The sequence below is a fragment of the Mobula birostris genome, chromosome 1 (genome assembly GCF_030028105.1).
Source record: "Mobula birostris isolate sMobBir1 chromosome 1, sMobBir1.hap1, whole genome shotgun sequence".
NCBI classification, from domain to species: Eukaryota; Metazoa; Chordata; class Chondrichthyes; order Myliobatiformes; family Myliobatidae; genus Mobula; species Mobula birostris.
This window is the reverse complement of record NC_092370.1, coordinates 250433160-250560338: the sequence shown is the minus strand read 5'-3', so window position 1 is coordinate 250560338 and position 127179 is coordinate 250433160. Positions and strand designations below refer to the sequence as shown.

At 43.6% G+C, this 127179-nt stretch overlaps 1 protein-coding gene across 1 annotated transcript; it reads left to right on the top strand.

Annotated features, from left to right (window-relative positions):
* Positions 1-9188: 9188 nt before the first annotated feature.
* ccdc197 (coiled-coil domain containing 197) lies at positions 9189-115139 on the top strand. Its single transcript, XM_072274608.1, has 9 exons — positions 9189-9486; positions 36193-36235; positions 39656-39832; positions 42950-43107; positions 87997-88079; positions 90250-90422; positions 99533-99643; positions 109036-109152; positions 112500-115139. Exons 1-9 carry the CDS (start codon positions 9377-9379, stop codon positions 112686-112688), a joined length of 1161 nt encoding a protein of 386 aa, XP_072130709.1. The 5' UTR covers positions 9189-9376; the 3' UTR covers positions 112689-115139.
* The last annotated feature ends 12040 nt before the right edge of the window (positions 115140-127179 follow it).

Sequence of the window (127179 nt, the reverse complement as noted above, 5' to 3'; positions counted from 1 at the left end):
TTTCCCCTTTACACTTGTGAACTGGTCATGACATTAAACAGTCCTGAATTTTGAATCATGAGTCCTCACTAGGACTAGCTTGTCTATGTCTAGCCCCGCCACTGACTGAGTGGGATTTCTCTGCTCTGCTTTAGCTATCTAATCTCAGACTAGATTCTCATTGCGATGGATTTGGTCATGCTTCTTGCACTCATTTTGAATAAGGGTGTAAAATTTGCAATTCTCCTGCCCTATGGAGAGGACCCGACTATGCCTGTATCCTGATTTCTTTAAGTTACGTTGGACATGAGGACCTGAGTTATAGGGAGGGATGACAAAGCGTGGTGAATCTGTGGAATTCCTTGCCACAGGCAGCTGTGGAGGCCAAGCTTTTATGTATATTTAAAGTAGATGTTGAGAGATTCTTGATTGGTCAGGACGTGAAAGGATACGGGGTGAAGGCAGGAGATCGGGGCTGAGAGGAAAATTGCTTCAGCCATGATGAAATGGCAGAGCAGGCTCGATGGGCCAAATGGCCTAATTCTGCCCCTATACCTTATGGTCTTTTAGTCTTATGGATAATTAATGAAAGTCTTCCATATTATTTTTAGAAGGTTCTTATGTTCCGCATCAACTCCCTGCTATCTTAGACAAAGTCCTCTCTGGTGTATCACTATGCCTGAAGGCTCAAGGTCAGAATCAGAATTAGAATAATCCAAATTAGCTTCAATATCACTGATATATGTTGTGAAATTTGTTGTTTTGTGCCAGCAGTACATTATAATGCATATTAATAAAATAAAACTATGAGAAATATACTGTATTTAGAAAAAAATTAAGAAATAGTGCAAAAAGAGAGCAAAATATAGTGTGGTAGTGTCCATGGGCTCATTGTCTGTTCAGAAATCTGAAGGTGTTGGGGAAGAAGCTGTTCCTGAAACATTGAGTGTGTGGTTTTGGGCTCCTTGCTGGTAGCATTGAGAAGAGGTTTTTTCCTGGGTGAGGGGGGTCCTTATTGATGGATGCTGTCATTGTGATTTTTCCTGAGTAGGCCACTCAGGGATTTGCCAATGCTGATGGTATGACAAATTGCCCCAGTGACACCAGGCTGGAATGGAAAAGATAGAAGCATTCCAAGTTCGAATTCCCATTGTCTGATATTTAACCAGATGGAATTTTCCGGTAAGATGATGTGTTTGGTCGCAGCAGCCTCTCTGGGTCCAACAAAGAGTGCAAGTATGTGCTTTAAACATTTTTCTTGTGATTGGACATTGGAAATACAAAATACTGCAAGCCTGTGAGACTGACAGTGGGGAAGCTGTGCGGTCTTGGTTGTTGCGAGGACTAGGCCTCATGTTGCAGCGTCGCCTCTTACAGCTACCAGGGGAGGAAGTGCCGGAGGGGGTGTGGGAGAGAACAGAAGATGTCAGGTGTGCTGGGATCCATAGCAACACACACAAACTGCTGGAGGTACTCAGCAGGTCAGGCTGTGTTCATGGAAATGAATTAATAGTCAACACTGCAGGCCAATACCCTTCATAAGAGAAGTGCATGGATGGTAGGGGTATGGAGGGCTACGGTCCCAGTGAAGGAGTAGGCAGTTTAAATGGTTCAGCATGGACTAAATGGGCCAAAGGACCTGTTTCTGTCCTGTACTTTTCTATGACTCTATCAGGGCCTAATTGGAATCTGTACTAGTTTGGGGCCTGGCCCCTGCAGGCTGTCTCTCCCGTCAGTGCTGTGTTCATTCCCTGGAAGAGAAGCAGATTTGCTTTCTCCTGTGACTGACCAAACATGAGGCAAACTAATTTGCCTTCATCTGCTAAACCAATGCAAGATGAGGAACTGCTGAGTGCTTGTTCTTGCAGAAACATGGCTCCAGGACAACATCTCATGCTTCGTCAGTCTACAAGCTATGACACTCAGGGACCTGTGTTAATATGATTTTGTGTGACTGTAGGTTCTAATGTAACTGTATATTCTGTGTGTGACTTTATGTACTGTGTGTGACTGTATGTACCCATGTGTGACTGTATGTATTTTGTCTGACTGTATGTACTGTGTTTTGCACGTGGGCCTGGGAAGAACATTGTTTTGTTTAGCTGTAAACATGTGTATGGTTAAACGGCAATTAAACTTGATCTTGAACTTGTCTAAGGTTTCTATTGACTTTGCTAACAAAACAATTTATTAGCCTCATCTACATACACACTGGGTTTTGATCTCCAGTTGGAGCCAATCCTGGATGTTTAACTACCTGCATCATATGACCATCCACCTTCCAGTAATCCTTCCTTCCTAGTCAAGAGACCTTTCCATCCCTCAATATGCAATATCTAAAATGTCTAATAAAATTAAAGTGTTTCAGAATATGTTAATTGTCTTTTCTTCTGGAAGGAGATTGGTGTCAGGCCTTTTCCTGGTGACACCTCTCACCGGGCACATGCAGGCATCTCCCAGCCTCCACCCAGCTAATAGGATTCACTTGCCACTCGTTCCAGACTCATCACCTGCAACCTATTTAAACCCGGTTCTCATTCACAGTTCTTGCTGACATTGAAGCAGTCGGCCTCAGCCATTTGCTCCTAGCTTTCCCTCTCCCTGTTGTGTTTAGTTTCTGTTCTCTCTTGTTTTGTGGCCCCTCATGGCTTGTTATTTTCCCATCTATTACTAAAGTTATCACTTGCCGCTGAATTTTCTCCACTGCTCTGCTTTTGGGTCAAGCCTCCTCTGCATTTCCTGACAATTGTTTATAAAATATAATGGACCTGGTACATTCCTGGGAAGTTTGTGCTATGTATGTGAAGAAACACTGCTTGTAACTCAGCTGCACATCTCCATGGAGATGACCATTTGTCACCACCATCCTACATCATAGCACTTGGCCAGCATCATTGCGGTATTCTGCCTTGCCAAGGCAATCAGATGGCAACCAGACACCTCATTAGTTGGTTCATTCAACAGTCATGTTATTTTTCTCCTGGAGAGCTTGCCATACTGATAAGGAAATTCTTGGCATAGGCAATCAAAGGCAGATATGGATACCTGCTGAGGAGGGGTAGGGACTGATCGCCCAACTTCCAGTCCTTTGCCACCATCTAGGCCATGCCATCTTCCTGCAGGTATAATCAGACAGGAAGCCTGAAGGTCCACAGCCCCAGGTTCAGGAACAGTTACTTCCCCTCAACCATTCAGTCCATATGAACATAAGACATAGGAGAAGACAAGCCATTCAGCCCATCAAGTCTGCTCCACCATTCCATCATGGCTGATCCCGGATACAGCTCAACACCATACATCTGCCTTCTCGCCATATCCTTTGAACATAAGAACATAAGAAATAGGAGCAGGAGTAGGCCACTTGGCCTGTCGAGCCTGCTCTGCCATTCAATAAAATCATGGCTGATCTGACTATGGACTCATCTCCACCTACCTGCCTTTTCCCTATAACCCTGAATTCTTGAGGCTATATCCCCCAGTTCTAGTCTCACCTACCAGTGGAAACAACTTTCCTGCCTCTATCTTATCTATCCCTTTCATAATTATATATATTTCTGTAAGATCTCCTCTCATTCTTCTGAATTTCAGTGAGTACAGTCCCAGGCAATTCAATTTCTCCTTATAGTCTAATCCCTTCATCTCTGGAATCAACCTGGTGAACCTCCTCTGCACTGCCTCCAAAGCCAGTATATCCTTCCTCAAGTATGGAGACCAGAACTGCACACAGTACTCCAGGTGCGACCTCACCAATATCCTGTATAGTTGCAGCATGACCTCCCTGCTCTTGAATTCAATCCCTCTAGCAATGAAGGCTAATATTCTATTTGCCTCCTTGATAGCCTGCTGTACCTGCAAACCAACCTTGTGTGATTCATGCACAAGCATTCCCAAGTCCCTCTGCACAGCAGCATGCTGCAATTTTTTACTGTTTAAATAATAATTCGCTATTTCATTTTTCCTTCCAAAGTGGATGACCTCACATTTACTAACATTGTATTCCATCTGCCAGACCCTTGCCCACTCACTTAACCTATCTATATCTCTCTGCAGACTCTCCATAACTTCTGCACAATTTGCTTTTCCTCTCAATTTAGTATCATCAGCAAACTTAGATACACTACACTCAGTCCCCTCTTCCAGATCATTAATGTATATCGTGAACAGTTGCACCCTGCGGCACACCGCTCACCACCGTCTGCCAACCAGAGAAACACTCATGTATCCCAACTCTCGGCTTTCTACAAGTCAACCAATCCTCTATCCATGCTAACACATCACCCCCAACTCTATGCATCCTTATCTTATTGATGTCTTATATGTTGCACATTATCAAGTGACTTCTGGAAATCCAAGTAAGTAATGTCCATCTGTTCCCCTCTATCCACTTCACTCATTATATCCTCAAAGAACTCCAGTACATTTGTGTCAAACAGGACCTGCCTTTGCTGAATCCATGCTGCATCTGCCTGATTGATCCATTTCTTTCCAGATGCCCCATTACTTCTTTAATGATAGCTTCAAGCATTTTCCCAACTACAGATGTTAAACTAACTGGCCTATTGTTAGCTTCTGTGTGCCTACATCCTTTTTTGAACAGTGGCGTGACATTCGCTGTCTTCCAATCCACAGGGACCTGCCCATGTTCCAGAGAATTTTGTAAATCGTCACCAAAGCCTCTACAATAACTTCTGCTATTACTTTCAGTACCCTGGGATGCATTCTTTGATGCCCTGACCGATCAGGAGACTATCAACTTCCACTTTAAATATACTCACGGACTTGGCTTCCACCACATTCTGTGGCAGAGCATTCCACATGATCCACCACTCAATGGCTAAAAAAAATCCTCCTTACTTCTGTTCCAGAAGGTCGCCCCTCAATTTTGAGGCTATGCCCTCCAGTTCTGGATACCCCCAACACAGGAAACACCCTCTCCACATCCACCCTATCTAGTCTTTTCAACATTCAGTAGGTTTCAATGAGATCCCCACCACCACCACCACCACATTCTTCTAATTTCCACTGAGTACAGTCCCAAAGTTGCTAAACACTCCTTATATATTAGCTGCTTAATTCCTGGCATTATCCTCGAGAACTTCCTCGACTCTCTCCAATGACAACACATCCTTTCTGAGTAAGGGGCCCAAAACTGTTGACAATACTCCAAGTGCATCCTGACTAGTGTCTGCATGACTGAGAAGCTGGGACAGGAGACAGGGCTTCAGTTTCTTGGATCACTGGGATCTCTTCCAAGGGAGGTACGACCTGTACAAAAGGGATGGGTTGCACCTGAACCCGAGGGGGACACAATATTCACGCGGGCAGGTTTATGAGAGCTGTTGAGAAGGGTTTAAACTAATTTGGCAGGGGTGGGAGCCAGAATGAAGGGACTACGGATAAGGCAGATGGTAAAATCAAAGATAGTGTGCAGTCAGACTGTCAGAAAGTGCAGGCAGATGATAGGACAAAATAGCAGCACTAAAGTGCATTAGCGATGCAGAACCAAAAAGGGTAGCACATATAGTACTCAAAGTGTTATATCTCAATGCATGGAGTATAAGAAATAAGGTGGATGATCTTGTTGCACTATTACAGATTGTCAGGTATGATGTTGTAGCAAACACTGAAGGATGGTTGTAGTTGGGAACTGAATGTCCAAGGTTTCATGTCATATCGGAGGGATAGGAAGGTAGGCAGTGGCTCTGCTGCTAAAGAATCATATCAAATCAGTAAAAAGATGTGACATAGGATCGGAAGATGTTGAATCCTTGTCAGTTGAGTTAAGAAACTGCAAGGGTAAAAGAACCCTGATGGAAGTTATATACAGCCCTTCCAGCAATATCTGAGATGTGGACAACAGATTACAGACGGAAATAGAAAAGACGAGTCAAAAGGGCAATGTTATGGTAGTCAAGGGAGATTTTAACATGCAAGTCGATTGGGAAAATCAGGTTGGTAATGGATCTCAAGAGAGTGAGTTTGGTGAATGCCAAAGAGATAGCTTTTTAGAGCAGTTTGTCATTGAGCCTACTAGGGGATCAGCTATACTGGATTGGGTATTATGTAATGAACCAGAGGCCATTAGGGAGCTTAAGGTAAAAGCACCATTAGGAACCAGTGATCACAAAATGATTGCGTTCAACTTGAAATTTAATAGGGAGAAAATTAAGTCTGATATAGCAGTATTTCAGTGGAGTAAAGGAAATTACAGGGGTATGAGAGAGAAGTTGGCCAAAGTAAATTGGAAGGAGCTGCTGGCAGGGATGACGGCAGAGCAGCAATGGAGTGAGGTGCAGGATAGATGTATTCCAAAAACAAAGAAATACTCAAAATAGTACAAGTATGGCTAGCAAGGGAAGTCAAAGCTAATATAAAAACAGTAGAGAGCGCATACAACAAAGCAAAAATGAGTGGGAAGATACAGGTTTGGGAAGCTTTTATAAACCAACAGAGAGCAACTAAAAGAATCATTAGAAGCAAAAATATGAAAGCAAGCTAGCAAACAATATCAAAGTGGATGGTAAAAGCTTTATCAAGTATGTAAAAAATAAAAGAGATTTGAGAGTGGATATAGGACCGCTAGAAAATGAGGTTGGAGAAGTAGTAACAGGGGACAAGGAGATGGCAGATGGACTAAATTAATATTTTGCATCAACCTTTGTCCCCCATTACTACCTCATTAGCATCATTTTCCAGTGGTCTAATATCAACTCTCACTTCCCTTTTACTCTTTATATTTCTGAAAACAATTTCGGTATCTTGCTGTATATCATTGGCAAATTTGCCCTCATATTTCAACTCTCCTTTCTTATAGATTTTTAGTTGCCTTTTGTTGGATTTTAAAAGCTTCCCAATCATTCAACTTCCCACTCACTTATGCTACCTTATATGCCCTTTCTTTGGCTTTTATGCAGTCCTTAACTTCCCTTGCCAACCATGGTTGCCTACCCCTGCCATTTGAGAACTTCTTCTGTAGGATATAAGGTATCTCTCCTGCGCCTTGTGAACTATTCCCAGAAACTTCAGCCACCTCTGCTCTGCTGTCATCTCCACCAGTATCCTCCTCCAAACCACCTGGGCAAGCTCTTCTCTCAAGCCTCTGTAATTCCCTTTATTCCATTGTCATACTGATACATGTGATTTATGCTTCTCCCCTTCAAACTGCAGTAAGAATTCAATCATATTATGATCACTGCCTCCTCAGGGTTCCTTTACATTAAGCTCCCCAATAAGATCTGGGTTACTAACAACATGCAGTCTAAGATAGTCTTTCCCTGAGTAGGCTCAAGCAAAAGCTGCTCTAAAAAGCCATCTCACAGGCATTCAACAAATTCCCTCTCTTGTGATCGGACACCAACCTGATTTTCTCAATCCCCTTGCATATTGAAGTCCCCCATTACAATTGTGACTTTACCCTTATTACCTTTTCCAGCTCCCTTTGCAATCACAATGCCACATCTTGGCTACCATTTGGAGACCTATATATGATTCCCATAATGGTTTTTTCACCCTTGCAGTTTCTTAACTCCACCCACAAAGATTCAATATTCTCCGCCCCTATGTCACCTCTTACTAAAGATGTAATTCTATATCTTACCAACAGTGCCACACCACCGCCTGTGCTTTCCTGCCTGCCCTTTTGATACAAAGTCTATCCTTAGATGTTAAGCTCCCAACTATGGCCTTCTTTCAGCCACAACTCAGTGATTCCCAGAACATCATACTGACCAATCTCTAATTGCGCCTCGAGTTCGTCCACCCTTATTCCAAATGCTGCGTACATTTAAATACTGACCTTCAGTCCTGCATTCTTTGCCCTTTTGTATTGAAGCAACCCATACAGGCCTAATCACTACGTCAGCACAGCAGCAGTGTGAACATTTGGATCACTTTGCAATACAATGGATTCTTTTGTGAGTCTGATTGTATTTTTCTTACGAAAATTGTGTATAATTTATGTTGAATTCACGTTTTTCCAGTGATTGCTGCCCATGTGATACGTTGTGGCTGTGATGCTGCTGCGAGTAAGTTTTTCACCGCACCTGTGTGATAACAATAAATCTGTGCATCATCGTTATCATGAGGTGATCATGGTCTCATGACCATTTTTGTTCTTGGCAAATTTCTCTGCGGAAGTGGTTTGCCATTGCCTTCTTCTGGGCAGTAACTTTAGCAGACAGGTGATTCCAGCCATTATCAATACTCGTCAGACATTATCTGCCTACCATCAGTGGCTGCGTAACCAGGGCTTGTGACATGTACCAGCTACTCATACCCACCTGCTCCCACAGCTTCACATGACCCTGACTGGGGTGGGGGTGGCTAAGCAGGTGCTACACCTTGCCCTGCAGAGGGAAGGAGCACCTTCCACCTCCTTTGGTGAAGACGTATCTCCACCCCGTCCCCTGTGCAGTTGACAAAAGCAGTGCAGACAACAATAAACTTGACTTTGACTTTGCCTGCCCTGTGTGGGAATGAAGAATGAGAGTTCAGGGGCCAAATTATTTCACTGCAAATTTATATTTGCTTCATATGGCATAGGGAAGGGGTATCGAATCAGGGTATGAGGAGCATCTGATGGCTCTCGGCCTGAGGTTTAGAAGAATAAGGCAGATCTCATTGAAACATATTGAGTATTAAAAGGCCAAGATAGAGTGGATGTGGAGAGGACGTGGAGAGTGGGGGAGCCTAGGACCAGTGCACACAGCCTCAGAATGCAGGGACGCCCACTTAGAATGGAGACGAGGAGGCATTACTTTAGCCAGAGGATGGTGAATCTGTGGAATTCATGGTCACAGATGGCTGTGGAGGCCAAGTCATTGGGTATATTGAAAGTCGAGGTTAATAGGTTCTTGATTAGTCAGGGCATCAAAGGTTATGGGGCTCGGCAGGGTAATTGAGGTTGAGAGGGATAATAAATCAGTCGTGATCGAATGGCGGCACAGACTAGACGGGCCGAATAGCCTCATTTTCCTCCCATGTCTTATGGCCATGCCCGGAATGCTATGCCAGCTTCAGGTCGGTTTGTTTGCGGGTGTCGGGGGTTCTGGAGGGCAGGAGAGGATTTAACTATCCAGAGAGAAAGGATTGGACCCGTCGTGTGAGCATATCGAGTTCAGAGATAATTTTGCGCTGCTCTCCACTCTTTCGGAGTTCCCATGGTGATCGTGAAATGTTTATCCTCGCACCGTCACATGATGCAGGTCCGATTGCAGTACCCGGACAGTTCCTCTGTCTCCAAAACAAAATGCACGGCCCGCCGTGGATTGCTTAATACCCCAGCTCAGTTTATTAAATCAAAGATAGCACTGGAAAAGTAGAACCACAACTCGGAGATCTTTCTTCTTTTCCCAGCAACGTTGTGTTGAAAGTGCGCTATTGTTCATCGATGTGAGGGATGGACGCCGATGCCGCCGCTTTCGCCTGTCTGGCAGAAATCCGCCGCCAACCGCTTCACATCAAAAATACCGTGAAAAATATCTTTGTCACTCAGCTGGGAGAACGAAGGTAAAAATCCCTTGTTCCTGCCACCCGAGATTCGGAACTTGGGCGCTGCCTTATTTGCAGACGGCTGTAGAGATTTGTTTAAAGTTGCTCTCGGTGAGAAGTTTGTCGCCAGGAGTGGTTAATAATCCTATCAATCAACACCCGTTACGACACTGTCCCAAGATAGTGCAAGTAACTTGGAAACGATTACCCGAGACTCGCTATATTTTTCTGGAAAAGAATGCACTGTCTTTATTGATGTAAACAACTGCATCTGGCAGTAAATGTTTCTTGAACACAGGAGACTGTGCAGATCAACACACACACAAAATGCTGGAGGAACTCAGCAGGCCAGGCAGCCTCAGTGGAAATTAATAAACAGTCAACATTTCCAGCCAAGATCCTTCATCAAGACTGGAAGTGAATGTTAGGCCATAGGGCCATAGAACATGGAAACAGAATGAGGCCGTTCAGCCCATCGAGTCTGCTGCTCTATTCCATCATGGCTCTCAACCCCAATCCCCTCCCTTCTCCCCGTAACCTCTGACAGGGCCTAATCAAAAACCTATCAACCTCTGCCTTAAATACACCCAATGACTTGGCCTCCACAGCCAATCATGGCAATGAATTCACAGATTCTCCATCCTCTCATCTCTGTTCTAAATGGCCATCCTTCTATTCTGAGGCTGTATCCTCTGCCCCCCCCCTCTTTCTTTACAGTCCTGATGAAGGGTCTGCCCAAAATTTATTCATTTCCATAGATGCTGCCTGACTGGCTGAGTTCCTCCAGCACTTAGTGTGTTGGCCATAGTGGTTTCCGTGTTAATTGATTGTGAGGTGTATATAATTCAGTTTGAATCTTTACTGTGGCTGATCTGATCTAGTTTGACCTGTATGGCAGCAATATATCCAACAGCAGTTCAGCAAAGAGCCTCTCTGATCTGCTGCTTGTGTTACTGTAAAGTTAACCTGAGAAATTGAGTTTTTGCTCCAGGGACAGCAGAAGATTACTCCAGATCTCAGTTTGAAAGAATTATAGAACACGACAGGGTTATATCACAGAAGGAGTTCATTATTTGTGGGAGCTGTGACAATGTACACTACCTCATTATTTTTTCTTTTTTTGCTCTCTGTTGCAACTACTTAATTATACATACAGTACTGTGCAAAAGTTTTTAGGTGTATGTGTGTATATATATACACACACACTGCTAGGGTGCCTATGACTTTTGGCTGGTACTGTACATAATTTTATGTATTGTATTGTACTGCTGACACAATAAAACAAATTTCATGACATATGTGAGTGATGATAAACCTGATTCAGATATGAGTCTCTATTGGAGACTAGAGAGTGGAAAGGGAGCAGGGAATCGTGGTTGGGAAAAGGAGAAGGGAGAGGGAAGGGTGGGAAGCACCAGAGAGACATTCTGTAATGAGCAATAAACCAATTGTTTGGAATTAAATGACCTTGCCTGGTGTCATAGGGCTGGGTGTGTCTGCACCTGCACCACCCCTCCCTCCCTCCCTCTCTCTCTCCCTCCCTCCCTCCCTCCCTCCCTTCCTTCCCCCCTCCCTCCCTTCCCCCAACCATGACTTTTGACCAGTACTGTATTTACAGTGCCTATAAAAAGTATTCAGCGCCCTTGGAAGTTTTCATGTTTTATTGTTTTGCAACATTGAGTCACAGTGGATTTAATTTGGCTTTTTTTGACACTGATCAACAGAAAAAGACTCTCATGTTAAAGTGAAAACAGATCTCTACAAAGTGATCTAAATGAATTACAAATAAAAAAACACAAGATAAATGATTGCATAAGTATTCATGCCCCCACTTAATATGACACACTAAATCATTACTGGTGCAGCCAATTGGTTTTAGAAGTCAAATAATTAGTTAAGTGGAGATCACCATGCAGTCAAGGTGTCTCAATTGATTGTTGTAAAGATACACCTGTATCTGGAAGGTCCAACTGCTGGTGAGTCAGTATCCTGGCAAAAACTGAAAAATAAAGGGAATGAGGAGGTAGTGAGGGGTCGGATGAATAAAAACCAAGACAAAGGGAATAAAAGAATAAGAAATGCTAGTGGAGAAAGCTCTGAAAGTGAGGAAGATGAACAAGCTCAGAGAGGAGGTGATGTCATAATTAGGTTTAATGAGAAGGCTCAGGGACATATGAAGAAAATTAACCCGTTTGTGCTAACAACAACTCTGACAAATAAGATAGGGGAAATAGTATTTGCAAAAGTCCTTAATGATGGCAACTTATTGGTAAGATGTGCGAATGAGGAACAACTTGAGAAAGCACTCAAGCTAAAAGAGATAGGAAAATGCAAGGTGGAATACACTGGGAGGGTGGGAGTACAAAACAGTGGTTGTAAAGGAGTGATCACGGGGATACCAATGAGTATAAATATGGAGGAGATAAAGAGGAATATCAAAGGAGGGAAAGTAATGAATGTTCAAAGACTGAAAACAACAAAGGAGGGAGTGAAAAAGGAAAGTGAATCAGTATTGATCGAATTTGAAGAAGAAAGAGTGCCAAGGAAGGTGTTCCTGGGTTTCATGAGTTACCCAGTAAGGGTGTATGTGCCAAAGCCACTGAGGTGCTATAATTGTCAAAGGTTTGGATACGTGGCTAAAAACTGTAAAAGGCAGAGGAGATATGCTAGATGTGGGGGTGATCATGAATATGGAAAGTGTGGAACAGGAGTTCAACCAAAATGCTGCAATTGTGGAGGAGCTCATAATGTTGCATATAGTGGGTGTGAGATGGGAGACTAAAATTCAAGAAATGAGTGAAAAGAAAAATCACTTATGCAGAAGCTGTAAGAATGTCAAGAGAACAGAATAATGTTCCTAATGAACAGGGAGCAATAGGGATATGAGAGATGCAACAAAGAACAAATGACAGGATTTATGTAGACAAAAAGGCTCTAGTAACATTCATTGCAGGAGTGATTAATAGTACGGCTGAGGTAAAGTCAAAAAGTGACAAAATTCAGCTAGTGGTAAAAGCAGCAGTAAACCATTTGGGGTTAGTAGGACTGACATGGGAGGAAGTGAGGGAGAACCTCAGTAATTAGTCAAGCCAGGAAGTGTCATGTGTTGGTTAATACTAATTATGGTGATTCTTTTACAATGGAATGCAAGGAGCTTACTGGCCAATAGCCAGGAATTCAAGCACTTTATTAAAGAAATGGTTGTAAAACCGGATGTAGTGTGTATTCAGGAAACTTGGTTGAAACCAACTTTGGACTTTGTGGTGTATGGGTGTACAATGATAAGGAAAGATAGAAATCTAGGGGGAGGAGGGGGTTGTGCTATGTTAATCAAGCAGGGTATACCATATAGGGTACTGGAAAAAGGAGATGATCAGGAATACATAGTGGTGGAAGTGTGGGAGAGAGGGGAGGGAGTGGTTATAATTAACTACTACAATCCATGTAAAAGGTTGGATTTGGACAGCCTATTAAAGATACAAGGACAAAACAGACATAAAGTAGTGTGGTGTGCAGATGCTCATAGATCAATGCTCATAGCACAATATGGGGGGATCAGATTACAGATCCAAATGGGAAGGTAATTGAAGATTTGATGGAAGAAAGGGATTTGGTGTGTATGAATGATGGTAGTGGCACAAGGATAGGTATAACAACAGGAACTGAGTCAGTGTTAGATATTACGTTAGTGTCTAATACCTTGGCTGGCATTAGTAACTGGGGAGTTAGGACTGCTTCAACAGTAGGCAGTGATCACTACCCAGTTTTGTGTTCAGTGGGTGAAAGAGTTGAAGTAAGACCAGGTGGTGGAACCCCAAAGTGGGTGTTTGAAAAAGCTGATTGGGGTAAGTTCCAGAAGTTGAGTGAAGAAGGGTTGACAAAGATTGATATTTCTGGAAATGTAGATGAATTAAACAGTCAGGTGACTTCAGCAATTATCATGGCAGCAGAAGGATCTATACCTAGGAGTAAAGGTAGGATGAATAGAAAACTGGTACCATGGTGGACAGAGGAATGTTGTCAGGCTGTAAAAAAACAGAAATAGAGCATTCAGGCTAGTTAAAAGAACCCATAATATGCAGCATTTGGTTCAATATAAGAAAGCACAGGCAGTGGTGAGAAGAACTATATGTCAAGCTAAAAGGGCAAGTTGGAGGAGTTTTTGCGACAAGGTAGGAAGAACAACACCTGTGGGAGAGATATGGGGAATGATTAAGAGGATGGGAGGAGATGGAAGGGAATGGGAATATCCAGTAATGATATCTGAGGAGGAAACTGCAGTCTCCAGTAGGGATAAGGCTGAGGTCATGGCCAAGTCATTTGTACTGATACACAGTTTAGAAAATTTGTCTGAAGAAGGGAGAAGAAGAAAGGAAAGAATAATGAGCCAACACCCAGGTGTGTTAAGCAGGAGGGAAGGAACAGATGATATAATTGATGATCCATTTACATTAGCAGAAATGGTGAGAGCAATAAAGAGATCGAGACCAACCTCCCCAGGGAAAGATCTGATATGCTCTGTGATGCTAAAAAATCTAGGAGAAGGAGTGCTCTTGAAGTCGCTGCATTTTTATAACAGAGTGTGGGAGGAGGGAAGGTTACCAAGTGCATGGAAAGAAGCAGTAGTAATTCCTATAAGGAAGCCTGGCAAGGATCTGTCAAAACCCACTAGCTGCAGACCAATTGCATTAACATCAAGTATATGTAAGATAATGGAAAGGATGATAACAGAAAGGTTATCATATGAGCTTGAGAAAAGGGGAATGCTGGCAAGTTATCAGAGTGGTTTTAGAAAGGGAAGGAATTCCATGGACTCAGTGATTATGTTAGAGACTGAAATAAGGAAGGCCCAGGCAAATAAAGAGTCAGTAGTGGCAGTGTTCTTTGACATTTAAAAAGCCTATGATATGATGTGGAAGGAAGGATTATTAATTAAACTGCACAAGATGGGGGTTGGTGGGAGAGTTTTTAATTGGATTAAAGATTTTTTTGTTTGGTAGAAAAATTCAAGTTTGGATTGGATCAGAATTATCAAAACAGTACATAGTGGAAAACGGCACACCTCAAGGTAGTGTGATTAGCCCGTTACTTTTCATGATTATGATCAATGATGTCTTCACAAAGGTACCAGTGGATATAGGTAGGTCACTGTTTGCGGATGATGCGGCCTTGTGGAAAAGAGGCAGGAACATGGAGCATATGATCAGGAAACTACAAGAAGCAATTGATGAAGTGGTGGAATGGGGTTATGATTGGGGATGTAGATTTTCAGTAGACAAAACTCAATCTGTATTTTTTACCAGGAAAAGGGTTGAGATAGGGAAGAAGTTAAGGATGTATGGGGTTGAATTAGAAAGGGTTGCATCATTTAAATTTCTGGGAGTTATATTTGATTCACGATTAACATGGGCAGACCATATCAGGAAAGTTGAGGAGAAATGTAAAAAAGTAATAAATGTGATGAGATGTTTGACTGGTAGAGAATGGGGAGCAAGTTGTTCAGCTTTGAAGAGAATGTATGTGGCTTTAGTAAGATCTGTATTGGATTATGGAAATATAGTATATGGATCAGCAGCTAGGTCTCTTATAAGGAAACTGGATGTGATTCAGGCTCAGGCCTTGAGAGTGTGCAGTGGGGCTGTTAAAACGTCACCAGTGTCAGCCCTACAGGTAGAAATGGGAATAATACCTTTGGAACTAAGAAGGATGCAACTGATGGCAAACTACTGGGCTAACTTGCAGGGGCACAATGATTCTCACCCAACTAAAGGAGTGTTGCAGGAGTGCTGGGAAAATGGGAGGTTTCAGAGGGATACCTTTAGTCGGGTAGGGAATGATATTGCGAAAGAATGTGGAGTATTTGATCTGAGGATAAGTCCTTCAGTAGTTTATCCGGTTGTAGCTCCATGGAAGCTTGTATGGCCTGACATAGACTGGCATTTGTTAGAGGTAAAAAGGAAAGAAAGATATAAAACAGATTTGGTAAATGCATTTAACTGTCATGTGATGGAAAAGTATAGTGATTATACCCACATTTATACGGATGGTGTGAAGGAACCTGAAACAGGAGTGACAGGGTTTGGGGTGGTCATACCAGCAAAAGAAATTGGAATCAGCAGAAGAACATCTAATAAGTTAGGGGTGTTTACAGTGGAGATGCTGGCGGTGTTGGTTGCGTTGCAATGGGTGCAGAAAGCCAGACAAGTCAAAGCATTGATATGTTCAGATTCATCCTCAGTTCTAGCAAGTTTAAGGTCTTTTCACACAAATAGTCGGCAAGATGTACTTTATGAAGTCCTTCAGTTAGTTGCAAGGATTGCAAATCAGGGAGGTCAGGTAAAATTTCTATGGGTTCCAGCACATGTAGGAGTGAAGGGGAATGAGAGGGTGGATGAGTTGGCAAAGAGGGCGTTAAAGAAAGAAAATGTGGAAATGCACATTAGTATCAGTAAAGCAGAGGTTAAGTGTGTAATCTGGGAAAAAGTCAACCGAATGTGGCAAGAAAGATGGGACAGGGAGGGGAAAGGGAGGCATTTATATCAAATACAAAAGAGTGTTGCAGTTACTAGGGTAGGTAATGGAAACAGAAGAGAGGAAATTGTGTGGACTAGGTTAAGGCTGGGGCATTGTGCATTAAACAAAACATTGAAAATGATAGGGAAACACCAGACAGGATTGTGTGAGGAATGTCAGGAAGAGGAGTCAGTAGAACATGTAGTTTTGTGTTGCAGGAAGTATGGGATACAGAGAGAGATGATGAGAAATAAATTGAGGGAGTTGGGGATGCAGGAATTCACATTAAAAGGGTTGCTGGGCATGGGTGAGAGAGCACAAGTCCGGGTATTTTTAGTGTTTTTAAGGGGTACAGGGTTTTTTTTATATAGAATATGACGAATAAACAGGAATAGGATACTAGGATGGTCAAAGATGGGAGGGTGAAGTGTGTGTGTGTGAGATTGGGTGAAGGGATTTAGAATGTATGTCTAGTGCACATTCTGGAGCAGAGGGTGGCGGTAATGCACCATTAAGCTGGATGCCAACCACCGTAAAACAAGATACAGACAGACAGACAGACAAAAGAACGCTCCGAGCAACTCTGCAAAAAGGTTACTGAAAAGCACAAGTCAGGAGATGGATACAAGAAAATTTCTAAGTCACTGAAAATCGCTGGGAGTATAGTTAATTTAATCATCAAGAACTGGAAAGAATATGGCACAGCTGTAAATCTGACTGGAGCAGTCTGTCCTCAAAAACTGAGTGACTGTGCAAGGAGAGGACTAGTGAGGGAGGTCACCAAGAGACCCATGACAACTCTGGAGGAGTTACAAGCTTCAATGGCTGAGATGGGAGACACTGTGCATACAACAACTGATGCCCGGGTGCTTCACCAGTCACAGCTTTGTAGTAGAGTGGTAAAGAGAAAGGCACTAGTTGGAAAAAAACTCACATGAGATCTCAGCTAGAGTTTGCCAGAAGGCACGTGGGAGACTCTGAAGTCAGAGGAAGAAGGTTGTATGGTCTGATGAAACCAAAATTGAGCTTTTTGACCATCAGACTAAATGAAATGTTTGGTGTAAACCAAACCCGGTGTATCATTCAAACACACTATCCCTACTGTGAAGCTTGGTGGTGGCTGTTCATGCTGAGGGGATGCTTCACTGCAGCAGGCCCCAGAAGGCTTGTGAAGGTAGAGGGTGAAATGAATGAGGCAAAATACAGGGAAATTCTGGAGGAAAACCTGATGCAGTTTGCAAAAGATCTGCAACTTGGGAGATTTGTTTTCCAGCAAGACAATGACCCCAAGCATAAAGCCAAAGCTACACAGAAATGGCTTAAAAACAAGGAAGTTAATGTCCTGGGGTGGCCAAGTCAGAGTCCAGACCTCAACCCAATTTGGAATTTGTGGCTGGTCTTGAAAAGCTGACGATTCCCATGCAATCTGACAGGGCTTGAGCAGTTTTGTAAAGAAGAATGGGGGGGGGGGGTGAAATTGCAATGTCCTGATGTGCAATGTGTCTGCTAAATACTGACTTGAAGGGGGTGAGTAATTATGCAATTATTTTGTGTTTAGTAATTGTAATACATTTAGACCAATCTGTAGAGATCTGTTTTCACTTTGACATGAAAGAGTCTTTTCTGTTAATCAGTGTCAAAAAAGCCACATTAAATCACAAACAAGAGTCCTGCCGAAGGGTTTTGGCCCGAAACATCGACCCTACTCTTTTCGTAGATGCTGCCTGGCCTGCTGAGTTCCTCCAGCATATTGTGTGTGTTAGCCAAATTAAATCCACTGTGATTCGATTCAGTGTTGTACAGCAACATGAAAACTTTCAAAGGGAGAGGTGAATACTTTTTATAGGCATTATATATTTTTATAATTTATAGTTTTTTATCATGTATTGCATTGTACTGCTGCCACCAAACAACACATTTTACAGCCTATGTCAGTGATATTAATTCTGATTCTGACCATAAAACTGATCCAAAACAAAATCTATTGCACTGTTGTATTGTACTCTATAGCTCTGTTTTCCTCATCTCCAAATATTTGTCCTCTGTATTTTAAAAGATGTTTTCTCCTTGTGCATTTCCCTGGGATGAAGCACTTTGTGCTTCTGATATAATCCCTACAGTCTGTTTCTTGTATTATGGGATGGGGTCATTGTTGGGAAGGTCAGCATTTACAGCCTATCAGAAAGGCACTTGAGAAAGTTTAATCTAAATATTTTAGAGCCATAGAACACTTCGCATAGAAACAGGCCCTTCAGCCCATCTAGTCCCTGCTGAACTGTTAACCTACCTACTCCCATTGATGTGCACCTGGACCATAGACCTCCATACCCTTCCCATCCATGTACCCATCCAAATTTCTCTTAAATGTTGAAATTGAACCTGTATCCACCACTTGTGCTGGCAGCTCGTTCCACACTCTCACCACCCTTTGAGTGAAGAAGTTTCCCTTTGTGTTTCCCATAACCATTTTACCTTTCACCCTTAATCCATGACCTCTAATTCTAGTCTCACCCAATCTCAGTAGAAAAGGCCTGTTTGCATTTACCCTATCTATACGCCTCATCTTTCTTTGAAGATACTCACAAAGTGTGGAGGAAAAGCAACTCCAGGATTTTGGCTGAGTGCTGATGAAAGAAAGGTGATATATTTCAAAGTCACTAATGGTCTTTCTGTGCTCTCACTGATCTGCCCTTCAATGGGACTGGGAGAGGTGAAGTTTGTGAGGGTCTGCCTTAGTAGAATGGAGAGTAGAGCAAATGCTTCCATTGAGTGGTGCATAGTATAGGCATTGCTGGACAAAATTAACGTTAGACCATAAGACCATTCAGCCCATTGTGCTTGATCCACCATTTGGTCATGGCTAATTTATTATGCTTCTCAACCCATTCTCCTGCCTTCTGCCTGTAACCTTTGATGCCCTGACTAATCAAGAACCTATCCCCATCTGTGAAAAATATACACAATGATTTGGCCTCCACAGCTGTCTGATGCTACAGATTCACCACCCTCTGGCTAAAGAAATTCCTTCTCATCTCTGTTCTACAGCAACATCTCTCTATTCTGAGATTGTGCCATCTGGCCCTGGACTCCATCAGTCTTTCACTGTTCAATAGCTTTCAATGAGATTCCCGCTCATTCTTCTAAACTCCCACGAGTGCAGGCCCAGCACCACCAAATGATCCTCATAACTTCCTCCTTTAATTACTGGGATCATCTTTATGAACCTTGTCTGGACCCTCTCCAACGCCAGCAAATCTTTTCTTAGATTCGGGGCCTCTGCTGAGGAAGGCACATGTAATGTTAGCATTTATTTGAAGAGGACAAGAATATAAAAGCAAGAATGTAATGTTGAAACTTTATAAAACACCGGTGAGGCCTCGTGGAGTATTGTGAGAAAGTTTGGGCCTCTTAGAAATGATGTGGTGAAACTGGAGAGGGTTCAAAGGAGGTTCATGAAAATGATTCCTGATTGAATGGCTTGTCATATAAAGAGCATCTGATAGCTCTGGGCCTGTATTCACTGGGATTCAGAAGAATGAGGAGTGGCCTATTGAAACCTATCGAATAGTGAAAGGCCTTGATAGAGTGTATGTGGAGAGGATGTTTCTTATGGTGGAAGAGCCTAAGACCATAAGATATAGGAGCAGAAATAGGCCATTCGGTCCATCGAGTCTGCTCTGCTATTCAATCATGGGCTGATCCAATTCTTCCACTCCCCTGCCTTCTCCCCATATCCTTCGATACTCTGGCTAATCAAGAACCTATCTACCTCTGCCTGAAATACACCCAATAACTTGGCCTCCACAGCTGTTCATGGCAACAAATTTCACAGATTTTCCACCCTCTGACTAAAGTAATTTCTCCGTATCTCAGTTCTAAATGGATGTCTTTCAATCCTGAAGTTGTGCCCTCTTGTCCTAAACTTCCCTACCATGGGAAATAACTTTGCCATATCTCATCTGTTCAAGTCTTTTAACATTGGGATGTTTCTGTGAGATCCCCCCTCATTCTCCTGAACTCCAGGGAATATAGCCCAAGAGCTGCCAGACGTTCCTCATACGATAACCCTTTCATTCCTGAAATCATTCTTGTGAATCTTCTCTGAACCCTCTCCAATGTCAGTTTATCCTTTCTAAAATACGGAGCCCAAAAGTTCACACAATACTCCATCTGTGGTCTCACGAGTGCCTTATAGAGCCTCAACATCACATCCCGGCTCTTATATTCTACACCTCTAGAAATGAAAGTCATATGAGGAATGTCGGTGCATTCACCTTCTTCACCACTGACTCAAGCTGGCGGTTAACCTTCAGGGTATCCTGCACAAGAATCCCAAGTCCCTTCACATCTCTGCATTTTGAATTCTCTCCCCACCTAAATAATAGACTGCCCATTTGTTTCTTCCACCAAAGTGCATGACCTTACACTTTCCAACATTGTATTTCATCTGCCACTTCTTTGCCCATTCCCCTAAACTATCTAAGTCTCTCTGCAGGCTCTCTGTTTCCACAACACTACCTGCTTCTCCACCTATCGGCAAATTTAGCCACAAATCCATTAATCCCATAGTCCAAATCATTAGCATACATTGTAAAAAACAGCGGACTCAACACTGACCTCAGTGGAACTCCACTGGTAACCGGCAGCCAGCCAGAATAGGATCTCTTTATTCCCACTCTTTGTTTTCTGCTGACTAGCCAATGCTCCACCCACACTAGTAACTCCCCTGTAATGACGTGGGTAGGAAGAAGGAGGAGGTCCTGCAAAGAGAATTTGGGGAGTTAGGTGCAAAGTTGAAGAACAGGACCTCCAGGTTTGCAATCTCAGGATTACTACCCGTGCCACATGCTAGTGAGGCTAGAAGTAGGAAGATAATGCAGCTAAATACGAGGCTAAGGAGTTGGTGCAGGAGGGAAGGCTTCATGTTTCTGGACAATTGGGCCTTGTTCCAGGGAAGGTGGGACCTATTCCGTACAGGATTGGTTGCACCTGAACTGGAGGGGGACTAACATCCTTGTGGGAAGGTTTGCTAGTGCTGCTCCGGGGGGGTTTAAACTAGATTTGCAGGGGGAGGGGAACCAGCGTGTTAGAGCAGATAGTGAGGTGGAGGAGGATCAAGATCATGCGAGAACTGCAAGTATAGTGCATGGAGTAAAGCCAGATCTAACATATAGAGAGGCTTTGAGGAAAGAGAAGCAGAATAAAGGGTGTAAACGTAGTGAGGTAGAAGGGCTGAAGTGTGTGTACCTCAATGCAAGAAGCATCAGGAACAGAGGTGATGAACTGAGAGCTTGGATACATACATGGAATTATGATGTAGTGGCCATTACAGAGACTTGGCTGGCACCAGGGCAGGAATAGATTCTCAGTGCTTTAAAAGGGATAGCGAGGGGGGGGGAAGGGGAAGAAGGGTGGCATTACTGGTCAGGGTTACTATTACAGCTACAGAAAGGGTGGGTAATGTAGCAGGATCCTCTTTTGAGTCAGTATGGGTGGAAGTCAGGAATAGGAAGGGAGCAGTTACTCTATTGGGAGTATTCTATAGGCCTCCTGGTAGCAGTAGAGATACCCAGGAGCAGATTGGGAGGCAGATTTTGGAAAGATGCAAAAATAACAGGGTTGTTATCATGGGTGACTTTAACTTCCCTAATATTGATTGGTACCTGATTAGTTCAAATGGTTTAGATGGGGCAGAGCAGGTTAAGTGTGTCCAGGATGGATTCCTGTCACAGTATGTTGACAGGCTGACTAGGGGGAATGCCATACTAGATCTAGTATTAGGTAACGAACCGGGTCAGGTCACAGATCTCTCAGTGGGTGAGCATCTGGGGGACAGTGACCACCGCTCCCTGGCCTTCAACCTTTGTTGAAAAAAGGTAGTAGGGATAGTCTGGGTAATTATAGACCAGTGAGCCTTACGTCTGTGGTGGGAAAGCTGTTGGAAAAGATTCTTAGAGATAGGATCTGTGGGAATTTAGAGAATCATGGTCTGATCAGGGACAGTCAGCATGGCTTTGTGAAGGGCAGAACATGTCTAACAAGCCTGGTAGAGTTCTTTGAGGAGGTGACCAGGCATATAGATGAGGGCAGTGTAGTGGATGTGATCTACATGGATTTTAGTAAGGCATTTGACAAGGTTCCACACAGTAGGCTTATTCAGAAAGTTAGAAGGCATGGGATCCAGGGAAGTTTGGCCAGGTGGATTCAGAATTGGCTTGCCTGCAGAAGGCAGAGGGAGTACATTTAGATTGAAGGATTGTGACTAGTGGTGTCCCACAAGGATCAGTTCCGGGACCTCTACTTTTCGTGATTTTTATTAACGACCTGGATGTGGGGGTAGAAGGGTGGGTTGGCAAGTTTGCAGATGACACAAAGGTTGGTGGTATTGTGGATAGTGTAGAGGATTGTCGAAGATTGCAGAGAGACATTGATAGGATGCAGAAGTGGGCTGAGAAGTGGCAGATGGAGTTCAACCCGGAGAAGTGTGTGGCGGTGCACTTTGGAAGGACAAGCTCCAAGGCAGAGTACAAAGTAAATGGCAGGATACTTGGTAGGGTGGAGGAGCAGAGGGATCTCGTGGTACATGTCCACAGATCCCTGAAAGTTGCCTCACAGGTAAATAGGGTAGTTAAGAAAGCTTATGGGGTGTTAGCTTTCATAAGTCGAGGGATAGAGTTTAAGAGTTGCGACGTAATGATGCAGCTCCCTAAAACTCCAGTTAGGCCACACTTGGAGTACAGTGTCCAGTTCTGATTGCCTCACTATAAGAAGGATGTAGAAGCATTGGAAAGGGTACAGATCCTGACCGGTTTAGCGAGCAGAGCGGTGGACACCCCTGCTGAGATCTGGAGGAAAACACACAGAGGATGCAGAGGGGCATCAAAAAGGTGAGGAAAGAGGACTGGGTGGAGACAACAGAGATTTATGGAGAAGAGGAGTTCGGTGGGTAATAAAATGGACGAGTTCACGGTGCTAGCCAGGCGTCAGAGAACATTTCGGGAGTGCAGTGTTATGTGTTTCACTGGAACGGGGCTGCACGAGGACATACCCAATCAAAACTTCTCCATGGACGGCTTCCAGACCGTTCGGGCTGACCGGAAGTGCACTAAGAGAGGTAAGCGTAAAGGAGTTGGGTGCTTACTGTTCTGGTAAACAACGGATGGTGCAATCCGGGTCATATTACGATCGGGGAATGTGTTTGTTTGTAGCCCGGATATTGAACTTTTTCCTGATGGACCCCGGTCATATTCCACCGAGATACAACACTGGGCATCACGGGAGGTTGTTCCTGCCTGTGGCCATCGAACTTTGCCGCTCCTCCCGTGGAGGGTCAGACACCCTGAGCCAATAGGCGGGTCCTGGACTTATTTCCATCTGGCATAGTTTGCATTTTGTTGTTTGTTTGTTTGTGGTTTTTGTATTGCTATATTTATGCTCTATTCTTGGTTGGTGCGGCTGTAATGAAACCCAATTTCCCTCTGGATCAATAAAGTACATCTATCTATCTACCTACCAGAATGCTGCCTGGTTTAGAGAGTATGCATTATGATCAGAGATTAAGGGAGCTAGGGCTTTACAGTCTGGAGAGAAGGAAGATGAGAGGAGACATGATAGAGGTATACAGGATAATAAGAGGAATAGATAGAGTGGATAGCCAGCCCCTTTTCCCCAGGGCACTACTGCTCAATACAAGAGGACATGACTTTAAGGTAAGGGGTGGAAAGTTGAAGGGGGATATTAGAGGAAGGTTTTTTTACTCAGAGAGTGGTTGGTGCGTGGAATGCAGTGCCTGAGTCAGTGGTGGAGACAGATACATTAGTGAAATTTAAAAGACTACTAGACAGGTATATGGAGGAATTTAAGGTGGGGGGTTATATGGGAGACAGGGTTTAAGGGTCAGCAGAACATTGTGGGTCGAAGGGCCTGTACTGTGGTGTATTGTTCTATGTTCTATTCCATGGGCTCTTACCTTGCTGAGCAGCCTCATGTACGGCACCTTGTCAAAGGCCTTCTGAAAATCCAAGTACACCACATCGATTGCAACTCCTTTGACTACCCTGCATGTAATTTCCTCAAAAAATTGCAGTAGGTTAGTTAAGCAGGATTTTGTTTCAGGAAATCATGCTATCTTTGGCCTATCTTGTCAGATGCCTCCAGGTACTCTGTAATCTCATCCCTAACAATCGATTCCAACAACTTCCCAACCGCTGATGTCAGGCTAATAGGTCTATAGTTTCCTTTCTGCTGCCTCCCACCCTTCTTAAATAGCAGAGTAACATTGGCAATAATGCAGTCATCTGTTACAATGCCAGAATCTATCGATTCTTGAAAGATCATTGTTAATGCCTCTGCAATCTCTCCAGCTACTTCCTTCAGAACCCGAGGATGCATTCCATCAGGTCCTGGAGATGTTATCCACCCTCAGACCATTAAGATTCCTGAGCACCTTCTCAGTCATAATTTTCACTGCACAAACCTCACTTCCCTGACACTCTTGAATGTCCAGTATTCTGCAGATGTCTTCCACAGTGAAGATTGATGTAAAATACGTATTCAATTCCTCTGTCATCTCTGCGTCTCTCATTACAATATCTCCAGCATCATTTTATATTGGTCCTATATCTACGCTCAACTCTCTTTTACCTTTTATATACTTAAAAAAGCTTTTAGTATCTTCTTTGATATTAGTCGCCAGCTTGGCTCCATCCCTCCCCCTCCGGTCTTCTGCTATCATTTCGGATCTCCCCCTCCCCCTTTCAAATCTCTTACTAGCTCTTCTTTCAGTTAGTCCTGACGAAGGGTCTCGGCCCGAAACATCGACTGTACCTCTTCCTAGAGATGCTGCCTGGCCTGCTGCGTTCACCAGCAACTTTTATGTGTGTTGCTTGAAATTCCAGCATCTGCAGATTTCCTTGTGTTTGCATCCTTTCATAATTCATCTTTTCTTTCTTAATGACCTTCTTAGTTTCCTTCTGTAAGTTTTTAAAAGCTTCCTAATCCTCTACCTTTCCACTAGCTCTGGCTTCCTTGTATGCCTTCTCTTTTGCTTTTACTTTGGCTCTGATTTTACTTGTCAGCCACAGTAGTATCCTTCTTCCATTCGAAAATTTCTTATTTTGAGTACAGGTTTCCCCTGCTATCTGAAGGTAGACCGTTCCTATGAAACGGTTCGTAAGCCGGACTGTCATAAAGTGAATAAGCAATTACCGTTTACTAGTATGGGAAAAATTTTTGAGCGTTCCCAGACCCAAAAAATAACCTACAAAATCATGCCAAATAACTCAAAATCTAAAATAACACTAACATATAGTAAAAGCAGTAATGATATGATAAATACACAACCTATATAAAGTAGAAATACTTTTCTGCAGCACTGTCTAGCGCAGCGGTCCCCAACCACCAGGCCGTGGACCGGTACCGGGCTGCAACGCATGTGCTACCGGGCCGCGAGGGAACGATATGAGTCAGCTGCACCTTTCCTCATTGCCTGTCACGCACTGTTGAACTTGAACATAGGGTTGCCAACTGTCCTGTATTTGCCAGGACATCCCGTATATTGAGCTAAATTGGTTTGTCCCATACCGGACTGCCCTTTTCCCGTATTTCCCCCACTAATGTAGAGCGTTCCTATGAAACCTTTCATGCTGAAATGGTGTAAAGCAAAGAAGCAACTACCATTAATTTATATGGGAAAAATTTTTGAGCGTTCCCAGACCCAAAAAATAACCTACCAAATCATACCAACTAACACATAAAACCTAAAATAACAGTAACATATAGTAAAATCAGGAATGATATGATAAATACACAGCCTATATAAAGTAGAAATAACGTATGTACAGTGTAGTTGGGAAGATTAAGCCAAAACCAATTTGTGGAGAAAAAAGTCGGCATGCACGCGCATGTGCACACAGGTGCCCGTGCAAGGCTTCATGGTCATGGTAGTCTTTCTTGGGGTAAACACTGTCCCATATTTGACTGCTAGTTTTGTCCCTTATTTGGGAGTGAGAAAGTTGGCAACCCTAACTGTAAAAGACATGTTGAGGTGAGTTTAACCCTACTTGAACACCCCCCCCCCCCCCACAGGTCAGCCGGTCCGCAAGAATATTGTCAATATTATACCGGTCCGCAGTGCAAGAAAGGTTGGGGACCCCTGGTCTAGCGCAGCGAAAATCTCGCGGAAGCGCTCTCGGCAGAAACACTATCTCCAGTAACCTTTAAGCTATGAAGCTGCCAAATCATACCAAATAACAAATAAAAATATACAGCCTATATAAAGTAGAAATAATGTATGTACAGTGTAGTATCACTTACCGGAATTGGGAAGACTCCAATAAATTGCAGTTTCGTCACAGTTAAACACTTGCTTATACGAATAAGCACCTGACACAATCGGCAATCGCCTCTGATCTGGGCCGACATTTACGTGCCGGGCAACACCTAATTAATGAGCTTGTTTATTTTGGCTTTTTTTCTTAAAGATATGCTGGGTGCGTTCCGACTACCGCTGCATTCTTCACGGCAATGTGTCAGTCCGCGGCCCGGAGGTTGGGGACTGCTGCTTAAACTATGAAGCTGCCCTCGCCTCAGAAACCGATCAAACCACCCATGACTACCTTTAAATTCCACTTTCGCAACACTTCATCACCATCATCCAGTGCTTTCTGTTTCAGCTTATTAAAAAGACTGACTGATTTCTCCTTAAGTATAAGATAACTTAACGGAACACCACGCTTTGTACACCCATCAATCCATTCCAGCAATAGACTTTCCATTTTATCCATTATTGAATGCCGACTAAGAGAGACCACTTTGCTACGAGCAGAGCCAACAGTAACATTGGCAGCTTTCAAAATTCTTTCTCTCTGCGTATAAGTAGTGCGAATGGTAGTCTCAGGCAAGTTCAACGTGCGGACAATGTCCTTACTTCGTTCACCACGATCGAAACGCTTAATTATGTCTAGTTTTACACTAAGTGTAACACCCTTACGAGCTCTTTTAGGCTTTTCCGATACCTTAGAACTCATCTTTTTTTAGATTATGAGAACACTCAGTCCTCTTTTATTGTCATTTAGAAATGCATACATGCATTCAGAAATGGTACAATGTTTCTCCAGAGTGATATCACAGAAAACAGGACAGGCCAAAGTCTAACACTGACAGAACCACATAATTATAACATACAGTTACAGAAGTGCAAAGCAATACCATAATTTGATGAAGAGCAGTCCATAGGCACAGTAAAAAAAAAGTCTCAAAGTCCCCGATAGCAGGTGGCAAAAGGGAGAAACTCCCTGCCGTAAGCCTCTAGGCACCGTCAACTTGCCGATACCTTGGAAACAGCTGACCACAGCTGACCATGAGTCCATCCGTCTGAAAACTCCGAGCTTCCGAGCAGTCTCTCCGATGCAGCTTCCCGAGCGCCATCCTCTGCCGAGCGCCTTCGACCTCTCCCCGGCCATTGAAACGCGCAAAGCTGAAGATTTTGAGGCCTTCCGCTCCAGAGATTCCGGTTACCACACAGTAGCAGCGGTAGCAAAGCAGACATTTCAGAAGTTTTCCAGATGTTCCGCTATGCACTCACGTCTGTCTCCATCAAATCAGGATTGTGCACGGTCCCCTACTTGACAAATAACAGATATTCATCACCAAAGTGGCCGCGTGCGCTGTCGTTGCTCCGCCATCTTCTCCCCCTCCCCCCTCCCCCCTCTTGCTAACGGATGCACAAAATAAATCGAGATAAAGCACGTGTTTAAGCAATGCTGGCTAGAATGCAGTTCCGGGGGAGGAACTTGGCTGTTCGGGTGCACACTGCCTTTTTTCGTAACAGTGAAAACATCTTCTGTTAGCGAAGACAGGTAACTAATGTAGGTCTTTCGTAACAGCGAGGTATCGTAAAGCGAACGTTCGGAAAGTGGGGGGGCAACCTGTATATCTGTCTTGAACTTCCCTCATTTTCGCAGAAACTCCAGCCATTGCTGCTCTGCTGTCCTACCTGTTAGTGTCCCTTTCCAGTCAACTTTGGCCAGTTCCCTTCTCATGCCACTGTAATTTCATTTATTTCACTGAAATACTAATACATTGGAATTTAGTTTCTCCTTCTCAAATTTCAAAGTGAACTCGATCATATTATGATCATTGTTCCCCAAGGGTACCTTAACCTTGAGCTCTCTTATCACCTCCAGATCATTGCACAACACCCAATCCAGCACAGCCAATCCCCTGTGGGCTCAACAACAAGCTGTTCTAAAAAGCCATCCCTTAGACATTCTACAAATTCTCTCTCTTGAGGTTCAGTACTGGCCTAGTTTTCCCAATCCACTTTCATGTTAAAATCCCCAACGATTATCATGACACTGCCCTTCTGACACGCCTTTTTATCTCCTGTTGTAATTTGTAATCCACATCCCGGCTGCTGTTTGGAGGCCTGTATACAACTGTCATTTGGGTCCTTTTACCCTTGTAATTTCTGAACTCAATCCATAGAGACTCTACACGTTCCGTTCCTATGTCATTCCTTTCTAAGGATTTAATATTATTTCTTATACACAGGACCACACCACCCCCTCTGCTTACTAACCTATCTTTCTGATACACCGTATATTCTTGGACGTTCAGCTCCCAATGGCAGCCATCCTTTAGCCAAGTTTTAGAGATGGCCAGAACGTCATACTTGCCAATCTGAAACTGAATTTCAAGATTGTCCATTTTATTTCTTATGCTGCGTGCATTCAAATATAACACTTCTGGTCCAGTATTTGTTGCTTTCTGTTTTAACTGCACCACGCCTCTATTGCCCTGTAACTCATCCCACTGGCTGTGATTATGCCTCATCTCCTGCCTGTCCTTTCTATCATCTCTGTTGCACACTATCTTTGATTTATTTCTGTTTTCCCCTTCCTCAGCCCTATCACTCTGGTTCCCATTCCCCTGCCAAATTAGTTTAAACCCTCTCTAACAGCTCTATTAAACCTACCCGCTAGGATATTGGACCCCTTTGAGTTCAGGAGTAATCTATCCTTTTTGTACAGGTCGTACCTCCCCCAGAAGATGCCATAATTAACCAGGAACCCAAAGTCCTGCCCCCTACACCAGTCTCTCAGCCAAGCAGTAATATGCCTGATTATGTTATTCTTGCACTCATTAGCACGTGGCACAGGCAGCAATCCCGAGATTACTATCCTGGAGGTCCTTCTTTTCTCTCTTCAGGACCTCCTCCCTTTTTCTACCTATGTCATTGGTACCAGCATGCACCAAGACTTCTGGCTGTTCACCCCTCTCCCTTCAGAATACTTTGCATCCGATCCGAGACATCCTGTACCCTGGCACCTGGGAGGCAACACACCATGCGGGCATCTCTATCAGGCTGACAGAACCTCCTGTCTGTTCCCCTCACTATGGAATTCCCTGTGACTACCGCATTCCTCACCTTCTCTCCCTTCTGCACCATGGAACCAGGCTCAGTGCCAGAGACCCGATCACTGTGGTCATCCCCTGTCAGGTCACCCCCCTCAACACAGCATCCAAATCGAGGTAACGATTACTGAGGGGGATGGCCACATGGGTCCTCTCTACTATCTAAGCTCTTCCCATCCCTTCCCTGACCATCGTCCACTTATCTAACTCCTGCAGCCTCGGGGTGACTAACTCCTTGTAGCTCCTATCACTTTCCCTGATAAACTGTAGGTCATCAAGCCGCAGCTCCAGATCCCTAACACTGTCTCTCAGGAGCTGCATCTTGGTGCACCTGGCGCAGATGTGGCCATCTGGGAGACTGGAAGATTCCTGGGATTCCCACATTTGACACCCAGAGCAAAGTACTAACCCTACAGACATGCTCTTTATTCCTCTTTCTAAAAAAAAATGCAAAGAAAAAAAAAATGAAGTCCACCTACCCACTTACCTCGCTGAAGCCCAAATGAGCCAAAGTCTAACTAATCTGCCTCAGATCACTCCGTCGATGACCGCTGTGCTAGACAGTGTCTCCCTTTTATGCCTGAACTTTCCCTGCTATCTAATTCACGATTAGTGTTCCGGTTATAGCCAATGGACTATGGGCAAACGCTCTCAAAGCTCCCTTTTTAAATAACCTCCACTGATCTGCAAGATATCCCACTTGGTAAAGCTCTGTTGACGTGTGGAAAACAGAGGGCAAGACCAGAGGACACAGCCTCAGAATAGATGGGTGCCCTTTTACAATGGAGATGAGGAATTTCTTTAGCCAAAGAGTTGTGAAGCTGTGAAATTCTTTGCCACAGGCAGCTGTGGAAGCAAAGTCTTTATGTATATTTAAAGCAGAGGTTGATAGATTTTTGATTGGTCAGGACATGAAAGGACTCAGGGTGAAGGCAGGAGATTGGGGCTGAGAGAAAAATTGGATTGGCCATGATGAAATGGCACAGCAGATCAATGGGCCAAATAGCCTAATTCTGCTCCTATATCTTATGGTCTTGTGCTCTAAAACTGTTCACAATACTTAATATGTGGCCTGATTAATGCCTTATAAAATCTGATTACATCCTTGCTTTTATATTCCAGTCCTCTTGAAATGTATGATGACATTAAATTTGCCTTACTACTGGCTCAATCCATAAGAATCCTGCAGTGGGCCTCCCAAGTCTCTTTGCAACTCTGATTTCTGATTTTGCTTCCCATTTAGAAAATATTCTGTGCTGTTATTCCTGTGCATAACCAAACAGTTTTCTGCACTGTATTCCATCTGCCACTCCTTTGCCCATTCCTCCAATCTGCCCCAGTCCTTACAGACTCCATGCTTTCTCAACACTATCTTCCCCTCCACCAATCTTTGTATCATCCACAAGCTCAAATGAAGGTTCACGGTGGTTCCTGCCGATCGTGTGGCTGTTTTGTTATAGATTGGGTGTCAAAGTTTCTGGACAGTGTGACTGGGGTGCATTCATGTGTGGATTTAAGAATATTCTAGGACACTGCTGGCATGTGCCTTGTAGATGTTTAACAATGAGATGGTGTTAACTCGATAAGTGACTCTCCAAGAGGGCTTAACTTATATTTAAGATAATTTCTAATCCTTAAATCATTTTAAAATTCCCTATTGTGGGTGCCATGGTAGCGTAGTGGTTAGCACGACACTACTAAAGTTCAGGATGTTGGAAGTTTGGAGTTCAATTTCAGTGTCCAATGTAAGGAATCTCTGTACATCCTCCCTGTGGAATGCTTTCTCTGGTGCTCTGGTTTCCTCCCACAGTCCAAAAACACATCTGGTAGGTTAATTGGTCATTGTAAGTTGGCCCATAATTAGGTTAGGGTTAAATCCAAGTTGTCGGGACAGTGTGGTTCGAAGCATCTACTCCACACTGTGTCTCTAAATAAATAAATAAATAATTCACCTCTCTGCAGAATAATAGAATAGGCATGAGTAGCCTATCCATTGTGTTAAACCTTGCTGAATAATGTGATGCATAAAACCATAGGGATTGAAACATCAAGTCCTAGTAGCTCTACTACTATACTGTACTGCGCAGTTGGCCTTTAAGCTCCATCCACGTGTGCCCAAAAACATCTGTTCCCAGTTAACTCTCCTGAGTTCCTGTCTGATACTTTTGTAGTCAGTCCTGCTCTCATTTACTACTCTCCAGCAAGGTTTGTGCTTGTCCTTGTCTATAGCTATCTTGAGACTTAAGGAGTTATAGAACACAGAACAGTAAAATTTACAGCACGTTACAGGCCTTTTGGCCCACAATGTTGTGCAGAGCATGTAATCTACTCTAGAGACTGCCTAGAATTTCCTTGACGCATAGCCCTCTGTTTTTCTAGATTTGTAGTTCCCCAAATTCAAAGTTCAAAGTGAACTTATTAGCAAAGTACGTATATGTCACCATCTACAGCCTGAGATTCATTTCCCTGTGGGCATACTCAGCAAATCTATAGAATAGTAACTGTAACAGGATCGATGAAAGATCAACCAGAGTGCAGAAGACAACAAACTGTGCAAGTTCAATTATAAATAAATAGTAATAAATAACAAGAACATGAAATAACAAGATAAAGAGCCCTTAAGGTGAGATCACTGGTTGTGGGAACATCTCAGTGGATGCGCAAGTGAGTGTAGTTATCCCCTTTGTTCAGGAGCCTGATGGTCGAGGGATAGCAAGTGTTCTCGAATCTGGTGGCATGAGTCCTGAGGCTTTTGTACCCTCTTCCTGATGGCAGCAGCATTCCTGATGAAGGATGCTGCTTTCCTACGACAGCATTTCATGTAGATGTGCTCAATGTTTGGGAGGGCTTTACCTGTGATGTACTGGGCCGAATCCACTACCTTTTGTAGGATTTTCCATTTAAGACAGGCGCTGGTGTTTCCATACCAGACTGTGGTGCAGCCAGTCACTACACAGCTATAGAAGTTTGTTGAAATTTTTAGATGTCATATCGAATACCTGCAGATTCCTAAGGAAGTTGAGGTACTGCCGTGCATTCTTTACACTGAATATTCTCTCACTGAAAGTTCAGTCATCTGGCCAGGCTCATCTCCCAACACAAGTCTGTTCCTCTCATTGTATTATCTACATGCTAGTTTATAAAACCCTTCAGAATACACCTAACAAACCTTCCCCCATCTGAATCTCTTGTCTTGCACAAAGGAGGTTTCAGTGTTTGTTAGGGAAATGTGGTGTAGTCACGGGTGGCAGGGTGGAGATACATCTCTACCAATGGATGTGTAAGGCGTCTTTTATCTCCGCTAACCTGCAGGTTACTCTTGGGCAAGGTGTGGCACATGCTTAGCTCCCTCCCCACGCTCCTCACCCCCCAATCAGGGTCACATGAGGCCATGGGAGCAGATAGTGGATGATCGTATGAGCGGCTGGTGCATATCACAAGTCCTGGTTATGTGGCCATGGATGCCAGGCAGACAAATCTCTGAAGAGTATTGATAATGGCTGGGGTCACCCATCTTGTGAAGACACTGCCCAGAAGAAGGAAATAGCAAACCACTTCAGTAGAAAAAATTTGCAAAGCGCACTCATGGTCATGGAAAGACCCTGACTGCCTACGTCATACAACACAGCACATACCAATGAAGAGTGTGGTTAGTATTGTATACAGACAAATTGCTACCACCTATGCACATCAAGCTTCTACTGATATCAGTAAACAATAACCTACTTCACTGAAGCCATTTAAATATTGGCCAAGACATGAAGAAGAACTCCTCTGCGTCTTGGATAATGATTTAGGAATTCTGCAATTTGGCAGAAGGAATCTTTTTTGCAGCCCTAAAGAAATCTTACAGCCTGAGCTGCAATGGCATCAAGCTGCTCGGCTACCTTGGGGCGCCACGGTAGTGCAGTGGTTGGCACGATGTCGCGAGTGCTGGAGTTCAAAGTTCAATGCCAGCATCCTGTGTAAGGAGTCTGTATGTCCCCCCTGTGGAATGCGTGAATGTCGTCTGGGTGTTCCAGTTTCCTCCACAGTCATAGAGTCAGAAAGAAGAACAGCACAGAAACAGGTCCTTCGGCCCATCTAGTCCATTCCAAAGCCATTTAAACTGCCTACCCCCAATGACCTGCACCAGGACCATACCATATCTATGTACCTATCCAAACTTTTCTTAAACGTTGAAATCGAGCTCGCATGCACCATTTGTGCTGGCGGCACATTCTACATTCCCACGACCCTCTGACTGACTAAGTTTCCCCTCGTGTTCCCCTTAAGCTTCTTACCTCTCACCCTTAACCCATGACCTCTGAGGTCCCACGCAACCTCAGGGGGAAAAAGCCTACTTGCATTTACCCCGTATATACCCTCATAATTTTGTATACCTCTATCAAATCTCCTCTCAGTCTTGTATGTTCTAAGGAATACAGTTCTAACCTATTCAATCTTTCCTTAATAACTCATGCCCTCCAGACCCGGCACCATCCTTTGGATTTTAATTATAAATTAAACCCACCGGTTAGTAGACTAATTGGTGATGGTGAAATGTCCTGTCATTGGGCTAGGGTTAATTGGGGGTTGCTGGCAGTGCAACTCGAAGGGCCAGAAGGGTATGTTCCATGCTGTATCTCTAAATAGGGGAGGGAACGTTGACTCAGACTATGAGAGGCCTGCATTGGACATTTTCATGCCTTACAAGGCGCAGATTGGAAGTCTGTGTGGGGCGCCACTCCTCGCACAGACTAGAGCAATGTGTGATTAAGTGCCTTGCTCAAGGGCACAAACACACTGCCACAACTGAGGCTCGAACTAGCGACCTTGAGGTAACTAGACGAACACCTTAACCACTTGGCCAACACAATCTCTAAATAGAAAATAAATAAATTATTTGATAGATAATATCCTAACTGATGATTGACAGATTTACATACCAGCAAAACTGAATCTTTCAGGACCAGCTTTTCATAATCTGATAGAAACATCAAGTGCCAGTACAAAAGTTCAGGACAAATCTCAGTGGGTATTTCTTAATGTAGAACCAGAAGTGTTCTTCTCTTCTGGGTTATACTTGGTAGCATAGAAGTTGGCATGACACTATTACAGCTTAGGAGTTCAGAGGTCAATCCTGGCATTCTTCATAAGGAATTTGTAATCCTTCCTGTGGAGGGTGTGGGTTTTCTCCTGGTCTCCGTTTTCCTCCCACAATCCAAAGAGATAATGGGCAGGATAGTTGGTCATTGCAAATTGCCCTGTGATGAGGGCAGGGTTAAATCCGGGTTGTTGGAGGTTGCTAGGCAGCACGGCTGGAAGGGCACAAATGGCTTATTCTGTGCTATATCGCTAAACAAATAATTATTCAAATTAAAAGTGATTATTTATTCAGATTGAACTAATTAAGAATGATCATGGCTAATCACGTTTCATGTAGGTATGCTCGATGGCGGGGAGGGGTTCTCTCATAATGGACTGGGCCGTGTCCACGGCTTTTTGCAGGATTTTCTGTTCAAGGGCATTGGTGTTTCCATGCTAGGCTGTGATGCAGCCAGTCAGAATACTCTCCACTGCACGTCAATAGAAGTTTGTCAGAGTTTTAGATGACATGCTGAATCTCTGCGAACTCCTAAGGAAGTGGGGGTGTTGCCGTGCTGTCTTCATAATTACACTTGCATGCTGGGTCCAGGCAGGCCTCTGAAATGATAACTCCAAGGAACTTAAAGTTGTTGACCCTCTCCACCTCTGATCCTTCGATATGGACTGGCTCATGGACCTCTGGTTTCCTTCTCCTGGTTTATAATCAGCTCCTGGATCTTGCCGACATTGTGTGAGAGGTGGTCGTTATGATGCCACTCAGCTAGATTTTCAATCTCCCTCTATGTGCTGATTTGTCACCACCTTTGATTCAGTCTACGACAATGGTGTCATCAGCAAACTTGAATATGGTGGTGGAGCTGTGCTTAGCCTCACAGTGATAAGTGTAGAGCAGGGGGCTAAGCTCTCAGCTTTGTGGTGCATCCATACTGATAGAGATTGTGGAGATGTTGTTGCCAATCTGAACTGACTGGGGTCTGCAAGTGAGGAAATCCAGGATCCAATTGCACAAGGAGGTATTGAGGCCAAAGTCTTGAAGCTTATTGATTGGTTTTGTGGGGATGATAGTATTGAATACCGAGCTGTAATCGATAAAGAACATCCTGATGTATGCATTTTTGCTGTCCAAATGTTCCAGTGTTGAGTAAAGAGCCAATAAGATGGCATCTGCTATGGACCTATTGCTCTGGAAAGCAATTGGAGCCTACATCGCTTCTCAGGCAGGACGATGTGTTTCATCACCAACATGGTATAACCTGATGGTCCCAGCTGATATACAAATCAAATCCTTCTTAATCATCTCGATAGTGTAGCAGCTAGCACATCACTATTACGGCTTGAGGCATTCCGGAGATTGGAGTTCAATTCTGGTGCAGTCTGGAAGGAGTTTATACGTTCTCATCATGACTTTGTGGGTTTCCTTGGGGTGCTCTGGTTTCCACCCACAGTCCAAAGATGTACCAGTTAGTAGGTTAATTGGTCAATGTAAATTTGTCCTGTGATTAGGCCAGAATTCAATTGTTGGGTTGCTGGGCAGTGTGGCTTGTTGAGCTCGACGGGCCTATTCTGCACTGTATCTCTAAATTAATTAATTAATAAAAAGGAAACTGGTAAATTGTATGACAGGCAACTAACTCTAAGCTTTCCACAGGTAATGTGTTAATACCGTCACCTATTCTTTAATGTCTTTACTCAACTTCTTTCTTTCAGAGATGAAAATGAAAATGTTAATTATATTCCAATAATCAAAGAGGTAAGTTTTTTAAAAATTTCCCTTCATGTTATTCTTTTTTCTTTTTTAATCTTTTTATTAGTTTTCAAGTTCATAAACATAATAACAGTGATATAAAGAGATTGGAATTACATTATTGATAATAGACATATACAAGAGGAACTACAAGTAGTACAAGTGTAATGAACTTCCAAACTCTGGATATAATTAATCACGAAGAGAAAGAAATAAAAAGAAAACATATCACAAAGAAAAACCCCCCAAAAAAACAAAAAAAACCAAACAGAACAAAACAAGGCTGAACCAATATATTAGATCGAATACGTTCATTAATGTCGTCAACTCCACTCCTCTATTCATATATTCTAAGTTAATAAAAAGGATTCAGAAAAGGTCAAACTGCATCATATGAAAATGTTGAATAAGTGGCTTCCAAGTCTGTTCAAATTTAACCAAAGGATCAAAAATGACACTTCTGATTTTTTTCTAAATTTAAACATGATATAGTTTGAAAAAACCACTGAAATGTGGTAGGAGGATTGGTCTCTTTCCAATTCAATAAAATGGACCTTCTGGTCATTAATGTAGCAAATGCAATCATACGACAGGCTGAAGAGGATAAAGAGCTATGTTCGATCATTGGCAAACTAAAAATTGCCGTAATAGGATGGGGTTGTAAATCGAAACGCAAAACTGTTGAAATGATATCAAAGGTATCTTTCCAAAATTTTTCCAAGAGAGGGCAGGATCAGAACATATGAGTCAAAGAGGCCACCTCAGAGTGACATCTGTCACAAATAGGATTTATATGGGAGTAAAAACGGGCTAGTTTATCTTTAGACATGTTGGCCCTATGCACTACCTTAAATTATATCAGCGTATGTTTAGCACATATAGAGGAAGAGCTAACTAACTGAAAAATTTTCTCCCATTTCTCTATAGGAAGGTGAAGTTGAAGTTCCCTTTCCCATTCATTTTTAATTTTATCAGATATACCCGGCTGTATTTTCATAATTATATCATAAATAGTTGTTATTAATCCCTTCTGATAAGGATTTAAGCCTAAAATTTTTTCCATGGTATCAGTTGGGTATGAAATTGGAAATGTAGACAGCATCGTATTTAAAAAGTTTCTTATTTGTAAATATCTAAAAAAAATGGGATCTGGGCAAGTTATATTTATTAGACAACTGTTTAAAAGACATGAAACAGTTAATCAAAAATAAGTCACGGAAATATGTAATACCTTTCATTTTCCATATCAAATAGGCTTGATCCATAACAGAGGGTTGAAAAAAAATTAGATATAATAGGGCTTGATAATATAAATTTGTTCAAACCAAAAAATTTACGAAATTGGAACCATATTCGTAATGTGTGTTTAATTATTGGATTAACCATTTGTTTATTCAATTTAGAAAACACAAAGGGCAGTGAAGATCCTAAAATAGAAACTAATGAAAACCCTTGTACAGAGTAATTTTCGAGGTTTACCCATTGTGGACTTGGAATTATATCCCAATCTTGTGTCCAAAATATTAAATATCGAATACTAATTGCCCAATAATAGAATCTTAAATTCGGCAATGCTAAACCACCATCTTTCTTGGACTTCTGTAGATATTTTTTACTTAGCCTAGAATTTTTATTCTGCCATATATAAGAGGAAATTTTAGAATCAATAGTATCAAAAAAAGATTTAGGAATAAAAATTGGTACCGCTTGAAATAGATGTAAAAAATTTAAATAGAATAATCATTTTAATAGCATTGATTCAGTCAATCAGTGATAGAGACATGGGGACCATTTAGTAAGCAATCGTTTAACCTGACTAATTAACGGTAAAAAAATTGAGCTTGAATAAGTCCTTATGTCTCTTAGCAATTTTAACCCCCAAATAAGTAAAATAGTCAGTAATCAATCTAAAAAGTGAACATCTATAAATGGGAGCCTGCATATTTAATGGAAAAAATTCACTCTTGCTAAGATTCAATTTATAACTAGAAAAACTACTAAACTGAGCAAGCAAAGTTAATACTGCCGGAATGGATTTCTGAGGGTTAGAAATATAGAATAGTAAATCATCTGCATATAGTGATAATTTATGTATCTCATTCCCAGGGGTAATACCAAATATATTAGGAGAGTGACGAATAGCAATAGCTAACGTCCCAGGGCAATATTGAATAATAATGGACTAAGTACCACGGAATTTTCCTTCTCCGATGAGCTGCCAACCATGGCTGACGAGCCCCATCTGTCCAAAGTGACTGGTTTTAAGGCCTCCTCTCTTGTCAGTAGAAAGAGCTTTGCCAGGCTTAGTAGCTAAACCACACGTGAAGGCGGGAGGTGGACTTGGCTGTCAGAGGCTACTTGAGAAGCTTGTCACAGGGAATATTTAATAGGTAATGGGAGTTTATCCCCACTACGCCCCCCGGCCATGACAACCTTAAGGAAGTAGCACTTACCCTTACCATTAATCTATGGGACAGGTATGCGGTTAACACCAATGATACTGTGAATTTCACCATTAATATTCACCATGGGTTTAGTCTCTGGGATTCACACAGCTCCAGTGATGACATATAGACATAATATAAGCAAAATATTCCAGATCCAAGAAATCTGAAATAAAAACTGATAAATGGAGGTAAAACAGGGAGCTTGAATAAGGATTCAGGGAGCCACAAAACAAAGAAACCAAATAGAACAATACTTAGCATTAGAACAATAAAATAATACTTAGCAGGCCAGGCAGCATCTGTGAAGAGAAGCAGGAATAATACTTCAGGTCAATGAACTTAAATAGCAACTGGGAATATGCAGACATAAAACATGACACAGATGGGGAGAGAGAGGGATGGAGAGAATTGAGAAAGGTCCAATATGGCGTGAGAGGCACAAAAGATTGAAATTAAAAGGAAATACTCAGTACGCAGGCAGTAAATATGAGAAACAGCTCATATACATCGATTGTATGTCCATAAAGTGACACTAGGCACAGGAGGGTCTGTACATAAGGTGACTATGATAGGAAATGATAAAGTAGTGTTGGTTGGTGAAGGTGCTGATTCGACTTACTGCTTGGGGAAAATAACTATTTTTGAGTGTGGTGGCCTGTTGTGGATGCTATGCAGCCTCCTCCCTGATGGGAGTGGGACAAGCAGTCCATGAGCAGGGTGGGTGGAATCCTTCATGATGGTACGGCCTTTTACTGCACTTTTCAGTAGATTTCTCCTTGATGGTGGGTAGGTTGGTGTTGGTGATGCATCGGCAGTTTTGATTACATGTTTATAGAGTGTTCCTGCCTGCCACAGTGCAGATTCCGTCCCGTGTTGTCATGATGCTCTCTACTGTGGAAGGACATGAGTATAGATGGCATAGTTCAGCTCTGCTCAGCCGTGGCAGTGTCCTAACTGCTCAATGTTGCAACCGTTTCAGCCTGCTGGAGAGATCCTCGTGAATGACCGCAGAACACATCAGAGCACTTTAGTGCTGAAGAAAGAGGTGGAAGTTGATGAAGTTAATGCTGAACTCGCAGCTAAACGGGACGAGTTCCACCAACGTATGGAAGCCGTTAGCCAGCGGAGGGCAGAATTTGAAAGAAAAGAGCAGGCGGTAAGGAAAAAAAATGGAATGATGATTTATGCTAATTTATACATCTAAAGAAAGCCTTCCCCACCATTGAGCACGTCTACATGAAGCATTGTCTCAGGAAAGCATCATCCATCATTAGGAACCCACACTATCCGTTCTTCTAAATTCCAGTGAGTACAGGTCCAAAGCTGCCAAATGCTCCTCATATGTTAACCATTTCATTCCTGGAATCATTCTCGTGAACTTCTCTCAACTCTCTCCAATGACAACACATCCTTTATGAGATGTGGGTCCCAAAACTCTTGACAATACACCAAGTGCGGCCTGACTAGTGTCTTATAAAAACAGCATTATCTCCTTGCTTTTATATTCTGTTCCCCTTGAAATAAATGCTAACATTGCATTTGCCTTCTTTACCACAGACTCAACCTGTGAATTAATTTTCTGGGAATCTTGCACGAGGACTCCTAGGCCCCTTTGCACCTCTGATGTTTGAATCTTCTCCCCATTTAGATTATAGTTCGCATTATTGTTCCTTTTAGCAAAAATGCATTATCATTAATTTCCCAATACTGTATTCCATCTGCCACCTTTTTGCCCATTCTTCCAATTTGTCAAAGTCCTGCTGCAATTGCATTGCTTCCTCAGCACTATCTACTGCTCCACCTATGTTCATATCATCTACAAACTTTGCTACAAGCCGTCAATTCCACACCACTAGTCACTGGCAGCCAACCAGAAAAGGCCCCCTTTATTCCCACTCACTGCCTCCTGCCTGTCAGCCATTCCACTATCCTTGCCAGTATTTTTCTTGTAACACCATAGGACTTCATCTTGTTAAGTAGCCTTATGTGTGGCACCTTATCAAATACCTTCTGAAAATTCAAGTAAATGACATCCACTGCCTCTCCTTTGTCCACCCTGCTTGTTACTTCCTTGAAGAACTCGAACAGATTTGTCAGGCAAAATTTTCCTTTACAAGAACCATGTTGACTTTGACTTATTTTACCATTAATCTCCAAGTACAGTGAAACCTCATCCTTAATAATAGACTACAACACTTTCCCAACCACTGAGGTTAGGCTAATTTCTTTTGCTTTCTTCCCTTCTTAAAGATTGGAGTGACATTTGCAATCTTCCAGTCCTCCAGGACCATGCCAGAATCCAGTGATTTTTGAAAGATCATGACCAATGCATCTGTTATCTCTTCAGCGACCTCTCTCAGGACTCTGCGATGTAGTCCAATTGGTGCAGGAGACTTATCCACCTTAAGGCCTTTCAGTTTGCCTGGCACTTTTTACTTGGTAATAACATTGGCACTCACTCCTGCTACCTGACACACACGGACCTCTGGCACACTGCTTTCACAGTGTCTTCCACAGTGAGGACTGATGCAAAGTACCCATTAAGTTCATCTGCCATCTCTTTGTCCCCCATTACTACCCCACCAGCATTATTTTCCAGTGGTCCAATTTCAACTCTCAACTCCCTTTTATTCTTTATACAACTGAAAGAACTTCAGGTATCCTGCCTTGTATTATTTGCCAGTCTGCCCTCATATTTCATCTTTTTAGTTGCCTTTTGTTGGATTTTAAAAGCTTCCCAATTATTTAACTTCCCACTCACTTTTGCTACCTTGTATGCCCTCTCCTTAGCTTTTATGCAGTCCTTAACTTCCTTTGTCAACCACAGTTGCCTACCCCTGCCATTTGAGAACTTCGTCCTCTATGGAACTTACCTATCCTGCGACTTGTGAACTATTCCTAGAGACTTCAGCCATCTCTGCTCCACCTTCATCCCCACCAGTGTCCTCCTCCAATCCACCTGGGCAAGCCTCTGTAATTTCCTTTCTTCCATTGTGATACTGATACATGTGGTTTATGCTTCTCCCTCTCAAGCTGCAGTAAGAATTCAATCATAGTATGATCACTGCCTCCTCAGGGTTCCTTTACATTAAGCTCTCTAATAAGATCTGGGTTATTACACAACACCCAATTTAAGATGGTTTTCCTTAAGTACGCTCAAGTACACGCTGTTCTTAAAAAGTCATTTTGTAGGCATTGAACAAATTCCCTCTTTTGCAATCTGACATTAATCTTATTTTCCCAATCCCCTTGCATATTGAAGTCCCCCATTACAATTGTGTTATTACCCTAATTACAAGCTTTCTCCAGCTCCCTTTGCAATCTCAGCCACACACCTTCGCTTCTATTTGGAGGCCTATATATGTTTCCCATAATGGTTTTTTAATCCTCTCTGAATTCACCCACAAAGATTCAACATTCTCTGACCCTATGTCACCTCTTACTCAAGATGTAATTCCATCTCTTACCAACAGGGTCACACCACCTATGCCTTCCTGCCTGTCCTTTCAATACAAAGTATATCCTTTGATGTTAAGCTCTCAGCTATGGCCGCCTTTCAGCCACAGCTCAGGGATGCCCACAATGTCATACCGACCAATCTCTAATTGTGCCAACTTTGTCCACTTTATTCCAAATGCTACGCACATTTATGGATTTATTCATTATGCCCGTAACAAAATGAATCTTGGGGTTGTTTATGGCGACAGATACATACTTTTGTAATCAATTTTCTTTGAACTTTAAACCTCAAATTTGTCAAGTATGCGGAATCCTCTTCACCCCAGTAAGATTGGTTTGAACCTGAAGCACTGTAACTTAACAATGGGAGTTTCCAAACTTTTTTTGCCATGGACCAATACCATTAAGTAAGGGGTCTGTTGACTTCAGGCTAGGAACCCCTGTCTTAGGTTGATGGTATTTTAATTATTTGATACAAGTTTTCTAGTTTCATTGTCAGAGTGAACAGTATATAAGCATGGCTATGTTTAATCTTGCTCAACACACGCAAGTTGCTGGAGGAACTCAGCGGATCAGGCAGCACCTATGGAGAGGAATAAACATTTGAGCTGCGTCCTTCCATCAGACTCGTGCCAAAATGTTAACTGTTCATTCATTTGCATGAATGCTGCCTGACCTGGATTTCATGTACCTGCAGAATCTTGTGTTTTAACTTTGCAGTGAACCTGCATCTCTTGTGTATTTTTGTTCTGCTTCCCATTTTAACAAAACAAATAATGCCAATGGTTTTGTACTCTTTATATTTTGTCCACAGAATAAGGAAAGAGCCCTGAGGTTTGATAAGTTTATCAAGGATAATGAGATTAAAAGATGCCGTGCCATTAAAAAGCACCAGCTGGAAGTGAAGGAGAATGAGATGAACCAAAGGGAGCTCCAAGACCTGACCCAGCAGTTAGAAGAGATTAAATCCAGGTAGAGCAGAGCTGCCTTGCTCTTTAGAACATATTATAAACACGTACAACAGCCTATATACAGAGTGTGTGTGTGTGTAAGTATTTATAGTTTTTATTATGTATTGGCAATGATCTGCTGAGGCAAAACAACAAATTTGACAATGTATGCCAGTGATATCAAATCTGATTGTGAACTGTCCCTTGGTTTAGCACAGGGCTGCATTTCTGGAAAAAGATAATTGAACAGTATTTTGGAAATTGAAAAACCCAAGCATTTCTTACATTGCTGCATGCACAGTGGACACAGTTAGTTATAATGAAAAATAGTTCCATAAATTAAAGACAAATACCCCACCAAAGAGTCAATGGCATTACAACATACTGAAATCTCATAAATACAGGATCTAAGGAAGGGTCTCAGTACAAAATGGTGACTGTTTATTCCTCTCCATAGATGCTGTCTGACCTGCTGAGTTCCTCCAGCATCTTGTATGTGTTGCTCTGGATTTCCAATATCTACAGACTTTCTCTTTTGTTTGTGCTTTGAAAATTTTTGGATACAATTGATGAGTCCCATCCCTGGGAGAGTCTTTCCAGTGGTCCCCAGGTGTAGCCCATCTTCAAAGATCCTTCCTCTCCCAGGGATGAGGCCATCGGAGCTTCTCTTGGCATCTCATCTGAGTTCCTTCCACTAAGACAATCCCCATTAATATTGGAAAAGTTAGTATCACCAACTTGTTTTTATGCTCTACTGCAATTAGCCTTTTTATCTGTTCTTCTAGTACTTATCTGCTATAAATCCAGGACCTGAAGAAGGGTCTCGGTCCAAAATGTCAACTGCTTATTCTTTTCTATTGATGCTGCCTCACTTGCTGAGTTCCTCTAGCATTTTGTATGTGTTACTCTGCGAAATCTCTTGTGCTTGTATATCTTTATTATTTTGTTGATGAACACTTTTTCTGCTTCTTAAACCCATCATCCCTACTGGGACGGAGGTTTCTGACTGCAGCTTGACAGAGACCTCTGTCCTGGGCCAGTCTTTCCAGTAGTCCCCAGGTGTAGCCCATCTTCAAAGATCCTTCCTGTCCCAGGGATGAGGCCATTGGAGCTTCTCTTGGCATTTCTGTAGCTCTGGGTTATTACAGGATGGGGTCGCTAGCCCATGCCCATCCCTCCTCCTCTTGCAGCCAGAGCTGGGACCATCCATGGCCAAGTTTGTAGTAATGGGTTGGGTTTCCACAATGATTTTACTCTGTGTCCTGGTTACAGTTTTGGACGACAAGCAGGCATTCTTATGGAGACATTCTCAGTAGAGTCTCACAAACCAAAAGAACATCACGTTTTATACCCTTAAGATCAATGGTTCAAGAGGTGATTCAATACAGTTTCAATAGTTACAATGACATCATTTACCTCAATAATTTGCATTGACAACATTTCCTTTGAGTTTCATGTCTACAGTGGGAGACACCCCTGAATGTTCAAATACCTTGTCTGCGACAAACTAATTGAGAACTTCCCTGACCTTGCATAATGTTCACTATATTACAATAGGTGAAGTTCCTGAAAACCAGAGACAATGCAGAGTAATTCAAACACCACATTGTATTATCATTTGGTTGATGCATTTACAATCTGTCTGTGGGCCAGTCCGTTACTGCAATTTACAGCTTGCCATTTTCAAAAAGAACTGAAGACTAGCTGTGGCTTGAATTAATTCTCAGAACTCCAGAATACTCCCTAACAAGAAGCTGAACCACAACAATAGAAGTAGTTTGTTTTCTCTAGCTGGCCAGTGATGAAATCATTGGCATCATCTTTCACTGCACTATTTGGCAAAGGTCCACGACTGATTGCTAAGCATTTTACAACTAAAAATAAACATGGGCAACAGAAGAATATTCAGTGCTGAGAAATCCTATTTCAGTGACATAATGAATGTCACTGAAGTAAGGTCAATGTATTTTGATATGTTGATATCAAAACACATTGTACAATCTGTGACTTCAGTGGTTACCACTGGAGGTTGGAGTAATTGTTTTGCTTGAATGTGGAATTCCTGGCTGTTAATACAGTTGTTTTCATCCTCAAAACATTGATGTCTTAAAGCATTTTGCTTCAATAAATTAGTCCCTTAATGCATCCAATTTTGTTTTGAATGCAGTAGGACCACAAGAGACCACAATGCTCTCTTTTTGCACTCGTTCGTTCATTATGTGCCATGTCGTAGGATGGGCTGATCACGGTTTTTGATCATGAATGCGCCTGGCAAATTTTTCTACAGAAGTGATTTGTCATGCCGCCTTCTAGGCAGTATCTTTACAAGACAAGTGACCCAAACCATTATCAACACTCTTCAGAGATTGTCTGCCTGGCGTCAGTGGTCGCATAACCAGGACTTGTGATATGCACCAGCTGCTCATACAACCATCCACCACCTGCTCCCATGGCTTCACTTGACCCTGATCGGAGGGGGGATGTAGGGGGTGTGCTACAACTTGCCCAAGGGTGATCTACAGGCTTGTGGAGGAAAGGAGCACCTTATACTTCCTTTGGTAGAGACATATGTAGTTTTGCTCTACATATACCTAAAATGTTGCATGTGTGTCTTCCGGCTCCTGCTGGTAGCAATGAGAAGAAGGCACGTCCTGGGTGATGGGAGTTCTTCATGGGGCATCACATTTTGAAAATGCCCTTGGTGGCAGCAATGAGCACACTGCTTCACAGCTACCATATAATTCTGGACACTTTAATGACCAGTTTTCTGAATTGCATGCCATAATTCAATTCTTTATTTTTAACATTGGCCCCCATTTTGGATCTTTTACAAGCCTTTCTCATTATGCTAACACATGACATTCTCCACACTATTTCCAAGGCAAGAGAGACTTCCTCTTGGCTCATAAGCACCACATTCATGATTAGACTGATCAAACTAGCAAGCTGCTTCCTCAGCTTTATTTTACCATCTATAATAAAGGATATCTCAGCCCCTAAATGATATTGGTTGCGTATAAAGTGAGAGTTGTGCAGGGGTTTGGTTTGCATGTTATACGCAACCTGTCAGTCACCTTACGTACAGATGCTCCTGTGCCTAGTGTCACTTTATGGACATATAATCAACCAATGTATAGACACTATCTTATGCATAGTGGCAAGCATTTGGTCCATGATGACAGACGAGAAGATCTTGTTGATCTGAACTGCTGGTTTTATTGCGACAAGCACAATAACAGACAGGGCACTATCGCTCGGTGACAGTCGACTCAGTCGCATTCAGACGGGGGAGGTGATGATCACACATCCTGGTGACAGTCAGGGTGACCCACAAACACACATGTGAATAACTGTATCACCCAAGCTAAAACGTAACAACAGGTGAACTGGAACATCCCACCATAATCCCATGAATGCCTTTTAAAACAAGAACAATAAATACTGCTGTCAACCAGGAATGCTAGGTCGAGCTGTCAACTATGAACCCACCCACACCTCCCCCACCCCGGGTGCCATACTGCCCCCACCTGAGGGGTCAGCCACCGAACCCGGCAACACCAGAGTTCACAACAGAGTCCAAGATTCCTGGTGGTGGTCGATGCTGCTGCTAGGGTCACTGGGGGGGGAGGGGGAAGGTGGGGATGGTGCCTGGAGCCCCGCCCCAGGGGAGGCTCTGTTTGGTGAGGGAAGAGGCAGGGCACTAGGCGTGTCACTTCCTTCCCTCAGCTGACACAGTGCCAGGCGACCCTGGTGCAGTGCAGTACAGCTGCCTTCCACTGCCGGGGCAACTGCACCCGAATACCACATCAAAGATGTGGTTGAGCACCCCTCCCGGCCCTTTGAGTGGCTTACAACTAGGGGGATAATCCTTTCTTCTGGGACCCATACTTGCCCTCCCCCAAGTAAAATCCTGTCCCCATCTGCAGACATCATAAGACCATTTTGACGGCCGGCCACCGGCTGGGCTTTGGTTCTGCCGAGCCGCATCATGAACAGCCCGCAGGCGCCCCTGAGGTGCTGCAGGTTTACCGACCTGGCCTCCCCAGGAACCTCCGGCTCGGGATGGGGTCAAACACCAGATCCACCGGCGTGCCAGCTCTGCCCGAACACGAGCACAGCTGTGTACACCTGGTGCTCTCCTGAACAGCTGCCCAGTATGCCCACAAAACTAGTCACGCTGGTACTGGCTGACGAAGATGTCATGCTGCGTAGCCAGGGTGTGGTTGAAACACTCCACCGGCCTCACCTTGCAGGTGAAGGGGGTGGTCCGTGTTGTGATCATTCCCAGCTGCCTGCAGACCTGACCAAACACCTCTGCCTCAAAGTTGCACCCCTGGTCACTGTGGGGTCCGTCGGGGGCACTGAGACAGCAGAAGGACTCCAGCACGTTTCTCTCAACATGGTGGTGCTCCGGTCTGGGACCACGTACACCTCTGGCCACTTTGTGACGTGATCCAAGCCCACGAGAACATAGTGGTTCCGGGTGTCAGTACAGGGGAGGGGGCCCAGGATGTCCATCTCTATGTGCTCCACTGGGACCCCCATAGACTGGCCACCCAGCCCCTGCTGGGACAAGCAAGCATTGTAGCATGCATGGACATCTGCACATGCTGCCTGAACCCAGGTCAATAGAAGTACTCGCACAGCTTGCCCAATGTCTTTGCCTCCCCGAATCGGCCAGCCCCCACCAACCCCTGCACTGACGCCAGCACCATGGCGTAGAGCCCCTTGAGAGCCACCAGCCGCAGGAGACATCTGTCACTGTCGGAAATCTGCCACCACTGGAACAGGAACCCGTTACGCTCCTCCAGTGTTCCCACTGAGAGTGTAGGGCTCCGGACCCTGGATCCAGGGGGGAGACCTCCCTGCACCCTGGCCCCTGTCCCACGCTCAGCCATCCCCTCACCCGGACCAGCATGGGATCATGGGATCACTGTGCAGCCGCTGGTCCCCTGCTCTCCCGGACCAGCATGGGATTACGGGATCACTGCTGAGTGCGCAGCCACTGGTCAGTGGTGGAAACGCCAACCTCCCCGCTGGTATCACCACTGCCGCCCACCCCCGGTTCCGCGTGCTGCACTGCAGCAGGACACTGTGAGACCGGTGGTGGGTGTTGCTGACCTGCTGGGTCTATTTCCTGGAGCTGCCCTGCCAGAGAGCCAAAGTAGAGTGTTGCCCCCGACACATCCACATGGGCCCCCTCAGCAGGACAGCAGGTCCAGTCCAGGCCAACGATGCCGAACCGCCAGAAGTTGGCTGTCCACACCCTGTGCTCAACTTTGTCGTCCCCCACTGCGATGCGCAGCCTCCTCTTCCCTCTCATCACTGCACCGTCACCGGTGACCAGCTGGACCACCGTCGTCGTCCACCCAGGCAGGGATGGTGGTCCGTATTCAGGAGGACACCTGGTGGACTACGGTGATTGTTGACCCTGTGTCCACCAACACCCGGCGTCTGATGCTCTCCACCACGCAGTCCACGTGCAAGCCTTGCTCTTCGCCCTAACGGCCCACCCGAAGAGGCAGCAACAAAAGGATTCTGCTGGAGGTCTCAGCGTTGCTCCCCACTTGCTGTTTCCCCGTGGCTGCGCTGTGGCGTGGTGCTGGTGCGGGGCAGTTCCGGGCCACGTGGACTGCCTCATCACACCGGTAGCAGTGATCGCTCCATGGCGTATAGTGGTGCTGGTTGGACCTGTCTCACGGACTCCTCCTCATCAGTTTCCTCCTCTGCCTCAGTGACACAAGCCCGGGCTTGCCGTGAGCGGGTGATGCTGGAACACTTTGGGGGGCTAAAATTGCTTCTGCCCTCTCCGCCTCTGCCAGTGCCTCGGCCAGTGATGCTCGTGATGTTGGGAGAACATGCTGCCAAACGCGCTCTGGCGTCAGCGCCTTTACAAAGGTGTGGAAGGCGAGCTCTTCCTGGGCCGCGGGAGGGATCTGGAATAGCCATGCTGAGCAGAGTGGTGGAGATCTGCTGTGAACACCCCAGGCTTTCTCCCACATGGTGCTGTCTGCTGCCCAGTTCTTCCCTCATTGCTTCTGCCAATGGTCCCTCCTCAAAACGCCGCTCCAGCCCCACTACGAGGACCCTGTGGTTACGCTGCTCATCCAGCATGAGGTCGAGGAGGACCCGCAGGTCACCACCCTCCGGCGCCAGGGCAAAGGGCGCTGCTGTCTCAGTGGGGCTCCACCCATTGTGCCATGTGGCAAGTTTGACTTGCACCAGGTGAGGCTCCAGGCAGCCAGCACTATTGTATCTGGGGAGCTTCAGGGTGGACCGTGTTGTATGAATTACTGAGGCCAACTGGTCTTCCTCGTGCTCTGACAGCATCAATGGTGCCTGCCATGTCACGTATCCTCCCATGGCTGTGTCACAGGGACCACGAGGGAGGGAGGTGATGCACTCGGGTTGGGCTCCTGGGTACGCCTGCCCCATCGGGGTTCCCTGGCAAGGCACGATGCTCGATTCTCAGGTTCTCCATCTTCGGGAACCTGGCCTGAGGATGCCGGGGAGGCATACTGCTCGTTTCCTTGACCTATTCCCTGGGTTGTAAGGTGCTCCGTCCAACATCGTAGCTCTTCAATCTCACCGTCAATTTCAAATCCCACTCCTGACACCAATGTGGCAAGCATTTGGTCCATAAAGACAGAAAAGAGAAGCTCGTTTATCAAAACAGCCGGTTTTACTGCTAAAAGCACGAAATCAGACAGCGCCTTTGCTCAGTGAGAACCCACTCAGACAGGGGAGGTGGTTATTATCACTCCGGTTACAGTCAGTCTAACCCACCAGCACACAACCCACCCCCCGGACTCCAGAGTGTCATTATTTATTTTTATTGTGATTTTTATTATTGTCGTCTTTATCTTATTGTGATTGTGTGGCATTGAATTTGAAGTCACAATTATTTCATACACTTGTATACTGGAAATGCCATGAAGCAATCTTGAATGTTGAATCTTGAAAACCACCATAGTGCTGGAAAGTATACATTGGCTTCTTAATAAATGGAATAAAATTCAGAACCCTCTTGTTTCAACAGTGATGTACTTTGTTTTCATGTAGGACAACGGGAAACTGTAGTGGTTGGAATAATGTGGTGGCCAGACTGGCATGTGATGAATGTGAGGGTCAGTACTATTTATAGCAATGAAAGGAATGGAAGCCAGGATCGAGTGCTGGTGTTAAGTTTAAGATGACCTCTGGCCACCCTTACTTTATAAAATAACATAGTGTTTCTCCTCTTTATGAGCCATTTATTCATAAGACCGTAAGACCGTGTGACATTGGAGCAGAATTGGACCATTCAGACCATCGAGTCTGCTCCCCATTCTATCACAGCTGATTTATTATCATAAGTTGTAGGATAGATTTATTTATTTAGAGATACAGTTTGGAACAAGCCCCTCAGGCCCAACGAGCTGTGCTGCCCAGCAACCCACCTATTTAACCCTCGCCTAATCACAGGATAATTTACAATGACCAATTAATCTACTATCCAGTACACCTTTGATGTGTGGGAGGAAACTGCAGCTCCTGGAGAAAACCCCCACATTCTGCAGGGAGGACATGCGGACTCCATACAGAGGATGTGAGGATTCAACTCCGAACTCCGCTGCCCTGAGCTGTAATTGTATAAGGGCTAAGAGAGTTGTAAAAGAGCGCCTGAAGGCTTTGTGTGTCAGTGCAAGGAGCATTCGTAATAAGGTGGATGAGTTGAAAGTGCAGATCGTTATTAATGATTATGATATAGTTGGGATCACAGGGACATGGCTCCAGGGTGACCAAGGATGGGAGCTCAACGTTCAGGGATATTTAATATTCAGGAGGGATAGATATGAAGAAAGGGGAGGTGGGGTGGCATTGCTGGTTAAAGAAGAGATTAACGCAATAGAAAGGAAGGACATAAGCCGGGAAGATGTGGAATCGATATGGGTAGAGCTGTGTAACACTAAGGGGCAGAAGACGTTGGTGGGAGTTGTGTACAGGCCACCTAACAGTAGTAGTGAGGTCGGAGATGGTATTAAACAGGAAATTAGAAATGTGTGCAATAAAGGAACACCAGTTATAATGGGTGACTTCAATCTACATGTAGATTGGGTGAACCAAATTGGTAAAGGTGCTGAGGAAGAGGATTTCTTGGAATGTATGCGGGATGGTTTTTTGAACCAACATGTTGAGGAACCGACTAGAGAGCAGGCTATTCTGGACTGGGTTTTGAGCAATGAGGAAGGATTAATTAGCAATCTTGTCATGAGAGGCCCCTTGGGTAAGAGTGACCATAATATGGTGGAATTCTTCATTACGATGGAGAGTGACATAGTTAATTCAGAAACAAAGGTTCTGAACTTAAAGAGGGGTAACTTTGAAGGTATGAGATGTGAATTAGCTAAGATAGACTGGCAAATGACACTTAAAGGATTGACGGTGGATATGCAATGGCAAGCATTTAAAGATTGCATGGATGAACTACAACAATTGTTCATCCCAGTTTGGCAAAAGAATAAATCAAGGAAGGTAGTGCACCCGTGGCTGACAAGAGAAATTAGGGATAGTATCAATTCCAAAGAAGAAGCATACAAATTAGCCAGAGGAAGTGGCTCACCTGAGGACTGGGAGAAATTCAGAGTTCAGCAGAGGAGGACAAAGGGCTTAATTAGGAAGGGGAAAAAAAGATTATGAGAGAAAACTGGCAGGGAACATAAAAACTGACTGTAAAAGCTTTTATAGATATGTAAAAAGGAAAAGACTGGTAAAGACAAATGTAAGTCCCCTACAGACAGAAACAGGTGAATTGATTATGGGGAGCAAGGACATGGCAGACCAATTGAATAATTACTTTGGTTCTGTCTTCACTAAGGAGGACATAAATAATCTTCCAAAAATAGTAGGGGACAGAGTGTCTAGTGAGATGGAGGAACTGAGCGAAATACATGTTAGTAGGGAAGTGGTGTTAGGTAAATTGAAGGGATTGAAGGCAGATAAATCCCCAGGGCCAGATGGTCTGCATCCTAGAGTGCTTAAGGAAGTAGCCCAAGAAATAGTGGATGCATTAGTGATAATTTTTCAAAACTGGTTAGATTCTGGACTAGTTCCTGAGGATTGGAGGGTGGCTAATGTAACCCCACTTTTTAAAAAAGGAGGGAGACAGAAACCGGGGAATTATAGACCGGTTAGCCTAACGTCGGTGGTGGGGAAACTGCTGGAGTCAGTTATCAAAGATGTGATAACAGCACATTTGGAAAGTGGTGAAATCATCGGACAAAGTCAGCATGGATTTGTGAAAGGAAAATCATGTCTGACGAATCTCATAGAATTTTTTGAGGATGTAACTAGTAGAGTGGATAGGGGAGAACCAGTGGATGTGGTATATTTGGATTTTCAGAAGGCTTTTGACAAGGTCCCACACAGGAGATTAGTGTGCAAACTTAAAGCACACGGTATTGGGGGTAAGGTATTGATGTGGATGGAGAATTGGTTAGCAGACAGGAAGCATAGAGTGGGAATAAACGGGACCTTTTCAGAATGGCAGGCAGTGACCAGTGGGGTACCGCAAGGCTCAGTGCTGGGACCCCAGTTGTTTACAATATATATTAATGACTTGGATGAGGGAATTAAATGCAGCATCTCCAAGTTTGCGGATGACACAAAGCTGGGTGGCAGTGTTAGCTGTGAGGAGGATGCTAAGAGGATGCAGAGTGACCTGGATAGGTTGGGTGAGTGGGCAAATTCATGGCAGATGCAATTTGATGTGAATAAATGTGAAGACATCCTTGCCATAGAGGGAGTACAAAGAAGGTTCACCAGATTGATTCCTGGGATGGCAGGACTTTCATATGAAGAAAGACTGGATGAACTGGGCTTGTACTCGTTGGAATTTAGAAAATTGAGAGGGGATCTGATTGAAACGTATAAGATCCTAAAGGGATTGGACAGGCTAGATGCAGGAAGATTGTTCCTGATGTTGGGGAAGTCCAGAACGAGGGGTCACAGTTTGAGGATAGAGGGGAAGCCTTTTAGGACCGAGATTAGGAAAAACTTCTTCACACAGAGAGTGGTGAATCTGTGGAATTCTCTGCCACAGGAAACAGTTGAGGCCAGTTCATTGGCTATATTTAAGAAGGAGTTAGATATGGCCCTTGTGGCTACAGGGGTCAGGGGGTATGGAGGGAAGGCTGGGGCGGGGTTCTGAGTTGGATGATCAGCCATGATCATAACAAATGGCGGTGCAGGCTCGAAGGGCTGAATGACCTACTCCTGCACCTATTTTCTATGTTTCTATGTTTCTAAGTTATCCACTTTGGTGGCAAAAATAGGAAAACAGATTATCTGAATGGTGGCCGATTAGGGAAAGGGGAGGTGCAACGAGACCTGGGTGTCATTATACACCAGTCATTGAAAGTGGGCATGCAGGTACAGCAGGCGGTGAAAAAGGCGAATGGTATGCTGGCATTTATAGCGAGAGGATTCGAGTACAGGAGCAGGGAGGTACTACTGTAGTTGTACAAGGCCTTGGTGAGACCACACCTGGAGTATTGTGTGTAGTTTTGGTCCCCTAATCTGAGGAAAGACATCCTTGCCATAGAGGGAGTGCAAAGAAGGTTCAGCAGATTGATTCCTGGGATGGCAGGACTTTCATATGAAGAAAGACTGGATGAACTGGGATTGTACTCATTGGAATTTAGAAGATTGAGGGGGGATCTGATTGAAACGTATAAAATCCTAAAGGGATTGGACAGGCTAGATGCAGGAAGATTGTTCCCGATGTTGGGGAAGTCCAGAACAAGGGGTCACAGTTTGAGGATAAAGGGGATGCCTTTTAGGACCGAGATTAGGAAAAACTTCTTCACACAGAGAGTGGTGAATCTGTGGAATTCTCTGCCACAGGAAACAGTTGAGGCCAGTTCATTGGCTGTATGTAAAGGGGAGTTAGATATGGCCCTTGTGGCTACGGGGATCAGGGGGTATGGAGGGAAGGCTGGGGCGGGGTTCTGAGTTGGATGATCAGCCATGATCATAATAAATGGCGGTGCAGGCTCGAAGGGCCGAATGGCCTACTCTTGCACCTATTTTCTATGTTTCTATCTCGCTAACTGCTACACTACCTGGTAATCAGGCCATTTTCCTGTTGTTATAACTGCCTAAATCCTTTTCCAGAAGCATTTACCCATTATGAAGTGAAACAATTACATTAAATGCAAAGCAATATCAGGAGTAGTGGAAGAATTGAAATTGGAATTGGTTTATTGACGTGTGCTGAGATACAGTGAAAAGCTTGTCTGGCAGACTGTTCATACAGATCAGATCATTACACGGTGCACTGAGGCAGTGCAAGGTAAAACAGTAACAGAATGCAGAATGAAGTGTAACGGCTACAGAGAAAGGGCAGTTCATGCAGACAATAAGGTGCAAAGTTGTCACGAGGCAGATTGTAAGGTCAGGAGTCTATCTCATTATACCAGGGCTGAGAGTTGGGTTGGTCGATTAGTCACTCTTGGAGGCCAAAAGTTTGTCAGACCTGTAAGTAAATTTAAAAGAACAGAGAACAGAGAAGAGTACAGCACATGAACAAGCCCTTCAGCCCACAGTGTTGTGCCGAACCAATTAAATTAGTAATCAGATGACTAACCAAACTAATCTCTTCTGCCTACACAAAGTCCACACCCTTCCATTTCCCTCACATTCCTGTGCCTATCTAAGTGTCTCTTTAAAGTCCCTAATGTATCTGCCTCTTTCACTACCCCAGGCAGCACATTCCTGACACCCACCACTTTCTGCATAAAAAAAACAAAGAAACAAACAAGTAAACTTGCTCCTCACATCTGCTTTGAAATGACCCCTTCTCACTTTAAAAGCATGTCCTCTGGTATTAGACATTTCAACCCTGGGGAAAAGATACACCCTGTCTACTCTGTCTATGGCTCTCATAATCCTGTAAACCTCCATCAGATCTCCCCGCAGCCTCCGGCACTCCAGAGAAAAGAACCCAAGTCTGCCCAACCTTGCATTGTAGCACATTCCCTCTAATCCAGGCAGCATCCTGGTAAACCTCTCCACAGCCTTGACACCCTTCCGAAAATGGGGCAATCAGAAGTGCATGTAATACTCCAGGTGTGGACTAACTAGAGTTTTATAAAACTATTAGTAATTTTTAGAAACATAGAACTTTGATTTAAGAGGGCAGATTGACTGTAACAAAGATATTGAGTGGATCTGTGGGAGCAGCTTGCAGTGAGCCATCTTGCATAGGGAGTACCTGGAGAAGCATTTAAATTGCCAGTGTGTGGTAGGCTCCGATCATGTGCTGGACAATGATAGCACGGTGTTCTTTGATAATCCATGTCAGAGATTTCTTTGCAATCCAGCTCTTTTTTTTTGTTTTTGCTTACTCAAGAGATGCAGTCTCCTTTCTTTGGAAGTTTTCCAAAGTTTCACAACCAGTCGGTGAAAATATCAAAAGTTCAAATTTATTATCAAAGTATACTGTACACAACGGAGAGATTTGTCTTCTTGCAGGCAGCTACAGAACACAAGAACACAATGGAACCCATGAAAAACCCCACACTACAAAAACACAAACATTGAATGTGGAAAAGAGGTCAAATCACACAAATAATAAAAAAGTAAACAAATACGTACATGAAACAAGAGTTACAGGGTCCCTGAAAGGGGGTCTATAGCTGCAGAGTCAGTTCAGCACTGAGGTGAGTGAAGCCAGTCAGGACAGTAACTGCCCCCGAACCTGGTGGTGTGGGACCCACGATGCCTGCATCTCCCACCTAGCGAAAAGAGAGGGAGACGGTTTAAAGTAGGCAGACTGGACAGGCTCAGGAGAGGGATCTTGGCTGGCACAGAGAAGAAAACCAGTTCATTTTCCGTTCTGCTTTAATCCACTTCAAAGCTATTAACGAGCGTGGAATAATAGAGCTGAGAATAGGTTCATTTTCCACTCTCTGTGTTACGACCTCGGGTTGTCGGCAGTGTATTCTGAGGGCTTTGAGCTTTTTGCTGTTCTCTGCGTTTTATTAATTGTAATTATCTATATTGACATGCTTTGGGTTTTTCATATAAGACCATAAGACATGGTAGCCGAAATAGGCCATTTGGCCCAGCGAGTCTGTTCCACCATTCAATCATGACTGATCTTTTTTCCCTCTTCCTCAACCCCATTTCCTGGCCTTCCCCCTGTAACCTTTGATGCCATGTCCAATCAAGAATCTATCAATCTGTGTCCAATCAAGGACCTGTACAAGGATGTTGCCTGGATTGGAGGGTGTACCTTATGAGAATAGACTGAGTGTACTTGAGAATAGACTGAGTGTACTTGGCCTCTTCTCCTTGAAGGGTCAGAGGATGAGAGGTGACCTGATAGAGGTGTATAAGATGATTGATCAAAGTTGCTGGTGAACTCAGCAGGCCAGGCAGCACCTCTAGGAAGAGGTGCAGTCGACGTTTCAGGCCGAGACCCTTCGTCAGGAGTGAAACGTCGACTGTACCTCTTCCTAGAGATGCTGCTTGGCCTGCTGCTTTCACCAGCAACTTTGATGTGTGTTGCTTGAATTTCCAGCATCTGCAGAATTCCTGTTGTTTGTGTTGTTTGTTAAGGTGATTGATTGTGAGATAGCCAGAGGCTTTTTCCCCGGGGCTGAAGTGGCTAACACAAGGAGTTTTAAGGTGCTTGAAAGTAGGTAACTAGGGGGATATCAGGGGTAAGTTTTCCACACAGAGAGTGGCAGGTGTGTGGAATGCACTGCCGGTAGTGGTGGTGGAACGGATACAAGAGTCTTTTAGGAGCCTCTTAGATAGGTACATGGAGCTTAGTAAAATAGGGGGCTATGCACTAGGGAAATTCTAGGCAGTCTCTAGAGTATGGTTGACATGGTTGACACAGTATTGTGGGCCAAAAGGCCTGGAATGTACTGTAAATTTCTATGTTCTATAATTTCTGCCTTAAATACACACAATGAACTGGCCTCCACAGCTGCACATGGCAACAAATTCCACAAATTCACCACCCTGTGGCTAAAGAAATTTCTCCGCATCACTGGTTTGAATGGATGCACCTCTCTCCTGAGGCTGTGTCCTATTGTCCTAGACTCCTCCATCGTGGGAAACATCATTTCCACATCCACTCTGTCTAGGCCTTTCAACATTCAAAAGGTTTCAGTGAGATCCGCCCCCCCCCAATCCTTCTAAATTCCAGCAAATACAGACCCAGAGTCATCAAACATTCTCATATGATAACCCTTTCATTCCCGAAATCATCCTTGTGAACCTCCCCTGGACCCTCTCCAATGCCGGCATATCTCTTCTAAGATGAGGAGCCCAAAACTGTGCATGATACTCAAGGTGAGGCCTCACCAGCATAGGCGGCCTTAGCTATGTTTCACCCGTTTGAACTGAAACGGGCCCCGCCTACCCAGGGGCCCCCGACTGACAAGCAAAAATTTAATGCACAGCTCCCAGACATCACAATATTCTCCTGCTATTGCCAGTCGAACCACCAGTGGGCACTCACTGACTGACATCTGAGAAAATGCATTAAAATATTTACTTCACTTGTAAACATTGCTCCTAGCAAAGAAAGCTACTGTTCAATGAGAGGAAAATGAAACGCTCCTATCCTAGTGGTGCTGAAAAATGGAAAATATTAGACAACAAAACAAAACGTCTAAAAGTCTCCCAAAAGTTACATCTTTCTTTGGTCCAGCATCTGTAAGAGGCCTGCCGACTGCAGTTGCTGCTGCACCATTGTCACAGCATGGGGCTGCAGTGCTAAGTACAGGAGATGTTGATAATCAGAGCAATGAAAATGAGAAGAACAATTCTACTCAAACAGATGGTGATAATGATGACCAAACTTTGTTTGATGAACAAGCACCACAGCATGATGACAGTCCTACAACTGAGACAGGTGAGGGAGATGCCACCACCAGCACACCAGACAGAGAGAAAGCCCCACTAACATTCACAGAGACCGATCCGGCACGTGGGCCAACGCATATTACCAGTGACCAACGGATCGACATTGTTAGGAGAGGTCCCGTTCAGTTAGAGGACATTAACTTTCCACAGAGCCAATCATGCCATCGTTTTACCATGGACAGATATATTATGAAGATGAAAAATGGAGAAACCATTTGTAGGGCATGGTTAGTGTACTCAGAATCATCTGATTCAATCTTCTGTTTCTGCTGTACCCTATTTGGCAAATGGAATCACAGTCTCACTTGCGGAGGTTTCAGAGTGTGGGAACGACTCACTCTCACACTCCAGGATCATGAGGTGAACATGGATAGCTGGCGCGAGCTGGAAACGCGCTAAAGAACGCACAGTGCCATTGACAGCACGTACCAAGAAATGCAAATGCTTGAAAAAAAAACACTTCAATGATGTCATGAAGAGTTTCATTGCCATAATCTGTCACCTTGCAGAACGAAACCTTGCTTTCCGAGGCCACAATTCCACCCTACATGAACCAAATAATGGGAACTTTCTAGGTCTGTTGGAACTGCTTGCCGAGTTCGACCCGGTGGTGAGCGAACATGTCACACGAGCAGAGAAAAAAGAGATTGCTGACCACTACATGGGGAAAACCATACAAAATGAGTTCATCACACTTATTGGAGACAAGACACTGGAAGCGATAACAGAGAGAGTAAAACAATCACGTTAGTACTCGGTGATAATGGACTGCACCACTGACGCTGCACACATAGAGCAGCTCTCTGTGACACTGCGCATTGTCACATGCCAAGTAAATGTCGGAGCTACTGTTACTGAGCATTTTGTCGGTTTCCTGCCAGTGGTGGACACAACAGGTGCAGGCCCAACCAACGTTTTCTTAACGCATATGGAGAAGTTAGGATTAGATATCTCAAAATGCAGGGGGCAGGCATATGATAACGGGAGCAATATGCAGGGGAAAAATAGCCGGGTGCAGAAGAGGGTGCTAGATATTAACAAACAAGCACTGTTCATGCCATGCACCAGCCACAGCCTAAATCTAGTCATTGTCGATGCTGCAAAATCAACAGTGGAGTCTGTGAGCTTCTTTGGGGTGCTGCAACGTCTATACACACTGTTCAGCTCATCGACACAGAGATGGGAGCTTTTCAAGGAGAACGTGCCACAGATGACCCTCAAGGCCATATCCAAAACGTGATGGGAGTGCCGCGTGGAAAGTGTGAAAGTCCTGTGCTACCAGCTTCCCGATGTTGGCAAAGCGCTCCTGTGACTGATTGAACATGCCACACAGAAAGGTGACAGTGAAACCACATCTGCAGCCAGAGGCCTAGAACAGGAAATCATGTCATGGAAATTCCTGCTGACTGTTATCATCTGGTACAACGTTTTACATGAGGTGAATCGTGTCAGCAAGCTGCTCCAGAGCCCACAAGTGGGAATCGATGTGCTACAGCGCGAGGTGGAATATGTTCTGAAATTTCTCAAGGAATACAGAGAGAACGGCCTTTCATCCACCCAAACAGATGCCAGAGACACAGCTGAAGAGATAGGGATGCCAATCATCTTTCCTACTGCACGAATCAGAAAACCAAAACGCCAGTTCCAGTACGAGTCCCAAAGTGCAGATCCTTTCCTGACAGTGGCACCCAAGGAACGGTACAAGAGAGAAGTTTTCCTTCCACTAGTGGACTCTGCCATCACAGGCATTAGTGAGCACTTCAGGCTGATGGAGTCATTTTACAGTCTGTTTGACTTCATTTATAGAAGAGAGGAAATGAAAAAAGCCACCCAAAGTCGCACACTGAAAGACAGCTGCGTAAACATGGAGAGGACACTTGGTGATGTGGATGCTGAGGACCTTTTGCGCGAGGTGTCGGCTGCTGTCAGTGCCGTGCCTACAAAAGAAACCACTTGCCTGCAGATGCTGAGCTACATTTACAGCAACAATCTGGTTGGACTGCATCCTAACTTCACCTTTGCTCTAAGACGCATGCTGACAGTGCCTGTGACTGTGGCGAGTGGAGAGAGAAATTTTTCAAGGCTAAAGCTCAACAAAAACGCATCTGAGGACGACCATGCTCCAGGAGTGTCTATCAGCTCTTGCTCAGATATCAATTGAGCGTGAAATAACAAGATCGCTGGACAAAGATGAGCTCATTAAAGCATTCTCAGCCAGTACTCGAGCACAGGAGGGTGGTGAAGTTCTATTGGTAAGTCTTTTAACACATTTTTAGCAGAAATAAAGTTTATAATTAAAATAATAAAATAAACCACGTATTTCACTCAAAATGTGTATAGGCAATTAGGCGGCGTTTTAACAAATCGTAATTTCTCTCTCCCGCTTGCGTCCCCTCTCTCTCTCTCACTCTCCTCCTGTTCGCTCCCCAGGCCTTGCGTGAGCTGTCCGTGGTGCTGAAAGAGCGCGAGACGCAGTTTGTTGTAAACTTCCAGTAGTTAACTTTCAGACACTGTTCATTGAATAAATAAAGTGTGAATTTTCATTAAATATGACATTGCTTTTGTTGTTAATTTAATTAGAGGGAAATTGTTTAAGCTGTTCTTATATCAGCTGATACCTAACACATAGTGCCATTCAATGCAGACTATTTGCTGAAAAGGGCGAGGCTTCTCACTCCAAAGCAAAAAATGTCATTGTTTCAGTTTTTAATTAAGAGAATTGTTTGGATTACGTTGAGCTGTCTGTCCATTTTGCTGAAAGTGCATATAATGCATCAACGTTTAAGTCCAAAATTATACCATTATTGATGCAAACCAACTTGAATATTCCCCTTTTTTCTTTCTTTTTTTTGGGAAGCGGGGGTAGGGCCCTACATTAACTCTTGAAATGGACCCCCAGATGCTTAAGGCTGCCTATGCTCACCAGTGCCTTATAAAGCCTCAGCATCAAATCCCTTCTCTTGGATTCTAGACCTCTATTAGAATGAATGCTAGTATTGCATTTGCCTTTCTCACCACTGACTCAACCTGCAAGTTAACCTTTGGGGTATCCTGCACAAGGCCACCCAAGTCCCTTTGCATCTCAGATTTTTGGATTTTCTCCCCATTTAGAAACTAGTCTGCACATTTATTTCTATGACCCAGTGCATGACCATGCATTTTCCAACATTATATTTCATATCCCACTATCTTACTCATTCTCCTAATCTGTCTAAGCCCTTCTGCATCCTACCTGTTTCCTCAACACTACTTGCCCCTCCACCAATTTTCACATCATCTGCAAACTTGGCAAAAAAGAGCCATCTATTTCATCATCTAAATCATTTATATACAACATATAAAGAAGTGGTCCCAACAACAACACCTGCGGAACACCACTAGTCACTGGCAGCCAACCAGACAAGAATCCTTTTATTCCCACTCGATGCCTTCTTCCAATCAGCCAATGCTCTCACCATGTTAGTAACTTTCCTGCAATAACATGGGCTCTTAACTTGGTAAATAGCCTCATGTGTGGCACCTTGTCAAAGGCCTTCTGAAAGTTCATATATACAACATCCACTGCATCCCCTTTATCTATCCTACTTGTAATCTCCTCAAAGAATTCCAACAGGTTTGTCAGGCAGGACTTTCCCTGAATGAAACCATGTTGACTTTGTCCTATCTTGTCCTGTGTCACAAAGTACTGCATCACCTTATCCTTAACAATTGACTCTAACATCTTCCCAACCACTGAGGTCAGGTTGACTGGTCTATAATTTCCTTTCTGCTGCCTTCCTCCTTTCTTAAAGAGTGGAGTGACATTTGCAGTTTTCCAGTCCTCTGGCACCATGTCAATGATTTTTGAAAAATCATTTCTAATGCCACCACAATCTCTAATGCTACCTCTTTCAGAACCCTAGGGTACCGTTCATCTGGTCCGGGTGACATGTACTTTTAGGTCTTTCAGCTTTTCAAGCAGCATCTCCCTAGTAATCGTAACTGCACCCACTTCACTTCCTTCACACACTACAATATCTGGCACACTGCTAGCGTCTTCCACAGTGAAGACTGATGCAAAAGATTTAGTTCATCTGCTATCTTCTTGTCCCTCATTATTATTTCTCTGCCTCATTTTCTAGCAGTCCAATATCTACTCTCATCTCTTCGTTTATTTTTTACATACTTGAAAAAGTTTTTACTACCCACTTTGATATTATTTGCTAGCCTGTTTTTATATTTCAACTTTTCAAATGATTCTTTTATGTGCTCTCTGTAGTTTTTTTTAAACTTCCCAATCCTCTATCTTCCCACTAATCTTTGCTTTGTTGTATGCCCTCTCTTTTGTTTTTACAATAGCTTTGACTTCCTTCGTCAGCCACAGTTGTACAATTTTGCCATTTGAGTATTTCTTCATTTTTGGAATACATGTGTCCTGCACCATCCTCATTTTTCCCAGAAATGCATGACATTGCATCTCTGCTGATATCCCTGCCAGCAGCTCCTTCCAATTTACTTTGACCAACCCCTCTCTCATACCACTATAATTTCCCTTACTCCACTGAAATACTGCTACGTCAGACTTTACTTTCTCCCTATCAAATTTCAACCGAACTCAATCATATTGTGATCACTGTTCCTCGGGGTTCTTTTACTTTAAGCTCCCTAATCACCTCTGGTTCATTACATAACACCCAATCCAGTATGGTTGTTCCCCTAATAGGCTCAACAACAAACTGGTCTAAAAAGCCATCTCTTAGGCATTCAACAAACTCACTCTCTTGAGATCTATTACCAACCTGATTTTCCCAATCAACCTGTAGTGCATGTTGAAATCTCCCATGACTATCATAACATTGCCCTTTTGACACTCGGTTTCTGTTTCCTGTTGTAATCTGTGGTCCACATCCCAGCCACTGTTGGGAGGCCTGTATATAACTGCCATAATGATATATGTTATCATTATGTTTCTTGAGTTTATATTGAAGTTGCGATTGTCCTTGAGCACTTCCAATTAACTCTCTGAGACTTTGCAGGTGTCCAACTAAGTAACCTTGGACTTTTGTCCCCTATTAGAATGGTTACTTGTTAGCTTGTAATTAGTCTGGGGTTTTATCAGCTGTGCACAGATTGTTTTGCGCAGAGTGCATTTAAGAGGGCAGTGCTAACTCTATACATTTGCTCAATCATCTTGATTTTTGCTGATACAGTTCTGACCAAGTTATCAAAGGCTTCTAAGTTCAACTGTTTTGTTTTTTTTAATAAAATTCTGAGTTCTGTTTAACTCCTCTGAGTCTCTGTGTGAACCTACACTTGAGTGCGAAGATATAATGTGACTGTACGAGTGAGCCACCAATTCAGCAGAATTCGACTTGCGTTTAGCTCTGCTGCGGTGCACCAAGGTGCGACAGTCGGTCGACACGAGATGCTGCAAGAGCCGACTGCGTCGACAAGACTTTCACAATGCCAAGTAGTCAGGAACATCCCTCACTGGGCCAGATAGTGTCAAGCGTTCACCCAACCTGCCCAATCCTGGGCACTGTGATGGGAACCCTGAGTCTTGCCGTGGATTCTAACACAGTGCTCTCTGGTCTTCGAGCTGCCACCTGTCAAGTTTCCCATACAATGGAGCAATGTGGCAGATATGATCTCCCTCCTATTGGTTAAGGCTCTGGCATGGGCTCTGCCACTGTGGGAGAGAGATGGCACATTAGTGAGTTCCATGGAAGGGTCTTATTGGGGGCCGCAGACGGCTGGAAGATTTCTCCGCTGCAACAATAGTTGCAGAGTATAGCCGAGTACTCCATCAAGTTCTTGACACTGGCACTTGAGAGCAGGTAGAGCAGAGAAGTCTCGTTGCCATGTTCTACAGAGACTGAATGAACGATCAAGAATGAACTGGCAGCCTGTGAGCCAGTTCAGAACCGCGATGGACTGATTGACTTAGCTATCTGACTTGATAATCGGATGTCGGACGGCCAGAGGGAGCATGTTGTGATTCCCTAGATTTGGTTCCTTCTGTCCCTGTTCTTCACCCACAGTTCCTACTCATCCAAGTACTTTAACCACAAGCAAGCAGGCCACACAGATGGGCAGGACCAGTCTCACTGAACCGTCCCACCTCTGCCGAGCTGGACAGGAGGATGCGAGAGAAATAGTACTTTTATTGCGCAGGACAGGGGCACTTTTGACCTACTTGTCCAGGGAGGTGGGGAAACTCCAAAGACCGCCCAATAGACAGAGGTGTGTGATGGTCCTGAAGATACTATCCTATGACAAGGATACTATCCTTATCCTATGACATGAGGCCTTTTTATTGGCCAGGGGTGACTAGGAACTGGCCCATTGGGTGTTTATAAATTATGGCCTGCTGGTAACCTTTTTAGACAGATTCACCATCACTCAAGATGGCGCAAGAGTACAATGCTCCCTGGTTGACATCTTCCAGATGTCCACAAAACTGCTTATTTCACTTCTTTTCAGTCTGCTTTCCATCTTAAATGTGTTTCTGGAGCTGTTAAAGTCTGTGATTTACAACTTGGAGATTGTCTGAGTGATCCAATGCTTGGCTCTCTCCGAGAAGATTCCGGGAAGCGAGCTTGTATGCTCTCAAGACAAGGAACCTTAGAGACTGGGTTTGAGCCAATGTTCACATCCATTTCATTGACTAAAGCATCCATTAATCACCAATTAAACTAATAAGGAAAATTGAAACATCGAGGCAAATGTAGAAGGCGAGCGAGGGTTCAGCAGGGATTGCTGATGGGACCCCTCTGCAGCCAGAGGAGTCTGTGTGGCAGCCTATCGCTGTGTGGCTGGGGGGGTAGGCCTCTGCGTTTCAGTGTGTCTCTCTCTCTCTCCATGACGTTAGAGGAGGTTACTGAGATTCTGGGTTTATGGATTGGATTACTGCAAAGATGACCTGTGGCCTTTTTCTGTCCTATGGCTTTCACGTTCCTTATTCTCACCCATTCTTTCTCATTCTGTTTTTTTGTGTGAGGGGAGGGGTTTGGGGTCAATACAATGTTCTGTTTAGTTCGTTATATTGTTCAGGGGAGGGGAGTTTGGGGGTTGATGTCCTGTTTTGTTATATTGTTCAGGGTGAGGGGAGTTTGGGGGTCGATGTTATTGTTCCGTTTTGTGCAGTGGGAAGAGGGGTTTACAGAGTTAGTGATCGTGTTGCCTTTTTTTGTGTATGTGGGGGTGGGTTTGATGTTTTTCTTCGAATGACTACCATGGGTTTTCATTGTTTCTTGGCTCACTGGAGAAGATGAATTCCAGAGTTCTATACTGTTTACACACTTTGAACCTTTTGAAACTTACGATCTGGGGTGGCCCAACAGATGGGGGGTCCCAATCTCTAAACTAGACCATCCCTTGATAGACATCGCTCTTGATGGTAGACCACTTGTGCCAAGCAAGATGTTTGATGTTTCAGAGCCTCTTCATTTCCAAATAGGGGACATTTCTGAAATATTTCACTTTATCCATTCCCCTGGGGTCCCCCTCATCTTTGGGTATCTCTCGTTGTTGCAGCATTCGACTGGTCTAATGGCAGTATCCTGGGCTGGGTTTCCAGCTGTCATAAGGTTCACTTCTCAGAAACTTCCCGAGGTCATGAGTCTGTCACCTGTGTTTCCCAGTCCGCCTCTGACACTCCTGAGTTTGCCACCTATGATGATTTAAAAACAAAATGTCACCCCGAGTGTTCCAACCTTCTTGAGGATTTTAGTGAACAGATGGTAACCATACTATTACCCCATCGGCACCGTGACTGTGCCACAGGATTATTGCCAGGGGCCTGTCCATCAACGAGGACCCAAAAGCCTGGCCATGCACTGGTATATTAAGAGGCACTCACCTCAGGATTAACCAAACCCTCCACTTCTCATTTTCCTAACCAAAAAAGATGGGAGCCTGAGACCTTCCTTAGATTTTAGGTTAAAATAAGTTAGGAATTGCTACCCCTTGCCTCTAATTAACACAGTGTTTGAATTGTTGCAAGGGACAACAACTTGCACAGAACTGGACCTGAGGAATGATTATAATTTAATTCATATTCATGAAAGGGACGAGTGAAAGGCAGCCTTTAATACCCTGACAGGTCAACATGAATACTTAGTGATGCCCTTTGGACTGGTCAATGCTCCAGTTGGTTTAGAGACATTTATTACTGATGCTCTGAGGGAAATGCTTAACAAGTTAGTGTTTGTCTACCTCGATGGGCGTATTGATTTTTTCAAACTCCCTGTCCTCTGAGGAGCATGTACCACACGTGAGGCAGTTTCTTGATGCCTGTTAAAAAACTGCCTGTTAGTGAAAGTGGAGAAGACTGAGGTTCACGTCCCCAAAGTTTCTTTTTTGGGATCTTTCATTTCCCAAGAAAATCTTCTTCTGGACCTTGAAAATACCCGTGGAGTTCGAGACTGGCCTCCACCTACTTCTGTTGAACAAATTCAACCATGTTTTGGGTTCACAAACGTGTATGTTAGGTTTATTCGAAACTTTAGCTCAATAGCAGCCCCACTAACCTACCTGACCGAAAAGACATTGGGTTCTGTCTGTTGGTCCCAGAGGCTGAGACAACTTTTAACAATCTCAAGAACCATTTTGTTGCTGCCCAAATTGTGTGTCCACCTGATCCTGAGCCACTCTTCACTGGTGAGGTAGATGCTTCTGGTATTGGAGTGAGTACTATTTTATCTCAGAGATCCACTGATCAGAAACTGCATCCCAATGCCTATTTTCCAAGATGTCCGTCACCAGCTCAGGTGAAGTACCACATCAGGAATAGAGAACTCCTGGCGGTGAAGTTGGCAATCGAGTGGTGGCGGCATTGGCATGAGGAGTTGAGGCACCCATTCATCGTCTGGAAGGACCATATGAACTTGGCTTATCTTCGGGACACGAGAAGACTGATTTCCCATCAAACCCATGGTCATTGTTTTTCAATTGTTTAATTTTATTATAACATATCGTCCTGAGTCTAAGAATCAGAAACATGATGCATTATCAAGACAAATTGAGCCCCCCGATACGGTGAAGAGGTTGGAACCAGTCATACCAGGCTCAAGGTTAGTGGCCCCCATCTCGTGCGGTGTTGATTCCCAAGTACGGCAAGCCCCTGAAGGTGGTGCTCTTGGTTCATTATTTGTTCCATCTGAGCTATGATCTGAGATTCTAAAACAGGGTCACACTTCTCGATAACATGTCACCCAGTAAGTATCTCGTGGACCTTAGGGTTCATTAAAAGAAGATGCTGGTGGTTCGGTATATACAGTATAAGGTTTGTGACATCTGTGCCCGTTACAAAGATCCTAATACCCCTCCTCAAGTCCTTCTCCAACTTCTATCTGTTCCTTTATGCCCCTGACCTCACCCTTCTCTCCATTTTAATACTCGTCTGCTCCCCCACCTCTATTTTAGTTGTAGTCGATGGGTTTTCCAAGGCTTACTGTTTCATTCCTCTAACCAGGCTAGCATCAGTCCGAGAGACTGCAGGTTTCCCCTATACATTGATATTGTTTCGGAAAGACGTCCCCAATTCACCTCCAAATTCAGGGAAGCATTTTTTAAGTTGATTGAAGCTACCTCTCGTCTTTCCTCGCGGTTCCGTGTTCAGACGGGGCAAAGCACAGCCTGGCTTCTGGTAATCCGTCCTCTTGGAGTGAACATTTAGTCTGGATGGAGATCACCCACAATAACCCTCATGCATCATGGGGTAAATCCCCTTTCGAATGTCGCTTTGGGTTTCTGCCTCCCCTCTTCCCTGATCAGGAGGCAGAGGTTGGGGTGAGATGCAATCAAAAGTTGCCCATGGCCCAGCAACAAGCCAAGGCCAACAGAAAGAGGCTGGGTCCCTCGCTCTATATTGGTTAGTGGGCTTTCCTTGTTCTTTGAGAATTCATCCCACTTTTCATGGGTTCAAATGGAAACCATTACTTTGTAGCCCTTTGGCCCCGATTCCCAAGCCACCCCACCACCCTACCGTGGATCAGAGACAGTGAAGCTGTCTGCGCAGTCTGCCGACTGCTTAATTCACAGATATTAAGGGGACTACAATACTTGGTAGATTGGGAGGGTTATGGTCAGGGAGCGGTGTCTCAGAAAGGCGGCATCAATTATTAAAGACCTCCAGCACCCAGGGCATGCCCTTTTCTCACTGTTACCATCAGGTAGGAGGTACAGAAGCCTGAAGGCACACACTCAGCGATTCAGGAACAGCTCTTTCCCCTCTGCGATCTGATTCTTGAATGGGCATTGAATCTTTGGACACTACCTCACTTTTTTTTAATATACAGTATTTCTGAACATTTTTGCACGTTTTTAAAATCTATTCAATATACATACACTGTAATTGATTCACTTATTATTTTTTTCTTTCTCTGCTAGATTATGTATTGCATTGAACTGCTGCTGCTAAGTGAACAAAATTCACGTCGCATGCCGGTGATAATAAACCAGATTCTGATATTAGGTTATTTCTGGGGATATTTTGAATGCTGAATTTATTTCAGAATTCCATCATTTACATCCAGATAATCCTGCGCTCTCAGGTTTCGGCTTCAGGGGATGGAGTTCTATCACGACTTCGGGTCATTGGCAGAGTATTCTGAGGGCTTTGAGTTTTTTGCTGTTTTTTGTGTTCTCTGCGTCTTATTAATTGTAATTATCTGTATGGTTGCGCTTCGGGTTTTTTATCTGTTATCTTCAGGTCTTCTCGAGTTTACATTGAAGTTGCAATTGTCCTTGAGCACTTCTTGAGACTTTGCAGGTGTCCAATTAAGAAACCTTAGACTTTTGTCCGCTATGAGAATGGTTACTTGTTAGTTTGTACTTAGTCTGGGGTTTTACCAGTTGTGCACAGATTGTTTCATGTGGAGTGTATTTTAAAGGCAGTGCTAACCCCTCAGTCGTCATCCTTGCCAACAGTAGTTCTGGCCAAGTTATTCCAGACCTTGTAAATTCAACTGATTTGTTTTGTTAATAAAATTCCTAGTTTTGTTTAACGTTTCCAAGTCTTTGTATGAACCTGCACTTTGGTCTGAAGATGTCATGTGATTCTCGGGCTCGATGCAGCATCTGCCCCCAGTGATGGCCGTCCAGGCGATGGACGTACTTGCATTCTCAAGAATCAAGTTCACTGTGTCATTCAGGATGATAGAAACACCAGTTCATTTAGATAGTTTATAGCTGCAGGTTGTCGTTCAAACGATCTATATCTTGTAGTTTGTAAGCTGCCTGCTAAACATCTCTGCATATTGCCAACACCATCTGGCAGACATCCTATAATAAGCATCTAACTCTTTGCAAGTACTACTCATTTTTACATGGTTACCAATTCAACTGTGGCACACAATACTTGTAAAATAATGTATGGAAAGCCTCTTTTTTTTCAAATAAACCTTGGATACACTTTAACTTTTAACCTTCTCCCTTCTGGGTAGTCCCTTTAGACTCAGGATGACTTGCTCCTATTCCAGTTCCATAGGCTTTCAAGCAGCAGATGATGATAATGGTGAGCCCACACACTTGCTCTCAGTTTTGTAGGAGATGCATGACAGGATGAGCATGTGGATAGTTATGGCAATGGTATGTTTCTGTCACTGCCACACACACAAGATGCTGGGGGAACTCAGCAGGTCAGGCAACATCTGTGGAAATGAATCATGCAGTCGATGATTTCAACGGGACACTTCATCAGGACTGGAAAGGAAAGAGGAAGAAACGAGAATGAGAAAGTGGGTCGGAGATGGAAGACGAGCTCAAAGGTGATAGGTGGACCCAAGTGGATGGGGGTAGGAGGATGAAGTAAGAGTTTGGGAGGTGCTTGGTGGAGAAGGTAAAGGGCTGGACAAGAAGAAATCTGATAAGAGAGAGGAGTGGAGGAGGGGAACCAGGGAAAGGCGATAGGCAGGTGGGGAATTGAAGGGGGAGGGGAAATTATCAGAATTTGGAGAAATTGAAGTTCATGCCATCAAGTGGGAGGCTACTGAGGTGAAATGTGAGGTGTTGCCTCTTGTGGCAGAAGAGGAGGCCATGGACCAACATGTCAGTATGGGAATGGGGATAGGAAACAAAATACTTGGCCACTGAGAAATTCTGCTTTTTGTGGAAGGGGCAAAGGTACTCTACAAATTGGTCTCCCAATCTACATCTCGTCACACCAATTTAGAGGAGGCCGCATCAGGAGGACCAGATACACTTTCACTGTTTGTGCTGTGCTCTCAAAGTATGTCTGAGGTTCCTACTGTCATCCTGTATGCTCCTTCTCCACTTTAAGTGAACATGAGTCAGGGATTATAGAGAGTTATTGGCGAATTTGCACTTTTTCAGGAAGTCTTGAGAACTTCCTCAACTGTTTTCCTCTGATCTCCTACCAAGATGGACAGAGTTTGGGACATGACAGACAAAGGGCCTGTCCAGCTCATTGGAACCAGCTGAGTGTAAATAGTGGGATCTCTTGCCAAGATAGGACAGAGTTTGGGACTTGACAGACGGAGGGCCTGTCCAGCTCATTGGACTGAGCTGAATGTACATAGTGGGTACTGGTTGTCCATTGACTTTGCTGATAATAATGTGCAGCTCATCTGATGTGTGTTTGGAGGTGACTATAGAGGCCAAATCTTGTACAGCATAGATATTCACAGTGAGGACGAGGGAGTTGTCCTGATTCTGTTGGCAAGCCTGTTGCTGCTGCCCTCCTCATCTGCTGGGTGGTCTCCCTCCTTATTCCTCCTACGAGGTCTACTGCGTTTCTGCTTCCCTGTGATAACGGGCCAGAGAGCAGCTGGAGTCCTCCATGCGTCTATGATGTGCGATCCAACGGATTTGTGAAGTTGTGTGGGGATGATACTGATGTGGGTTCTTTTACACTGGTTATGGATTTGAAGAATTTTGCTGCAATAATGAAGCTGGCGTCTATCTCCCAAGTACTTGAGGTACCCGCTGTAGATAAACTCTGCCTCAGAAATTTTGGGTAGGCCAAGTCAGGTAGACCATGAGCTCGGTGCTGGGTTTGGGTCTTTAAATACTCTTTATCTCACCCGGCCCAAGGCGGTGGGCTGCACTGAATGTGAGGATAAATTCCATCATCATGTCGGCTATCACAAGAGGGGTAGCTCGCTTTCCATTGTCGCCTCATGCATCTTTGTTGTCATTGGGCCATGTTGTATGGCTTGGGTCAATTGATAGAGACGTTCATAAAGACAAGAGATTCTGCAGAAGCTGGAAATCCAGAGCAATGTACACAAAATGCTGGAGGAACTCTGCAGGTCAGGCGGATCTATGGAAATGAATAAACATTAATGGTTCGAAGGACAAAGAAGCTTTGTTTATTACATTAAATGTAAAGTCCATTCAAGTTCAAATCTGGCCAGGGAGAGTGAAGAGGTGATTGAGAGGAGCTATAAGCAAGTAGTCACAGCAGGGCCTCGAGAGACAGTTAAGTGGGTAACAGATAGGAGAGAGAAGGGCAAGAGTAAGGTACTAGAGACCCCTGTGGCTGTCCCCCTTAACAATAAGTACTCCTGTTTGAATACTGTTGGGAGTGGATGGCCTACCTGGGGGAAGCAACAGTGGCCGTGCCTCTGGCACAGAGTCTGGCCCTGTGGCTCAGAAGGGTAGGGAAAGGAAGAAGACAGCAGTGATAGGGGACTCGATAGTTAGGGGGTCAGACAGGTGATTCTGTGGATGCAGGAAAGAAACATGGATGGTAGTTTACCTCCCAGGTGCCAGGGTCCGGGATGTGACTGATCACATCCATGTTATCCTGAAGTGGGAAGGTGAACAGCCAGAGGTTGTGGAACATATTGATACCAATGACATAGGTAGGAAAAGGGAGGAGGTCCTGAAAACAGACTACAGGGAGTTAGGACGGAAGTTGAGAAGCAGGCCCTCAAAGGTAGCAATCTCAGGATTACTGCCTGTGCCACATGAATAGAATGAGGTGGAGGATAAATGCGTAGCTGAGGGACTGGAGCAGGGAGCAGGAATTCAAATTTCTGGATCAATGGGGCAGGCGTGACCTGTACAAAAAGGACAGACTGCACTTGAATCTGAGGGAGTCCAATCCTGGCAGGAAGATTTGCTCAGGCTACTGGGGAGAGTTTAAACTGGAATTGCTGGGGAGTGGGAACCGAACTGAAGAGACAGAGGAAGGAGCAGTTGGCTCACAAATAGAGAAAGCTTGGAGACCAGTGCGAGAGGGAGGATAGGCAAGTGACAGAGAAGGGATACACTCAGACTGATGGTTTGAGATGTGTCTATTTTAATGCAAGAAGCATCATGAACAAAGCTGATGAGTTTAGAGCCTGGATCAGTACTTGGAGCTATGATGTTGTGGCCATTACAGAGACTTGGATGGCTCAGGGGCAGGAATAGTTACTTAGAGTGCCAGACTTTAGATGTTTCAGAAAGGACGGGGAGGGAGGCAAAAGAGGTTTGGGCGTGGCACTGTTGATCAGAGATAGTGTCACGGCTGCAGAAAAGGTGGACGTCATGGAGTGATTGTCTACTGAGTCTCTGTGGGTGGAAGTTAGGAAAAGGAAGGGGTCAATAACTCTACTGGGTGTTTTTTATAGACCACCCAATAGTAACAGGGACATTGAGGAGCAGATAGGGAGACAGATTCTGGAAAGGTGCAATAATAACGGGATTGTTGTGATGAGAGATTTAAATTTCCCAAATATTGATTGGCATTTCCCTAGAGCAAGGGGTTTAGATGGGTGGAGGTTGTTAGGTGTGTTCAGGAAGGTTTTCTGACACAATATGTAGATAAGCCTACAAGAGGAGAGGCTGTAGTTGATCTGGTATTGGGAAATGAACCTGGTCAGGTGTCAAGTCTCTCAGTGGGAGAGCATCTTAGAGATAGTGATCACAATTCTATCTCCTTTCCCATAGCATTGGAGAGGGATAGGAACAGACAATTTAGGAAGGCATTTAATTGGAGTAAGGGGAAATACGAAGCTATCACGCAGGAACTTGGAAGCATATATTGGGAACAGATGTTTTCAGGGAAATATACAGCAGAAATGTGGCAAATGTTCAGGGGATTTTTACGTAGAGTTCTGCATAGGTACGTTCCAATGAGACAGGAAAAGGATGGTAGAGTACAGGAACCGTGGTGTACAAAGACTGTTGAAAACCTAGTCAAGAAGAAAAGAAAAGCTTACGAAAGGTTCAAAAAACTAGGTAATGATAGAGATCTAGAAGATTATAAGACTACCAGTTAAAAATGAAATTAGGAGAGCCAGAAGGGGCCATGAGAAGGCCTCGGCGAGCAGGACTAAAGAAAACCCCAAGGCATTCTACAAGTATATGAAGAGCAAGAGGATAAGATGTGAGAGAATAGGACCAATCAAGTGTGACAGTGGAAAAGTGTGTTTGGAACCCGAGGAGATAGCAGAGATACTTAATGAATACTTCGCTTTAGTATTCAGTATGGAAAAGGATCTTGGCATTGGTAGGGATGACCTACAGTGGACTGAAAAGCTTGAGCATGTAGATATTAAGGAAGAGGATGTGCCAGAGCTTTTGGAAAGCATCAAGTTGGATAAATCTCCGGGACCGGATGAGATGTACCCCAGGCTACTGTGGGAGGCAAAGAAGGAGCTTGCTGATCCTCTGGCAATGAACTTTACATCATCAATGGAGATGGGAGAGGTTCCAGAGGATTACAGAGTTGCAAATGTTGTTCCCTTATTCAAGAAAGGGAGTAGAGATAGCCCAGGAAATTATAGACCAGTGAGTCTTACTTCAGTGGTTGGTAAGTTGATGCAGAAGATCCTGAGAGGCAGGATTTATGAACATTTGGAGAGATATAATATGATTAGGAATAGTCAGCATGGCTTTGTCAAAGGCAGGTCGTGCCTTACGAACCTAACTGAATTTTTTGAGGATGTGACTAAACACATTGATGAAGGAAGAGCAGTAGATGTAGTGTATATAGATTTCAGCAAGGCATTTGATAAGGTAGCCCAGGCAAGGCTTATTGAGAAAGTAAGGAGGCATGGGATCCGAGGGGATCTTGCTTTGTGGATCCAGAACTGGCTTGCCCACAGAAGGCAAAGAGTGATTGTAGATGGGTCATATTCTGCATGGAGGTCGGTGACCAGTAGTGTGCCTCAGGGATCTGTTGTGGGACCCTTACTCTACATGATTTTTATAAATGTCCTGGATGAGGAAGTGGAGGGATGGGTTAATAAATTTGCTGATGACACAAAGGTTGGGGGTGTTGTGGATAGTGTGGAGGGCTGCCAGAGGTTACAGCGGGACATGGATAGGATGCAAAACTGGGCTGAAAAGTGGCAGATGGAGTTCAACCCAGATAAGTGTGAGGTGGTTCATTTTGGTAGGTGAAATATGTTAATAGAATGGTATTATTGTAATGGTATCAATGGTTAAAGAATCTTGGCAGTGTGGAGGGTCAGAGGGATCTTGGGGTCCGTGCTGTGCAGTTTGACTGTGTGGTTAAGAAGGCGTATGGTGTGTTGACCTTCATCAACTGTGGGATTGAGTTTAAGAGCCGAGAGGTAATGTTGCAGCTATATAGGACCCTGGTCAGACCCCAGTTGGAGTACTGTGCTCAGTTCTGGTCACCTCACCACAGGAAGGATGTGGAAACCATAGAAAGGGTGCAGAGGAGATTTACAAGGATGTTGCCTGGATTGAGGAGCATATCTTATGAAAAAAGGTTGAGCGAACTCGGCCTTTTCTCCTTGGAGCGGCGGAGGATGAGAGGTGACCTGATAGAGGTATATAAGAGGATGAGGGGCATTGATCGTGTGAATAGTCAAGAGGCTTTTTCTCAGGGCTGAAATTGCTAACACGAGAGGGCACAGTTTTAAGGTACTTGGAAGTAGGTACAGAGAAAATGTCAGGGGTAAGTTTTTACGCAGAGAGTGGTGAGGGCATAGAATGGGCTGCCAGCAACGGTGGAGGCAGATATGATAGTGTCTTTTAAGAGACTCCTGGATAGGTACATGGAGCTTAGAATAATAGAGGGCTGTGGGTAACCCTAGGTAATTTCTAAAGTAAGTATGAATTTGCACAGCATTGTGAGCTGAAGTGCCTGTATTGTGCTGTAGGTTTTTTGTGTTGCTATATTTATTGTTATCTGACTGTACATATATACAGATGAAACAATGATCCTCTGGACCTTGGTGCACCCACACACAGCACATAAACCAAAATATTACCATAAATAAGGGAATAAATTATAATTCAAAATGCATGTGTGGTACACAATACAAGTGTAATGTCCTGGTTCATATTTTTACTGTTCTGCTGTATGTATTTCATTTTGGCAGTTCTGTAAGAGCAGTCTGTTCTGTTTTCATGCTTGTTTGGGTTATTGTTGAAGATAAGGGATGATGAGGAATGTGTGCCATCAATTAGGATGGTCAGATTAAGGGTCAGTTTCTCTGGTGAGGGACTCTAAGGTTGGGCTTGGGGTTTTTTGTTTGAGAGTGATGAAGAGAGAATACACTGGGGAGAACTGGTCGTAGCATACGATCCGGTGGGAGCCCTGTTTGTTCGAGATGGATTGCGAGCGACGTTCGGAAGGTGATGTGGGCGTTCACACTGACCGAGGACGCAGTGTGTGAGTGACAGGGAAATTCAAGTTGAGCTCCAACTTGTTCACATTTGACTGTTTAATTAGAATGGGCCCTTTTCTTTTTGTTATTCTTTACTAACCCTTTAGTTAACATTCATAAATATAGTTCCTTTAATCGTCTGCAGTGCAGTGTCTGGTATTTTGTGGCATTAATTTGTAACAGGGTAGCAAATGTCACAGCATCCACACACCAAGGTTTGGCGTGGGGTCGAGCGCACCTCAATCTCACGAGTTTGGCGAGGCCAGAGGTTGTTTTCCCTGGACCTATGCAGCCATGGAAACCAGGGTGTTTCACAAGTAAACAGTGTAGTGAACAATAAACAGCTTTCCGTCCTAGTGACAAGACCACAGTGGTGTCCGAGTCATCATTAGACTCATAGCCTAATCTTCCTCCTCTTTCTATTCTAAATGAGGCTGTACCCTCTGATCTTAGACTTCCTCACCATAGTAAACATCCTCTCCACATCCACTCTATTGAAGCCTTTCAACATACCCTGATTCTTCTGAATTCCAGTGAGCAGAGGCCCAGAACCATCAAACACCCTTCATTTGATGAGCCTTTCATTTTCATGAACCTCCTTTGTACCCTCTCCATTTTCAGCACATCCTTTCTAAGATAAGGGGCCCAAACCTCCAAGTGAGGCCTCACTAGTGCTTTATAGAGCATGCCTGCTTTTATATTCTAGTCCTCTTGAAATAAATACTAACGTCACATGTGCATTCCTCACCACCAATTAAACCTGAAAATTAACTTTTAGGGAATCCTGCACGAGACTCCCATGTCTCTTTGCATCTCAGATGTTTGAATTTTCTCTGTATTTAGCAAAGTGTCAATGCCCTTAATCCTTCTACCAAAGTGCATGACCATACACTTCCCAACATTGCCACTACTTTGCCCTTTCTCCTAATCTATCTAAGTCCTTCTGTAGCCTCTGTGTTTTCTCAAAACTATCTGCTCGTCCACCTATCTTCTTATTGTATTGTCCGCAATCTTGGCCACAAAACCTACAATTCCATCATCCAAGAAGAAATGGTTCCACTCAGACCCCTGTGGAACACCACTAGTCACCAGCAGCAAACCAGAGAAGGTTCCCTTTATTCACATTCTTTGCCTCCTGCCAATCAGTCACTGCTTTAACCATGTCAGCAGCCTCATGTGTGGCATCTTGCCAAAGGCCTTCTGAAAATCCAAGTACACAATATCAACTGATTCTCCTTTGCCTATCCTGCTTGTCGTTTTTTCAAAGATTTCCAATGGATTTTTCAGGAAAATTTTTTCCTTAAAAAAACTACATTGACGTCGGCCTATTTTATCATGTGCCTCCAAATACCTTAAAACCACATGCTTAACAATTGACTCCCATATCTTCGCAGCCACTGAGGTCGGATTAACTGGCCTATAATTTTCTTTCTTTTGCGTCTCTCCTGTCTTGAAATGTGGAATGGCATTTACAAATTTATAGTCTTCCAGAACCATTCCAGAATCTAGTGATTATTGAAAGGTCATTTCTAATGCCTCCAAATCTCCTCAGCCACTTCTTTCTGAACCTTGGGTCTGGTGACTTATCTACCTTCAGACTTTTCTGTTTCCCAAGCACTTTCTCTAGTAATAGTAGCCGCACTCAGTTCTGCCTCCTGATACCCTCGAACTGCTGATGTCTTCCACAGTGAAGACTGATGCAAAATTATTATTCAGTCCTTCCACCATCTTTTTGTCCCCGGTTACTACCTCTGCAGCGTCATTTTCCAGCTGTCCGATATTCACTCTCGTCTGATTTACACTTGATATATCTGAAGGAAATTTTGTTATTTTCTTTAATATTATTGGTCAGCTTACCTTTGTATTCCCAACTTTTCCTTCTTTATGACATTTTTGGTTGACTTCTGTTGGTTTTTAATCGCTTCCCACTAGTATTTGATCTATTATATGCCATCTCTTTGGCTTGTATGTTGGCTTTGACTTCCCTTGTCAGCCATGTTTCAGTTGTGTTATCCTGCCTTCAGAGTGCTTCTTCTTTAGAAACTATCTCAACAGCACCTTTCACATTGTCATTGCTATTCTGCCGTCATCCCTGCTAGTGTTCCCTTCCAATCAACTTTGGCAAACTCCTCTCTCATGCCTCTGTAATTCCCTTTACTTCACTCTAGTACTGATACATCTGATTTCAGCTTCTCCCTCTCAAACTGCAGGGAGAATTCTATCCCATTACGATCACTATCTCTGAAGGGTTCCTTGAACTGAAGCCTCCTATTTTTATTGATTCTATTGTGTTTATTTGTATCTACCATGAATGCCTACAAGAAAATGCACCTCAGGGAAGTATATGGTCACAGATCTGTACTGTACATTGATAATAAATTTACTTTGAACTTTCAACTTTGAACCTGGAGGTCGTGCAGCTGTGGTCAAAGGGAGTTTGGGCCCTTGGTTTTTGGGACACGAGACGTGCTGGTGGTATTTTGGTAATTCACTCTGGCATTTGGCCTGGTTGAAGTCTCCAGCAATAATGAAGAGAGCCGTATGGCATCATGGAAAAGTATGTGGTATCCTTGGGTGCTGTCTGATACTGGGATCCCCACCAACTGGATCATGTCCTCTTCCCTTCACTGCCATCAGGGAGGAGGTACAAGGCCTGATGACACACCTCAACATCAGCTTCATCCCACTACCACTGGGTTCCCAAAGACCCTTAACACTACCTTAGACTATATTTTATTCCGCTCTCAAACCTGACCTTGCCAAATGTTATCGATGCACCATTGAAAATATTCTGTTTGGATGCAAAGCCACTTGACCGCCAGAAACTGCAGAGTTATGGATACAGCTCAACACATGACAGAAAACAAATTTCCCTTCCAAGGACTCCTGTTGAGAGTGAAGCAGGCAACATAATCAAAGACCCACTCACCCTGAATATTCTCTTTTCTCTCTTCTCACATCGGGAAAATTTACAAAAGCACATATCACCAATCTCATAGACAGCTTCTCCCCCATTGATATCAGACTCTTAAATCAGTCTCCTAGACAGCTTCTCCCTCACTGATATCAGACCCTTAAACTAGTCTCAAAGACCCCAGCTTCTACCCCCCCTGATATCCGCCGGAGTGAGTCAAGAGCCGCTGTCTGTAGTTCCAGGGCGAGTCAAGAGCTCGCTACTACTTGGAGCCCCTTTGTGCTGAGATAAAGAACTGTCTACCATTGTGTGGTTTTGTCTCTTCGTGTCCTCACCTCCACTGGGTAGGTCTGGCCGTTTGCTGCTACCCTGAGTTGGGAACTGTCTCTTCGTGTCCTTGCTTCTGCTGTGTAGGTCCGGCTGTTTGCTGCTACCTTGATTTGGGAACTGTCTCTTTGTGTCCTTTCCTCTGCTGGGTAGGTCTGGCCATTTGCCGCTACCTTGAGTTGGGAACTGTCTCTTTGTGTCCTTTCCTCTGCTGGGTAGGTCCAGCTGATTGCCACTACCCTGAGTGGGGAACTGTCTCTTCGTGCTCCATGTCCTGTATCCAAGGAAGAATCCCGGCTCTGTGTCCTGTATCCAAGGAAGAGTCCCGGCACTGTGTCCTGCATCTAAGAAGAGTCCCGGCTCCGTGTCCTGTATCCAAGGAAGAGTCCCGGCTCTGTGTTTTGATGTTCCGAGTTCCAAGTCCAGGCACCGATGTTCCAAGTTCCAGGTCCGGGTCCCGAGTGCCAAGTCCCAAGTCCAAGCCCAGGTCCCAGGCCAAGCCCAGACCCTGAGTCCCAGTCTAAGTCCAGGATCCGAGCCCAACTCCAGCCATGCATATTCCCGCTTCCGCTTCATTCACTCCTTGATGTCTCTCTGTACAATCCCTGCTTCCCTGCTTTCCTAGTGACTATAAATGCACTCTAATTTTGTTAATGCTACAAAACGTGTTTGTGTCCTGCATTTGGATCCACCCGTGTTCGGCATTTGTGACAATCAGATTCTTAAACCAGTCTCCTAGACAGCTTCTCCCCCTCTGATATCAGACCTTTAAACCAGTCTCATAGACAGCTTCTGTCCCATTGATATAAGACCTTCTCTGCAATCAAATGGACTCTTGGTCTCATAACACATAAAAGTTGCTGGTGAACGCAGCAGGCCAGGCAGCATCTCTAGGAAGAGGTACAGTCGACGTTTCGGGCCGAAACCCTTCGTCAGGACTAACTGAAAGAAGAGCTAGTAAGAGATTTGAAAGTGGAAGGGGAGGGGGAGATCCAAAATGATAGGAGAAGATAGGAGGGGGAGGGATGGAGCCAAGAGCTGGAAAGTTGATTGGCAAAAGGGATACGAGAGGATCATGGGACAGGAGGCCTAGGGAGAAGGAAAAGGGGGAGGGGGGGAAGCCCAGAGGATGGGCAAGGGGTATAGTGAGAGGGACAGAGGGAGGAAAAGGAGAGAGAGAAAAAGAATGTGTGTATATAAATAAATAAATAACAGATGGGGTACGAGGGGGAGGTGGGGCATTAGCAGAAGTTAGGGAAGTCAATGTTGATGCTATCAGGTTGGAGGCTACCTAGACGGAATATAAGGTGTTGTTCCTCCAACCTGAGTGTGGTTTCATCTTTACAGTAGAGGAGGCTGTGGATAGACATATCAGAATGGGAATGGGACGTGGAATTAAAATCAACATAAAAACATTTTTAGAGGAGGAGGGATGGACTCTCGGACCCCAGAATGGATGGGATGGAAATGGTCCTGAGGTGAGAGAGGTGCTTTCACACCGTCTCCATGACCCAGCTGATCCATGGAGGGGAACGGTAGTGGCTGTCGAGTTAGTACTGAGAGGTGGATGGGACACAGAGTGACTGACCTGAGGATCTGTTCTCAGACTGTCCACTCACCCAGATTGCACACTTTTGATGGTCTTGTCCCTCTAGAAGAAGAAAGAACGGGTTAAACTCACCAGCTTACAATAGACAATGACAGGACCCTTTACATTTGAAGTCACAGATTTACACAGCATGAGAACCCGTCCATACTTCTTCACTGTCCTGTCTACCTATGTCACCACTTACAGGGAGTTCTGTACTTGTACGTCTCAGTCCCTCTGTTCTACAACTCTCCCTGGGCCCTGTCATTTACTCTTGGTTCTGCACTGATTTAACTTCCCAAAATCTATCACATCGCACTCGTCCCAGTTAAGTTTGTCCTACCATTCCCTGGCCCACTTCTCGAGCTGGTCTTCATCTCATTATAAACTTAGGAAACCCTCACTTCCACCACACACCAGTTTTGGTGTCATCCACAAACCCACAAACTCACTAATTATTTGACCTACATTCTCCTGCAACTTGTTAAAAACACAGGATAAACAACAAGACGTTTATACTTCTAGATTCTGAATAGGATGAAACACTGCCTCAGTATTAAAGGCGATAGGCTTCCCAGTCTGTAGTTAGGTATTGGGTACCATCTTCAGACAGGCATGAGGGGTGTGTCTGACATTACTGAGGGCCTTTGTTGATACTATCCTGGGAGCAGCTCCTTAGCAAACAGGATCAATAAACACAGTGGGCCCCAAGCAGTAATTACCCATATTTTCCCAGAGCTGACCACCCCAAAATCCCAACAGCTAATCTATCATCCGTCCCCAAAGATAATCTTTCTGAACATTGCTCCAGAAGGAATGAAAGGAATCAGTACTTTGTCTCACTGTGGCTGAGCTCTTTCTGTCAGGGACTCTGTCCATCTGGTGCAGGATTCTTCCTTCCCCTTCAGATGTCTCCAGCTATTGTTCACATCAGGCTTTCTTCTCTTCAGAGTTTCGGTGTGGTAGCTTAAGTTCAGGAAAGTCAGTCGAGTCAGGGATCTATTCCCACCAAGGAGCAGAATGGTGAATCTAAGGAAGAGGCCCTTCATCCCATCATGGTGCTGCTGCAATGAAAACTCCACAGATCCTTCCTGTCTTTCTCTGTCCTCTTCCTCCCCATCTCCAGCTTGTCCTCTCTCAGGGGTTTCACACCCTCAACAGAACATGTTCTCTTCCACATCCATTCCACTGTTAGACTTCCCAATAGAAGATGCAGTTCAGGAAAAGTATTCGAGAGCACGATGAAATTCCACTGAGGCAAAAATTCCAGAGTCCAAGATTTTTATGATGCTGCTAGGTTGTAAGTTTAAATCCACCAGGTCGCAACTCGATCAGTGCCATTCCATTGGGAGCGCCAGTGAGTGGGGAGATCCAAGGATTGAGATTGTGCAAATATCAATGCCGCCCTGAGGATCGGCCAAATCTGAAGCCCAAAATGAGGCATTTTAATACACCATGTCTACACCATATCAACGAGGATGTCATGAACAGAGCAAACACAAAAAGAGAAATAATGTATGAGATCATGAAAAGGCAACGTAACTTCATTGGACATGTGATTAGGAAAGAGGAGATGGAATGCACAGTAAATATGGGAAAGATTGAAGGGAAAGAAAGCAAGAGGAAGACAAAGACAAATGTGATGGAGACAGCAGCCAGAGAACTGGAGATGAATATCAATGAATTGATCCATTTGACCCAAAACAGGAGTGTGTGGGCCATGGCAGTCAAAGCTCAAACTGGGCACGGCACCTGATGATGATGATGTCTATACCAGCCTCCAGATCAGCAAACCATCCTTCACCCATGCTGAAGGTGGTGGTTCTGCCTCTGGTCTACTTCTTCTTCTTGTTTTACGGCGGTTGGCACCCAGTTAAATGGTGCGTTACCACCACCTTCTGCTCCGGAGTGTGCAATAGACTTACATTCCAAATTCCTTCACCCTATCATACCCACATATATACCCTAACCTACATTTTATTCTCCCATCTTTGGCCATCCTAGTACCCGATTCCTGCTTATTCATCATATCCTATAAAAAACCCCTATACTCCTTAAGAAAGCTAAAAATACCCTGACCTGTGCTCTCTCACCCATGCCCAGCAACCCTTTTAATGTGAATTCCTGCACCCCCAATTCCTTTAGATTGATTATCATCATCTCTCTTTGTATCCCATACTTCCCGCAACTCAGAACTACATTTGCCTGGGCCTTTCTTATTTCAGTCTCTAACCTTATCACTGAGTCCATAGAATTCCTTCCCTTCCTAAAACCACTCTGATAACTTGCCAGCATTCCCCTTTTCTCAAGCTCATACGATAACCTTTCTGTTATCATCCTTTCCATTATCTTACATATATTTGTTGTTAATGCTATTGGTCTGTAGCTAGTGGGTCTTGATGGATCCTTGCCAGGTTTCCTTATTGGAATTACTACTGCTTCTTTCCATGCATTTGGTAATCTTCCCTCCTCCCACACTCTGTTATAAAAATGCAGCAACTTCAAGAGCGCTCCTTCTCCTAGATTTTTTAGCATCACAGAGCATATCAGATCTTTCCCTGGGGAGGTTGGTCTCGACCTTTTTATTGCTCTTACTATTTCTGCTAATGTAAATGGATCATCAATTATATCATCTGTTTCTTCCCTCCTGTTTAGCACACCTGGGTGTTGACTCATTGTTCTTTCCCTTCTCCTTCTCCCTTCTTCAGACAAGTTTTCTGAACTGTGTATCAGTACAAATGGCCTGGTCATGATTTCAGCCTTATCCCTACTGGAGACTGCTGTTTCCTCCTCAGATATTATTACTGGATATTCCCATTCCCTTCTATCTCCCCCCATCCTCTTAATCATTCCCCATACCTCTCCCACAGGTGGTGTTCTTCCTATTTTGTTGCAAAAACTCCTCCAACTTGCCCTTTTAGCTTCACGTATAGTTCTTTTCACCACTACCTGTGCCTTCTTATATTGAATCAAATGCTGCATATTATGGGTTCTTTTAACTAGCCTGAATTCTCTATTTCTGTTTTTTTATAGCCTGACAACATTCCTCTGTCCACCATGGTACCAGTTTTCTACTCATCCTATTTTTACCCCTGGGTATAGATCCTTCTGCTGCCATAATGATTGCTGAAGTCACCTGACTGTTTAATTCATCTATATTTCCAGAAATGTCAATCTTTGTCAATGCCTCTTCACTCGACTTCTGGAACTTACCCCAATCTGCGTTTCCAAACACCCACTTTGGGATTCCATCACCTGATCTTACTTCAATTATTTCACTCACTGAACATAAAACTGGGTAGTGATCACTGCCTATGCTGAAGCAGTCCAAACTCCCCAGTTACTAACACCAGCCAACGTATTAGACACTAATGTAATATCTAATACTGACTCAGTTCCTGTTAAGTTTACCCTTGTTCCTCTACCATTATTCATACACACCAAATCCCTTTCTTCCATCAAATCTTCAATTACCTTTCCATTTGAATCTGTAATTGTATCCCCCCCCCCCATAGTGTGCTATGAGCATTGAAATCTGCACACCACACTACTTTATGTCTGTTTTGTCCTTGTATCCTTAATAGGCTGTCCAAATCCAACCTTTTACATGGATTGTAGTAGTTAATTATAACCACTCCCTCCCCTCTCTCCCACACTTCCACCACTATGTATTCCTGATCATCTCCTTTTTCCAGTACCCTATATGGTATACCTTGTTTGATTAACATTGCACAATCCCCTCCTCCCCCTAGAATTCTGTCTTTCCTTATCATTGTACACCCATACACCACAAAGTTTAAAGCTGGTTTCAACCAAGTTTCCTGAATACATACTACATCCAGTTTTACAACCATTTCTTTAATAAAGTGCTTGAATTCCTGGCTATTGGCCAGTAATCTCCTTGCATTCCATTGCAAAAGAATCACCATAATTAGTATTAACCAACTCGTGACACTTCCTGGCTTGACTGATTAGTGAGGTTCTCCCTCACTTCCTCTCATGTCAGTCCTACTAACCCTAAATGGTTCACTGCTGCTTTTACCACTAGCTGAATTCTATCACTTTTTGACTTTACCTCAGCCATACTATTAATGACTCCTGCAATGAATGTTACTAGAGCCTTTTTGTCTAAAAATAGTAATAAATAAAAAAAATAATATAAATAGTAATAAAAGCATAAATAGTTAAATAGTTATTATTTCCTGGCATAATTTACATATTACTATTTAACTATTTATGGTTTTATTACTATTTATTATTTATGGTGTAACTGTAATGAAAACCAATTTCCCCCAGGATCAATAAAGTATGACTATGACTATGACTGCGTAAATCCTGTCATTTGTTCTTTGTTGCATCTCTCGCATCCCTATTGCTCCCTGTTCATTAGGAGCATTATTCTGTTCTCTTGACATTTTTACAGCTTCTGCATAAGTGATCTTTCCTTTCACTCTTATTTCTTGAATTTTATTCTCCCGTCTCATAACCTCACACCCACTATATGCCACATTATGAGCTTGTCCACAATTGCAGCATTTTGGTTGCACTCCTGTTCCGCACTTTCCATGTTCATGATCACCCCAACATCTAGCACATCTCCTCTGCCTTTTACAGTTTTTAGCTAGGTGTCTAAATCTTTGACAATTATAGCACCTCAATGGCTTTGGCACATACACTCTTACTGGGCAACTCATGAAACCCAGGAACACCTTCCTCGGCACCCTTTCTTCTTCAAATTCAATCAATACTGTTTCACTTTCCTTTTTCATTCCCTCCTTGGCTGATTTCAGTCTTTGAACATTCATTAATTTTCCTCCTTTGATATTCCTCTTTAACTCCTCCATATTTGTACTTATTGGTACCCCCGTGATCACTCCTTTACATCCACCGCCATTTCGTGCCCCCACCCTCCCAGTGTATTCCACCTTGCATTTTCCTATCTCTTTTAGCTTGAGTGCTTCCTCAAGTTGTTCCTCGTTCGCACATTTTACCAATAGGTTACCATCATTAAGGACTTTTGCAAATACTATTCCCCCTATCTTACTTACCAGAGTTGATGTTAGCACAAACGGGTTAATTTTCTTCATGTTTCCTTGAGCCTTCTCATTAAACCTAATTATGACAACACCTTCTCTCTGAACTTGTTCATCTTCCTCACTTTCAGAGCTCTCTCCACTGTCATTTCTTATTCTTTTATTCTCTTTGTCTCGGTTTTCAATTATCCAATCCCTCACCATCTCCTCATTCCCTTTATTTCTCCCTTCACAATAATCCATTTCTCCCCAGCTGCCGACCTCTGATCCCAAATTCCTATCCCGCTCCTTCTCCACTGTCTTTCCCTCAACCCCCTCCTTGCCTTTTCCGCCATTATCTGACCCGCGCAACCCCCTACTAGCAATTCCTGCTCCTTTCCCATTCTCTTTTCCTCTTTGGTTCCCAACACAGCAGACTTTCAAACCCCCCATTCAAGCAATTCAAACAATACTGTCAACACAAAGTAAGAAGAAACTCCCCTCTTCGACAGAGAGGAACACAGATCTTGGACTGTGTCAGTTGACAACTCCTGTCCAGCAGTTATCAAAATATTTAACAGTCCCCCTGCCTCTGGTCTTCTTCTTCTTGTTGCTCTTCTTGTTTTACGGCAGTTGGCACCCAGCTTAATGGTGCATTATGCCACAAAACTCTGCCCTCTGCCTCTGGTCTCCAGGTGACCAGAGTTTAAATCCTGCCCTGATGTTGCATCTCATTATGATGTCACAGTGGCCTTATGATGTCAGAGTTTGACCTCTCTTTGAGTGACACTCCTCAACATTACATTTAGAAAAGCCTTGGTCATTGACTGAGTTATAATGACAACATGTGGATGAAAGGAATAACTTAAGGAGGATAAGTCACCTGGACCAGATGGACTACATCCCAGAGTCCTGAGAGAGGTTGCTGAAGAGATAATGGATGCATTGGTCATGATCTTTCAAAAAACGCTTGATTTTGGCATGGTCCCAGAGGTCTGGAAGATTGCAAATGTCACTCCACTCTGTAAGAAGGAAGGAAGGCAAAAGAAAGGAAATTATAGGCCAGTTAGCCTAACCTCATTGGTTGGGAAATTGTTGGAGTCTATTATCACTTTATACTTTACTTTATAGTCGCCAAACAATTGATAATAGAGTGTACAATCATCACAGCGATATTTGATTCTGTGCTTCACACTCCCTGGAGTACAAATCTATCGAAAATATTAAAAATTTAAATTATAAATCATAAGTAGAAAAGGGAAAGTAAGGTAGTGCAAAAAAAACTACTTATGATGTCAGAGTTTGACCTCTCCCTGAGTGACACTTGGATCTTCAGAAGCCATTTGATAAGGTGCTGCACGTGAAGCTGCTTAACAAGATAAAGTCCTATGGCGTTACAGGAAAGATACTGGCATGGATAGAGGAATGGCTGACAGGCAGGAGGCAACGAGTGGGAATAAAGGGGACCTTTTCTGTTGGCTTCCAGTGACTAGTGGTGTTCCTCAGGGGTCAGTAATGGAACCAGACTTTTCACATTGTTTGTCAATGACTTAGATAATGGGATTGATGGCTTTGTGGCAAAGTTTGCAGTTGATATGAAGATAGGTGTAGGGGTAGGTAGTGCTGAGGAAGCAATGCAATTGCAGCAGGACTTAGACAAATTGGAAGAATGGGCAAAGAAATGTCAAATAAAATACAGTTAGGAAATGTACAATAATGAATTTTGGTAAAAGGAACAATAGTGCGGACTATTATGTAAATGCGGAGAAGGTTCAAACATCAGAGGTGCGGAGGAACTTAGGAGTCCTCGTGCAAGACTCCCAGAAGGTTAATTTACAGGTTGAGTCTGTGGTAAAGAAGGCAAATGCAATGTTGGCATTTATTTCAAGGGGAATAGAATATAAGAATAAGGAGGTAATGCTGAGCCTTTATAAGACACTAGTCAGGCCGCACATGGAGTACTGTCAACAGTTTTGTGCCCCATATCTCAGAAAGGATGTGTTGTCATTGGAAAGAGTCTAGAGGAGGTTCATGAGGACGATTCCAGGAATGAAGGGGTTAACATATGAGGATCGTTTGGCAGCTTTGGGCCTGTACTCACTGGAATGTCGAAGAATGCGAGGGTGGGGGGGGGGGGACCTACCGAATATTGAAAGGACTAGATAGGGTGGATGTGGAGAGGACGTTTCCTATGGTAGAGGTATCCAGCATTAGAGGGCAAAGCCTCAAAACTGAGGGGAGACCCTTTTGAACAGAGATAAGGAGGATTTTTTAAAGCCAGAGAGTAGTGAATCTCTGCCACAGAGGCAAGTCCATGAGTATATTTAAGGCGGAAGTTGCTCATTTCCTGATCGGTCTGGGCATCAGAGGATATGGTGAGAAGGCAGGTGTATGAGATTGAGTGGGATCCGGGATCAGCCATGATGGAATGGCAGAACAGACTCGATGGGATGAGTGGCCTAATTCTGCTTCTATGTTTTATGGTTTATAATTAACACTTTTTAGTTAACATTCAACAGCAATTTTTTTTCTACCTGAACAAAATGTTAGTCACTTTTCTTACCATCCACAGGCAACAGAAACTGCAGAAAAAGGTGTCAAACTACAAGATGTATGAAGACTACCTCCTAAATGTTATTGACAAATTACCAGAAAGTGAGTACAGGATTTTCAGTTTAAAAATCAGACTTAAGAAGTTTAACTGAAATAAAGTTTCTATGGTTCAAATCAGTGGGAATGTAATGAGCACTCCTAGCTTGTGCAGGGAGCCAGAGAACATGTAGCTCTGAGGTTTCTAGTCATTGTTTATTGGTTAAATGTTGATTAACAAGTATCTTTAAATGTTTAACCCTGTTAAGTTTATTTTGATAGGTCTGGTGATTCTACATCGCCTATACTATTTAGAGGAAGTTCCTTAGTGCTTAGATCGGGGTCCTAGTTTTGGGAACGTTTCGTCTCGCGGTGTCACTCAGTTAGGCCACAGAGTTCTGTAGAAATTCTTTTCTACAGACTCGTCATGGGAGTCTGCCTTTCCTCTGCACTTAGGTTCCATCACTGCCAGTGCAAACTATGACAGGGAAAGATTCCGATTCACTTTGTATTGTGTACCATTCTTTAAAAAAAATAAAATTTCTGTACCCAGAACTGAAATACTCTTGCCACTGAACCACACTTTATTGTACTTGTGCACAAGGGGATCGCCATGGCCCCTGTCACCCACACTGTTCTAAATTCTGAAGAGAAACGTCACTTTTACATATAAAAGAATGGATAACAATTACTGAAATGCCATTTTATATAGAACTGACTCAGAGTTATGGGTATTGACCATTGGTAAACTAAGTATGTTTGAATTTCTTACTTGCAAGAACAATCGCCATTCACAATGAAGATGTTAAAAGTCAATAGAAACTACAAGCTGACAACTGATGATACTTTGAAGTTAGTAAAGGAATTCTCCCTTAGTTGTTGTGTGTGCATTGAATCACTTATCTCATCTCCAGACCCCTGGAGTGCAAAGGGAAATTATGATTTTCAAAGACCTTTCTTGCCTGGGCTGCCTGCACTCTATCTGTAGACTAAACTTACCTGGATGATGTCTGTTAACCCTTGCCTTACTGCAACTTCCACGCATACCTTTTTCATATTCTTGTAGATCACAATACAATAAAATCCAGTACACTGAAGTTCTTTGGGAGTTCTGATAGTCCATGGGGCATTGATAGATCAATGATTGGAACAATATGTTTTTAAAGTAAAAATTTTAGGCATTACTTATCATAAAAACACAAGAACCCAGAGGATGATTGTCACCTTTAACAAAGAGAAATCTGGTTTTAAGGCATATTATAAGATATAAGACATGGGAGCAGAGTTAGGTCATTCAAACAATCAAGTCTGCTCTGCTACCCCTTCATGCCTGAAATATTACCCTTGTCAACCCCATTCTCTTCCTCCTCACTGAAACCTTTGACACCCTGTCTAATAAAGAACCTATCAACCTCTGCTTTAAATATACTCAATTACCTGGTCTTCACAGCTTCTGTGGCAATGAATTCCACAGATTCACAATCCTCTGGCTAAAGAAATTCCTGCTCGTCTCTGTTTTAAATGGATGTCCCTCTATTCTGAGGCTCTGTCTTCTGGTCTGAGACCCCCCCCACCATTGGAAATGTCCTCTCCACATGCATTCTGTCAAAGTCTGTCTATGTATTCTGCTTCCTTCATTTCCACACACACACACACACACACACACACACACACACACACGTAGCCACACACACGCAGCCACACACAGATAGACACGCACACACAGAGACACAACACACGCATGCATGCACGTACACACACGCACAAGCATACAGGCACACACACACTCTCACACACATATACACACCAGCATTGAGGGCATATTCAAACGGTGATGCCTCAAAAAGGCAGCATCCATCATTAAGGACCCCCGTCACCCAGAACATGCCCTCTTTTCATTGCTACCATTTAGGAGAAGGTATAGGAGACTGAAGGCACACACTCAACAATTCAGAAACAGCTTCTTCCCCTTCTGAATGGACAATCAAGCCATGTACACTACCTTACTCAATTTTGCTCTTAATACACTTCTTATTTAATTTAAGAAACATACATACTTACTGTAATTTCTGGTCTTTGTTATGTACTGCAATGTAATGCTGCTGCAAAACAACAAATTTCACGACATATTGCACCAATATTAAACACACAGAGGGAATTATTCTAACTGCTAATGTGTTTTTCACATTATAATGTATGATTGCAGTATATATTTTAATCTTGCTTTATGTTGCAGATTACCTGGAGAATAGTGCAGAATCTCTGGTGATGTGTGTCATTCAAAAATATGAAACACTGCGATCCACCAATGAGGTGTTGGTAAATAATCTGAGCAGGCTGTCTGATGAGTTGGAACAGCAACAGCACAACTTGGAAACGCTGCATCAAGAATACGATACCTCAAAACTGGTATGACAACATTTATTGATTTAACTATTCAGAGATACAGCACAGAGCAGGCCCTTCTGACCCAACAAACCACGCCACCCAGCAAACCATCTATTTAACCCCAACCTAATCACAGGGCAATTTACAATTAACCTACCAACTGGAACACCTTTGGAATGTCAGAGGAAACCCACACAGTTACAGGGAGAACGTAGAAATTCCTTAAGGAGGACACTGGAAATGAACTCCTAATCCCAGCGTCCCGATCTGTAACACAGTCATGCAGTGATTAAGTGTTCTTTCTGCTGTGAGAAGCTACTTTATGTCTATTCACAATCATGTGAGGATCAAGGGAGACCAAGAATTTGTCCGTATTTTGTATACATCCAATGATGCCATAATATTAGCTATATTTAATAATAATAATAGCTTATTTATAGAGCACTTTCCACACAGATAATGTAGTTCAAAGATCTTTATAATGGGATAAAGTGCAAACATGAAAATAAAAGACAAAAAGATGTTGGATAAAAGCAAGGTGAAATAATTGGATTTTGAGCTGGTGTTTAAAAGTGTCAAGTGAGTCTGCATCCCTTATAGATTTAAGTACTGAATTCTACAGTTTAGGAGTGTAGTTCAAAAAAGTTGACCTGCTAATTATCTTTTGAACTGGGAATGCTTATTGGGCCATTTAATATCAGAAAACAAAGTCAGCTAATGTTTCTTTAGGGTCAGACTAAGAATGCGTAGGTGGTCTTTTGCCCTTTGGTGTTTATGGCCTGCTTTGATTTTTCAGATATTATTTTAAATTTCCACCATTTACAGTTTTTACAATCTCATTCTCCAACTCTTATAATTTATAAAGTGATGAGTCAGGAAAAACAAAATCACAATAAGACCTGCTTCTGCAGTACCACAATTGCTCATATCTCAGTTTTCTTTATGGTACAGGAACTACAAAACCCACTTTGCAAAGGACCCTGAGTCTGCCAGAGTGAGCCTGAGTTTCCAGTTGTCTTTCCTCATTCTGACAGGGAATCTCAGAACAAAAATGATTCTCTTTCCGCAGATGCTGTCTGAGCTAATGAGTATTTCCAGCACTTCTGGTTTGTTCTGCTTCAATCTTCTCTTTTCTGCAAGAAGTGAATGAAACCTTGTCTATCTTTTCCAGTAGTTTCAATCTCCAAGTACTATTAAATATCTCAAACATGAGAAAACCTGCCGATGCTGCAAATCCAAAGCAGCACACAGAAAAATGGTGGAGGAGCTCTGTAGACCAGGGTGCATCTCTGGAAAAGCATACAGTCGACGTTTCAGACTGAGACCCTCCTTCAGTTCTGATGAAGGGTCTTGGCCTGAAACATCAACTGTTTGCTCTTTTCCATAGATGCTGCCTAGCCCACTGATTTCCTCCACCATTTTGTGTGTACCTATTGAATATCTGTTTCTTGCTCCCTCGAGTGTTTTACTGGTATCCCCTGAATGCACCTCAGCTTTTTATCTCAATTCTTCCTGGTCAGGGAGGAAGGGATAAGTTATCCAGTGAAAATTAATTTTGCTGGAACTGCCTACTAGACTGACTCACTTTATTGGAACCGACTTTGGATCTCCTTTGTATGTGATAGCTTTTCCCAATCTACCTACACACTTTTGATCATTTTAGCTTCTGTATGAAAGAGCCGCAGCTCTTTCATACAGAAGCTGTGGAGAGTGAGCTGTTGCCCAGGCAGCAGGCTCTCCTCTCCATGCAGCTGATGAATCCAAAGGAACGGCAGAGACTGATACAATATGGCAGCAATGGTATCACGGGAGCTGTCAATCAGCGTTAAGCTCAACGTAGGGTGGCTTAATGGACCCCAGCTCCAGATTTGTCCTCGGTGTTTATTTCTAAAGCCTTCCCCATGTGTGGGAATGAGTAGAGGTTTGAGATCAGAGTTCTCCTTCTCCAGGAACAGTGTTGTCAATCAGCATCAGGAGCAGCAGATGGCAAGGAGGCTTCTCACAGGATAGTGGTGTTCATTTAAAAAGAGAGCTTCGCAGGAATTCGGTGTCATCCTGGTGGCCCAGTCAGCGGCAGGAGCAACGCACAGTGAGGAGGTTTCCCACAGGTCGGGAAACCGTTTTAAAAGGAGAGCTTTGCAGGCATTGGGTGTCATTCCAGCAGCCCGATCAGTGGCAGGAGTAGTGCACAGCGAGAAGGCACTTGTTTTAAAGGAGAGTTTCGCAGGCGTTCATCTTCATTCCGGTGGCCCAGTCAGTGGTAGGAGCAGTGCAGAGAGGAGTAAATAAGTACAGAGGGGACAAGTGGAGCGGCGATTGTTGGACTGGGCTAGTGGTGGGAGTGGGAGTGTCAGGCTTTGGCTCAAAGGAGGCTTCGGTTCAAAAGAGGTGTTGGCTCTGGGTAAGTTGCCAGGTAAGTTTCTGTTAAGTTTCCCTTTTTTCTTACTCTGTCAGAGGTACTTAGTGTAGTTTAAATGGCCATTGTGTGTTCTTAGTGCCAGATGTTGCAGTCCCAGGAGACCCAGAGTCTCCTGGGGAACTACATCTGCGTGAAGTGCATCCAGCTGCAGCTCCTTGAAGACCGTGTTAGGGATCTGGAGCAGCAGCTGGATGATCTTCGGCTTGTACGGGACAGTATGGAGATAATCGATCAGAGTTTCAAAGGTACATTTAATGTCAGAGAAATGTATACAATATACATAGTGAAATGCTTTTTCTTCCCAACCATCCATGAAAACAGAGGAGTTCCCCAAAGAATGAATGACAGTTAAATGTTAGAACCCCAAAGTCCCCCCAGCTCCCCTCCGTCCCGCATGTAAGCGGCAGCGAGCAACGATCCCCCCTCCCCCCACCGGCAAAGAAAATGTTTCAGGGAAGTAGTCACCACTAAGCTGCAGGGGGCAAGTAGCTGGTGACTGTCGGGTGAAAGAATGGGATGATAAGTAGACTGTTAGCACAGAGCACCGCTGTGGCCATTCCCCTCAATAATCGGTATTCGGTTTTGGATGCTGTTGTGGGGGGATGACCTCCCAGTGGAATGCCATGGAGACCGGGTCACTGGCACTGAGCGTGGGTCCATGGCACAGAAGGGAAAGAGAAAGAGAAAGGGAGTGGTAGTATAGGGGACTCAATAGTCATGGGAGCAGACAGGAGATCCTGTGGATGTGAACAGGACACACAAATGGTATGTTGCCTCCCAGGCTCCAGGGTCAGAGACATCTCAGGTCACGTTCACAACATTTTGGAGAGGGAGGGGAAGCAGCCAAATGTCTTGGTACATATTGGTACCAATGACATAGGAAGGAAAAGCAAGGAGGTCCTGTAAAGAGAATTTAGAGAGCTAGGTAGAAAGCTGAGAAGCACGACCTTCCGGTAGTAATTTCTGGATTGTTGCCTGTGCCACGCACCAGTGAGGGTAGAAACAGGATGATTTGGCGGATAAATATGTAGCTGAGAAGCTGGTGCAGGGGGCAGGGCTTCAGGTTCTTAGATCATTGGGATCTCTTCTTGACCTGTACAAAACTGACAGGTTGCTCCTGAACCCGAGGGGAACCAATATTCTTGTGGGCAGTTTTGTTAGAGCTGTTGGGGAGAACTTAAACTAATTTGGCTGGGGGGGAGGGGTTGGGAACCGGCGTGAAGAGACTCAGGAAAGGACAGATGCTAAAAAAGTAAAGATAGCGTGCTGTCAACTGTCAGGAAGGACAGGCAGGTGATGGGACAAAATGGCAGCCAGCAGGGTGAGAATCAGTGTATTAGGGATGCAGAATCGAAAAGGGTAGCAAATACAGTACTCCATGTGTTATATCTCAATGCAAGGAGTATAAGAAATAAGGTGGATAATCTTGTTGCACTATTACAGATTTTCAGGTATGATGTTGTGGCCATCACTGAATCATGGCTGAAGGATGGTTGTAGTTGGGAGCTGAATGTCCAAGGTTACACGTTGTATCAGAGGGATAGGAAGGTAGGCAGAGAGGGTGGTGTAGCTCAGCTGGTAAAGAATGGCATCGAATCAGTAGAAAGATGTGACATAGGATTGAAAGATGTTGAAGAAACTTTGAAGAAGATGTTGTTAAGAAACTGCAAGGGTAAAAGGACTCTGATGGCAGTTATACACAGGCCTCCAAAGAGTAACTAGGATGTGGACCACAGATGACAGTGGGAAATAGAAAATCTGTGTCAAAGGGGCAATGTTATGATAGCCATGTGAGATTTTAAATTGCAGGTACATTGGGAAAATCATGTTGGAACTGGATCTCAAGAGAATGAGTTTATTGGATGCCTAGAAGATGACTTTTTGGAGCAGTTTATCATTAAGCCTACTAGGGGATCAGCTATATTGGATTGGGTGTTATGTAATGAACCAGAAGTGATTAGGGAGCTTAAGGTAAAGGAACCGTTCGGAGATAGAGTTCACAATATGATTGAATTCAACTTGAAATTTGATAGGGTGAAGATTCAAAGTAATAGAACAACAACTTAAAGATTCAAGATTCAATATTGATTAACATCATTTCCCATACACAAGTATAAAGGGAAGAAGTCGTAGATGTGTACAGCACTGAATCAGACCATTTGGCCCATCTAGTCCATGCCAAACCATTTGATCTGTTTACTGCCATTGACATGCACCTGAGCCACAGCCCTCCAAACCCCGGCCATCCATGTACCTATCCAAACTTCCCTTATGTGCTGAATTCGTGCTCACATGCACCACTTACACTGGCAGCTCGTTCCACACTCTCAGCACCAGCTGACTGAAGAAGTTTCCCATTATGTTCCCTATAGCCTTTTCACCTCTCGCCCTTAACCCATGACCTCTACTTGTTGTCCCAAACAACCTCAGTGGAAAAAGCCTACTTGCATTTACCCTATCTATATCCCTCTTAATTTTGTATACCTCGAACAAATTCTCTCAATCTTCTACATTCCAAGGATTAAAGTCCTAACCTATTCAATCTTTCCTTGTAAATCAGGTCCTCCAGACCTGGCAACATCCTTGTAAACTTTCTCTGTACTCTTTCAACCTTGTTTACATCTTTCCTGTAGATAGGTGACCAGAACTGTACACAATTCTCCAAATTAAGCCTCACCAACATCTTCTGATCACAATACAATTGAGTTCAACTTGAAATTTGATAGAGAGAAAATAAAATCTGATGTAGCAGTATTTCAGTGGAGTAAAGAAAATTACAGTGGTATGAGAGAGGAGTTGGCCAAAGTAAATTGGAAGGAGATGCTGGCAGGGATGTCACCAAAGCAGTGATGAGTTGAGTTTCTGGGGAAAATGAGGAAGGTACAGGATAGATGTATTCCAAAAACAATGAAATACTCAAATTGCAAAACAGTAATTGTCTGATGCGAGCAGTCAAAGCTAATGTAAAAGCAAAAGAGAGGGCATACAACAAAGCAAGAATTAATGGTAAGACAGAGGATTGGGAAGTTTATAAAAACAAAAAGCAGCTAGAAGAATCATTAGGGGCAACAGGTGAAATATGAAAGTAAGCTAGTAAACAATATCAAGGTAAATACTAAAAGCATTTCAAGTATATAAAAAATAAAAGAGAGATGAGAGTGGATAAAGGACAACTTGAAAATGAGGTCAGAGAATAATAACAGTGGACGCAGATGAACTAAATGAGTATTGTGCATCAGTCCTCACTGTGGAAGACACGAACACTGTGCTAGGTGATGAAGGGTGTTAGGGAAGAGAAGGGAGTGCAGTTACTATACAAAGGAGAAGGTGCTCAAAAAGCCAAAGACCTAAAGGTACATAAGTCACTCTGATTAGATGAACTGCACCCTAGGGTTCTGAAAGAGGTAGCGGTAGAGATTGGAGAGGCATTGGTAATGATCTTTCAAAAATCATTGGACTCTGGCATGGTGACCAGAGAATTGGAAAATTACAAATGTCACACTACTCTTTAAGAAAGGGGGAAGGCAGCAGAAAGTTATAGACCAATTAGCATGACCTCAGGATGAGGTAATGGAGTACTTGGTGACACATGACAAGATATACAAAGTCAGCATGATTTCCTTAAGGGAAAATCTTGCCTGACAAACCCGGAAATCTTTGAGGAGATTACAAATAGAATAGATAAAGGAGATGCAGTAGATGTTGTATATTTGGATTTTCAGAGGCCTTTGATGAGGTACCACACATGAGGCTGCTTACCAAGTTAAGAGCATTGGCTGATTGGTAGGAGGCGGTGAGTGGGAATAAAGGGATCCTTTTCTGATTGGCTGCCAGTGACTAGTGGTGTTCCACAGGGGTTGGTGTTGGGACGACTTCTTTTTATGCTGTGTATCAATGATTTAGATGATGAATCGATGGCTTTGTTGCCAAGTTTGCAGATGATACAAAGATTGTTGGATGGGAAAGTAGTGTTGAGAAAATAGGTAGGCTGCAGAAGGACTTAGATAGGTTAGGAGAATGGGCAATAGAGAAACAAATGAAATGCAATGTTGGAAAATGCTTTCAGAGGGGATTAACAAGGATAATTCCGGGAATGAAAGGGTTTTCATATAAAGAACATTTGACGGCTCTTGGCCCATTCTTGCTGGAATTTAGAAGTATGAGGAGGGATCTTATTGAATCCTTTTGAATGTTGAAAGGCCTAGACAGGGCAGATGTGGAAAGGATGTTTCCCATGGTGGGGGATCTAGGACAAGAGGGCACAGCCTCAGGATAGAGGGGCTTCCATTTAAAACAGAGATGCAGTAAAACTTCTTTAGCCAGAGGGTGGTGAATTTGTGGAATTTGCTGTGCAGGCAAGGTCATTGTCCGTATTTAAGGCAGAGCTTGATTGGACATGACATCACAGGTTAGGGGAGAAGGACAGGGAGTGGGGCTGAGGAGGGGAAAAAGGATCAGCATGATTGAATCAATGGACCAAATAGCCTAATTCTGCTTCTGTGTCTTATGGTCTTATGGTTTTGGCAGGTATAATTGCTAGCCCACATGTGAAAGCCAGGTGTTGGACTTGCTTTTCAGTGGCTATTTGAGACGCATGTCATTATGAGCATTTAATAGGTAGTGGGAGCTTAATCCCACTACCACTTCTGGCTATGGCAACCTTAAGGAACCCTAGTTCTAATAACTATTATTTTACTAAATTTTCTATACCTTCCCCAATATTACTATACTCCTTCTGTAGTAGGGACAGCAGGACAGTTGAGTATGCTACAGTTCAGAAGAATGGCTGACCTGAATCAAGAAGGAGACTAGGACAAGTACGATGGCAGAGTTGGAAACTCCACTGAAAGGCCTGGATAAAGTGGGAAAGTGGGAGGAGGACGACATGGACACCACCACACAGTTAAGGCAAAGTCCCGTTGAGTAACATGGCCTGCTTCTGAACTGCAAATACAGCTCAGCTGTGTCAATATTTGGGTGCATTTCTGCAAAAGTCATGTTATGAACGTTGTGTCATTCATGATTGAATGAATGAACTAGCACAGAGAGCAGGAATGGTATATCTTTCTGGTTTGAAAGCTGGCTGTGTCCCTTGGTTCGACAGATATTACAACCTCAGCTTCTGGTACATTGCTGAGGACTATCAACCATCTGTCTTATACTATAGTCATAGCCATACTTTATCGATCCCAGGGGGAAATTGGCTTTCATTACAGTTGCGCCATAAATAACAAATAGTAATAGAACCTTAAATAGTTAAATAGTAATATGTAAATTACGCCAGTAAATTATGCAATAAGTCCAGGACCAGCCTATTGGCTCAGGGTGTCTGACCCTCCAAGGGAGGAGTTGTAAAGTTTGATGGCCACAGGCAGGAATGACTTCCTATGATGCTCTGTGTTGCATCTCGGTGGAATGAGTCTCTGGCTGAATATACTCCTGTGCCCAACCAGTACATTATGTAGTGGATGAGAGACATTGTCCAAGATGGCATGCAACTTAGACAGCATCCTCTTTTCAGACACCACCGTGAGAGAGTCCAGTTCCATCCCCACAATATCACTGGCCTTACGAATGAGTTTGTTGATTCTGTTGGTGTCTGCTACCCTCAGCCTGCTGCCCCAACACACAACAGCAAACATGATAGCACTGGCCACCACAGACTCGTAGAACATCCTCAGTATTGTCCGACAGATGTTAAAGGACTTCAGTCTCCTCAGGAAATAGAGACGACTTTGACCCTTCTTGTAGACAGCCTCAGTGTTCTTTGACCAGTCTAGTTTATTGTCAATTCGTATCCCCAGGTATTTGTAATCCTCCACCATGTCCACACTGACCCCCTGGATGGAAACAGGGGTCACCAGTACCTTAGCTCTCCTCAGGTCTACCACCAGCTCCTTAGTCTTTTTCACATTAAGCTGCAGATAATTCTGCTCACACCATGTGACAAAGTTTCCTACCGTATGTAGAGTAACACACACAAAATGCTGGATGAACTCAGCAGCTCAGGAAGTATCAATGGAAAGTAGTAAACTTGAGTTTTCAGGCCCAGACCTTCTTCAGGACTGGAGCAGATGTACAAAAAGTGGAATATCCCAGTGGCCAACTATTTCAATTCCAATCCCCACTCCTCTTCTGACATGTCAGTCCATGGTCTCTGCTTCTGCCTTGATGAGGCCACTGTCAGGTTGGAGAGACAATGTCTCATATTCTGTCTAGGTAGTCTCCAACATCGATTTTTCCAACTTCCAGTCATTTCTTTCCCCACATCCCTCCCTCTTCCTCATTTCCCCTCTCTGGCCTCTTACCTCTTCTCTTGCCCGTTACACTCTGGGTCCTTTTCTCCTTTCCTTTTTCTCATGGTCCACTCTCCTCTCCTATCAGATTCCTTCTTCTCTAGCTCTTTAATTTTCCCACTCTCCAGGCTTCACCTATCACCTTCTAGCTTGTCCTCCTCCCCCAACACCCTGCCTTTTTATTCTGGCTCCTTCCCCCTTCCTTTCCAGTCCTGATGAAGAGTCTCAGCTGGAAATGTTGACTGTTTATTCATTTCCACAGATGCTGCCAGACCTGCTGGGTTCTTCCAACATTTTGTCGGTGTTGCTCTGGATTTCCAGCATTTGCAGAAATGCTTGTCCCTATACGTTTCAGGGACAATTCACTTCTTTTCCTTCAGAATTGATTCCTTTTTTGGGTCTTTGTTTCCAAACAGATGATGACTAGCCAGCTTTCACAACTCCAAATGGAATATGATGCCAAAAAGGAGAAGAACAAACGGATGGAGCAGATATTAAATCTTCACAGAGGCAACTTCATCCACCAGGTATCTTGTAAAATGATTAAGGAGGATTTTTTTTTAAATGATCAAGATGGATTTACTTTTCAGTAATGCCATAAACTCGGTTGGTAATTATAACATATTAGTGTCGTTTATAAAAGATATAGTTACATCTTGTTATATAATTTCACTGGACAACAAAGATTTTTCTTCCTGAATACTTTTCTGTATATCTTATAAACTTTGGACTGCTGATCATGAAAATTGCCATGAAATTTCCCTATCATGCACCATTTTTAGAAATCACCTAATGGTTATATCAATTCATAATCCAAGTCAGAGTAACTGATGCCAAGATTAAGGAAGGCATTTTTGTTGGTCCACAAATCAAACAGTTCATCACTGACAAGCAATTTGAAGAAGTTTTAGAGGGACTAGAGAAAATCACATGGAAGTGATTCAAGGATGTTGTTGAAAAATTTCTTGGCAACTACAGAGCACCAAACTATATGCCGCTGGTTGACAACCTGCTTCAAGCATACAAAACCATGAAGTGCAACATATCACTAATGATTAATTTTCTGCATTCCCATTTAGACTTTTTCTTGCAAATCTTGGTTCTGTCAGTGACGAGCATGGTGAAAGGTCATGGAGAAACGATATCAGGGCAACTGGAATTCATCAATACTGGCTGATTATTGTTGGACACTTAAGCAAGAAACCTCAGACACTGAGTACAAATGAAAATCATCAACAGAACATTTTTAGCTTAGTTGAACTATTGCAAAGCATCAGCACCATTATGCAATTAAACACATTATATTCAATAAAAGTAAATTTCTTGTTTCTCCAAATTCCTATGTCATACAAGTAGTCTGAAATTATATTTGTGTTCAGCTTCAAGCAGTCTACCATAAACAGAAAAAATTCTGAAGAAGCAATACTTTTGAAAGTATTTGTTGTCTGGTGTTTTCAAATCTAATTTATGCACAGAGTATTTACATCAGCTAGGTCATAGACCAGTACAGGCCCTTAAGATCACAATGTTGTGCCAGACCAAATAAATTAGTCATCAAATTGCCAACTAAACTACACAAAGGCCATATCCTTCCATTTTCCTCACATTCATGTGTCTACTGAATCTAAGCATTTCTTAAAACTCCCTAATGTATCTGCCACCACCTCAGGCAGCACATTCCAGGCAGCCAACACCCTCTGTGTAAAAAATCTTGCCCCTCACATCTCCTTTGAACTTACCCCTCTCACCTTAAATACATGCCTTCTGGTATTAGACATTTCCACCCTGGGGAAAAAGATACTGTCTGTCTACTCTAATTTTATAAGCCTCTATCGAATCTCCCCTCAGTCTGCACCATCCCAAGGAAAACAACCCAAGTTTGTCCAGCCTCTCATTATAGCACATGCCCTGTAATCCAGGCAACATCCTTCTGCATCTTCTGCACCCTCTCCAAAGCCTCAACATCCTTCCTATAATGGGGCGACCAGAACTATATGCAGTATTCCAGATGGGGCCTAACTAGATTTTATAAAACTACAATTAACTTCCTGACTTTTTGTTTAATTTGTAAACCCAATTTATGCATAGAGTATACATCAGTTTATGCGAAGATTACTGTGAAAGGGAATGCACACTGTGTTAACCTCCACAGCATTACTGACAGTCAATAGAATTGCCTAGAGTCACAGAGAAGTACAGCACAGAAGCACGCACTTCTCTTAAATATTAGAACTGACCACATGGACCGCTTATGCTGGCTTTTATTCCACCCTCTCACTACCTTCTGAGTGAAGAGGTTTCCCCTCATGTCCCCCTTAAACTTCACACTTTTCACCCTTAACCCATAACCTCTAGTTGTAGTCCCACCCAACCTCAAGGAAAAAAACTTGCTTGCATTTACTCTATCTATACCCCTCATAATTTTGTATACCTCTATCAAATCTCTCCTCAGTTTTCTACGTTCCAAGGAATAAAGTCCTAATCTATCCAATCTTTCCTTATAACTCATGTCCCCCAGTACTGACAAAATCCTTGTAAATTTTCTCGGTACTCTTTCAACCTTATTTACATCTTTCCTGTAGGTAGGTGACCAAAACTGCACAGAATACTCTAAATTAGGCCTCAATAATATCTTGTATAACTTCAACATAACATCCCATCTCCTCTACTCAATATACTGATTTATGAAGGCCTCTTTAATTTCCTTCCCTAATTCTGCCTGTTACCCATCTCTCCATCCTCTCTTCATACATTGTTTTTTTTAAACTGCTTTCCTGTTTCCTTCTGTCTGAATGGGTTTTATTATTTGAGTTTGTACTCTGTAATCTCTTTGGGCATGCTAGTGATTGTGAATGTGTACTATAGTATGACAGCCATAGAAGTGGATTCGACAAAATCAGGGCAGAGATTGTTTAAAAAAAAGTAGAAAATGCTGGAAATAGCCAGTAGCTCAGACAATCCCTGTAGAGAGAGATATTCATCCAGAGCACATCAGATATTACAGGAGGATTTTGCTTAAAATTTCCACCTGTTAAAATGTATTGGCAACATTTATGCAAATGATCTGTGATTGATTGATGTACAGGATGCTGGTATGTGAAATATCAACACTGAATTGGAGAATACACAGTCGATGTTTTGGGCTGAAACTCTTCATCAGGACTGGAAATGAAGGGGGGAGGGAAGAAGCTAGAATAACAAGATGGGGGGGGAGGAGGGAAAGCTTGAATATGATAGGTGAAACCAGTCGGATGGGGGAGGGAAGGTGAAGTCAGAAACAGAGAGGAGATAGGTGGAGAAGGTTAAGGGCTGGAGAAGGCAGGACCATGGGAGAAAGGGAAGGAGGAGGGACACCTGGAGAAGGGGGGGCGGGGAATGATAGGCAGGTGAGGAGAAGAGGTAAGAAGGAGGGGGCCAGAGTGGGGAATTGAAGAAGAGAGAAGGGGGGAGGAGAAAGAAAACACTGGAAGTTGAAGAAATTGGTGTTCATGCCATCAGGTTGGAGGCTACCTAGACAGAATGAGGTGTTGCTCCTCCAAATTGAGAGTGGCCTCATCGTGGCAGAAGAGGAGGCCAACATACCAGCCCTGAGCCTGGATTTTCAGACTGGACCTGATGAACGTAGAATGTAAGGAAACAACAGTTGATCTAGTAGCTAACGGGCATACCTGCATTTCTACCCTTCATAGCTGCTGTAACTATTGGCCATTAGCCATTAGACATAGGACCATAATTAGGCCATTTGACCCATTGAGTCTGCCCCACCATATCATCACGGCTAACTTATTATCCCTCTCAACCCCATTCTCCTACCCTCTCCCTATAACTTTACATGCTCTGACTAATCAAGAACCTATCAAATTCCGCTTTAAATATACCCTGTGACTTGGCGTCCGCAGCCATCTGTGACATTGAATTCCACAGGTTATCCTCCCTCTGGCTAAAGAAACTCTTCCTTATCTCTATTCTAAATGAGTGTCCCTCTATTCTGAGGCTTTGCTCTTTTGTCCTAGACTCACCCATTATAGGAAAAATCCTCTTCATATCCACTCTATCAAGGGTGTTCAATATTCGATAGTTTTCAATGACATCCCTTTTCATTCTTCTAAACTCCAGTGAGTACAGGCTGAAAACTATCCATTGTTCCTCATATGCTAAACCTTTCTTGCCCGGAATCATTCTTGAGAATCTCCTCTGGACCTCTCCAATGCCAGCAAATCTTTCTCAGATAAGGGACCCAATACTCTTAAGTGCGGTCTGAGCAATGCCTTATAAAGCCTCAGCATCACATCTTGCTCTTATATTCTAATCCTCTCAAAATGAATGCTAACATTGCTTTTGCCTTCCTTACCACAGACTCAACCTGCAAGTTAACCTTTAGAGTGATTTGCACAAGGACTCTCAAAACCCTTTGCACCTCTGATATTTGAATTTTCTCCCCATTTCAAAAATGGTCTATATCTTTATTCCTTCTACAAAAGTGCATGACCAAACACTTCCCGAAACTGTACTCCATCTGCCATTGTCTAGACTCCTGCTTCCCCAAAACTACCTGCCCCTTCACCTATTTTCATATTGTCTGTAAGCCTGGCCACCATCAATTCTGTCATCCAAATCATTGACATATAATGTGAAAAGAAGCAGTCCCAATATCAAACCCTGTGGGACGCTACCTGTTACCGGCAGCCAACCAGAATGGGCCCTGTTTATTCCCAGTCTTTGCCTCCTGCCAATTAGCCAATCTTCTATCCCTGCTGGGATCTTTCCTGTAATACCATGGGCCCTTATCTTGGTAAGATAAGCAGCCTAATCTGTGGCACTTTGTCAGAGGCCTTCTGGAAATCCAAGTACACAACATCCATTGATTCTCATTTGTCTATCTATCCTGTTATATCCTCAAAGAATTTCAATAGAGGGATGTGATGTTGAGGCTCTGTAAGGTGCTGGTGAGGCCTTACTTGGAGTACTGTGGGCAGTTTTGGTCTCCTTATTTAAGAAAGGATGAAAACATAGAAAACAGGTGCAGGAGTAGGCCATTCGGCCCTTCGAGCCTGTACCGCCATTTATTATGATCATGGCTGATCATCCAACTCAGAACCCTGCACCAGCCTTCCCTCCATACCCCCTGACCCCCGTAGCCACAAGGGCCATATCTAACTCCCTCTTAAATATAGCCAATGAACTGGCCTCAACTGTTTCCTGTGGCAGAGAATTCCACAGATTCACCACTCTCTGTGTGAAGAAGGTTTTCCTAATCTCAGTCCTAAAAGGCTTCGCCTTTATCCTCAAACTGTGACCCCTCGTTCTGGACTTCCCCAACATTGGGAACAATCTTCCTGCATCTAGCCTGTCCAATCCCTTTAGGATTTTATACGTTTCAATCAGATCCCCTCTCAATCTTCTAAATTCCAATGAGTACAAGCCTAGTTCATCCAGTCTTTCTTCATATGAAAGTCCTGCCATCCCAGGAATCAATCTGGTGAACCTTCTTTGTACTCCCTCTATGGCAAGGATGTCTTTCCTCAGATTAGGGGACCAAAACTGCACACAATACTCCAGGTGTGGTCTCACCAAGGCCTTGTACAACTGCAGTAGTACCTCCCTGCTCCTGTACTCGAATCCTCTTGCTGTAAATGCCAGCATACCATTCGCCTTTTTCACCGCCTGCTGTACCTGCATGCCCACTTTCAATGACTGGTGTATAATGACACCCAGGTCTCATTGCACCTCCCCTTTTCCTAATCGGCCACCATTCAGATAATAATCTGTTTTCCTATTTTTGCCACCAAAGTGGATAACTTCACATTTATCCACATTAAATTGCATCTGCCATGAATTTGCCCACTCACTCAACCTATCCAAGTCACCCTGCATCCTGTTAGCATCCTCCTCACAGCTAACACTGCCGGCCAGCTTCATGTCATCCGCAAACTTGGAGATGCTGCATTTAATTCCCTCATCCAAGTCATTAATATATATTGTAAACAACTGGGGTCCCAGCACTGAGCCTTGCGGTACCCCACTAGTCACTGCCTGCCATTCTGAAAAGGTCCCGTTTATTCCCACTCTTTGCTTCCTGTCTGCTAACCAACTCTCTATCCACATCAATACCTTACCCCCAGTACCGTGTGCTTTAAGTTTGCACACTAATCTCCTGTGTGGGACCTTGTCAAAAGCCTTTTGAAAATCCAAATATACCACATCCACTGGTTCTCCCCTATCCACTCTACTAGTTACATCCTCAAAAAATTCTATGAGATTCGTCAGACATGATTTTCCTTTCACAAATCCATGCTGACTTTGTCCGATGATTTCACCGCTTTCCAAGTGTGCTGTTATCACATCTTTGATAACTGACTCCAGCAGTTTCCCCACCACCGACGTTAGGCTAACCGGTCTATAATTCCCCGGTTTCTCTCTCCCTCCTTTTTTAAAAAGTGGGGTTACATTAGCCACCCTCCAAAGCTCAGGAACTAGTCTAGAATCTAACCAGTTTTGAAAAATTATCACTAATGCATCCACTATTTCTTGGGCTACTTCCTTAAGCACTCTGGGATGCAGACCATCTGGCCCTGGGGATTTATCTGCCTTTAATCCCTTCAATTTACCCAACACCACTTCCCTACTAACACGTATTTCGCTCAGTTCCTTCATCTCACTGGACCCTCTGTCCCCTACTATTTCTGGAAGATTATTTATGTCCTCCTTAGTGAAGACAGAACCAAAGTAATTATTCAATTGGTCTGCCATGTCCTTGCTCCCCATAATCAATTCACCTGTTTCTGTCTGTAGGGGACCTACATTTGTCTTTACGTCTTTTCCTTTTTACATATCTATAAAAGCTTTTACAGTCAGTTTTTATGTTCCCTGCCAGTTTTCTCTCATAATCTTTTTTCCCCTTCCTAATTAAGCCCTTTGTCCTCCTCTGCTGAACTCTGAATTTCTCCCAGTCCTCAGGTGAGCCACTTTCTCTGGCTAATTTGTATGCTGCTTCTTTGGAATTGATTCTATCCCTAATTTCTCTTGTCAGCCACGGGTGCACTACCTTCCTTGATTTATTCTTTTGCCAAACTGGGATGAACAATTGTTGTAGTTCATCCATGCAACCTATAAATGCTTGCCATTGCATATCCACTGTCAATCCGTTAAGTGTCATTTGCCAGTCTATCTTAGCTAATTCACGTCTCATACCTTCAAAGTTACCCCTCTTTAAGTTCAGGACCTTTGTTTCTGAATTAACTATGTCACTCTCCATCTTAATGAAGAATTCCACCATATTATGGTCACTCTTACCCAAGGGGCCTCTCACGACAAGATTGCTAATTAACCCTTCCTCATTGCTCAAAACCCAGTCTAGAATAGCCTGCTCTCTAGTTGGTTCAAAAAACCATCCCGCATACATACCAAGAAATCCTCTTCCTCAGCACCTTTACCAATTTGGTTCACCCAATCTACATGTAGGTTGAAGTCACCCATTATAACTGCTGTTCCTTTATTGCACACATTTCTAATTTCCTGTTTAATACCATCCCCGACCTCACTACTACTGTTAGGTGGCCTGTACACAACTCCCACCAGCGTTTTCTGCCCCTTAGTGTTATGCAGCTCTACCCATATCGATTCCACATCTTCCCGGCTTATGTCCTTCCTTTCTATTGCATTAATCTCCTCTTTAACCAGCAACGCCACCCCACCTCCTTTTCTTTCATGTCTATCCCTCCTGAATATTGAATATCCCTGAACATTGAGCTCCCATCCTTGGTCACCCTGGAGCCATGTCTCTGTGATCCCAACTATATCATAATCATTAATAACAATCTGCACTTTCAATTCATCCACCTTGTTACGAATGCTCCTTGCATTGACACACAAAGCCTTCAGGCGCTCTTTTACAACTCTCTTAGCCCTTATATAATTATGTTGAAAAGTGGCCCTTTTTGATGCTTGCCCTGGATTTGTCGGCCTGCCACTTTTACTTTTCTCCTTACTAGTTTTTGCTTCTACCCTCACTTTACACCCCTCTGTCTCTCTGCACTGGTTCCCATCCCCCTGTTGTGAACTAACCTCCTCACGCCTAGCCTCTTTAATTTGATTCCCACCCCCCAACCATTCTAATTTAAAGTCACCTCAGTAGCCCTCGCTAATCTCCCTGCCAGGATATTGGTCCCCCTCGGATTCAAGTGTAACCCGACCTTTTTGTACAGGTCACACCTGCGCCGAAAGAGGTCCCAATGATCCAAAAACTTGAATCCCTGCCTCCTGCTCCAATCCCTCAGCCACCCATTTATCCTCCACTTCATCGCATTCCTACTCTCACTGTCGCGTGGCACAGGCAGTAATCCCGAGATTACTACCTTTGCAGTCCTTTTTCTCAACTCCCTTCCTAGCTCCCTATATTCTCCTTTCAGGACCTCTTCCCTTTTCCTACCTATGTCATTGGTACCTATATGTACCACGACCTCTGGCTCCTCACCCTCCCACTTCAGGATATCTTGGACACGATCAGAGATATCCCGGACCCTGGCACCAGGGAGGCAAACTACCATCCGGGTCTCTGGAATGCGTCCGCAGAATTGCCTATCTGACCCCCTTACTATCGAGTCCCCTATCACAACTGCCCTCCTCTTCCTTTCCCTACCCTTCTGAGCTACAGGGCTGGATTCTGTGCTGACGTTGGAGAGGGTGCAGAGAAGATTCACTAGAATGATTCCGGGAATGAGAGGGTTAGCATATGAGGAACATTTGTCCGCTCTTGGACTGTATTCCTTGGAGTTTAGAAGAATGAGTGGAGACCTCATAGAAACATTTCGAATGTTGAAAGGCATGGACAGAGTGGATGTGGCAAAGTTGTTTCCCATGATGGGGGAGTCTAGTACGGGAGGGCATGACTTAAGGATTGAAGGGCGCCCATTCAGAACAGAAATGCGAAGAAATTATTTTAGTCAGAGGGTGGTGAATCTATGGAATTTGTTGCCACGGGCAGCAGTGGAGGCCAAGTCATTGGGTGTATTTAAGGCAGAGATTGATAGGTATCTGAGTAGCCAGGGCATCAAAGGTTATGGTGAGAAGGCAGGGGGAGTGGGACTAAATGGGAAAATGGATCTGCTCATGATAAAATGGCGGAGCAGACTCGATGGGCCGAATGGCGACTTCTGCTCCTTTGTCTTATGGTCTTATGGATTTGTCAGGTGAGATTTCCCCTTAAGGAAACCATGCTGCCTTTGGCCTATTTTATCATGTGTCTCCAAGTACTCCGGAACCTCCTCCTTAATAATGGATTCCAACATTTTTCCAAGTACTGAAGACAGGCTAACTGGCCTATAAATTCCTTTCTTCTGCCATCCTCCCTTCTTAAAGAGTGGAGTGACATATGCAATTTTCCAGTCGCAGAATCAGAATCAGGTTTATTATCACCGGCTTGTGATGTGAAATTTGTTAGCTTAGCAGCAGCAGTTCAATGCAATACATAATATAGAAGAGAAAAAAAAAAGATAAAATTAAAATAATAATAGTAAATAAATCAATTACAGTATAGGTATATTGAATAGGTTTTAAAAACATGCAAAAAAACAGAAATGCTGTATATTAAAGAAAAAAGTGAGGTTCTGTCTTCTGGAACCATGCTAGAATCTCGTGATTCTTGAAAGATCATTACTCATGCCTCCGCAATCTCTTCAGCTACCTCTTTCAGAACCCAGGGGTGTAGTCCATCTAGTCCAAGTGACTTATCTGTTTTCAGTCTTTTCAGCTGCCCAAATGCGAAATCCTTAGTAACGGCGACCACATGCACTTCTACCCCCTGACACCCTTGAATTTCTGGCAAATGGCTAGTGTCTTCCACAGTGAAAACTGACACAAAATACTTTTCATGTTCATCTGCCATTAATGGTTGTTTTCAAAATGTGCTTTTGTTTCTTAGAGTGAAGAGGTTGGCGCTCTCCTATTGGCTATTAACAATCTGGCAGATCAGTGCTATTTCAGGCATTATGGGATATTGGAGGAAATGATTATTCTGACAAAACTGAACATGGTAAAGGTCAGAACATTTAACTTTTTATTCTATATAAACGTTGTTTCTTCTCCCTGTGCATTGTCAGCCATCACCATTTGGAATTCAACTCATCTAGTTTTAATGTTCCTGTCTCTCATATTTCTGGCCTTGTCATTTCCAATGAGTTCCTAGTCTTCCTTTCAGGAAATTGCTCCATAGTTTGAATGCTCACCTCTCTGCTGGCGTCAGGAAGAAGATACAGGAACCTCAGGAATCACACCCCCAGGTTCAGGTACAATTATTACCCCTCAACCATCAGGCTCTTGAACAGAGGGGATAACTTCACTCATCTTCACTCACCCCACTTCACTGAATTGACCTCACAACCTATGGACTCACCTTTAAGGACTCTACAACTCGTCTTCTCGATACTTATTGCTTATTTATGTATTATTATCATTATTTTCTTCTCTTTTGTCATTTGCAGTTTGTTGTCTTTTGCACACTGGCTGTTTGTTCATCTCTATCTTGTGTGGATTTTCATTGATTCTATTCTGTTTCTTTCTACTTACTGTAAATGCCCATGAGAAAATGAATCTCAGGGTAGTATATGGTGATATATATGTTTTTTGATAATAAATTTAACCATATAACCATATAACAATTACCACACGGAAACAGGCCATCTCGGCCCTTCTAATCCATGCCGAATTCTTACCCTATCCTATTCCCACCGACCTGCACTCAACCCATAACCCTCCATACCTTTCCTGTCCATATATCAATCCAATTTAACTTTAAATGACAACATCGAACCTGCCTCAACCACTTCTGCTGGAAGCTCATTCCACACAGCTACCACTCTCTGAGTAAAGAAGTTCCCCCTCATGTTACCCCTAAATTTTTGTCCTCTAATTCTCAACCCATGCCCTCTTGTTTGAATCTTCCCCACTCTCAATGGAAAAAGTCTAACCACGTCAACTCTATCAATCCCCCTCATAATTTTAAACACCTCTATCAAGTCTCCCCTCAACCTTCTACGCTCCAAAGACCTAACTTGTTCAACCTTTCTCTGTAACTTAGGAGATGAAACCCAGGCAACATTTTAGTAAGCCTCCTGTACTCTCTCAATTTTATTGACTTTGAACCTTGAACTTTTCAGCTTGCAACTTGCTTATCCAAGGCCCTTCTGTCCGTACTCTAATTCACCCCACTATGACAATCATCTTAGTTCAGTGTTGGGGTGAGTGAAGCTATCCCCTTTATTCAAGAGTCTGTTGGTTGAGGGGTAATAACTGTTCCTGAACCTGATGGTGTGAGTCCTGAGGCTCCTGTACCTTCTTCCTGATGGCAGCAGTGAGAAGGTGGTGGGGGTCCCAGATGATGGATGCTGCTTTCCTGTGATATTACTCCGTGTAGATATGCACGATGTTAGGAAGGACTTTGCCCATGATGGACTGGCCTGAATCCACTAATTTTGTGTAGGATTCTCCATTCAAGGGCATTGGTGTTTCCATACCAGGCTGTGATGCAGCCAGTCAATATACTCTCCACATCTATAGAAGTTTATTAAAATTTTAGATGCCATGCCAAATCCATACAAACTTCTGAGAAAGTAGATACAGGCACTGCCATGCCTTCTTTGTAATGACACTTATGAACTCATCCCAGGAAAGGTCTTCTGAAGTGATAACACTGAGGAACTTAAAGTTGCTGACTCTGTCCACCTCTGATCCCTTAATAAGGACCAGGTCAAGGACCTTCAGTTTCCCCCTCCTGTAGTCAATAATCAGCTCTTTGGCTTTGCTGATTGTGAGTGAGGGCTTGTTATGGCTCCACTCAACCAGATTTTCAATCTCCCTCCTATATGCTGATTGCTCATCACTTCTGATTCAGCCAACAGTAATGGTGTTGTCAAAAAACTTTACCACATATTCTTAAAAACCATCCCTTTAAGTCTTTTGTTAACGTTTCCTAATGTGCTACCACTTTTTGTGGTACAGAGCTCATTAAAGGTCATAGACATGTGCCGTTAAATATTAACTAGTAAAGGAATACTTATGTTTAGGAAGATAGTTAAATTTAACAGTGGGCTCATGGCCAAGTGGTTAAGGCATTGGACTAGCTACCTGAAGGTCGTGAGTTCGAGCCGCAGCCGAGGGAACGCGTTGTGTCCTTGAGCAAGGCACTTAATCACACATTGCTCTGCGACGACACTGGTGCCAAGCTGTATGGGTCCTAATGCCCTTCCCTTGGACAACACCGGTGTCGTGGAGAGGGGAGACTTGCAGCATGGGCAACTGCCGGTCTTCCATACAACCTTGCCCAGGCCTGCGCCCTGGAGAGTGAAGACTTTTCAGGCGCAGATCCATGGTCTCGCAAGACTAACGGATGCCTTTCTAACTTTAAATCAGTTACCATCTGTCGTGGTTTTCCTACCGGGCAGCTCGAACCTATTTGATGAGTGTAATGTATAACAAATTTATCACTAAGTCCTACTGAGTAAGAGATACGAATATTCACAGAAATACTCATTCTAAATAACAAAGCACATTCAAATTCAAGTTCAAGTGTGTTGTCATCCGACTGTACATGGATACAACCAAACCAAACAACGTTCCTCCGGACCACGGTGCCCCCACAATACATACGTCATACACAGCACATAAGACAAAGTATTACCATAAATAAGTTAATAAAATATAATTCAACATGTATGTAGTGGGCAGCAGAGGTAAACAGTAAACTGTACAATAAACAGCTCTCTGACCTCAGTGGTGGCAGAGGATGCATTAGTCTCACAGCCTGAGGGAAGACAGTCCTTGTCCTGATGTTCTTGTACTTCCTTCCTGATGGTAGCGAGTCAAAGAGATTGTGGGAGGGGTGGTAGGGATACGCAACTTCGGGCACCTCGTACTCAAAGTAAAGCATTGGAGCTCAGGGCCTGTAAGTTCCTTATAAAAACTCCCAGAAAATATTTGGGAATGTAATATTGAGTTTTACAAAAGTGGGTTGTGCATTTTTTTAAAATTTAGAGCTACAGCATGAAACAGGCACTTACGGTCCTTTGAGCCACACCGCCAGCAATCCTGATTTAAGACTAGCCTAATCACGGGACAATTTACAGTGGCCAATTAGCCTACTAACTGGTATGTTTTTGGACTGTGGGAGGAAGCTGGAGCAGCCAGTGGAAATCCATGCATTCAATGGCGAGGACGTACAAACTCCTTAGAGGTGGTAGGAGTTGCCGTTCTGAGCTGTAGTAGCCTTGTGCTAGTTGCTACACTACCTAGGTGCTCCGTGATCTGAAATAATCAATCCCACAGAAATGTTACCAGGCATCCTTATAATAATATGTTAGAGCTGATTTGTGTTGTCTGCTTGTATTACAGGAGTTCATCGTGGAAAAGAAAATGATTACCCAAATGGCATTACACAAGGATTCAACAACAATCAGTAGTACCTCAGACCAAATTCAGAATAAACCAGGAGTAACTAACAATGCAAAACAACAGACCAATACGTCTCTCGCAAATTCTACTAAAATGGTAGCCCAACATAAGAATTTAAAAAGTCATTAAATTCCAATGCTTAATGTTTTTTTCAAAAGAGAATCTGATATTTACCACTGATCTACAGAGACTATTAATCTATAGTAGTGTAGCGGGTAGCATGATGCTATTACGGTTTGGGGCATTCCAGAGTTAATTCAGACTGTCTGTAAGGAGTTTGTACGTCCTGCCTTTGGAGTGTGTGGGTTTCCCCAGGTGCACTGGTCTCCTCCCACAGTCCGAAGACATACCAGGTTAGTCCTGACGAAGGGTCTCGGCCAGAAGCGTGGGCTGTACCTCTTCCTAGAGATGCTGCCTGGCCTGCTGCGTTCACCAGCGACTTTGATGTGTGTTACACACCAGGTAGGTTCACTGGTCATTGTAGATTGGCCTGTGAACTGAACTGGACTGAACTATGACCTTTGTGTTTTATCTTCTGTGTTTTCACTCTTTTTTTATGCTGCCGTTTGCATAATGTTTTTGCACGGGGAGGGGAGAGGGGGCAGGTTTGATGTTTTTCTTTGAACAGATTGGTTCCATGGTTCTTCCTTGTTTGTGAGTGTCTGCGGGGAAGGTGAATTTCTGGGCCGTATACTACATACATACTTCGATGATAATAAATGTAGTTCGAGTCTTTGATTAGGTTAGGGTTAACCAGAGTTGTGGGGTTGCTGGGAGCATGGCTGGAAGGGCCAGAAGGGCCTTTTCCAAGCGGGATTGCTAAATAAATAAATAAATACCTGTTAATGTTAGGGGAGAAGTAATTGGCAAAGGGAAGGGATGCAGTGCAGATTCTTTATGTGATTGTATTCAAGCAAGGTAAATGGTAAGGCACTGAGAAGTGCAGTGGAACAGAGGGATCTGGGAATACAGATACAAAATTCCCTAAAAGTGGCCTCACAGGTAGATAGGGTTGTAAAGAGAGCTTTTGGTACATTGGCCTTTATTAATCAAAGTATTGAGTATAAGAGTTGGAATGTTATGGTGAGGTTGTATAAGGCGTTAGTGAGGTCATATCTCGAGTATTGTGTTCAGTTTTGGTCACCAAATTACAGGAAGGATATTAATAAGGTTGAAAGAGTGCAGAGAAGGTTTACAAGGATGTTGCCGGGACTTGAGAAACTCAGTTACAGAGAAAGGTTGAATAGGTTAGGACTTTATTCCCTGGAGCATAGAAGAATGAGGGGAGATTTGATAGCAGTATACAAAATTATGATGGGTATAGATAGAGTGAATGCAAGCAGGCTTTTTCCACTGAGGCAAGGGGAGAAAAAAACCAGAGGACATGGGTTAAGAGTGAAGGGGGAAAAGTTTAAAGGGAACATTAGTGGGGGCTTCTTCACTCAGAGAGTGGTGGGAGTGTGGAGTGAGCTGCCAGACGAGATGGTAAATGCTGGCTCACTTTTAACATTTAAGGAAAACTTGGACGGGTACATGGATGGGAGGTGTATGGAGGGATATGGTCCAGGTGCAGGTCAGTGGGACTAGGCAGAAAAATGGTTTGGCACAGCCAATAAGGGCCAAAAGGCCTGTTTCTGTGCTGTAATGTTCTATGGTTCTATGACAAAAGCTGACAAGTACAATAAACAACTTTCTTGTTCACAAAAGGCAAATCAAAAACTTGCAGCAGAACTACAGCTTCAAGATTTTCAATAATAGTTCTTTTAAAACCACAGAGCTTATAGTTGACATGTTTATGAGTGGAAAATAATGGTCATGTAATATTTAATTTTGTGTATGTGTTACCTTATTTTTATCAAAGTTATGTACATCTGAAAAACACACAACTGAATAGCAAACGATAAATGATGGATCATGAAAATGAATGACAGCATGAACATCAATTTCTCCTGGTAATTTTCCTCCTCCCCTTTCCCTCCTTTTCTATTCCTCACTCCGGCCTCTTATTGTTGGCATTTAATATTTCAGTAATATTTGAGTAATCTTGTATACATAATGGTTGATTAAGCATTCGTTTGTTTAAATAATTCATTATGAGTTACAGTGCCTATGAAAAGTATTTACCCCCTTTGGAAGTTTTCATGTTCTATTGTTTTCCAACATTGAACCACAGTGGATTTACTTTGTTTTTTGACACTGATCAACAGAAAGGAGCAGAAAACAGAATGCCCAGAGTTGTAATAGTGTGACACTAGACTACTATGGCGCCCTATGCCCTCTAGGTTGTAAGATGCTCTTCACTTTAGCACCTCTATCAAATCTGAATGGTGTCCCCAAATGGACTGACACCAAACATGAGGTAACATAACCACACTTTACCATGGTCATTTTCTGTTATGTGGAGATACACTGTTGTGTAATTAATATTTCAGTTATATTTGAGTATTGTTATGTATATATATTGGTTGATTTAGTATTCTTGTTCTTTAAATAATTAATAACAGACTCTATGTAAAAATATGTTAGTTGCACATGTCATCATGCTATTATATGATACATGTGTGTTTCACTTAAAGTAAACACAAAGTTCCTGGACTCCTGTATACTCTTTGAAGTAATTTAATGTTTTAAAGTTACAAACCATAACATTGGTGATGAGGTATTTTTAAAATGAACCTGAGAGGGCTTCCAAGCCATTGAAGCAGAGCAAGATGTTCAAAATTACAAAAGAGCTGCGAGAGCACCAGCAAGTAAGAAAGACACCCCAGCATGTGCAAAGATGGTCTTCAGAAGAGAGGACATGATTGACTTTTTTTTAAATCAATAAAAAACAGAAGAATTCCTGGATTCATAAATAGTGAGTTCCGGGTGATAATAATCATTTTTTTTAATCCAAAATAGCTGAATGCATTGGAAAGATTGATGAGTTTGATTACACAATGTGTAATTGGCTCATGTATACTGAATTATTGGAACTGTATTTTGAAGCAAATGAAATAGTCAGGGAGAAGCAAGTTCCAATTTTGCTGAGTGCATTAAGTTTAAAGGCATACAGCTTGCCTCGAAGTTTGACTTCTCCAGCCAAACCAACAGAAACTAGCTTTGTGACTATTGTAAAAGTGATGCAGAAACACTTAGAACCAAAGCCATTGTTAATTGAAAAATGCTTTAGGTTTCATTAGCGTAATCAAAAAGAAGGGGAGTTCATTTCAGCATACATTGGCTGAACTGAAGCGATTGTATAAGCATTGTCGGTTCAGTAATTGTCTTAATGATGCACTAAGAGATTGTTTAGTTTGTGGAATCTTAAAAGAATGCATTCAAAAATAGCTCCTAACTGAAGCACAACTTACATGCAAAAGAGCAGTGGAAATCACTGTTTCAATGGAAACTGCAGACAGAGATGCAATTAAGTCGCATTCAGAAATTAAAGTGAGTGTGAATAAAATTGTAGAGTCTAAACAGAAATGGGCCTGGTCTAACAAATTGTGTTACAGTTGTGGCAGGAGTTCACATTCTCCAAACAAATGCAGCTCTAAAGGCGAAGCTTACAGAAAGTAAGCAACAAAGTAGGTCATATGCAAAGAGCATGTTGGGCAGACAAACATAAGTTGTCTATGCAGGGAAGAAGGAAAAGGAAGGAAGAGATGAGAGAAAGGATGTGAATGAGAAAGAGAGAAGGAATGTGAGAAAGAAAAAGAAAGGGAGAAGAGTAAACCCAGTGAGAGAAAGGGAGAAGAAAGGTGTCCAGAGCTGTCAGAAACACTTCCTGCAATCTCAGAGTCAACTCCTACAACCACCACAGACTTGAGATTATTTCACAGCCGCAAGTCACACTGGCCAAGCAGAGTGATCTCGCTTGTCAGGAAATACATTATCGCACAAAAGAAAGAAATCCTTAACAACAATGAAGTCTTTCTGCCTGAATAGGACAATTCAAAATTTACTGTGCTGTGCATGTCTGTGTATAGTAGTTGTATTATATAGAATCCTGTCTTCTCTATTGTGTTGGAGTTTATCACTAAGCAGGGAGGAGTGTTGTGTATTTAATATTTCAATAATTGTTAAGTAAGTATATATATATATATAGTTTGATTAAGCATTCTTGTTCTTTAAATAATTAATTACTGATTATATGTATCAACACATTAATTGCATACATCATCACACTACCATGTGATGTACATATGCCTTGTTTAAAGCTAGCTGGAAGTTGCACCTGTATTCCCAGACCCCTGTGCTTTTTTTGAACTAATTTAATGTTTTGTAATTACAAAGCATAACAAGGCCGTAAGATATAGGATCAGAATTTAGTCAGAGGGTGGTGAATCTATGGAATTTGTTGCCACGGGCGGCAGTGGAGGCCAAGTCATTGGGTGTATTTAAGGCAGAGATTGATAGGTATCTGAGTAGCCAGGGCACCAAAGGTTATGGTGAGAAGGCGGGGGAGTGGGACTAAATGGGAGAATGGATCAGCTCATGATAAAATGGCAGAGCAGACTCGATGGGCCGAGTGGCCAACTTCTGCTCCTTTGTCTTATGGTCTTCTGGTCTTATGGTCTTATGGTCTAATTTGGTCATGGCTGATTCATTTCCCTCTCAACCCCATTCTTTTGTCTTCTCTCCCTATCTCTTCATGCTTTGATCAATCAAGAACCTAGCAATCTCTGTCTTAAATTTACCCAATGAGCCTGTGGCAACAAATTCCACACATTCACCACTCTCTGGCTAAGGCAATTCCTCCCACCTCTGCCTCTCTAATTGCCTGATGTTCCTGATGAGATAACGTTAAAGGTGTTTCAGCGGGGTCAAAGTCAAAAGAAAAATGTCTAGAGAATCCCATATTAGCAAGGAAGGCATCTAGGACATCTCAGTGTGGTAACTTAATGGGTTGAATTAAAATTAACAATTATTTTCTTTTTGAAACACCATTGGAAATAGGAAGCAGTTTTTAGGATGATTCGATCTCAATTCATTTCTTAGTTCTATTTAATCTGATAAAATTAGTTTTATTACTCAAAAATTATTGTTCACTGACAATCACTCGTACTGAGTCCACTGCCAATTGTAGTGTCACATTTTGCAATTACGGTTGCCCCATTTATAGTACTAGCTAGAAGCCCCAGGACATTTATCTGAGTCTATTTCAACTGACCTTGGACATGACCCAGACAATGGGGTGTTGAGCATGGTGGGAAGCAGATCTGAAGCAAACGATGATTTTGAATGGCAGAGCAGCTTGAAGAGTCAACCGCTGCTTTTGCTTAAACACGTTTTATCTTGACAATCAGGTCAACATCAAGATTCAAGATTGTTTAATGTTATTTAAGCACATCTATATGGAGTGCTCTCACAGGACATGCTGTCTTCTCGCTGCTGCTATCAGAAAGAAGGTTCAGGAGCCTCAGGACACCACTAAGTTTAGGAACAGTTACAGTACCCATAAAAAGTATTCACACCCCTTGGAAGTTTTACAACATTAAATCACAGTGGATTTAATTTGGCTTTTTTGGCACTGATCAACAAAAAAAACACTTTTGTGTCAAAATAAAAGCAGATTGCTACAAGGTGATTTATAAATTAATTACAAATATAAAACAAAAAATAATTGATTGCATAAGTATCCACCCCCTTCAAGTCAGTATTTAGTAGATGCACCTTTGGCAGCAATTCAGCCTTGAGTCTGTGTGGATAGGTCTCTGTCAGCTTTATACATCTGGACACTGCAATTCTTCCCCATTCTCCTTTACGAAACTGTTCAAGCTCTGTCATATTGCATGGGGATCATGAGCCAGTCACAACTTCTCAATTGGGTTGAGGTCTGGACTCCGACTTGGTCACACCAGGATACTAACTTTGTTGTGTCCTGTGTAACTTTGGCTTTATGCTTTGGTCATTCTCTTGCTGGAAAACAAATCTTCTCCAAGTCGCCGTTCTCTTGCAGACTGCACCAGGTTTTCCTCCAGGAATTCCCTGTATTTTGCTGCACTCAATTTACTATCTATATTCACAAGCCTTCCAGGGCCTGCAGCAGTGAAGCATCCCCACAGCATGAACAGCCACCACCATGCTTCATGGTAGGGATGCTGTGTTTTTGATGATGTGTGGTGTTTGGCTTACGCCAAACATAGCATTTAGTCTGATGGCCAAAAAGCTCAATTTTGCTTTCATCAGACCATAGAATCTACTTCCAGCTGACTACAGGGTCTCCCACATGCCTTCTGGCAAACTCTAGCTGAGATTTCATGTGAGTTTTCTGCAACAGTAGATTTCTCTTTGCCAATCTTCCATAAAGCTGCGACTGGTGAAGCACCCAGGCTACAGTTGTACGCACAGTGTCTCCGATCTCAGCCACTGAAGCTTGTAACTTCTCCAGCATTGTCATAGGGCTCTTGGTGGCCTCCCTCACTAGTCCCTTTCTTGCACGGTCACTCAGTTTTTGAGGACGGCCTGCTCTAAGCAGATTTACACCTGTGCCATATTCTTTCCATTTCTTGATGATTGACCTAACTGTACTCCAAGAGATATCCGGTGACTTGGAAATTTTCTTGTATCCATCTCCTGACCTGTGCTTTCAATAACCTTTTTGTGGAGTTGCTTGGAGTGTTCTTTTGTCTTCATGGTGTAACTTTTGCCAGTATACTGACTCACCAGCAGTTGGACCTTCCAGATACAGGTATATTTTTAATATAATCAACTGAAACACCTTGACTGCACACAGGTCTCCAAAAATAGATCTCCATTTAACTAATTATGTTATTTCTAAAACCAACTGGCTGCACCAGAGATGATTTAGTGTGTCATTTTAAAGGGAAGGGGTGAATACTTATACAATCAATTATTTTGTGTTTTATATTTGTAATTAATTTAGATCACTTTGTAGAGATCTGTTTTCACTTTGACATGAGTCTTTTTAGACCATAAAACATAGGAGCAGAATTAGGCCATTTGGCCCATCGAGTCTGTTCCACCATTCAGCCATTGCTGAATTCTTTTCTCCGCTCCTCGCCCCACTCCCTGGCCTTCTCCCCTGTAACCTTTGACGCTGTGTCTAATCAAGAACCTTTCAATCTCTGCCGTAAATACACCTAACGACCCGGCCTCCACAGCTGCCTGTGGTAATAAATTCCTCAAATTCACCACCCTCTGGCTAAAGAAATTTATCCGCACCTCTGTTTTAAACGGATGCCCCTCTATCCTTTTCTGTTGATCAATGTCAAAAAAAACAAATTAAATCCACTGTGATTCAATGTTGTAAAACAATAAAAACATGAAAACTTCCAAGGGTCGTGAATACTTTTTATAGGCACTGTATCACCCCTCAACCATCAAGCTCTTGAACCAGAGGGGTTAACTTCACTCAACTTCACTCACACCATCACTGAACTGTTCCCATAACGTATGGATTCACTTTCAAGAACTCTTCATCTCACATTCTTGATATTTATTGTTTATTTATCTGTTGTTATTACTTCTTTCTATTTGTTTTTGTACAGTTTGTTATCTCTTGCACACTGGCTGAACACCCAAGTTGGTGCGGGTTTCATTGTTTCTGTTATGGTTATTACTCTATGCATTTATTGAGTATTAGATGATGAAGACATGTAGTCCTCTTTTATTGTCATTTAGTAATGCATGCATTAAGAAATGATACAATATTTCCTCCGGTGTGATATCACAAAACACAGGACAGTCCAAGACTGAAAAAACTGACAAAACCACATAATTATAACATATAGTTACAAACAGTGTAACAACTTGATGAAGAAGTCCATAAGCACAGTAAAGTTCAAAGTCTCTCAAATGTCCCACATCTCACGCAGATGGGAAAAGGAAGAAAAACTCTCCCTGCCATACCCAACTACGGTCCGACTCTGAGTCATCTGAAAACTTCGAGCCTCCGAATCAGCTCTCTGACACCGAGTACTGAGCGCCATCTCTGTCCGAATGATTCGACCTCAATCTCGGTCGCCAACAGCAGGCAAAGCCGGGGATTTTGAGGCCTACCCTCTGGAAGATTCCCGACCGTGCAGTAACGACAGCAGCGAACGGGCGTTTCAGAAATTTCTCCAGATGTTCCTCTGTGCTTTCACATCCATTCTCCATCAAATCAGAATTGTCCACGGCCCCTATTTAACAGATACGATATCATTTTTTACCGGAGAGCTGCGCACGCACGGCGTGCTGCTCTCTCTCCTCCCGCCATCCCACAAGAAAATGAAAATCAGGATTGTATATGGTGACATATATGTACTCAGATAATTAATCTACTTTGAACTTTGAACAAGGGTAAAGAACAAAATAATTGCTACTCCACCTCCGGTGCGTACAAAAAGCCCACAATAATAATTTAAAAACACAATCAAATATAAATGAAAAACAAGTGAAAATCTGCAGATGCTGGAAATCCAAGCAACACACACAAAATGCTGGAGGAACTCAGCAGGCCAGGCAGCATCTAGGAAAAGAGCACAGTTTTCAGCAGGATTGGAGAAAAAAAAGATGAGGAGCAGAGTTAAAAAGTGGGGGGGGGGGAGAGAAACGCCAACTGATAGGTGAAACCAGGAGCGGGAGGGGTAAAGTAAAGAGCTGGGAGATTGATTGGTGAAAGAGAGAGAGGGCTGGAGAAGGGGGAATCTGATAGGAGAGGACAGAGGAGCATTTGGGGTGGTGCACCAGAGGGAGGAGATAAGGTGAAAGAGGAAAAAGTGGATGGGGAATGGGGAAGGGCAGGTGGGGGCCATTACTGGAATGTTGAGATATTGATGTTCGTGTCATCAGGTTGGAAGCTAACCAAACGGAATATTATGTGTTGTTCTTCCAACCTGAGTGTGGCCTCATCGCAACAGTCAAGGATGCCGTAGATGGACATGTTGGAATAGGAATGGGAAATGGAATTAAAATGGATGGTCACTGGGAGATCCCACTTTTCCTGGCAGATGGAGCATAGGTGCTTGGCGAAGTGTGGTCTCCCAATCCACGTGGGTCTCACCTAGATACAGGAGGCCACATCGGGAGCACTGGACACACTAGATGACCCCAACAGACTCACAGGTGAAGTGTTGCCTCACTTGGAAAGACTGTTTGGGCCCTGAATGGTAGTGAAGGTGGAGGTGTAGGTGTAGGTGTAGGGGCACTTGTTCCACTTGCAAGGATAAGTGCCAGGAGAGAGATCAGTCGGGAAGGATGAATGGACAAGGGAGTCGTGTAAGGAATGATTCCTGCGGAAAGCAGAAAGCGGGAGGGAGAGAAAGATCTGCTTGGTGGTGGGATCCCGTTGGAGATAGTGGAAGTTGGGGAGAATTATGTGCTGGACGCGGGAGCTGATTGGGTGGTAGGAGGATGGGGTGAGAGCAGACATGCGTGAAATGGAAGAGGGCAGCGTTGATGGTGGAGGAAGGGAAGCCCCTTTCTTTGAAGAAGGAGAACATCTCCATCATTCTGGAATGAAAAGCCTCATCCTCAGAACGAATGCTTTTACAAGTAAAAGGAAGAGAAGAGGTATAGTCCAGGTAGCTAAGAGAATCAGTAGGTTTATAATAGACATCAGTAGATAAGCAGTCTCCAGAGAGAGAGAGACAGAGATTGAGAAAGGAGAGGGAGTTGGAGGCAAAGTGGATGAAATTGACAAGTTCTGCCTGGGTGCAGGATGCAGCACCAATGCAATTGTCAATGTAGCTTAGGAGAAGTGCGGGATGACCACCATTGTAGGCTTGGAATATGGACTGTTCCACGTAGCCAACAAACAGGTAGGCATAACTGGGATCCATGTGGGTGCCCGTAGTTACACCTTTTTTTGAAGGAAGTGGGAGAAGCCAAAGGAGAAATTATTGAGAGTGAGGACAAGTTCTACTATGTGGAGGAGAGTGGTGGTGAGGGGAACTGGTTGGGTCCGGTGTCCAGAAAAAAACGGACAGCTTTGAGGCCTTCCTTGGGGGGGGGAGTGGTGGAGGTATATAGGGACTGGACATTCATAGTGAAAATAAGACGGGGCTGGCCAAGGAAATTGAAATTATTGAAAAGATCAAGAGCGTGTGAAGTGTCACGGATATAGGTAGGAAGGGACTGAACAGCTTCTTCCCCTCTGCCATCCCATTCCTAAATGGACATTGAAGCTTTGGACACTACCTCACCTTTTTTAATATACAGTATTTCTGTTTTTGCACATTATAAAAATCTATTCAAAATACGTAATTCCATTTACTTGTTTATTTATTTTGTTGTATTTTATTTATTATTATGTTTTTCTCTCTCTCTGCTAGATTATGTATTGCATTGAATTGCTACTGCTAAGTTAACAAATTTCACGTCACATGCCGGTGATAATAAACCTGATTCTGATTCGGATTCTGGTTCTGAACTAGTGGGGATAAAACAGAGTCGAGGTGTGCAGATACGAGTTCAGTGACGCAGGAACAAGCTGAAACAATAGGTCTACCTGGACAAGCAGGTTTGTGGATCTTGGGGAGGAGGTAGAACTGGAAGGTGCGGGGTGCAGGAACTTTGAGGTTAGTGGCAGTGAATGGGAGATGCCCAGATCTAATAAGGTCGGTGATGTTGTGGGAGTCAATGGCCTGGTGCTCCTTGGTGGGGTCCTGTTCGAGGGGTAAGTAAGATGAGGTGTCTAAGAGTTGTCGCTGGGCCTCTGCAAGGTAGAGGTCAGTATGTCAGACTGCTACAGCACACCCTTATCTGCGGGTTTCACGGTGAGGTTAGGATTAGTGCAGAGAGAATGGAGAACAGAGCATTCGGAAGGAGCGAGATTGGAATAGGAGAGAGGAGTGTTGAAGTCAAGACAGTTGACGTTCAGAGGGAGTGAGGTTGGAACTCCCCCATCTGGTTTCACCTATCTCTTTGTGCTTTCCCCTCCTCTTCCCCACCCTTAACTCTACTCTTCATCTCTTACTCTCCAACCCTGCGAAAGGGTCTTGACACAAAACGTCGACTGTACACATTTCCATAGATGCTGCCTGGCCTGCTGAGTTCATCCAGCATATTGTATGTGTTGCATTAATATAAATACATATGACAGCTTACACACACAGATTGATTGTATGTCCATAAAGTGACGCTAGGCACAGGAGTGTGTGCACATAGGGTGACTGACAGGAAATGAAAATTTGTAATGGTTGGGGATGTGGAGGGGTGGGTTAGTGGGTGAATATATATAGAATACATATGGAGTGTGGAGGGGTGGGTTAGTGGGTGGATATATATGGAGTGTGGAGGGTGGGTTAGTGGGTGGATATATATGGATTGTAGAGGGGTGGGTTAGTGGGTGGTTATATATGGAGTGTGGAGGGGTGGGTTGGTGGATGGATATGTATGGAGTGTGGAGGGTGGGTTAGTGGGTGGTTATGTATGGAGTGTGGAGGGTGGGTTAGTGGGTGGTTATGTATGGAGTGTGGAGGGTGGGTTAGTGGGTGGTTATGTATGGAGTGTGGAGGGGTGGGTTAGTGGGTGAATACATATAGGATACATATGGATTGTGGAGGGGTGGGTTAGTGGGTGGATATATATGGATTGTGGAGGGGTGGGTTAGTGGGTGGATATGTATGGAGTGTGGAGGGTGGGTTAGTGGGTGGATATATATGGAGTGTGGAGGGTGGGTTAGTGGGTGGTTATGTATGGAGTGTAGAGGGGTGGGTTAGTGGGTGGATATATATGGAGTGTGGAGGGTGGGTTAGAGGGTGGTTATGTATGGAGTGTGGAGGGGTGGGTTAGTGGATGGATATGTATGGAGTGTGGAAGGGTGGGTTAGTGGGTGGATATATATGGAGTGTGGAGGGTGGGTTAGTGGGTGGTTATGTATGGAGTGTGGAGGGGTGGGTTGGTGGATGGATATGTATGGAGTGTGGAGGGTGGTTTAGTGGGTGAATACATAGAGGATACATATGCATTGTGGAGGGGTGCGTTAGTAGGTGGATATATATGGATTGTGGAGGGGTGGGTTAGTGGGTGGTTATGTATGGAGTGTGGAGGGGTGGGTTGGTGGATGGATATGTATGGAGTGTGGAGGGTGGGTTAGTGGGTGGTTATGTATGGAGTGTGGAGGGTGGGTTAGTGGGTGGTTATGTATGGAGTGTGGAGGGTGGGTTAGTGGGTGGTTATGTATGGAGTGTGGAGGGGTGGGTTAGTGGGTGAATACATATAGGATACATATGGATTGTGGAGGGGTGGGTTAGTGGGTGGATATATATGGATTGTGGAGGGGTGGGTTAGTGGGTGGATATGTATGGAGTGTGGAGGGTGGGTTAGTGGGTGGTTATGTATGGATTGTGGAGGGGTGGGTTAGTGGGTGGATATATATGGAGTGTGGAGGGTGGGTTAGAGGGTGGTTATGTATGGAGTGTGGAGGGGTGGGTTAGTGGGTGGATATATACGGAGTGTGGAGGGGTGGGTTAGTGGATGGATATATACGGAGTGTGGAGAGTGGGTTAGAGGGTGGTTATGTATGGATTGTGGAGGGGTGGGTTAGTGGGTGGATATATACGGAATGTGGAGGGTGGGTTAGTGGGTGGTTATGTATGGATTGTGGAGGGGTGGGTTAGTGGGTGGAAATATATGGATTGTGGAGGGTTGGGTTAGTGGGTGGATATGTATGGAGTGTGCAGGGTGGGTTAGTGTGTGGTTATGTACGGAGTGTGGAGGGGTGGGTTAGTGGTTGAATACATATAGGATACATATGGAATGTGGAGGGGTGGGTTAGTGGGTGGATATATATGGAGTGTGGAGGGTGGGTTAGTGGGTGGTTATGTATGGAGTGTGGAGGGGTGGGTTAGTGGGTGGATATATACGGAGTGTGGAGGGTGGGTTAGTGGGTGGTTATGTATGGATTGTGGAGGGGTGGGTTAGTGGGTGGATATATACGGAGTGTGGAGGGTGGGTTAGTGGGTGCTTATGTATGGATTGTGGAGAGGTGGGTTAGTGGGTGGATATATATGGAGTGTGGAGGGTGGGTTAGTGGGTGGTTATGTATGGAGTGTGGAGGGGTGGGTTAGTGGGTGAATACATATAGGATACATATGGATTGTGGAGGGGTGGGTTAGTGGGTAGATATATATGGATTGTGGAGGGTAGGTTAGTGGGTGGTTATGTATGGAGTGTGGAGGGGTGGGTTAGTGGGTGAATACATATAGGATATATATGGATTGTGGAGGGGTGGGTTACTGAGTGGATATGTATGGAGTGTGGAGGGGTGGGATAGTGGGTGGATATATATGGAGTGTGGAGGGTGGGTTAGTGGGTGGTTATGTATGGAGTGTGGAGGGGTGGGTTAGTGGGTGAATACATATAGGATACATATGGATTGTGGAGGGGTGGGTTAGTGGGTGGATATATATGGATTGTGGAGGGTAGGTTAGTGGGTGGTTATGTATGGAGTGTGGAGGGGTGGGTTAGTGGGTGAATACATATAGGATATATATGGATTGTGGAGGGGTGGGTTAGTGAGTGGATATGTATGGAGTGTGGAGGGGTGGGATAGTGGGTGGATATATATGGAGTGTGGAGGGTGGGTTAGTGGATGGATATGTATGGAGTGTGGAGGGTGGGTTAGTGGGTGAATACATATAGGATGCATGTGGATTGTGGAGGGGTGGGTTAGTGGGTGGATATGTATGGAGTGTGGAGTGGTGGGTTAGTGGGTGGATATATATGGAGTGTGGAGGGTGGGTTAGTGGGTGGATATATATGGAGTGTGGAGGGGTGGGTTAGTGGGTGGTTATGTATGGAGTGTGGAGAGGTGGGTTAGTGGGTGGATATATACGGAGTGTGGAGGGTGGGTTAGTGGGTGGTTATGTATGGAGTGTGGAGGGGTGGGTTAGTGGGTGAATACATATAGGATACATATGGATTGTGGAGGGGTGGGTTAGTGAGTGGATATGTATGGAGTGTGGAGGGGTGGGATAGTGGGTGGATATATATGGAGTGTGGAGGGTGGGTTAGTGGGTGGATATGTATGGAGTGTGGAGGGGTGGGTTAGTGGATGGATATGTATGGAGTGTGGAGGGTGGGTTAGTGGATGGATATGTATGGAGTGTGGAGGGTGGGTTAGTGGGTGGTTATGTATGGAGTGTGGAGGGGTGGGTTAGTGGGTGAATACATATAGGATACATGTGGATTGTGGAGGGGTGGGTTAGTGGGTGGATATGTATGGAGTGTGGAGGGGTGGATTAGTGGATGGATATATATGGAGTGTGGAGGGGTGGGTTAGTTGGTGATTATGTATGGAGTGTGGAGGGTGGGTTAGTGGGTGGTTATGTATGGAGTGTGAAGGGTGGGTTAGTGGGTGGATATATATGGAGTGTGGAGGGGTGGGTTAGTTGGTGATTATGTATGGATTGTGGAGGGGTGGGTTAGTGGGTGGTTATGTATGCAGTGTGGAGGGGTGGTATAGGAGGTGGATATATACGGAGTGTGGAGGGGTGGGTTAGTGGGTGGGTATATACGGAGTGTGGAGGGTGGGTTACTGGGTGAATACATATAGGATACATATGGATTGTAGAGGGGTGGGTTAGTGGGTGGATATATATGGAGTGTGGAGGGTGGGTTAGTCGGTGGTTATATATGGAGTGTGGAGGGGTGGGTTAGTTGGGTGAATACATATAGGATACATATG

Bases quoted from the DNA above. Each gene is read 5' to 3' on its own strand.
- ccdc197 (XM_072274608.1), top strand. From the start codon at position 9,377: ATGGACGCCGATGCCGCCGCTTTCGCCTGTCTGGCAGAAATCCGCCGC. The intron at 39,833-42,949 runs GTAAGGAAAAAA...TTTTGTCCACAG, and splicing joins TTGAAAGAAAAGAGCAGGCG to AATAAGGAAAGAGCCCTGAG. The intron at 88,080-90,249 runs GTGAGTACAGGA...TTTATGTTGCAG, and splicing joins TATTGACAAATTACCAGAAA to ATTACCTGGAGAATAGTGCA.